At 42.4% G+C, this 144,179-nt stretch overlaps 1 protein-coding gene across 1 annotated transcript; it reads left to right on the top strand.

The window, feature by feature from the left end:
* Nucleotides 1-51,235: 51,235 nt before the first annotated feature.
* Nucleotides 51,236-107,991, top strand: LOC144505208 (fibroblast growth factor receptor 4-like). Its single transcript, XM_078231186.1, has 18 exons — nt 51,236-52,134; nt 61,570-61,857; nt 82,388-82,651; nt 84,189-84,278; nt 86,188-86,357; nt 88,300-88,423; nt 89,646-89,836; nt 90,128-90,266; nt 91,090-91,283; nt 92,637-92,782; nt 93,395-93,516; nt 95,559-95,669; nt 96,573-96,763; nt 97,376-97,498; nt 98,305-98,375; nt 99,464-99,601; nt 103,642-103,747; nt 106,928-107,991. The coding sequence occupies exons 2-18, from the start codon at nt 61,752-61,754 to the stop codon at nt 107,084-107,086; spliced, it is 2,445 nt and encodes an 814-aa protein (XP_078087312.1). The 5' UTR covers nt 51,236-52,134; nt 61,570-61,751; the 3' UTR covers nt 107,087-107,991.
* The last annotated feature ends 36,188 nt before the right edge of the window (nt 107,992-144,179 follow it).

Here is a 144,179-nt window from a genome sequence, read left to right as displayed (position 1 = left end):
CAGAAAGTTCCCAGGTTTAATGTCTGGTCTGTGCTGAGTTGTCTGGAGTCAGATAAAGTGGTAGTAAATGTGCTACAATTGACATTGGTGTTCTTACATTAGGCAGTGAAAATAATCAACGAGAATTCCTGCCACTGTTCTTTCTCTCCTTTCAAACATACCTTCAAACTTCAGTGTTTTATTTTGTCTGTTATCACTGTTTAGGTTTGCTGATCCCTAGTGATTATCACACAACATTGACTGATATAAAGACTTGACTGTATTTATGGTTGAGCAGTGTAATCAATTCTCCCTTTTAACTGCAGGTATTTGTGAAGGTTTCTTGACAGCTCAGTAATTTCTCAATAAATCATGACTCCTAAAAGATATTTTGTTAAAGAGCGTCAACCAGAGAAAATGCCAAAGGAACACACTGACTTGCAATAGGCCCTTCACGATTTGGGCTCTGTAATTGTGCAGTGAGGATAAGGAAGTAACTTTAGGTAGCAATGAGGTCCAGTATTGCATATCTTAGATACTGGTAGATCTTTAGTCTGTAATGGGTTTGAATCCACAGACAGAATGAAGTTTTCTTCTCCTTCAGGGCAATTGCAACCCAGAGATCCAATGAATGCGAGTCCACAGTACAAAACAGTTCAGAATTTAATACGGATGACTACATACATTAACAATGTCACTCTTACTCAATTTGTGTACAATTTAAATATTCTCTATGCAAGTTTGCACCAAACCAACAACACTAAACAGGACATGCTCCCTAACTCCACAAAAGTATTCTATTCCTCAGCAGAGACAAACCCCCCAAATGGCATTCATAAAATTGACTCAGGTTTTCTTTGAATAAAGGATGGCACAGGACATAGGTTTTTTTTGTCCTTGTCCTTGGAAGTTTAATACTACGCGAGGAGGAAGAAGTGAAAATTCAGAATGAAAGGCTGCTCTTGTGTGCTTCAGTAACTGTCTCGGAGGACTGCTGTTTGGAAGTACATAGTGGTCAGCGTGACTCATGTTAAAATACTGTTTACTCATTGGTAATTCAAAGTTATTTTGTTTGCCTTAAAAGAATTGAACTGTAACAACAGTTTGCATTTCAATCACAATTTTAAAGTAAGAAAATCTCCCAAGCCACCTCACTGCAACATAATCAGATTTTATAAATTGACACTGAGCCAAAGAGGAAGATATTAGAAGGGATGAATATAATCTTGGTCAAAAGAGCGAGGCTTCGCAAAGCGTCTTCAAAGGAGTAAAGGGAGTTAGAGAGGTGGAGAGACAGAGCTTTTGGAGTGGGACTTTCAGTGTTTCAGATCGAGCCAGCAGAATGCATAGCTGCAAGTGGTACGGCGAAAGGAGTGTGGCATGTGTAGGAGGCCAGAGTTGGAGGAATGTAGAGTTTTAAGAGGGTGGTAAGCCAAGAGATAGGGACGAGCCAATAATTTGAACTGTTAGACAATTTGAATTATCCAATAATTTGATTTAATCAAGTAGCTTTTAAATTAAGAGATGTATGCTGTAATCTGACATAACTGCTTTTGGCAATCACACTGCAATGAAATATTGAACACATCATCTAAAACGATATTGCCTTATCCTATGATTCACCAGATCCAGCTTGTTATTGCCCCTGTCCTGAATGACTTACATTTGTTCCCATTCCCCCAACATTCTCAAAATTAAAATTTTCCCCTGTATTTCGATGCCTCCTCATATCTCTATAACTTCCTTCAGTTCTGCAAACTCCACCCAAAATTTTCTATTCCTCTGACTCCAACTCTTTATATATCCGCTACTCCCTTCATGCCACTAATTGATGGACATACTTTCAACCACCAATACTTAATGCTCTGAAAGTTCCCAAACCCCTCCACCTTCTCCATACTCTTTAAAATATTCCTGAAAACCCACCTCATCAGCCCATCAAAATCTTTCTTTGCCTCAACATCTATTTGTGCTTGCACCTCTGTGAAATACTCTAGGGCACTTTTCTATGGTAAAGATGCTATGCAAGTGGAAGTTGCTGTTGATCTTCTATAGGTTAGGACAGTCATGGATTCAACAGCTCTCAGCTAGGACTGTACTAGGGATGCTACAACTGATTTCACATTCCTTAGATGCAGGCACTGCAATGAGCTAGGATTTGCATTCTTGGCTATCCATAGACATCTAATGGAAACCATTCATGTGAATCTTTCAGAGAAAGGCAGGACTGAGCTGGATGGGTTAGAGATGAAGAAAAGTCATGTGGTGCTGGAGAACAATTGTGCTTAAGAAAATCAACTGCAGCCTGAATCACTCTGCATGAGAAGAGGGTAAAAAATGTTTCCCCTTTAGCAATCTTTTTGTCTGGTAACATCAAGCAGGGAAAGCATGTAAATACAGCTGAGTTGTCGATCAATTATGAATTGCAAAACTTCAAATTTTAAATGATCCGGCTTGCACAGTCTTCTGAAGGAGAGAATTCCAGATTTCCACCAGCACTTGTGACATCCTGCTTTCATTCCTGAATGACCTAACTCTAATTTTAAGATTATATATGCTTATTTTGCACTTCTCCATTATGGTGAAAACAGTTTCTCAGTAGCTACCCTATGAAATCCCTTTATCACTTCAAACTCCTTGATTAGATCACCTCTCAATCTCACTCCAAGCTCATGTGACACTGATGCTTGGTGCCTCTGCTAAAGTTGAATTTGCCCCTCTGTTTCCCCAGCGGTAGAACAGTATCAGGTGAAAGATCAAAAAGAGACAGATAAAGAAGGGCAAAATGTTCCACTCTGGAGACAAGTGAGGTGCCAGGTGGGAAAGGTAGCATGATTCCTGCTCAGAATGGAGGGTGGATCTGGGTAAAATGCTCTTTCACACATTTGGTACAGATTTGATGGGCCAAATGGCCTCATTCTGCACTGTAGGGATTCTATGGATTCAATGGAATTTCTTTGCGTCTGTCCTCATGGAGGAAGATACAAGACATTTCTAGAAATAATAGAAAACCAAGGGACTAGAGAGAATAAGGAATTGAAGGAAATTAGTATTAGTATTGGAGAAGTTAATGGACTGAAAGTTGATTGATTCCCGGGACCCAAAGATTTACATCGCAGAGTGTTGAAACAAGTGGCTAGCGAAAGAATAGGTGCATTGGTGGTCATCTTTCAAAATTCTATAGACTCTGAATTGAAGCCTGCACTTTGGAAGTTTTAAGAAAGGAAGGAGATAGAAAATGGGGAACTACAGATATGTTAGCCTGATGTCAGTAATATGGAAAAAAATAAAATCCATTATACAGGATGTGATAATTGGATATTTAGAAAATAATTATTTGATTAGGCAGATTCAACATGGATTTATGAAGGGAAATCACAATTGCCGAATCTTTTTGAGTTTTTTAAGGATGTTACTAGCAGAAAGATAAGGGGGGACCAGTGGATGTGGTGTATTCGGATTTTCAGAAGGCTTTCAACAAGGTCCCCGATAGGACATCATAAAACAAAATTAGAGCACATGGGATAGGCACTGATAGACTGGCATGGATTAGGACTGGTTAATGAACAATACACAGGTGATTCTCAGGTTGGCTGTGTCTAGTGGGGTACCGCAGGGATCAGTACTTCTGACTCAACTGTTCACAATGTATACCAATGATTTGGATGTGGGGACCAAATGTAATATTTCCAAGTTTGCAGATGACACAAAACTAGGTAGGAATGTAAATTGTGAGGAGAATATAAAGGTGATTTGAACAGGCTTAGTGAATGGGCAAAAACATGACAGATGGAATGAGGTGCAGAGTATTTCTTAAATGGTGAGAGATTGGGAAGTTTTGATGTCCAAAGGGACCAGGGTGTCCTTGCTCATGAGTAACTGAAAGCTAACATGTAGCTGCAGCAAGCAATTAGGAAGGCAAATAGTATGTTGGCCTTTATCACAAGAGGATTTGGGTAAAGATGTCTTGCTTCAATTGCATAGAACCCTGGTGAGACTACACCTGGAATGTTGTGTACGGTTTTGGCCCCCTCAGACTGGCCATAGGGGGAATGCAGCAAAGGTTCACCAGACTAATTTCTGAGATGGCAGGATTGTCTGTTGAAAAGAAATTGAGGAATCTGGGCCTGTATTCTCTAGAGGTTAGAAGAATGAGAGGTGATTTCATTGAAACATATGGAATTCTTAAGGAGCTAGGCAGGGTACATGCAGAAAAGCTGTTTGTCCTGGCTGAGTTGTCTCGCGTCAGGGGACACAACCTCAGAATAAGGGGCAAGCCATTTAGGACTGAGATGAGGAGTAATTTCTTCATTCAGAGGTGAGTGAGTCTTAGGAATTATCTACCGCAGAGGATCATTGAAGTTCAGTTATTAAGTATGTTCAAGATGGTAATCGATGGATTTCTAGATGCTATTGACACAAAAGGATACAGGGATAATGTAAGAAAATGGCGTTGAGTTAGATGATCAGCCATGACCTAGTTGAATGGCAGACCAAGCTTGAAGGGCCAAATGCTCCTCTGTCTGTTTGTTCCTTTTCTTTGTGTGACAGCATACTCATAGTTGCACGCATGCTAGTTACATGTGATTGGTTTGCAGAGCAGCATCATGAGCCACCCTCTGGTTTGATGTGGTGGTTTAAATGCTGAGAGAACAGAGAGTGGACTGGTGCAGAATGAATGCATCATGACTGCTATCAGGGCATTCACCAGCATGATGTGCTGAGCATTAATGCACACAACGATAAGTGAATGGTGACACTTCTGATTAAGGGTTATCTCAGCATTTAGATGCAGTGTCCGCAAAACCACAAGTATGCAATTGATGATACCTTACACTAAGTAGTAGCCCATTATCCTGGAAAAGCCATGTACGCACTCCTCCTCCTAGCCTCTTCCCTCTAGTCAGAAAAAATAGACAATATGTTCCCTTCTCCTGGCACACACACCACCTGTTGCTTCTCTAGGATAGAATTTCCAAATATGCTCACTTCCAGCCGGGATTGCTGAATTGGGAATTGGAAACACAAACACAAATTTCTCCTTCTTAATGCAGGGCATCTGAAGTTAATGGCGCTACCACCACATTAAGTGATATCAATTAGTACAGTACCGGATCAAGCCAAACATGAATGTTTTAATAAGAGATGCCCTGCACAGGGATGTGAATTTTTGTTACACTAATCCGCACTCTGCATGAACCAGCAACAATCTGCTAAGTTCTGCATGCAGAATAAGTGTAACGAAATTTCACATCCTTGTGCAGGGCATCTCTTATTAAAACATTCACGTTTGGCTTGATCCGGTACTGTACTAACTGCTACGAGAGGACACAGGTTTAAGGTGCTGGGGGGTAGGTACAGAGGAGATGTCAGGGGTAAGTTTTTCACTCAGAGGGTGGTGGGTGAGTGGAATCGGCTGACGTCGGTGGTGGTGGAGGCAAACTCGTTGGGGTCTTTTAAGAGACTTCTGGATGAGTACATGGGATTTAATGGGATTGAGGGCTATAGATAGGCCTAGAGGTGGGGATGTGATCGGCGCAACTTGTGGGCCGAAGGGCCTGTTTGTGCTGTGGCTTTCTATGTTCTATGTTCTATGTTCTATGTTCTAATATCACTCGATGTGGTGGTAGGTGCCCTGCACTAAGAAGGGGAAACCTGGGTTTGTGTTTGGAAAGGGTTACATGTGCAGAGCAGCTTGGAAGGAGTTACCCTTCCAGGTCAGCATAGGTTAGAAAGGGTGTCAGATTACAGGCATGTTCTGTTATAGAGTTATTGATCCCTCAAGGCTGATGGTTATTAATTCTGCTATGTGTCCACCTGATGAATGATGCATGTTTACTCATGGGATGGTTTGTAGTATCTAGGGATTTGATCTACACCTAAAAGTCAGTATTGATATGCAACTAGTCAGAAATGTTGGTGAAAAGCAGGTTGTTTGATTAACACAGCTCTAGTGGTATTGAATTAGTTAAAAATTAATTTTATGTAAATTCTTCTCATGCTAAGTTCGGCTGTTTCTTTTGAATTCGGAACAAAAAGTGGCCCCATTAGAAAGGGTCACAAATCCCCTTTACATGGAGAATCAAGGGAAAATACCAGTGAAGTTGATTCAAATTAGCTGCTTTGCTTCACTTTCTTCTTGATTAGACAGAGTGCTTCATCATTTAAAGTGACAGGATCCCAGCAGCTGGATTTAAAGAAGTGTTTCTGTGGGATGCTCCTGATCTACTTTCATAGTTTCTTTTCAGGGGCTCCACCAATCAACTGAAGAAACAATGACAGCTGAAATTTTCACTATTCAGGACTTCTGCTTGTAAATATCCTAACTGGGTTTTGTTTTGTAAAGGAGCAGCTTAAGTGTTAATATGCTGTGAAAATGTGTTGATTCTCTTGTTTTCTGAATTATATCTGCTGCTACTGGGGTATAGTCCCATTGGTCCTGTCAGCGCTCTGGAACTATATCTTTGTGACCCTCTCCTGTAAATATAAAACAAACATTTTTTGGGCTGAGTTTTCCCAAATAAATTCTCATAGCTTGTGTTACACTAGCTTTATAAACGGGTAAGGGTAAACATTCAAAATTGCTCACAAAGTCAATCATTTTTTAACATTTGTTATCATTTTTTGCTTCTGTTCCTCTTGCTCTATTTTACACATCTGTCTTTCCCTGCACTCCTATTCAGTTTTCTTTCTCTCATTGTTTCTTTGTGTCCCTTCAGTTACATCTGTTTCTCTCTTTATTCTTCCTGTTGCAATTGGCTTTAGCAGTTCAGGGTTGGGTGGGATGGAGAGAAAAGTGTGAAGCTCATTCCCAAACAATTTTCAGGAAAGTGAATGTTCAAATATGTTGGACTAAAGGATTTACACTTTACGTTTTTGAGGTCAAATAGCCTACATTTTCTCCGTAAGCTTGTGACTTCCTTATATCAACTACCTGCACAACTCATTTTTATAATTGTATTTGTCTAACAGATTGTGGGGGGAGAGTGCTGAGCAAGGAAACTGGCTGGCCCCTGTGGATCCCTCTGTCTAGGGAGCAGTGCTTTTAGCAGGCTGAGGGAAGGGAGAGAGCAGCAAGATGCAGATGTTCAGGAGTTGTAAGTTGCAGTGTGGCAAGAGCCAAGGCCACAGATAGGGCTGCTCGAAGCCTCTGGCAGTAGCTAGAGAAGCAGAAGTGGAGTAGGCATACTGCTGCTGGAGGCCTAGTCGGAATGACTGGGCAGCACCCCTAAGTCCAAGAAGCTCCAAGAAAAGGAAGGTTCTCTTCGTGTCTGGGCGACAAGATAATCTGGTTCATGTGGTCACAGGAAATTAACCATAGAAGCTCCACCAATGGAACTCTACTACCTGACTGTTAGAGATCAGGGGCGGGATTTTCCAACCACGCTCGCCCCCAAATGAGGAAAATCCCACCTGAGTTCAATGGACCTTTGCATTGTCTGTCCTCCATCCCCCACGATTCCAATGGTGGGTGGGACAGGAAAATTCCCCTCCACGAGTTAAGGTCTCAATGGTCTCCTGGTGGATCTGGAGTACCAGTCTTGAATATGCATTGTAAATTATTGCACATTAAGTTTTTCCATTAATGTTTATAAAGATTTGATGCCAGTGGAATAAAGTGTTCATGTTTTATAACCTTCGTGCTGTCCGTGTGCTTGAAACCCCTGTTATATATGGAATTGATTTAGGCACCCTTTTAGATGGATTTTTTCAGATCCTGACAACTCTCTAAGTGAAAGGAATTCTCCTCATCTCCCCTCTGTGTCATGGATATAAATACCTTTCTGTTCATGTACACTTTTGTGCTCTTAAAGCATATTAGGTGGAATTCACCCCAAATATTTCAGGGTTAATTCTGACCTGGATTTGTCATATTGCAAAAAATGGTTTGCAATTGCAATACTTCTAATCATTCAAAGTTGTTTTTAGAATTAAAAAATTGAATTATAAAATAATATGAACTATGCAATAGGTCTAGAAATTGGAATTTAGCGCTTTAAAAGAATTGAGTTATTGGATCATTTGAATTGAGTGCCTTTGAATTAAGAGGAATAGACTAATCAATACGTAGCATTTTCCTTTGTTTTGGAGATCCAAATTTGTCTAGTTGATATAACTGTTCTTAGAATGGAGACAGCTCAGTGAAAAGGCTAATTCCAATATTTCTGCTACATTGGCTGGTGCACTAACAAGGAGATATTTTTCATTTTGAAAGATTAGGGAAATGCTGTCTTCCTCAAACATCCAAGTCCTCAGGAAACATCAAATCAGTGATGTGTGAGAAACCTCCATGTCAGTTTTGCTTTCCCATGAGAAAGTTAAATTTTAACAGGGTGTATAAAATCATTTGTCCAGCAGCCTACAGCTCTTTGGGCAGGTCAGAGTCTCTTTCTCTCCCAGCTGCACTTCAAGGGAATGTAAATCTTCCTCTCAAACAAACCAGTCAGAAAACAAAAAAATGAGACATGTCTTGTACTTAGACTGATTCAGTAAAGGTCACACCAGTTATACAGCTTATTAGTTTTACTTCCAAAGTTGATTAAATTATCTGATCATTATTTTTTAGAATTATTAAAAGTAGTTTAAATATCATTACTTATTTCCATCTGTACCTGTGAATACATGATTCTGTTTCGAAAGCTTCACTATGTACATGCGTTTTTCAATTGTGCTGTTAGGCTTCCTAACAATAGGATTGCTGATAAGTGTCAGCTTTGCTTGGTAGTAGCACGATGAGTTCTAAAGCAATAGGTTTTGCATTCAAACCCATTCCTTATTTTTATTTTATTTATTATTGTCACAAGTAGGCTTACATCAACACTACAATGACGTTACTGTGAAACTCCCCCAGTCGCCACACTCCGGCGCCTGTTTGGGTACACTGAGGGAGAATTTAGCATGGCCAATGCGCCTAACCAGCATGTCTTTCAGACTTCAATAAGTAGATGATCTAGACTGACATCTCAGTGCAGTACTGAGGGAATGTTACTGTGTTGGGAGTGTCTTACGGTTAGATGTTAAACCAGCTGGATGTAAAAGAAAGTCTCATGGTACTAATAGAACCAGTTCTCCTGGTGCTTGGGGCATCATATTTCAAACAAAACATATCTGTTCATTCATTTGTTATTTTTTGTACTGTGGCTGCCACCACAGTAACTTACAATTCACAATTATTTATGGTGTGGGACATCCCAAGAATGTGCAAGATGCTATATGGATGTAAGTTATTTTTCTAAAGTTAGCATTAAATAATGTTAGGTCGTTTCATCAAAGCAAAATACTGGGGATACTGGAAATCTGAAATTAAACAGAAAATGCCAGAAATATTCAACAGGTCAGCCAGCATAGAGAATGAAACAGAATTAAAGTTTCAGGTTGATGACAAGAAAGATTGAGTATTACCAGCATTTTCTGTTTCTATTAAATTGTTTTATGATTGTTGAAAACAACTTTGCATTCAGCAGCTCACTGCGAGCTTACAAAATACATTTTGCTGATTAAGTCCTTTCTCCAGGTCGGACTGTGACTTTGATGCAAAACTGCTGGAATCTACTGTATCTCTAAATTGTCACACTCAAATTGCACATACTATTACATAGAATTAGAAAGATACAATCCCTACAGTGCAGAAGGAGGCCATTCAACCCATTGAGTCTGCACCGACTCTCTGACAGAGCATCTTACCCAGGCCAAACCCCGCCCTATCTCCAGTACCCAACTCATTTATCTCACTAATCTCCTTAACCTACACATCTTGGGACACTAAGGGGCAATTTAGCATGACCAATCTACCTACCACACCTTTGAATGTGGGAGGAAACTGGAGTACCTGGAGGAAACCCATATAGGCACATACAAACTCCACACAGTCACCCAAGGTTAGATTCGAACCCAGGTCCCTGGTGCTGTGAAGCAGCAGTGCTAACCACTGTGCAACTATGCCACCCTCAGATGAGAAGAGAATGTCTTTAAATGTAAATATTTAAATTGATATATTTTACAGTGCCTATATTCTAAGGAGAGAGAGGTATTCAGTGTCTCCGATGTACTTCTGAGTTTTTAATGAAAAGTACTGTACTACTGAGTTTTACAATATATCCTTATATATATCCTTATGTAACTGCAAAAATAAGTAACTTTTAAGTGATGTATAAGGAAAAATAACCATTCTATTGCTGACACTTAGTAACTCATACTATCATGAACAATTTCAATATAAAGAATGCCATAGAGAATCAGTGTAACAGGCAGTCCAAAGCATAACAAATTTGCATATCATACTTATCAGTTTTGCTGGTCATAAATAAATACATTTCCTACATTAGAACAGTGGCCACTGTTTTCAAATATACTTTGTTGGCTGTAATGTGTTTTGAGAAGCCTGATGTTTGTGAAAGATGGTTAATGAATATATGTTTTTCCTTCGTTTAGTTCACACCTAATATTGATCTAAATATCAAATAAGGGGAAGGTAACTTTTGGTGTCAATGCCATGTCTGCTATAGGGAATAAATTCAGCATCTGTGATCTAATTGTTTTGAATTATTTCAGCTGGAAAATGTACATCTGAATTTGAAGGGGGTAAAGAATTGGGCTTAGTTGAATAGACTTGTAGCATTCTGTGCTTATAAGGAGGCGATGATGTAGTGGTATTATCGCTGGACTAGTAATCCACAGATCCAGGGTAAAGCTCTGGGAAGCTAGGTTCGAATGGTATATGGGGGAATTTGAATTCAATAAAAAAATTCTAATGATGACCATTGTTGTAAAAACCCATCTGGTTCACTAATGTCTTTTAGGGAAGGAAACCTACATCCTTACCTGGTCTGGTCTACATGACTCCAGACCCAGAGCAATATGGTTGACTCTTAAATGCCCTCAGAAATGGCCCAGCAGACTACTTAGTTGTGACTATCTACTACAAAACCTCCATAAAGGAATGAAACTGGACCAACTGTCCGGAAACAACAAAGGCAAACTCAGTTCTGTAGACCCTGCAAAGTCCTCCTTCCTAACTTCTTGGGTCTTGTATCAAAATTGGAGAGCTGTCTCACAGACTAGTCAATCGACAACCTGATATAGTCATACTCACGGAATCATACCTGACAAACACTGTCACAGACACCATCATCACCAAAGATGGCAGTACTGTGGTATACAGTTGGGAGGGAGTTGCCCTGGAAGTCCTCAACGTCGACTCCAGGCCCCATCAGGTTTCATGGCATCAGGTCAAACGTGTGCAAGGAAACCTCCAGCTAATTACCAGCTACAGCTCCTCCTCACTCAGCTGATGAATCAGTATTCCTCCATGTTGAGGAAGCGCTGAGGGTGGCAAGGACACAGAATGTATTCGGGGTGGAGGAACTTCAATGTTCATCGCTAAGTGTGGCTCAGTAGCACTGACTACTGACTGAGCTGGTCGAGCCCTGAAAGAGTTAGCTTCTAGACTGGGTCTGCGGCAGGTGGTGAGGGAACCAACAAGAGGAAAAAACATACTTGACCTCATCCTCTTGCCACATCTGACAATAGAGGTGACCACTGCACAGTCCTTGTGGAGATAAAGATCCGTCTTCACATTGAAGATACCTTCCATCGTGTTGCGTAGCATTGCCACTCTGCTACAATTTGATCAGATCTAGCAACTCAAGACTGGGCATTCATGAGGCACGGCCATCAGCAGCAGCTCAATTGTATTCAACCACAATTTGTAACTTCCCAGCAGATCCTCCACTCTACCACTCCCACCAACTTTGGTTCAATGAAGAGTGAAGGAGAAGCGCCAGACATAAGTAAAAATGAGGTGTTAACCAAGTGATCCCACAACACAGCATAAGCAGCAAGTGATAGACAGAGCTAAGAGATCCCACAAGCAAACGACCAGATCTAAGCTCTGCAGTCCTGCCACATTCAGCCAGGAATGATGGTGGACAATTAAACAACTTACTGGAGGAGGAGGCTCCATAAATATCTCCATCCTCAATGATGGGGGAGCTCAGCACATCAGTGCAAAAGATAAGGCTGAGGCATTTACTACAATCTTCAGCTAGAAGGTCCGAGTGGATGATCCATCTCGACTTCCTCCGGAGGTCCCGCCATAAAGAATGTCATTCTTCAGACAATTCCATTTACTCCATGAGGTATTAAGAAATGGCTGAAGGCACTGGATACTGCAAAGGCTATGGGCTCTCACAATATTCCAGCAATAGCACTGAGGACTTGTGCTCCAGGACTTGCCGCACCCCTAGCCAAGCTGTTCCAGTACAGCTACAATATCAGCATCTATCCAACAATGTGGAAAATTGCTTAACTATCACTAAAAGTAAGACAAATCCAGCCCGGCCAATTACTGTCCCATTACTTTAATTTCGATCATCTGTAAGACGATGGACAGGGTCATTAACAGTGCTATCAAGTAGCATTTGCATGGCAACTACCTGCTCACTGGCACTCAGTATGGGTTCTACCAGGGCCACTCAGCTCTTGACCTCATTACAACCTTTGTTCAAACATGAACTAAAGAGCTGAACTCCAGAGGTGAGGTATGAGTGACTACCCCTGATATCAAAGCCACATTCGATTGAGTGTAGCATCAAGAAGCTCTAGCAAAACTGGAGTTAATAGGAATCCGGGGGAAAGCTCTCCACTGGTTGGAGTCATATGTAGTACAAAGAAGATGGTTATGGATGTTGGAGGTCAATCATCTCGGTCCCAGGTCATCACTGTAGGAGTTCCTCAAGGTAGTGACCTGGGTCCAACAGTCTTCAGTTGCATCATCAATGACCTTATTTCAATCATAAGGTCAGAAGTGGAGATGTTTGCTGACAATTGCACAATGTTCAGTACCATTAGCAACTCCTCAGATACTGAAGCAGTCCATGTCCAATTGCAACAATATTCGGACAATATCCAGGTCTGGGCTGACAAGTGGCAAGTAACAAACTTGATTAGCATCCCATCCACAAACATTCACTCCCTCCATCACCGATGAAGAGTGGAAGCCATGTGTACAATCGAAAAGATGCACTGTTAGAACTCACCTGAGACATCACCTTCCAAACACACAACTATTAGGGTGCGGCATGCACAAGTGCCAGGCAGTGACCATCTCCAAAAAGAGAGAATCTAACCATTGTCCCTGTCATTCAATGACATCACCATCACTCAATCCCCCACTTTCAACATCCTGGGGGTTATCATTGACCAGAAACTCAACTGGACTAGCTATATAAATATTGTGTCTACAGAGCAGGTCAGAGGTTTGGAATCATGCAGCGAATAACTCACCTCCTGACTCCCCAATCTATAATCTACAAGTCACGAGAGTGATGGAATACTCTCCCCTTGCCAGGATGAGTGCAGCTTCAACGACTTTCAAGAAGCTCAACACCATCCGAGCCAAAGCAGCTCACTTGATTAGCATCCCATCCACAAACATTCACTCCCTCCATCACCGATGAAGAGTGGAAGCCATGTGTACAATCGAAAAGATGCACTGTTAGAACTCACCTGAGACATCACCTTCCAAACACACAACTATTACCATCTAGAAGGTCAAGGGGAGCAGATACATAGGAATACCACCACCTGGGAATTCCCCTCTAAGCCACTAACTTCCGACTTGGAATTATATCACTGTTCCTTCAATGTTACTGGGCCAAAATACTGGAACTCCCTTCCTAACAGCACTGGCGTACCTATTGGATTGCAGTGGTACAAGAATGCAACTCACCACCACCTTTTCAAGGGCAATTAGGGATGGGCAATGAACGTTGGCCTAGCCAACAACAACCACATCCTATAAATGAGTATGAAACAAATAATCACTATTAAAGCACATCTACTTTCAGGAAGGGAAGGGAGGAATTCAGAAAGAAACGGGAAGTTTTATGGCCAATTCCCTGAATGTGCCTCATGATTCTCAGGGTCAGTCAGTATTATAAAACTTAAAAACAAGATAAAATTCAGGGTCAATGATTGTTAAATGAAATGTAATTGTTGGAGTCCTTCAGTAGTGTGGTGGACCTCAGTTGTGCCTTTGTCCTATATGGACCACCGTTGTGTGTGTTTGTCATACCTGGACACTCCCCCTTCCAGTTTGGTTCCTCCCCTCGGCACCTAGTATAAAGGTGGCTGTCTCCTCCCCCCTTGTTCAGTCCAGGTCGGTTATTTGTTGGGATCTGCTCCTGATTCTGTTGTGAATAAAAGTCTACACTTGTATTGGCACACCGGTAGTCTTTCGCCTTATTGATAGTGCATCAAGTAGATGCTTTGATTTGTCCCTCTGTCCTAATTCCTTTAGTTTCCCTCAAAGTGTGATCACACTGTGCCAAATGTATTTTTATCATGTTTCTTGTAAGGGGTATGCTTAAAATTCAGGTCTGTTTTACACGATGCCAATTTGTCTGCACCAGGCAGCTCACTTGCTGAGAATGCAGGCTAATTATTGATTTTAGCTGGGGCTACTTGTTTATTTTGGTTTTTCCCCTGGAGTTTCAGAGTAGGGTTTTGATAAGGTTGATTGACAGAGATAGTCATGTGGTAAGAATGGAGCTAAGGTTATTGGGAAAAAGCAGTCAGTTTCTGCATAGCCCTGAAAGAAACAAGAGGTGTCTTTCTGTCTCTCTCTCACTCTGGAGGCTGTTGATTGGGACTGTCAGAAGACAGGTGACTCTGTGTGTGTGTGTGTCTCTCTCTCTCTCTCTCCAGAGGCTGTTGATTGGGACTGTCAGAAGACAGGTGACTCTCTGTGTGTGTGTGTGTCTCTCTCTCTCTCTCCAGAGGTGTTCAAAGACTCTAGGACTGTTAACAAGTAGAAGCACATAAGCCTGGGGGCTTGTTAACTGATTCTGAAGAGGTGTTCGAAGTCTATAAGAGGAATATTGCTTGAATTGAACTAAAATTTGTATCTTGTCATGTTTAAGTATTTCAATTGGTAAAAGTTAAGCTAATTAATTTGTTATAATTAAACTGTATTGTTAAATTTTGTTTTGATAAAAGCTTCATAGCCTGTCAATAGAATCACATCGGGAGTGAAACACTTTATCCTCGCACTAATGCCAAAATTTTTTTTTAAATGTTGGGGCCTAGTCAGGCTTCATAACATACTGCTCTGGTATCTAACAAAATAAATTACTAACAAGCTCCTCCAACCCCCCGTGAGTATTATACAGATCAGAAAGAGCCCCAAGTGCAGTACTTCATCTTTTATTGCCTAGACCAGTGTAATCAATCACATTAGGCTTGGCTTTTTAATATCTGTATATAAATTCCCTTCATTGCATGTGCAGTGATGGATTCCAGAAACACTATGGTGACCATAATAGTTGCAGAAGCTTCAATGAATACATTAGGTAATGTGTTCCAATTGAATATGGCTATCCACCTAGTAGATGCTCGAGGACCCATAATCTGTGGAACCATACCCTTGCAAAAAGTCAATACTTTAGGAAAAGATGGAGAGAATCAGCAAAGAAAGATTGATAAGGGTGTTGGTGTTTAAAAAGTATTGTTTCAATTATAAAGGGAATACCACCAATACAAGGTTGAGGCATAATTCCAAGAGTTTATTGATGCACAACGTCTTGCTATTGTAACAGTGCAAATCACCATGCTGAAAATGAAGCTCGGCTCAAAATTCAGTCAATGTGGATGGTTTCTATTTGTGTATTTATGTGTATCTCTGTTTATTTATGGGTTCTTACCCAGTATGGTTGCAGTCAACTGGGGGAGATCCAAATCACCCCCTCAACTATTGGCTTCTGCTCTGTGTATGAAAAGCTAACTTCCCTGTCCAGCTGGTATCACGGACAAGGAAAATATGAGTCAACAGTTCCTGGCATATAGGGAGTGTTATTTGCACACATTTGCTGTGCGAAGGCCAGTGTGTCTGTGGAGAACATCTCCCCAGACCAAATGTAAAAGAGTGCTGTGCATGAATATCACTCTGCTGAAACCAAACAAAGTTGCATGCAAATGCTTTTTGGCAATGAGTCAACATCTGTTTCTGGTATAATTTGCATTTTAGAGGCATATGGTGGAATTATAGGAGGGACTTCACGCCACGCTAAACACTGATATTGACATTAGTTATTCTTTAAAAAGAAAGTAATAATGTTCTAATCATATCGTGACTGTGTTATCAAAGCTTTTCAAGGCCAATGATTGTTATAAAGTTATCAGAGGACTTTGTGTCTTCTAGGCAGTCAGCAGGCTGATCTCAACTCTGGGCCAGTTCCAGTTCCAGAATATGAAGTCCATTGATATATTAACTCCCAAACCACATTTAAATTCTGCTGGGGGCTGATTTCTCATTCACTCAAGCTGGGAAATGGAAGGGAGACTGTGGAAATAGCACAGCCCAATTAGGCAATGTGTTTGGATGGCAGCAGCGGCTGTCAGGGTCAGCCCACAGGCGTCTCTTACTCAAGAATGGGGTACCAGGCTGTGCCCGGGGAGGCCTAAGCTTTCTGGATGAACATGCCTGAACTCCAAAAGGAAAGGAAAGTTAAGAAAATGTTTGAGCTCCTTCTGGTACAGTTTCTTCACCCTGTCAGGTTGGCCTGATGGAAAACTGCAGTCGGTTGCTTAAACCAAAAAATTAAAATTGATGTCTGTATAACACCATCAGGACTTGACAGGCACATGTAAAAATTGCTACAGCTAACTTTGGGTATGTCTCCCTGTTGCCTGTTCAGCAGAATCACAGCGGGTCAACCCATGGCAGCTCCGTAGGTAAATGACCAAGGCAATTTTAAATGCTTTGTCACCTGGATTCTGCTGGGTGGTTAGTTAGTTGCAATTACAAGCAAAGATTCCATTGAAAAGAATGCTGCCAAATAGCTCTATGAACAAATGCTGTGTGGGATATGGTAATAAGCTATAAGAACATCCCTGGGCTGTGTTGATTTAGCTGATCTCAATGGTGGTGCTAATCCCAGGTGCTACAATCAACCTTGATGTCCAGTGTATTCAGCAAAGGAACAAAACACGTTATTGGTCAAATACAAAGATTCTCCTTGTTTTCCAGCAATTCCTGTTTGAGAATGTATGTGTGTATTAGTGGGAGAACATACATGGAGTTATCCAGTTTCAAATACGTGACCATCATTCACAATTGAGATTCATCCACGACAAATGACGACATGGGAGCTCAAAGCTATGCTCCTTTCGTGAAAATGAACATGAACTTCAGGACAACACCACAATTAACTGACAGTTATATTGTGTCTATTGCAGTAAAACACAATAATAAAACACTTCACATGTAAGTGAAAATAGACAACAAGCAATTACAGAATGTTTCCAAAGGCAAGATCAAGAAGGTGATTTTGAGGGTAAGGGAAAGCATTCCAAAACAATGTAAGCTGCGTGGGCCGTCTCACTTCCTTGCGGTGTTTGCACAGTTTCTGTTTTGCCCAATGTTCTATTAGTCATTTTTGTCCTCCCACATTATTTCTTTCTGTTGGTGCTGAATTTGGCTAGTTTTGGTATTGTGCTTGCCAAGTATAAATATACAGGGATTATATGTACTATAGGCAATCTCCATTGCAATATCAATTTTGCTGGAATGAGTGGGTTAAGTGCCAATAAAACTCTCCAATATGATTTAATTATCTCAAATATCAAAACTGCATGATAAAGTTGTGTTTCATTGTCAAGGTGATTTTACTGAGGCAGGAAACTGGGCCTCACAAACAGCAGAAGTGGAGACACTCCATGCTGGTTGAGCCCTGCTGTAAGTGGGCCTCTTGCCAGCAGATGACAGAGCCTTCTGTATCCAGGTGCCCAGGGCCAGGATGGGGTTTGTTTGGCTCCTTGACCTAGCCTATGGCATATCCTTGCTTTGTATAGAATACATTACATTTGTCTCGCTTCAGTATTCCCGCCTATGCTGAATAGCAGCCTTTGCTATTGTCTACACACACTGTTTTCACTGTTGTCAGTGTGTGCTCTTGTGGGCTTGGTCCTGCACGGGTATTGAGATGGAGATGACAGGGTGGGACCGCTTATTGTGTCCACTCTGGGGAACAAAGGAAGTTATTTCAGGGGAGTTGGCTGTCTGTCTGATGTCTCCATTAGGCTCCAGCACTGGCTTCAAAACATGGACAAAAGGGATTGAGAATCCAAAGGAACAAAGACAGCCCCTGAATGCCTCGAAGTAAGATGTCCAGTTAGCATCATGCTTACTGCATTCCTGGATTAATAAATATTTCAAAAAATGTTGTTTTCATTAATAGAAATGTAGACAGAGGTTGCATTGGGATGGAAGTAAATACAAATTTTATAGCATTCATTAACAACCGGGATGCATTAATCCCCTGTGAAATGCGCACTGTACAATAAAGTAAATTAACTTTTCACTTTCAATAATATCTGGGACCCAATTTTTTCTTGGAATCTGAGAGTGGAGGTCAGAGGCATATGCAAAACCAACATCTCTTTCTATTAGCCCTCTAACAGGAACCAGAGTTGCATGGGCAATAAGGAACCCAGAGAAGTGCTTGGTAATAGGTTTCCATGTGAATGCTGCATTCAGCAGTAAAGATGGCTATTTTTAATTAATGTTTAGCTGACTTGAGTAAATCAGCTTACAAGCACCAAATTGAGCAGTCAATGATATAAATTTATTTTGCTGTATAACCTTTCATAACCAGGAAAGTGACTAATTCAAACTCTGTACTGTAACTACCTGATAAGCAACAGTCATCCTGGTCCCAATTATCACGTAAGAAGTCTAACAACACCAGGTTAAAGTCCAACAGGTTTATTTGGTAGCAAAAGCCACTTGCTTTCGGAACAGGCTGTTCCTTCGTCAGGTGGGTGGGAGTTCTGATCACTTTTGGATCTCATGGGATAAAGGGGGAGGTGGCTAGATTTGGATCTCATGGGATAAAGGGGGAGGTGGCTAGATGGGTGGAGAACTGGCTTGGTCATAGAAGACAGAGGGTGGTAGTGGAAGGGTCTTTTTCCGGCTGGAGGCCTGTGACTAGTGGTGTACCGCAGGGCTCTGTATTGGGACCTCTGCTTTTTGTGATTTATATAAATGATCTGGAAGAAGGAGTAACTGGGGTGATCAGTAAGTTTGCGGACGACACAAAACTGGCAGGACTTGCAGATAGTGAGGAACATTGTCAGAGGCTACAGAAGGATATAGATAGGCTGGAAATTTGGGCAAAGAAATGGCAGATGGAGTTCAATCCTGATAAATGCGAAGTGATGCAATTTGGTGGGAATAATGTAGGGAGGAGCTACACGATAAATGGAAGAACCATAAAGGGTGTAGAGACGCAGAGGGACCTGGGTGTGCAAGTCCACAGATCTTTGAAGGTGACGTCACAGGTGGAGAAGGTGGTGAAGAAGGCATATGGCATGCTTGCCTTTATAGGACGGGGCATAGAGTATAAAAGTTGGGGTCTGATGTTGCAGATGTATAGAACGTTGGTTCGGCCGCATTTGGAATACTGCGTCCAGTTCTGGTCGCCACGCTACCAGAAGGACGTGGAGGCTTTGGAGAGAGTACAGAGGAGGTTTACCAGGATGTTGCCTGGTATGGAGGGGCTTGGTTATGAGGAGAGATTGGGGAAACTGGGGTTGTTCTCCTTGGAAAGACGGAGGATGAGGGGAGACTTAATAGAGGTGTATAAAATTATGAAAGGCATAGATAGGGTGAACGGTGGGAAGCTTTTCCCCGGGTCGGTGGTGACGTTCACGAGGGGTCATAGGTTCAAGGTGAAGGGGGGGAGGTTTAACACAGATATCAGAAGGACATATTTTACACAGAGGGTCGTGGGGGCCTGGAATGGGTTGCCGGGCAAGGTGGTGGAGGCGGACACACTGGGAACGTTTAAGACTTATCTAGACAGCTATATGAACGGAGTGGGAATGGAGGGATACAAAAGAGTGGTCTAGTTTGGACCAGGGAGCGGCGCAGGCTAATTGTTCTTTGTTTCTTGTTTCAAGGCTTCATTCTATGATCATCTTGCTGGTGCCAGTACAGAGCGAGACTGCGGATAGTTGGGAACCTGTCTCGGGGGCAGGGAATTCATATGGTGTTCGTGGAAGTGGAAATGAATAGGGTTGGGAAGCATTTTCCGATCAGGGCCAGTGTGATCTCCTGGACTCGTTTCGATCGCCTCAGGGGGTCGGAGAGGAATTTCCCAGATTTTTTTTTCCCCATATTGGCCCTGGGGTTTTCACTCTGGGTTTTCGCCTCTCCCTGGAGATCACATGGTCTGGAATGGGGGGTAGGGGTGAGTTAATAGGTTGTGATGAACAAAGCATCATAGCTGTGAGGGACAGCTCGGGGATAGGATATTAGTATGTAGATAGGCTGGAAAATTGGGCGGGGATCCTGGATTCAGGATTCAATCCTGGACCGGGGAGCGGCGCGGGCTTGGAGGGCCGAAGGGCTCCTTTGGCCCTCCAAGGTTCTTTGTTCTTTGTTTGTTCTTTGCTTTGTTTCCCATTGTGTTGATGCATTTCCACAATGAGTTCTAGAATAAAGCACCAAAGGTTTCCACATCTCTGTCCTCCAGAGCCAGTCGGTAACAGTTAGCTTCATTTACTTCCTCCAGAACTAAGAGAAAGGTAGCGCCGACTCTAAATAGCAATTGGTTGTTACGTTGGGTGCTGCTGGAAACACCAGGTTGAATTGTCTCAGATATAGGAAAAGTCTGATCTCGGATCGGAAGAGTGGCGTTGAGACCGGCAACAGCAATGGTGGCTTTTTCTGATGTATTATGCAGGACATAGAGAAAGAAATTGGCAGGTTCCATGCCATATAGCTGGCGGACAGCCTCTGATACGACTACCCGCCATTGCCTCAGCACTTCGATGATCCCAGCTGCTCATTTAAAGGGCGCCCTGGCACATAGCTAGCACACTTCGGAGTTTGCTAGGAAGTCATGGCTGCCAGACCCAGGGAACATCCTGCACACAAATTCATCCTCTGTCGACCCACTCTTTCCCTCTCACCCCCGAGTCACCCCGTCTCCCTGGCTCACCACTGTTCCCCCCTGCAAAGATATGGAGCCACTCCGTGACCAGTGTGTCAGCTCCCCTCAGAGTTCTGCTCGCCAGGCACACGCTTTTTGATACCAGTTATACATCGTGTCATTCTGATATCACACTGCCGTGGATGCATTATTTGATACATGATTCTAGTGCATAGGCCCAGTAATGATATGCTGATATTTTACAATGAGGTCCCCGATATGGAACGACATAGAAGGGTTTGTAGAACATGGACTCAAAATGTTAATTCTGTTTCCCTCTTGACTGATGCTACCAGACCTGCTGAGTTTATCCAGCCTCTTTTGTTTTTATTTCAGATCTCCAGCATCGGCAGTATTTTGCTTTCATTAGAGTTGCCAGTGTTGCTCTGAATCTACTCAACAATTTAAATGGGGTAAATTCAGAACAGCAGCAACCCAATGTTTTCCTGCAGGATATTAAAAGACAAAGTGCATTATTCAGAAATAATTCAATGTTTTTATTCTTTGTTCATTAACTACAATAAAAAGCAGATTTGGAAAGTCACTTTGTACTGACATTTATTCTTGCACCTGAAATAAACATTACTTGCCTTTATAGAAAAGAAACATACTGAAGATGCTGGAAATCTGAAATAAAAACAGATAAAGTGCTGGAAAATCTCAGTGGGTCTGGCAACATCTGTGGAGAATCTGAGGAATGGTATAATGTCAATCTGCACTAAGGTTTCTACATTCATTAACTGCATGGAAACCATATTCACCTGCAACATCTGACTACAGGATGCACTTTGGATTCAGTTTTGAGGTATTGGGTATCTTCAGAGACTCTAGACTCTGGTATTGCTGCTGTCTGACTCCCCTGGATTTGTGCCCTTGCTGATTTTGATGATGTTTGTAATTGATTATAGGTCAGTCACAAGTCAATAGTGAAACAATAAAGTGCTTCAAAGCAGGTTACCCATTAACTTGCAGCATTGCAGAGCACGTTCAGGAGGCATTGTTTCTAAAAGTTTATTTTTGGATGGTAGTACATTCCAATCAATGCAGCTTTAGCTTTTTAGAGCAGCCTTACTGTTAATGGGCATTGTTCAAAATATTAAAATATTCAGATGTTAATTTTTTTAAGTTTGCATTATTCGGTAAGGTAAATTAATTGATGAATCCACCATCAGCCTGCAATCAAATTGTGGTTATTCTTGCTCCATGAATCAGGCTCTCACTGAATGTCAGTGGGTAATCTCGTATTAATAAAAACAGAAAATGCTGGAAAAATTCAACAGGTCTGGCAACACCTATGTCTGAAATGGACTTGGAATATTAACATCTCTTCATAGATGCTGCTAGAACTGCTGAGTTTTTTCAGCATTTTCTCTTTTTTATTCCAGATTTCCAGCATCCGTAGACATTTGCTTTTAATCTCACACTATTGTCTGGGTGGTATTTATAAAGTTCTTAAGCTTTGATACTGTGGTTTCTGGTTTTATAATCATGTAACCATATGTGATGATATGTGAAGCAAAATAAAAGGTAAATAATCAGGGACCCAAAAAATGTTTTAAAGGACCTATATATTGCATGGGTGTCACTGAGCATTATAAAAGCCCCCTACTTGGTTGATCCTGGCTTGACTTTGACTGCAACAAATAGCCTTTGTGCTCCTGTATTAAGGAGGAAAGGGAAAAATAGTATTGAGAAAAGTTGGTGGGGGACAGTGATGGGTGGGGCGGGGATGGAGGGCTGGTGGGGTTCTAGTCTCCACTGGATCCTGCTGGAAGCGTAGGCACATGATGGGCGAAAACAATTTCCGTTCTGGTACCATTCCACCATCCACCCTATTTATGTGAATAAATGACCAATTTTCAGAGCCTTCTGCTAGTCTGAAGCACATTTGGGGGAGATAATTATCTGCGGGGATGAGAATTGAGGTCTTGCTGGTAATTGTTTTTAACAGACCTGCCAGAGGAAACAACTATACAAAAACTAGATTAAATCAAACTAGATGAAATATGCTGCAGTATAACTTTAGCAAAAGACTATTGTTTATAGTATTATTAAATAATGAGATCATATTAAACATCTCTTCCATGGAATTCTATACTGTGCAGCTTTACTGCTTTATTCCCCAGAACAATAGTATTCGAATAGTCTGGCTGCATCAATCACATCTTCAGTATATACTGGTATTTTAAAGAAACAGAGAATGCTGGAAAAACTCAGCAGATGCAGCCAAACCTGTTAAGGTTTTCCAGCATTCCCTGTTTCAGATTCCAGCATTGCTTGTATTGGCATTTTCTCTGTTATATAGCACAATTGGTCCTTAGTGTACATTGGTCAGTTATCAGTTAGGCTTGTGTTTGATGCTAAAGCTGAGGGAGTAAGATTAGAGCTGAATGAGATCCTTTTGTGTTGTGTTTGTGTTACGTTGATAAGAAGAGGCAGCATTCTGTGTTACTGGGCAGTTTGTTGTTTGCTGCTTGCAGCAGACTTTCCAAGGTTGTTATGATACAGTCAGCATGCTTGCAGGCAGGGCTCCTGCCCCTTGCACTGATAAGGAGGGGGCTTTGATGTATGTATGTTTTTGTGTGTGTGGGTGACAGGGAGTAAGATGTGAAGGTTGAGAACCTTCGAGATTTTGAATGTGCCTGAGTCATGGTGATGAATGTGGGAATCAGACATAGGAAAATAATCCAACCGGCGAATACATCTTGCAGCTGTGTTTTATTGGGATGCTATGGGAACCGGGTAATGGTTAGAATTTTACTGGTGAGGGATAGTTCCAGAAACTGCCCAAGTGATTTGATTTCATCGCTTGCTGGCATTTCTTCTTTGAACTGATTTTGTCACATCAGTATAGCTTCAGGCTGTATTGCTATATTCAAATAGAATTTGTTTCTTTTGCTACTTTGCTCCACCTTTACTTAACCCCACCATCCCGTAACCCTCAAACTTATCTCCTGAAGCAACAGTATTCTTGATGTGAGATCATTCTATAAGCACAAATCTAGGCTTACATTTCTGATCCTAAATCAGTCCTGCTACAAGTGCAATTGTGGGTGTCAAAGAACAAAGAACAGTACAGCACAGGAATAGGCCCTTCGACCCACCAAGTCTGTGCCCACACAGATGCCTCTCTAATCAAATATTTTCTTGCCTCTCTGTGGTCCATATCCCTCTATTCCCTGCCTATTCATGTGTCTATCCAGATGCCTACAACGTTGTTGTAGAATCTGCTTCCACCACCTCCTCCAGCAGTTGGAGGTAGAATTCCCTGATGTTGAATTTTTCTAACAATGCCCCCAGTCTCATGCATGAATAATTATGCATATTTGCTTTACCACCTCTGTGCTTACCAGCCTGCAATTTTCTACTAATTTGTTATAATGGGGAGAACATTCCAGACTGCAAAGTTACCTGTGAATATGGAAAACCCTGGCTATTTAATGAGGATATGGAGATGCCGGCGTTGGACTGGGGTAAACACAGTAAGAAGTTTAACAACACCAGGTTAAAGTCCAACAGGTTTATTTGGTAGCAAAAGCCACGCAAGCTTTCGGAGCCTTAGGCCCCTTCTTCAGGTGAGTGGGAAAAGGTTCCCACTCACCTGAAGAAGGGGCTTAAGGCTCCGAAAGCTTGCGTGGCTTTTGCTACCAAATAAACCTGTTGGACTTTAACCTGGTGTTGTTAAACTTCTTACTGTATTTAATGAGGCCCAATCTTGAGACCAAATAAATCTTGATCTTGAGACCAAATAAACCTGTTGGACTTTAACCTGGTATTGTTAAACTTCTTACTGTATTTAATGAGGCAGCAGACATTTCAAATTGTTGATGGTGTCTGCAACATGTCCTCATTATTGACAGAATGGTAAAGACTTGAAACCTTTTCAAAAAAATTGTTTGCTGGGCTCTGGGAGAATGACACGTATATGAAGAACCATGACTTCCATTCAGTGCTTTCTTCCTTTTACCCCCAATTTGCGCCTCTACTTTCGAAGGGACAAAAGAAAGAGCTGCTTGTTTTCTACAACTCTGACCAAAAGAGGTTGTACCATGCTGTCAGAAGAGTGGAATTCATCTTGTTTATAGTGTAGTGTGTGAATCGGCACCAGGAAAACCACACTCCTAGTGCTAATAGCACACTGTCAATGCAAAAGTGTCTCTACAAACACTCAATTCAAATCTGCTCACTTCAATGTGATGATATTTTCATGTTGAAATGGGACCTGGCTTTTCCTTGGCAGAGGTTGGGCTCAGAATTCCTCAGATGAGTCCTTTCGCAGTGATGGAGTAGAAAGTGAGGCTTCAGGCACCCCATTGGGATGTGGATCTTGAAGGGCTGGGCGGAGTAAATTGAACTCATTAATCTCACTGTTAATTAAAGCCTTTTTTCTGGCTTTGATCTCTTGAGTTTTAGCTGCAGCTGAAAGGATTTTGTTAAAGCTGCCTTCAGATTGACGGCTGATCTTCTCGACCACCCCACAGCCCTTTTCTCCTCTTATAAACTCCTTATACTTTAGCCTCTGCAGCATGTTGTTAGGCTGTGCACACTGTTATAATTCAGTAGCATGCTCATTACTCAAGATAATATTCTGTGAGTTTGGTACATTGAGGTTTGACTCACTTGGCTACACATGTACCTCCCCTCCCCCACCCATCTTGTCCCTAACCCGCACCAAGACACCAGTTCACCCTGTCACCTCCGTGCTCACTGTACAGCAATGTTTCAATTTTAAAATCCTCTTCCTTGTTTTCAGATCTCTCTGTGGCCTCTCCCCTTCAATTCTCACCTCTTGCACATCCCTGATTTTAATTGTTTACAAGTGGTCATGCCTCCGGCAGCCTAGGCCCTGAGTTCGGGAATTCTATTCTAGTCTACCTCTTTCTGTCCTCCTTTAAGGCCATCTTAAAACCTAAAGATAATTTTAAACCTAAACCTGAAGCATCCTGGCATGTTTTACTACATTGAAGGGACTGTATAAATGCATTATTTTGTTATTGTTACTATTGTGCCTAGTAAAATCAGAGCTTGTGTGCACTGGATTTCCCATTGCCCGCCACAATGTGGAAACAGCTCAGTTCAGAGATTGGACTGACCAGTGGGTTTCTTTGAGCCTAGTGTAGTCAAAATGCACTGATCCATACATTGCCCTATGTTCAGTTCAAACTGTACATTCTCCAGCATGGATCGAGTACAGAACCCATACTGATCTGTACAATGCCACCTGGACAGTAATCTGCTATACTTCTACCTTGGTCACCGTAAATGGGCTTTTCTTAGCGTGAATAGTTTCTCTTTGAAACATCCCTCATGGTTTAGTGAGTAGATGCCCCACGTGAACCATGATGTGATGCTAAGACATTCGGACCAGAAGGTCCTAGATTCAATGCCCAATCTGTGTTAGCTGGTCTCAGTGCTCCGGGCCCTATACTAGCCAGACCTCCCTGTGTAAATGGCTCAGTGTCACATCTGGCAGAATTCATTTTCCATCCACCATATGCTGGTTGTTACTGCTACCCCTTTCATTAAAAGCCAGATGGCGTTGGTTCTGACTTGACCATTAACTGCAAATGTGAATGTTTTTAAATATGAGCTCCAAATGCCATAATAATTGTTCAAACCACTATATAGTATTAATTCCAGCAGAACTATTGGCTGCCACAGTTGAAGTAACTAAATAGGGAACTCTTAGGAATAATGCCAATATCCCATGAATTGTGAATGAATTCTTGTCAGCCAGAAACTGTAACGGACTGTGCAAGTCAACAAACCCACACTGTCCCTCAAATCTCCTGACAAACCAAGATTCTGGATCGTATGACTTACAAAAATACACTTTGTGGGAAAACTATGGTGTGACACTGTGATGGTCCAGTATATTTTGTAATGTAAGGCTCTTAAGTAGATAAGTTCTTTCAGTGATTGCAGTATAGTTTTCTGCTGGATTAACCTTTAAAGTGCCTCAAACTGAGCCCTGTGTGCTCCTCCCCTCCCCCAAGCATTTGGAATGATGTGTGTTGATCGCATTTAAAAGCAGAGCCCTTTTACTGGCCTATGGATACATTGCAAAACATAAAATAAATTCTAGCCAATATTCTTAGCTTTGCACACATTGGCCAGTGCCACATTGAGTCTGTTGTATATATTCACAAGAAAACCGATGCACTAAGTCAGCAGTGTTGAGATCTGTGACAAGTAAAACCACATTGAGTATGTACCATTTTTCCTTCATTGCCTCATAACTCATTTATTCAGAGCTGGATTTCAAAACTGTTATGGAACACAAAGTTATTGATAGTACATTATTTAAGTCTCCCGTACTAACTGCATATAATGCTCATTATAACATGCCCACGTGTGGGTAAATGCAACACGATATGTGCCAACAGACCATGTTCACCATGAAGATGCCAGTCCTAGGCTATGTTATCCTTTATAGATGAGGATGACAATGGGCCTCAATATCCCAGAGAGAGGGGAAAATCAGCCACTGTTGCCAGACCTAATCCCTACCTAATGGTCACTGGTAAACTGTGGCTGTGAGGGGAGGAGATGATGCAGTGGTTTTGTCGCTATACTAGTAATCCAAAGACCTAGGGTAATTCTCTGGAAACCCGGTTCAAATATCGCCATGGCAGATGGTGAAATTTGAATTAAATGAAAATCTGGAATTAAAAGTCTAATGATAACTATGAAAACATTGTCGATTGTCATAAAAACTCATCTAGTTCACTAATGTCCTTTAGGGAAGGAAATCTGCCATCCTAACCCGGTCTGGCCTACATGTGTCTCCAGATCCACAACAATGTTGTTGACTTCAGAATGCCCTTGTGATGGGCAATAAATGCTGGCCCGGCCAGTGACACGCACATCCCATGAATGAATAAAAAAAATTCTCAGGTGAGTAGAGGATTGAGCTCTATTGCAAGCTCTCCAAAAGATCTGCCAAAGTTATCACTTTGTCTTGAAGCAATGTCCTCTTTGGCAAGCCTTTCAGAATATATGTCTATATCACTTATACTTCAGTATAATAAAGGGGAGAAACTCAACTTTCCCGTTATGCTCGCTTTGATACACTGTTTGTAAGACAGTTCTCCTTGTAATATTTTCAGTAATGCATCATTTTCTGCATAATACAATCCTGTCTGTAACTGTCTCTCCAATTCTTCCCTCATCTGCTACATTCTCTGTTAAACTGCCACTTGGTAGTATAGAGATTGAACATTTCTGATGCTTTTCATCTTACTCATCAGGATAAACGCAATACCAAATTGCAAATGACCACCACAATTTATACCGCAGGAGTAAAGGTGTCCTGAATGGTTAGCAAGTCGCATCTGATTGGCCAGCACATTGCCATGAGAAGTAAATGGGGAGTTATACTTTTGAGCTATTTGGAAAAGGCTTTGATAACATTTCATTCTTTTCAGCGATATCCTCTTTTAAGCATGCCTTTAACCTCTCATTAATGCTACATACAAATAATTAGTAACTCTATTTTGAACAAATCCCTCTCTACAACACTCATAATAACACATCATTCTCCTGGTAATCCAACCTTCTCTATAACGTTCCCAAAAATGCATTTTTTCTTCCATAACACTCATACTAATACAACTCTATAGGTTTCAACAACACTCTGATGAATGCACCCTTCTGCAATACTCTCACTATAACAATCTGTAATACAGCGGTGGGCAAACTGTGGCCCGGGGGCCACATGCGGCCCATCTGGGTTCTGAGTGCAGCCCACAAGATACTTTGTTGATCACGACCCGTGTTCAGGGTAGCCACATTCTGCTGATTTCCATCCGCGTAGTTATTTTGCTACTGGCACCGTATGACTGAAGTGATACGCATGTAAAACAAGAGCAAGTGAGGTAAGTTGAATGCTGATTGCACGCAACATTGACTGTGAGAGCCTTGTTCTCGCTTTGTGTCCAAAGCATAAATAGTTATTTTGTTATAATTCCATTTGAAGTTGATAAAAGTTCTGTTAATGTATAAATGATCAAGCATTTTCCATATCTTGTTATGAAAGATTCAGCGTGCATTAAATGCATCCAATCTTATTCACGCGGTCATGTTTAATGAACAAGCTCAATTTCAATTTTGCCACTCATGCGGCCTAGTCACTAGCTGAGTTTACCTATCAATGCTATAACACTTCCTACAATGCACCCTATTTAAACCACTCAAAATCATCTTTCCTCAGAACAGTCTACAAACACAGAACTGCCTCTACCCACTGCCTGATGGTTTCATTCCCCTTTCCCTATTAAAGAAACTATACAATGTGCACTCTATTACACTATATTACTAAACTCTCCTATAACACACTTCTCACTTTATTACTTTCTTTATGACACATTTAGGGTGATTTCATGTGGAGCATAAATCAGGCAGGTGATGGCTGGGTGCACACAGAGAGAGATTAGTGTGAATCCAAACTATACACTATCCAATAGGCAGTTTGCCAATTTGGAGGCTGAGCAGCCAAATTTGAAAGGCCTGCAGCAGTAAATTAAAGGGGTGGGGCGGAAGCATCAGGAGTGACAGGAAGCACCACTTTACAGCAGCAGTCGACATTCATGGATAACCTACAACAGCAAGAACATTAAACGTGGAAGTCTTTAAGGCTCAAAACCCACAAGTGACTGTTATACAAATGTGTGCCAAACCTGCATGCAGCGCTCCCTCACTATTACCGAGAAATCCTATCTTCCAATTTGTATCAATCATGCTTGGTGGGCAGGAACAGGAACTGCTGGTAGCAACGTGTAAATAGCTGTTAATTGGTGCCAGAGATTGTAATTAAGCCATTTGACCCCAATGAGAGGCTGAGTAATTTAGAAGGATGAAACATACAAGATTTTGAAGGGAACTGACAAGATAGACACTGTGAGGTTGCTGCCCTTGGCTATGGAATCTAGAATCTGGGGGCACATTCTTGGGGGCCAATCATTTAGGACTGAGATGAGAAGAGATTTCTTTGCTCAGAGGTTTGTGAATCTTTGGCATTCTCTATCCCAGAGGAATATGCATGCTACATCATCAAATATATTTTAGACTTAAATGGACAGAATTTTGGACTCTCAGGAAATAAAGGAATAGTGGGTGGGAAAGTGAAGTTAAGGTCTATGTTCAGTAATGATCATATTGAATGGTGGAGCAGGCTCGAAGAGTTGTATGGTCTATTTCTGCTCCTATTTCTCATGTCTATATGTTGATAATGTTCCCATCATTCATTGGTGGGCATTACAGCTAACTGTTTTGAGACCTACCCAAACTTTGTTCCATCCGTTGCATGAACTATTTTGGTCCCTCTACTGTTTTGTTTTTAAATGCAATTGGGATGATATGGACACAAAACCACATCATCATCTATAATAGTCATTTTGTAAGTCTACTGAAAGCGGCCTTATTGGTAGGATGTACTTTGGCCCTCCGCCTACCTGTTCATGTGCCCACATTGGAACAAATTGAAAAACAAATTGTGCACAGACTCCCAACTGAGTCATTCCTACTGCATATTCAATCCCACTCTTTCTTACAACCCACATCCCTCCTCTGTGTGATTTTTAAGATCCTCAACTTATTTTCCATCATGTAAATTTCTAATGACCGCTAATGTTGATAATTGATATTTTTCATGCAAAACACTGCCATTGTCAAAGTTTAATTCACCCATCATTATTTGAGGGGGCCCTATACGATCCACTGCTGAACTGATTCCTTATGCTCACTTCTGTACTAACTGACCTGTCAACACCTCATTTTAAAAATCTCTCACTCATTTTCAAATCCTCTGCTGACTTCCTGTCATCTCTGTAACCTCCTGCAACTGTGCATCCCTTTGGAAAATTTAGAAACCTCCAATTCTGATCTCCTGTGCATTCCCCACTTGCTTTGGCCCACCATTGGTGTTGTGTCTTCAGCTGTCTAGACCTTAAATTCTGGACTTCCTTCCCTAAATCTCTGCATCTCAAACATCTCCTTCTTTGGCTCTGTGTCAAATTTCTCTAATTGCTATTCCCTTCTGAAGCATTTGGATGTTTTGCTATGTTAAATGTGCTAGTTACAGCTGTTATTTTATACTGCTTGTTCATATCTCCCGTCTCTAGTGAGAATAAAAACAGTGGTCTGAAATTTTGCAATGACAGAGAGTCTTTCTGTCATTGTGAAAATGGTGGAAGAAGCTGTAAAAATTGAACTCTCACTCTTGAGCTAGGTTGGCATGGAGGATATGGATGAGGCATGGGGAGTGTGTGGGGGAGTAAAGAGTTGTGAGGGGTGCTGGCTGGAGGGCTGTATTTTGGTAACTTTCAATATAGTGCCGATGGACTGTGGCAGGCTTTCCATCCAGCCCGCCTCCACACCCAACAGTCTCCACAATCATTCCAATGTCACCTGGCCCAACACCCGAGACGGAACAAAGGTCCCAATTTTGAGTCCTTGTTTCCCGGCAGAGCTGGGAAATGTCCTGACTCTCTGCCCCTCATCTGGGAGTGGAAGTTTAGGTGTGTGTGGTGAACCATTGTTGGTTCCCACTAGGTAGTGCTGAGCCATGGTCTGGCCAGTACTATGAGTCTGTATATATGTTACTGTTGGGGTTAGGGTTGGGCTGTTCTACCTGTTAATATAGTTGTTATGGTACACCCCAGTCGGCTCCGCCTCCTGGGAGAGGTATAAAGGTCACTGCTCTGCCTGGTGACCCTTTAGTCTGGGATCGTGTACTGTATATGGTAGCTCTGTTATTGTTGTCAATAAAAGCCTTTATTTCCCGAGTACATCACGCCTCTTGTGTGTTATATCGCGCATCAATTTTATTGACAACAAATAAATTCTTTTTTTTGTGAAAAACAAACGACAAAGAAAACATGGAGCAAATGCTTAAACCCGAACGGCTTACGTTGGACCCATGTGCGGCGGGCGCATCGAACACTTTCGACCACTGGTTGAAGTGTTTCCAGGATTACCTCGACGCCTCCACGGCGGTCAACAACGACGCCGACAGACTCCGGGTCCTCCACGCAAGGGTAAGCGATGCTGTATACCTAGCGATCCGTGCGGCCACCGACTACAAAGGGGCCCTCGAGCTTCTCAAGAAGCGATACAACAAACCGCCGAATGAGATCCATGCTCGATATCTTCTAGCCACTCGACGGCAGCAGCCCGGCGAAACAACGGAACAGTACGCGTGCGAGCTTCAGCAGCTAGCCAGAGCCTGCAACTGCAAGGCAGTGTCGGCAGACCAGTACATGGACGACCTCGCTCGAGATGCGTTCGTGGCGGGAATCGGCTCGTCGTACATCCGCCTTCGGCTGTTGGAGCAAGGTAACCTCGACCTCACTAAATCCATAGAGTTAGCCGACGCTCTAGAAACGGCCTCCAAAAGTCTGGCGATGTACCCCGATGACCACGTGGAGACAGCGTGGCAGGGGCAGTCACAGACCCCACTTCATTCAGCGGGACTGAAAAACTGCGCGATTGCGTTCTCAGCCTCGGACCTGACGACGGCAGCAGCTCCAGGCGGCCCGCGGTGTTACTTCTGTGGGGGGGTGAAACACCCTCGGCAGCGATGTCCAGCTAAAGCGGTGTTGTGCTCCGCCTGCGGCAAGAAGGGGCACTATTCCAAGGTATGCCGGTCCAAACTTCCATCCAAGACCAGCAGTGCGGTGTGTGACTCCCCGGAGCCGGCCTCCTTGTCTTCTGCATCTTCAAGGTCTTCTGCCACGTGCGATTCCAGGACGTCGCCATTCCGAACGACGGAGTCGCAAGACACGTGCGACCTGCAGGGGCCGCAGGTTTTGGCGCCATCGGCCATGTGCGACCTATGGGGGCAGCCATGTTGGTCGGCACCGTCCGCGAATGACCAGCAGGGGTCCTCATCAACCATCTCAGCTGCCTGCAGTTGCGCCCATGAACCAACGGTGGCGTCGATCATCCTGGACCAGGCCAAGCCTCACAGACTCGACAAGTCCATGATGGACATACAGGTAAACAAACGCCCGATTTATTGTCTGTTTGACAGCGGGAGCACGGAAAGCTTCATTCATCCAGACACCATGAAGCGGTGTGGTCTCCAGATTCGGACTGTCAAGCAGACAATTTCGATGGCGTCAAGGTCCCGGTCTGTCACCGTGCTAGGGAGTTGCGTGGTCAATCTGACGGTGCAAAACACGGTCTACGAGAACTTCAAGCTCCTTGTGTTACCGCATCTTTGCGCGCCAATACTCCAAGGGCTAGATTTTATGGTCCACTTGAAGAGTGTAACCCTTCAGTACGGTGGGCCACTCCCTCCGCTTTCAGTGGGAGACCTGCAGCCTCTAAATTGCCCAACGCGCTCCACATGTAGCCTCTCAACGCTTAGGATTACCACACCCTCCCTATTCCAGAATCTCATGCCAGGCTGCAAGCCCATCGCAACAAAGAGCAGGCGTTACAGCGCTGAAGATCGGATCTTCATTCAATCTGAAGTTCAGCGGCTCCTCAAGGAAGGGATCATCCAACTTAGCGCTAGTCCCTGGAGTGCACAAGTCGTGGTGTTTAAGAATGGGAACAAACCCCGGATGGTCATAGACTATAGTCAGACCATCAACAGATACACGCAGCTGGATGCGTATCCTCTCCCGCGCATATCTGACATGGTCAACCAGATTGCGCAGTACCGGGTGTTCTCCACCATCGACTTAAAATCTGCTTACCACCAACTCCCCATTCGCCCAGAGGACCGACAATACACGGCCTTTGAGGCGGATGGTCGCCTGTACCATTTTTTAAGGGTTCCTTTTGGTGTCACGAATGGGGTCTCGGTCTTCCAGCGTGCTATGGACTGAATGGTGGACCAGAACGGGCTGCGGGCTACCTTCCCGTACCTGGATAACGTCACCATCTGCGGCCATGACCAGCAGGACCATGATGCCAACCTTTTTAGATTCCTACGCACTGCATCTCGCCTGAATCTGACCTACAACAGGGAGAAGTGTGTATTTCGCACGCGCCGCCTAGCTATCCTCGGATACGTGGTGGAAAACGGGGTCATTGGCCCTGATCCAGACCGTATGCGTCCTCTCCTCAAATTTCCCCTGCCCACTAGCGTCAAAGCACTGAGAAGATGCTTAGGCTTCTTCTCATACTACGCACAGTGGGTTCCCAATTACGCGGACAAAGCCCGTCCGCTCATCAAGTCTACCTCTTTTCCCCTAGCAACAGAGGCTCGCTTAGCCTTTGCAAGAATAAAAGCCGACATCACGAAAGCCACGATGCACGCTATCGACGAGTCCATCCCCTTCCAGGTGGAGAGTGATGCATCTGATTTCGCCCTGGCCGCCACACTTAACCAGGCGGGCAGGCCCGTCGCCTTTTTCTCTCGCACCCTCCAAGGCCCTGAAATTCGACACTCGGCGGTGGAAAAGGAGGCCCAGGCCATTGTGGAGGCTGTTCAGCATTGGCGCCATTACTTGGCGGGCAAACAGTTCACTCTGCTCACGGACCAGCGGTCCGTGGCGTTCATGTTTAACAACACGTTACGGGGTAAGATCAAGAATGATAAGATCTTGAGATGGAGAATCGAACTCTCCACCTACAATTATGATATCATGTATCGTCCAGGGAAGCTCAACGAGCCCTCGGATGCCCTGTCGCGTGGAACATGCGCTAGTATGCAGGAGAATCGATTGCAGGCTCTCCACAATGACCTCTGCCATCCGGGGGTCACTTAGCTCTACCACTTCATAAAAGCCCGGAATCTACCCTACTCGGTGGAGGATGTAAGGTCCATAACCAGAAGCTGCCGGGTATGCGCGGAATGCAAACCGCACTTTTACCGACCTGACAGGGCACAACTCGTTAAGGCCACTCGTCCCTTCGAAAGACTGAGTGTGGACTTTAAGAGCCCCCTTCCCTCGACAGATCGGAATGTGTACTTCCTCAATGTGGTTGATGAGTACTCACGATTCCCTTTTGTCATTCCCTGTTCTGATATGACCGCTGCCACGGTTATCAAGGCATTTCGTGATCTTTTCACCCTGTTCGGTTACCCCTGTTACATCCACAGTGATAGGGGCTCGTCGTTCATGAGCGATGACTTGAGGCAATACCTGCTCTCATACGGGATTGCCTCTAGTAGAACCACGAGCTACAACCCAAGGGGTAACGGACAGGTCGAACGAGAGAATGCTACAGTCTGGAAGGCTGTCTTACTGGCGTTGAAGTCTAAAGGTCTTCCAGTCTCCCGTTGGCAAGAGGTACTCCCTGATGCGCTCCACTCCATACGCTCACTCCTGTGTACGGCAACCAACGCTACTCCTCATGAGAGAATGTTTTCATTCCCTAGGAAGTCTTCCTCTGGGACCTCATTACCGTCTTGGTTGACGTACTCAGGACCTGTCCTCCTGCGGCGCCATGTTAGGACCCGCAAGTCCGACCCTCTGGTTGAACAGGTCCATCTCCTCCATGCCAACCCTCAGTATGCCTACGTGGCATATCCTGACGGGCGAGAGGACACGGTCTCGATTCGAGATCTGGCGCCAGCAGGGGGCTTGGAAACCCCTGTCGCTCCCACACCTCCTGTTAGGGACCCCCCATCCATTTTTTTCCCTCCTGACACGGCGCGGGCAGTATCGGGACCACCACTTAACCCTCTTACTCCCGTGTACAGCTTGCCTGAGTCTAGGAGATGGTCGCCACTCCAAGGCATGCCCGAGTTCAGCGGATTGTCACCACCTCGGGGTCTACCAGCCCGTGAGGCACTGGAGGAGTCGCTGGACACCACCTTGGAGAGAACGTCACCGCGATTGCCTGAACCGGTGTCATCGCCGGTGTTGAGGAGGTCACAACGACGGTGCGGTCCCCCAGACCGCTTGAACTTATAGACCGATGACCAATTGTTCTGTGTTTTGTACCCCGCCGGCCTTTGTTTTCAAAGGAGGGGTGAATGTGGTGAACCATTGTTGGTTCCCACTAGGTAGTGCTGAGCCATGGTCTGGCCAGTACTATGAGTCTGTATATATGTTACTGTTGGGGTTAGGGTTGGGCTGTTCTACCTGTTAATATAGTTGTTATGGTACACCCCAGTCGGCTCCGCCTCCTGGGAGAGGTATAAAGGTCACTGCTCTGCCTGGTGACCCTTTAGTCTGGGATCGTGTACTGTATATGGTAGCTCTGTTATTGTTGTCAATAAAAGCCTTTATTTCCCGAGTACATCACGCCTCTCGTGTGTTATATCGCGCATCAGTGTGTTACTCTTTCCCTCTAACTCTTTAATTGAGTGCCAGACTCTCTGTAGAATGTTGGGTCCCAATTGCTATATCGGTGGGAAGTTAAGGGACCACCACCTCATGTTTACTAAATCTGGCTCCGTGGATTCAACAGCATAGAACCACATCACTAAATGTGTATAGAATAGCTCATTGAGTATATATGTGTTCTTTGACAGGGCAATCCCACAGTCTGTTCTCTGTATATCCCTTTTTTGGAATATGTAGCCACTTTTCCTTGCAAGATGCAATGATCCCTGTCTCAACTATACCATGTTCCAATGAATTTTTGTACAAAGAAATATCTCCTGATCTCAGTCTCTTAATGATGATTTTAAATTGATCACTCTTTATCACTGACTTTGTAACCAGAGGAAAGTATCTTGCCCTATTCATCCTATTAAAACTATTTGTAATTTCACAAACTTCGATTGGATCTCCTCCAAGCCTTCTCGGCTTAGTGGAAATAGTCCCAGTAGCTCCAGTTTTTCCTCATAAGTATAATTTTCTATCCATGGAATTTCTTTGATGAACCTATGCTGTAACGTTTGCTGAGCTTTACATGGAATCATAAAATCCCTACAGTGCAGAAGGAGGCCATTCGACCTATCGAGTCTGCATTGATCTCTGACGGTATCTTACCTAGGTTCTCCCCCCCCACCCTATTTTCATAACTCTACACATTCAGCATGGCTAAACCATCAAACCTAACATCTTGGGGGCAATTTAGCAAGGCCAATCCACCTAACCTGCACATCTTTGGACTATGGGAGAAAACTGGAGCACCTGAAGGAAACTCACTCCCACACAGACACAGGGAGAATGTGCAAACTCCACGCAGTCACCTGAGGCTGGAATCGAACCGGGGTCCCCGGTGCTGTGAGGCAGCAGTACTAACCGCTGTACCACTGCTGCCCATTGTGCCACTGTGCCGCCCATACAACCCTTTCAATGATGGAGCATGCAAAACAGTACACTCAATGTGACCTCATTATTACCCTGTAGAAATTGATTATTTGTTTAATCTGGCCCTTGATGCTGTCTTTACAAAACGCACAACTGGCATTTTTTATGTTTTGATCTCCCTGCACTTACACTTCCAGGATATTCATACGATTTTATTTCCCTGGGTATAAAATGCCATTGATCACCCAAATATCAGGCCATTCATATGATGGAGTGCAGTCCACAGAGGGAGATGCAAACAATAGTCTCCTATTGACTGCACTCTTGCATATAAAAAAGTATCTGCCCCAAAGGGCATAAAGCATGAAGTGATAGCAGTGCTTCAGATTAATAGTTAGTGATAAAACAAATAAATCAGCTAGCTGACTAAATCCCTCAAGTTGGTGAAAAGCATGATTTAACTACATTGCTTATCTGAATATGCTTATCTCTTGGTGCATACACAGACTGAGATAGCTTTGGGAGAAGGTAATTTTAGGAGAACAAAGGGACAGAGAAGAATGGGCTTTAAGAGCATATTCATATGTATGGAGGGCAACAACAAGAGGCCATGGAATGTTTTTCCCCTTCAAATGTAAGGCAGTAGCAGTGTTCTGTGTGTACATTAGCCCACAGTTGTGTTTCAGAGGGCTCTGGCTGGAATGCAGGGCTTGGAGATTACAGGCAGGATCTCCTGTTTAAATAGGTCTTCTGTTCACAGAGAACTTAATCGGGAGTTTTAGTCGTTGAATGCTAGTATCTGTGACCAACCAATTCTCCCTCTGGCTGAATGGTAGGATCTATAAGTTTCCCTCCACTGAAAGCAAAATGATTGATGCTGTTCTTCATGTTTATACATAGATATTAGGAGTTAGCCATTTGGTGTCCTGTTAAACCAGGCCCAAAAAAAGCAGGAAGCAGCTGGCACTTGCAATCCTTCATAAGCTGAATTCTTTATTTTTGTGTCATAAAGATGAGGGATTATGATGGTAAGAATTGAAACTCTCCCATTTAGGTAATCCTTTGTCAGCAACTGGAAGCAGAGAAAATTTTCAACTTCCACTCTTTCTCAGCAATGTACTGTACAGCCCCAACCTCAGAAAATCATTTCTATCTTGCATCTTTTTTACCATGTCTCTACGCCAGCCACTCAGCAGCTTCAATGAATGAGTTTATCAATGGGAGCTTCTTTAGGGATATTGGCTTTCTGTAGTAGCACCGTGCCCATTGATGAACTGAAGGGATGCCATTCGCATATTTCACATATACGTCTGAGTTCTTAATTTCAGCTGAAAGAAGATGCTAACTGGAGCTCAGTCAATTGCCCAAACCGAAATTTCCAAAGTGAAATGTCAGGGGCAGGGTCGCCAGTGGAACTCACGTACTTGCTGGTGGAAAGATACCTAGTGATATAGTGTCACTCTGGGAAATGTCACTTGGCTGCCTTTGCAACTCACAAGAGGGTAAATCGAAAAAAATAATTCAAAAAGAGGAATCAGGGAATCAAATTTGTCTCTGGCAACTGCCCTGCATGAGGAATGCTGATCTCTGCCTTAGTTCTTCCATGAAGTGCTTTGGAGTTATACTATACTAAAGGCAGTATATAAATGCAAGCTGTTGTTAGTTTACCACTGCACTGTCGTGACAAACATTTAAAAAAATTCTTTCAATGGCAATATAGATTCCTCCTGTTCCCATTTTTCGGCCTTGAAATTTCGAAGCTCGATAAATAAATCTGAGTAGGACAGAAAGTGGAAAAATCTAGGTCCTGTCATTCCCCTACTGTTAGATATTAATGTTAAACCCGCTGTTTACTGAATTTGATGAAGAATCTTCACAGTAAAGTGTCTGATATTGATTGTTCAAATTAAAAATGTTTTGCAGGCCAACTGTGAGGAACGGTATTTTGTAAGGGAAGTATCAGCCTAATCTAAACCAATAGCCAGGGTCAAGATTGTGAGTTACAGCTCTAAAGAACAAGAATGAATGATCCTAATGTTCTTTTCATATTCCATAGCTTCTTAAGCCATTAGTTATATTGCAATATAGGTGTTTTACATTGAAAGAGTTCCATTGACTACATGTATCTGATAATCCTACAATAAGAAGTCTCACAACACCAGGTTAAAGTCCAACAGGTTTATTTGGTAGCAAATACCATAAGCTTTCAGAGCACTGCTCCTTCGTCAGATGGAGTGGAAATGTGCTCTCAAACAGTGCACAGACACAGAAATCAAGTTACAGAATACTAATTAGAATGCGAATCTCTACAGCCAGTCAGGTCTTAAAGGTACAGACAATGTGGGTGGAGGGAGCATTCAACACAGGTTAAAGAGATGTGTATTGTCTCCAGACAGAAGAGCTAGTAGATTCTGCAAGACCAGGGGGAAAGCTGTGGGGGTTACTGATAATGTGACAGAAATCCAACATCCCGGTTTAGGCCATCCTCATGTGTGCGGAACTTGGCTATCAGTTTCTGCTCAGCGACTCTGCGCTGTCGTGTGTCGTGAAGGCTGCCTTGGAGAATGCTTACCTGAAGATCCAAGGCTGAATGCCCGTGACTGCTGAAGTGCTCCCCCACAGGAAGAGAACAGTCTTGCCTGGTGATTGTCGAGCGGTGTTCATTCATCCGTTGTCGTAGCGTCTGCATGGTTTCCCCAATGTACCATGCCTCGGGACATCCTTTCCTGCAACGTATCAGGTATTTTAACCTGGTGTTGTGAGACTTCTTATTGTAGGATTATCAGATACATGTAGTCAATGGAACTCTTTCAATGTAAAACACCTATATTGCAATATAACTAATGGCTTAAGAAGCTATGGAATATGAAAAGAACATTAGGATCATTCATTCTTGTTCTTTAGAGCTGTAACTCACAATCTTGACCCTGGCTATTGGTTTAGATTAGGCTGATACTTCCCTTACAAAATACCTTTCCTCACAGTTGGCCTGCAAAACATTTTTAATTTGAACAATCAATATCAGACACTTTACTGTGAAGATTCTTCATCAATACCATCTGACGAAGGGTCAGCGCTCCGAAAGCTTATGGTATTTGCTACCAAATAAACCTGTTGGACTTTAACCGGTGTTGTGAGACTTCTTACTGTACGTATCAGGTAGACAACGTTGGCCGAGTTGCAAGAGTAGGTACCAGTGCCTTCTAATTAGTATTCTGTAACTTGATTTCTGTGTCTGTTTGCACTGTTTGAGAGCACATTTCCACTCCATCTGACGAAGGAGCAGTGCTCCGAAAGCTTATGGTATTTGCTACCAAATAAACCTGTTGGACTTTAACCTGGTGTTGTGAGACTTCTTACTGTGTTTACCCCAGTCCAACGCCGGCATCTCCACATCAATCCTACAATTGACAGAATTCTTTAATTTACTAACAGATCTCTTGGATGGCACAGTGGTTAGCACTGCTGCCTTACAAAGCCAGGGACCCGGGTTTGATTTCCGGCTGGGTCACTGTCTGTGTGGAGTCTGCATGTTCTCCCCGTGTCTGAGTGGGTTTCCTCCAGGTGCTCTGGTTTCTTCCCACAGCCCATAAGATATGCGGGTTAGATGTATTGGCCATGCTAAATTCTCCCTCAGTGTACCCGAACAGGCGCTGGACTGTGGCAACTCAGGGATTTTCACAGTAACTTCATTGCAGTGTTAATGTAAGCCCGCTTGTAACATTAATAAATAAACTGTCACATTGCTCTGAGAGGGTCAGGTGTCATACTGTTGCAACAACCAGAGTTGCAGAGTTATAGAAGAGGGGAGATGAATACATATGCTCAGAAAAATTTCAGAAATAAGTTTAAAAAGTATTTCCTCAGTGATGGTGTGGCAAATGTTTTTGGTCAGTTACGGCTCAGTGGTAGCATTCTTGTCCCTCTGTTGGACGGCTGTGGGTTCGTTTCCCACTCTTAGTTGAATGTAAAAGATCCCAGGACACTAAAGGAGAGCAGCAGAGTTACCCTGGTGTTTACCCATTAATCAACAACATGGAAGCAAATTATCTGCTCATTGTCACATGGCTACTTATGGGAGCTTACTGTGCTGTGGCTAACACATTTCCTATATTCGCTTAGTCATTATATTTTGAAGTGCTTAATTACCTGTAAAGTGCTTTCAAACATCCTGACATTGTGAAAAGCTCTAATTGATCCTTCCTTACTTTCTTATCTATAGCTATTTTAGTCAGGATTGAAAATATATACAAGAATACATAATGCTTAAGAAAAGCTAAGCTATTTTGCATATTTGGTTCCTTAAAAAAACATTTCTGCAGTAGCATTTAGTGTTAGATATACAGGGTGGCATAGTGGTTAGCACTGCTGCCTCACAGCACCAGGGACCCAGGTTCAATTTCGGCCTTAGGTGACTGTGTAGAGTTTGCACGTTCTCCCTGTGTCTGCATGGATTTCCTTTGGGTGCTCCAGTTTCCTCCCACACTCCAAAGATGTGCAGGTTAGGTGGATTGGCCATGGTAAATTGCCCTTAGTGTCTCAGGATGTGTCTATTAGCAGGGTAAATATGTGGGGTTATGGGGGTAGGACCAGAGTAGGATGCTTTGTCAGAGAATCAGCGCAGACTCGATGGGCTGAATGGCCTCCTTCTGCACGGTGTGGATTCTATATAGGGGTAAATGTTTTGAGTCCCGCCTGCCGCAGGTATCATCGTGGACAGGACAAGCAATTGGATCGACCATTGAAAGATCCATTGACCTTCGGCAGGAATTTCTGGTCTCGGGACTGGAAAATTCCACCCGTTGGCTGCAGTTCTCCCGAATTGGGGCTAAGTGCCCAGCAGATAGATGCTAATTTATTCATAGCAGACAACCCGCCGGCCAGCCCCACTTTTCCAAGACCGGGCTGCCATTTTTAAATGGCGACCTGATTACTACGCTCGGAGACAGGTCCCCCTCCTTCAAAAACGTAAATGGTGGCCACACCATTGAGTCTCCAATTGAAATTAAAACTAATGGGATGATAGATGTGATAGATTTGTTAGAAATGGCAGTGAAAACAATAGCACTGCAGCTGTGTTATTTGATTCGTAATCTAAGTGGACTAATGGTCTGTAAGCATGAGATCAATTCCTGCAATGGCAGCTGGGGAACTTAAATTCAATAAATCTGGAATCAAAGGGTTTAGCAACAGTTAGTGATCATGGAATGACCTGGTTCCATGTGGATTGCTAATGTCCTTTGGTGAAGGAAATCTGCTGTCCTTACCGGATTCTTAAGTGCAAACTGAAATGGCCAATCAAGCCACTTTTTAAAAAAAAATCAAACTATCACAAAAACGTTGAATAGAAATAAAATGGGTAACCCAGCATTGACCTTAACACCAGAAATATCAAAGACTCTCCCAGCCCAGCCCGCAAAGCCCTCCTCACAAATATCTGGGTTGTGCGGGTTAGGTTGATTGGCCATGCTAAAATTGCCCCTTAGTGTCCTGAGATGCGTAGGTTAGAGCGATTAGCGGGTAAAATATGTAGGGATATGGGGGTAGGGCCTAGGTGGGATTGTGGTCGGTGCAGACTCAATGGGCCGAATGGCCTCTTTCTGCATTGTAGGGTTTCTATGATTCTATGACTTGTTCCAAAATCGGGAAAGCTGTTCCTCAGATGTGTGAAGCAACAGTCTGACATACTCATTATACTCATTGAATCCTACTTTACAGAGCATGTCCCAGACACCACCATCATCATCCTTGGCTACGTCATGTTTCATCAGCAAGCCAAATCCACCAGAGGTGTGGCACGGTGGTATATCATCAAAGACACCAAGAGTCTTCAACATTGATTCTGGTCTCCATGAAGTTTTATGGCACTAGGTCAAACGTGTGCAAGGAAACCTCCCACTGATTACCACCTACTACTCCCCCCAAATTCATTAATCAATATCCTCCCCATGCTGAACAAAACTCGGAAGAACCACTAATGGCAGCAAGGGCACAGAATGTACGCTGGATGGTGACTTCAGTGCTCATCACCAAGAGTTATCCACAAGCACCTACTGATTCAGCTGGCTGAGTTCTAAGGGAGTTTTCTGCCAGACTACACCTGCAGGCCATCAACAGCAGCAGAGTTGTGCTCTACTGCCATCTGTAACTTCATGGTATGGCATATCCCCCACTCCAACATTACCATCAAACTAGGTGGACAACCCTGGTTCAATGAGGAGTATAGGAGACTGTTCCAAGAACAGGACCAGTCATATCTAAAAATGTGGTGCCAAACTGGTGAAGTTACAACACAGGGTTACATAATAAATAGCAGAAGCAGATTTTTATAGGCAAAGCTAAGCAAATCCACAACCAAAAGATCAAACCAAAACCCTTCAGTCTTGCCACACCAAGTCATAAATGTGATGGATCATTCAACAAATGATGGAAGGAGGATGTTCCATGAGCTTCCTCAGACTGAATGGTGGGGGAGCCCATCCCTTGAGTGCAAAGTACATAGCTGAAGCAATTATAGCCATCTTTAATCAAAGTTGTCAAATTAATGACCCATGTTGTCCTCCTCCTGATGTCCCTGGCATCCTTGATGCCAGTATTCAGCCAGTTCCATTCACTCCAGATGTTATCAAGAAACATAGAGCTCAGTGGATACAACAAAGGTTCTGACAACTCCAGATCTAGCTACAGCCCTGGTCAAGCTGTTCCAGAAGAACTACAACACTGGCATCAATCCAACACAGTGGAAAATTTTCCACGTTTGTTCTGTCCACGAAATTAAGGACAAATCCCAACTAGTCCGGTACTGCACCAGAATTCTACCCTCAATGATCAGCAAAGTGCTGGGAGATGTCATTGACAGTCCAATCAAGCCAATAACTTGTTCACTGATGCTCAGTTTGGATTCCACCAGGACCACTTAGCTCCAGACCTCAGTATAGCCTTAGCCCAAACATAGACAAAAAAGCTGAATTCCAGAAGTCAGGTGAGAGTGACAGCCCTTGATATCAAGACAGCATTTGATCGAATATGACATCAAGGAGCCCTATGAAAATTGAAGTCAATGGGAATTAGGGAGACTAAGGAAGGCGAGTAAACAGTGAAAAGTGGCACATTGTGAGTGTTGCAATATTTGCAGTGCCATCTTTCATCTGCGATATTAAAGTCTGTTATCTCAGCGGGACACAAAAGACTACTATTTTGAAGAGCAGGAGAGCTCTCTCCGTTCTGTCAATAATTAATCCTCAAACAATATCATAAAATCAGATTATCTGGTGATTAAAACATTGCTTTTGAAGAGAGCTTTCTGTTCGCATATTGACTGTCATGTTTTCCACACTGATGGCAGTTCAAGTGTCCTTCATTGACTGCAAGATGCTTTGGGAGGTCCTGAGATCGTGAAAGGTACAAGTCTATCTTTTCTCTATCCTATTTACTTTACATCCTGTCAACAGTCTGTAATAGTTTTCGTTTACTGGTTTAAGGAAAGCACAACTCGTTTATTTACAGATTAAAACTAAACAGAGGCTTTCAGCTTTGTGGCTACAGTCAGCTCCCGAGAAGGTTCTGGAACAGAAACCCTAACTCACCAGGGTGATTCCCCCACCCTGCTCTCCAGTTGGTTCCCTGGGTCATGTGACCCTTACTCTCAATCCTTAAAGGGACAATCACCCCACAGTCCTAGTCAAGCTTAAAGACCATTTTACTTATACATTAGAAAGGAATATTAAGTTTATTTATTTGTCACGGGTAGGCTTACATTAACACTGCAATGAAGTTACTGTGAAAATCTCCTAGTCACTACCTGTTCGGGTACATTAAGGGAAAATTTAACATGGTCAATGTCCCTAACTAGCACGTCTTTCAGACTATGGGAGGAAACTGGAGTACTCGGAGGAAACCCATGCAGACACGGGGAGAACCTGCAGACTCTGCACAATGACACAAGCCGGAATTGAACCCAGGGGTCCCTGGCACTGTGAGGCAGCAGTGCTAACCACTGTGCCACCGTGCCACCCATAAACTCTTAAATATTACATTAACCACCAGCATTTTCTTAAGAATGGCTAAGGGAGTCTTCATTAAAAAGCAATATGAGAGACCTTTGAACTTCAGGTTGACCCAGCAGATAAAGAAAACCATGTGATTGAATTACAAATTCCTTACAGACGCATTTCTAAATAACGTCACTTGGTAACAATACAGGCATTCCTGACAGGCATTCTTCATCAGCAGGCACTCCTAATGCAGAACTGCTTGTGAAGTGCAACAAGTGAATCTAGAGTGTTCTTGAAAGTCTGCGTCCAAGAAATAAGGACAAAAAAACAAGGATAAAAAAATTGAAGGTGAAGATGGAAATAAATTTACTCTTCATCAGCTGTGATAATGATGATTAAGAGTAGACCACACTGGGGTTCTGGAACATTTTTTTTATTCATTCATGGCATGTGGGAGTCGCTGGCCAAGCCAGCATTTACTGCCTATCCTTAATTGTCCTTGAGAAGGCAGTGGTGAGCTTGCTTTCTTGAACTGTCACAGTCCATGTAGTGTAGGTACATCCACAGTGCTATTAGGGGCAGGAGTTCCAGGAATTTGACCAAGCTACAGTGAAGGAATGGTGATATATTTCCAAGTCAGGATGGTGAGTGGTTTGAAAGAGAACTTTAGGGTGGTGATGTTCCAATGTAGATGCAGGAAGGATGTTCCCAATGATGGGGTGTCCAGAACCAGGGGTCACAGTCTGAGGATACAGGGTAGACCATTTAGGACGGAGTTGAGGAGACATTTCTTCACCCAAAATGTGGTGAACCTGTGAAATTCAGTACCACAGGAAATAGTTGATGCCAAAACATTGAATGTATTCAAGAGGCGGCTAGATATAACAGTTGAGGCAAATGGGATCAAAGGTTATAGGGAGAAAGCATAATTAGGCTATTGAGTTGGACAATCAGCCATGATCGTGATGAATGGTGGAGCAGGCTCAAAGGGCCGAATGGCCTCCTCCTGCTCCTATCTTCTATGTTTCTGTGTTTCTATATGTCTACTGCTCTTGTCTTTCTAGATGGTACTAGAAAATTAAGGAGATAGTCATCAACTTCAGGAAGTGTAGTGGAGGACATGCTCCTGTCTACATCAATGGGGATGAAGTAGAAATGGTCAAGAGCTTCAAGTTTTTAGGTGTCCAGATCACCTGTCCTGGTCCCTCCATGCCGATGCTATATTTAAGAAAGTTCACCAGTGTCTCTACTTTCTCAGAAGACTAAGGAAATTTGGCATGCCGATCAGGCGGGTTGCCTTGTTCTGGATGGTGTTAAGCTTCTTGATCCTCCATCCCAAACTCTTCATTGATGCTTTGCATTCCAATTGATTAGTTCAGATGCTATTGTGACAGTGAGAGAGGCATGCAGGGGAATTAGATAGCGATAGTGAGGATACCAGGTGAATCATAGAGCATGAGAGAAATGGTGAATATGTACCAACTTCCCAGCGAAGGCTGAAGAGAAGGCTACCCTTGGATTTGGAATCATGGGATCCAGAGCTTATGGATATTCACTTGAAAAGAAGGCAGTTAGATGTATGTGTAGTCTCTGAGGCTCATCTCCAACTATTTATGGCAACTGACAAGTATGACTCTTGAGGCTACAGTTTTCATTTAGGGGAACAATGGGAAGTGTCTTCTTCATTGAAGACATCACTGGAGCATGTGCTAGCATCATTTCCATCTTCAGAAAGTGCCTTGTGACCAGTCCATACATATACTCCACAGCAATACAGAAATTCTGTGGCAATAGGGGCAGAGTAGACAACAATCGGAAAACTTGCTTCCATGCCGTGGCAGCCTGAATGCATGTTACTGTTTCTCAGGGTTCTCAGTATTAGATCAGCCGTCCTGCTGATCAGTGAAGACACAGTTCCTATACCACTGAATAATGGTGGTTAGAATGCATCTACCTGATACAATTCTCAAGCCACAGCACACATCAGACCTCAGGCCAATCTCTCCCCAGCCTTCACTTAACTGCCTCCTCCACCAGCCCAACCCTCTAGAATACTCTATCAGTGGAAGGAAGAAGATTACACTGGGCTTCCCAGAAATTAACTCCAAAGCTGCAGCAGCAGCTCCTACCATGATGGTAAGACAATCTCTGCTTCATGACCCTTTTGTTGAATATGAGCAGTGAGCCATCTGTTGCAATATTGACCCTCAGCCTGAGGGGCACCAGTAAAGGTGAAAGAAAGGTTTCTATATAAGCACCCAGAGAAAGCATCGAGGTCAGGTTAAGTAGACTTGTTTTCATTTTTGGAATTTTCTACAATAAACGTGCTCTTTGTCACGAAGCAATGTGTGTGCTATTTATTCGACACTGCCCCTTTGGAAAGCAAGCAATCCCATAAAACTGGGTAACCCTGTCTCACTGCTGCCTTGCTGTGATATCATGCTTGAGTCAAAGCATTCCTATAATGAAACCTGGCTACAAAGATTGCTGTTTGAATTGAACCTGTGCCATACAGGTTGAGGCTGATGTTCATCTTCAAGACCACAGGGAAAGCACTGTAGATAGACCAGTGTAGCTCCAAGGTCCTAACATAGATGGCAACAGAACTACCCTATTGCCTCTCTGGTGAAAAACATTCTTCTTATACACATCTCCTCTTTAAGTTACTAGTACATCTCTGGAATTCTCTGCCCACTGAAGTGGTGGAGGCTACCTCGTTGAATATGTTTAAATCACGGATAGATGGATTCCTGATCAGTAAGGGAATTAGGGGTTATAGGGATCAGGCGGGTAAGTGGAACTGATCCACTTCAGATCAGCCATGATCTTATTGAATGGCGGGGCAGGCTCGAGGGGCTAGATGGCCTACTCCTGCTCCTATTTCTTATGTTCTTATATTAATGTGTGTTGTCTATATATTCTTTAAAATAGGAAGTCGAATTAATTGGGTTCAGCCTCCTTAAATGCTGCCTGACTTTCCTTTGCGCCATTTTGCTGCTACTGCTGCTGCTCCTTCTCCATGATGTACAATGGTTTGCCCACGGGAAATGCCATACCTGTTCCTAAGATGCCCTGATTTTTTTTGGGGGGAGGGGGGGATGGTGGGGGGGGGGGGGGGGGGGTAGGGGTAGGGGGGCGGAGGGAGAAAACCTCTCCGTGGTTTCACAGCTGTCAGAAGCAGTGAGAAGCAAGTCCAGATCTCTGGAGGCAGAATCCAAAAGAAAATAGTTGCAAGAATCACTGCTAAAACTCTTCTTCTGACTTAGAAATTTCTCACTGTCACCTGTCTCAGCTTTTCCTGACAATTTCTTTGAATTTTGAGCCCAACCCGCCCCGCCCCTTGATCTGCAAATGGAGTAGACACAAACATGTGAACCATGGGCTCTTGTGTTAGAGTGTAGGTAACTGATCTCAAATGGGATTCCTCCTTGTTGGAGGAGCCAAAAAGCCTGAGGCAATTCAGGGAGACAGATTTTGTGGCGGCAAACCAGTGTAAACAGCTTCCGCTCCCACTTTGCTGCCAAAAAAAGGATTAAACACTGAAATTATGCCAAAACCAATGTGGAAGTTCTCGGCTAACTTATTTCCAATTTTGTTCAGAAAACGATTTTGTTCCCATGACAGATTCCCATGACAGAACATGTGTTCCCATGACGCATATTGCCTAACCTATTTTCCCATGACAGAGAATGTCTGACCTGTGCTTCTCAGCAGTTACTATCTGACCTGTGTTCCTCGACAGATACTGTCTGACCCATATTCCTCAGCAGATACTGCCTGACCCATATTCCTCGGCAGATATTGCCAGAGCCGTGTTGCTTGACAGATACTGCCTGACCTGTGTTCCTGGGCAGATACTGCCTGACCCATATTCCTCGGCAGATATTGCCAGAGCCGTGTTGCTTGACAGATACTGCCTGACCTGTGTTCCTCAGCAGATACTGTCTGACCCATATTCCTCGGCAGATATTGCCAGAGCCGTGTTGCTTGACAGATACTGCCTGACCTGTGTTCCTGGGCAGATACTGCCTGACCTGTGTTCCCTGACAGATATTGATTGACATGTGTTCCCCAGCAGATGCCACCTGATCTGCGCTCCCCGGCAGATGCCGCCTGACCTGCATGCCATGATTCTGCATGACCTGTGTTCCTCGGCAGATATTGCTTGAACCATGCTCCTTGACATATACTGCCTGAACCGTACTCCTTGACAGATACTGCCTGACCTGGTAACTGTCTCTCACATTTTCCTCTTTAGTTTTCAATTTTGCTCTGCCCAGAGATCACAGTTAAATTCAAGTCCCAATTTGTTTTCTTGGATTGTCTATGGTTCTGGCTGACAGTTTAAAAATTCTGATGCTATGTTGCAGTGTTACACGCATTTGGAGGAGGAAGAGCTAAGAAGGAGCAACATTGACAGAATTTTGGGAGCAATCATTCTATTTTCTAATCCAACACTGATGTTAAAAAAGGGAGGGAAATATTGTAATAAAACAATAAGATTTTCGTATTTCATTCAAATTATAATGTACCCAAACTACTACTTTGCGGATACTTTAAGTGCTAGAGGTGCACAATGATAGATTATTTTTTTAATTGGGGAGAGTTTGCATTGTGGGTTTACTTAGGAACAAGACATTATTAATCGGATGGTGAGAAGGCTTTGTGTCCATGTTAGTTCATATTTTGATTTCAGCCACACCACCATGAGATGTGAAACATTGGCTAGGCAACAGTTCCACCTTAAAGAGTGAAAGAGAATGAATAAGTACATGGCTTCACCTGGCATTTCTCTCAGCCACTGATTTGAGAGTAGGAGACAGCCACCCCGCTCATTAGGTTTGGGAAATCCAGAAAAAGTGAGAAAGTAGACTTTTATTCAAAAGCTATCCTAAAATTAATGACCTGTTCAAAAAATAGGCCAAGGGAGTAAAGTCTTTTAGATGAAAGGTAAAAATCTCCATGGAAAATAAAGGTTAATAATGAATAGATGGCATCCAATTCTGAGATGTATTTTGGTGTATAGTATCTCAGTGTGCTAAAGGCCTGATTTTTAAAAAATATCTTGATAATGTTCATATGAAGCAATGGGGCATCTTAGTACTTTGAAATCGTAAATGCAAGTTGATGTTGTTTTGCTTTGTATATATCTCTTTACTGACTTATATGCCAGAATGAAATTAATTGCCAGCAAGTTGTTATGATAGCTTTGTTTGATCAGTGTGCACTGAGCTATGTAGGTGAGAAGAATTTTGTGTTAGTTGATCTCAACTAGGGTGGCCTAAGAGTAGCAATAATAGTCTCTTGGTGCCTTTGGGCTTTGAGAAAGGAAAAATCAGAAGGGCTCCATCCTAGATGAAAACCTAGCACCCGATAATCATACAGCTTGTTGACGCTTGCTGTCTCAGCTCATGGCTGAAGAATAAGCATTTTGGGAGAGGCATTGCAGGGCGACCTGTAACAGTAATCTAAATGATTCAGTAACTTCTGGGAGGTATTGGAGGGTAGCCAGCAAAGAACTAGCGCCTACAAGAGGTGGGGGGAGGGAAGGGAGGGGGTGTGGGGGGAGGAAAATTGAATACAAAAAAAACTTTAAAATACAAATTGTCAAATCAATACCTGTGATAAAGCTTCTGTGCGGATTAGGAACCATTTTTTTCAGAGGGGGCTGGGCTCAAGGAGGAATGGGGCAGAGGAAGTATTTTCACATCGTTCAGACCAAATTCTTGGCAATAATGTGAGAGAGAAAAATTACAATAAAGAATATTTATACATGTTTTCAAATGTCAACTTTCACTCAGCTCCCCTTGAATGCTAAAGATATGTGAAGAATTCCTTCTTTGTCAATCTCTTTTGGAGGGCAGCAGTGTTTTCTAAATGACTAGGTACTGTAGCAGAAAGCAGGTTGTCATTGTTGCAGCGAGGAGCTTGCATTGAAAAGGGTTAATCCTATTCTCCACAGATAGGACAAACGCTACCTTTTCTCCTTCCAGTGTGTGAAAGGATTTTAGTGCAGAGCTGGGGGGTAGGGGGGAGGTACCGGGGGACTGGAGCCACCTCCTCTCTTTCAGCTCCCTTTAAGAGCTATTGTTACCTCAGAGTGAGTGAGAGATAGAACCTTCCAGCAAACAGTGGGTGTAACGCGAGAGCTGCTAATTGAGATTTCTTATGCTGCTGACCCCTTCAGGGCACAGGCTTTGGCAATACTGTCTCAGTCAGACAGTGTGCAGAGAGCGAGCTGCGAGAACTGCCAGGCAATAGAGCCGAGAGCTTTGCAGCTACCTCCTATGTACAGTGAGAGTACAAACTGGGACACTTCTGTCTGGGAATAGTAGTCCCAATACCAGAAGAGAACGGCTCTGTGTTATAGAGTTAGACTTAAAAACGTTTTTTTCAGTGATCCAAGTGTGTAAACAGTCATCTTCCCGCCTAGAACTTTGTGTTGTTTACTTTGGATTTAAATGTGTAGCACATTTGTGACTGCCAGAGTATGAAGTCCGAAGGCAGTAAAGAGGGTGCTACACACAGGTAAAGTCGACTTCTGGCTGTGCCAAAGGTTCACAAGTTGTAAGAGAATTCATCTTGTAGCAATTGTATTTCACGGGATTTGCTGGGACAGCCAGAGACGTGAACTTTCCTAGGATTCACCAGTTTGCATTTGAAGGAACTTTTCCTGGAGAGTTGGAGACAAGGATTGAATACTATTATTGGAAGTTTAGTGCCTCTGTGCCCATCTTCCTCTCTGTGCTACGGTGGCACCAGTCTCCCTTTTGATGCGTTTCTGACTCAGACTGACTGTGTACAAACAGTAGAATAACTTCTTGCAGCTTTTTTCTTCTCGGCGTGTATTGAGTGGAAGGACAATTAGTGGAGTTTACTTAGTTCCCGGTATCGTCATCTTCATCTTGAGACTTTTATGGATCGACCGGTTGCTCTAACCAACATCTGAGTTACGACTTGTACGGTTAGTAATTTACCTGGGATGCTCTGAAGATTTACAAAGAGGTAAGTCTCTTAGCAGTAAGCAAGCAGTGGTGATGGTAGGCACGTATGTGGGTCTTGTGTGTGTTTAATGTATATAAAATGTGTAGTGGACAGAAGCCTTCTGATTGCTTGTGATAAACACCAGAATGTACATTCTTCTGCAACAGATTGTGAGCAGCCAACTGTGCTGAGGGTATATAATCCTCACGGGTGGACTGGCCATATGGGAAATCAAAAGATTTCCCTGTGTGCTTCAGTGAGTGATTCAATAACCCTGTATTTTCACCACCCCACTTATCCTGTTAATTTCTTTTAAATTCTCATTTCAGGGAAGCCAGTCCATTCCTGGTAATTAATTCTCTTTGTATTAAGCTGCTGCATGGGGTATATTTATTAATATTATGTCATCGTCATCTGGTTTGGGACACTCATACAAATATTGAAGTGGCAGGTCCACACCTGAGAAGTCAGCTTAATTCCTTCCTCTATATGTAGCAACAGTGTTTTATTCATTACTTATTGCCACCTGAAGATTCAAGATCAAAATAATGAACGTGGTGAGACACACTGCTTTCCTTCACTGTAGCTAGTGAATGGTTATAGAATATATTAAGAGACAGATATAATAATTGGAATCCTGAAGAGATGCCGCACATAAGATTCTGGCTGCTGTGACATTTTACATTGAATTACATCTGATTCTGTGGAACATCTTGTCAAGTCATCCCTGGGAATTAAATATGATACAACTAAAAGCCCCTCCAAACAGAACAAAATTGCTCACCTGAATGTCATCAAAATTAATCTTTCAAGAAGAGTGTAATCAGTCATAAAAATTTATTTGTAATTTTTCTACCAGACCTTTTCATTGATTCGTTCTATGACACAATGTTAATTGAGATGAACTTGCAATGTTTTACACTGTAAAATTAGTTCCAATCCAGTCCTTTTGCATGAAGGCTTTTGATGTGAAACGACACACTCTGAACCAGGCTGCTGCTGTTGTTAGGGCTTGTATCAGAAAGATATAATTCACAGGCACTTTCCAGAGTGGGGGAAACTTAGACTTATGTGTATTTATTATAATTTTACAGATTTAACACTTCCTGGAGGCAGATTCCTGTCTACAGATATCACCTGGTTAATTTTTATCATACTGTAAATTCTGCTAACCCACTTCTGAATGGGTCTCATTATTAAAACCAGGGGTATTGCTATATACACCCATCACCTGCATGAAATCACCTCTACAAGCATATAGACAGGCTCACAATCACCAGCCTGCATATACATTTATTGTCTTACCCATTCAAACACCAACTCAAAAAGACACAAGTCTCACTCTTTTAGATGACTCACTCTTATAGTGAGAACAAAGTATCCTGTTTTCTGCTGGAGAGTTTTAAATGCGTTCTCAGATTGAGTCTTACTCCCATGCTCAGGACCTCCTGCTATAGTTTTCCAGAAGTCATTGCCTTGCACTGATAAGGAAATCCATACGGTCAGAATTAATTTAATGAGATTTGATCTTTTCGAATTTACTGAGGAAATGTTATAAATCAAAAGGGTCAACCTCATTCAGACTACTTAGAGAAAAGCAACTTCCTTAGAGGAAATAGATAGTCCCCATCAGATCCCAGTAGGCACCAGCCAGTACGTGCTGAAAGCATGAATGATGTTTTTTTCAATGCATATTAATTACTATTTAAAGATGCCTCCAGTGGAGAGGAAAGAATAGTAGAGCCCTCTTATCAATGTGTACATAAGTGATTGTAATAGGAGACGTTGTTCCTTGCAAGGTTATTTTATACTGTTCCTAAATTAATCCACTATAGTAAATAATCAAAGCAGAGGTATTATGAATTCATGGTTTTACAAGAAATCACAAAGTTTATTTAAAAAATGTATCCAAACTCACCGACCTGCTGTTCTGAAGTGTAACAGAAATTCTGCAAGCCTACTGTAACTGATTACATCTCAAAATACTAAACAAAATTGGCCAATGTGTTGGATAAACAATTTCGTAGAAGGTCAGAAGATTAGGAGTGTACTGTTTAAAAACTGGTGCATTCCCTCACATCATGAGGTTTGTGCAAACCGTGAATGACAATCTCCATGCCCAAGCCGAGAATACTTTCACTTAAAATAATTGAAGGGGCTCCGTCAGTGGCTCAGTTCATTAAGGTAGTGTGCATGCACACTAGGAATGTTACAGTTTTGATTCCTTATCTCCGACAGGCCAATAGACAGCATTTATCTTCAGCACCCCTGGGTTAAGAACAGGAAAATCTTACAGAGTTCCTGCTCTAAATTACTCCAGTACCTGGAGTACTGCGTACAGTTTTGGCCTCCTTACTTGAGAAAGGATATACTGGCACTAGAGGGGGTGCAGAGAAGATTCACTAGGTTGATTCCGGAGTTGAGAGTGTTGCCTTATGAGGAGAGACTCAGTAGGTTGGGACTATACTCATTGGAATTTAGAAGAATGAGAGGGGGGGATCTTATAGAAACATATAAAATTATGAAGGGAATAGATAAGATCGAAGCAAGGAGGTTGTTTCCACTGGCGGGTGAAACTAGAACGAGGGGGCATTGCCTCAAAATAAGGGTGAACAGATTTAGGACTGAGTTGAGGAGGAACTTCTTCACCCAAAGGATTGTGAATCTGTGGAATTCCCTGCCCAGTGAAGCAGTTGAGGCCACCTTGTGAACGTTTTTAAGGCAAAGATAGATGGATTTTTGAACAGTAAAGGAATGAAGGGTACGGTGAGCAGAGCGGGTAAGTGGAGCTGAGTCCACGAAAAAATCAGTCATGAATGGCAGAGCAGCCTACTCCTGCTCCTAGTTCTTATGTGTCTCCTGACCCCAGGTAGACATGTACAGTACATTTGTGGATATGGGAAACTTGGAGTACTGGAGATTAATCCATACCTACAGAACAGCTCAGGAAAAAAGTCAGTAGGGGAGGTAGGAAGTTTGCAGAAAAGAGCTGTTTATTTGCTAGCACTTCAAAAAATACGAGATTAAATATTGTGCTAACCGTGGAGAACAAATCAGTGCTGACTCTTCTCTCTTGCTGTTTGTTATGAAATGTACTATAAATATCTTGGAATTATCACAATTTTACCAAAATTTAATTCCATGGATCAAAAGTTGATGCTTAATTGCTTCTTAAATGTTTTTAAAGGTTGCATGTAACCTTGGTATTTGCCCCACACTGGTGGACTTTTAATCCAGCTCAAAAGGCAGGCACATACTAGTTTGTTTTACGTTGCATGAATGATCCCTTTATAATGGAGCAATGTGGCAGGGGTGATAACAGAGAGAAATCCTAGTCCTAAAAGATGAATGGGTACTTGTAATACAACAGATGTATCTTCTCAAGCCATTTTCTGAGGAACCTGGTGTTCCTTTAGTTCCATGGCTGCTTCTCACTCTTGCTGGGGCAGGTTTCATCAGCCAACCAAGTTAGTGGATCGAATGCTTGATGTTGATGGTTTCCATATAGTTACATGTGATGTTGTCAATGGTCATAAAATAATACAGATGAGGAAGATAATTTACCCATTCTAATTTATCCATCCGGAGAAACTCTAACATTAGCTCATTGCAGCATCCAGTTGTTTCCTACATAATTCCCGCATTTTTGCCTCCGTTCTCTTTTAGACATTTATTCCACATTTTAATCATTTCTTGTGTGAAGAAGAATTTCCTGATTTCAACCCTAAAATTTCCTTTTACTAGTTTAAAGCTGTGTCCTCTAGTACTAATCCTACAGTAAATTTAAAGTAATATTCTGGATTATCTTTCCTGCAATGGCCTTCTTTGGAGAAAGCTTTGCTCATATCTTCCCTGCAAATACTTGGTAGAAGTATTAAACAGTATATTTACATTTATGTACTCATCCTCATGGTATAACCTATATTACTGCACTGCTAACCTGAGCCCGAGGCAACTTTTTCATTTGTGTATGAGCTGGAATTCTATCTCTTTTGTTCACTATCAGTGCTGGAGTCTAACACTCTCTTCGAGTTAGTCAGAGTCCACCTGTGTACCTTCTGTGTACCTGTCAGAACTGTTTTCCTACTCCATGACTGGAATCTTACCAGCCCTGAGGAGGGGAGGGGGTGGGATGAAGAAATTTGGAACACCATACATTGGTTCGGCTCCCTGATATGTTCCTGCCTTCAGGAGATCAGTGTCAGGAGTCCATCAGGGTATCGGAGGTGACCTCACAGCAGGAGGCCAGAGGGACATTGGAGGCTTCTGTCCATGCCGCTATAACGGAACTGCAAAGCTGAAATGGGCACAACTGCAGTCAAGATCATTCTTGTGCAGGGGTTTGCCCACAGGCTGATGGTCATGAATGCTCTGGACACTTACTTCAGTAAACCCTCATTCATTTTGAGGACTTCTATTTTGAGGCATCCTCAAGCTCTCCTTTAGCAGTAGCCATCTCTTGCCAGTGATTCTGTTAGCCATCAAGTCCTGCAGGCCTTTCCATTGGGCCACTGAATTCAGCCCCCCTTGTGTCCATGTCCCGCCAACTGTCCTTAATTGGATTGCAACATGGAGGCTGTTTGTTAATTGGCAACCTTGGTCATACCTCTGAGCCATGTGGGGTTGGAACACCCAATGCCTGAAAAATTTCAGGGATGATAAGATTCTGTTAGAGTGCCAGTCTGCCTGTATCTGTGCAGCTCACTAACATGAGACCAATCTGCCTTTCTCACTGTGTCGGAGTCAAGGCTCTGTCTCCCTCCCCCAGTCTGTGTGCCAGCCTTGTTCGGTATGTTCCATCTTCTCTCTGTGCAAGCCTGAGTCTGTCTGTTGCTCACTCTGCACCAGTTTGATCTCTTATCACTTACTACATCCGCCAGTTAGGGACAATGTTATTTATATTGGATGGGAAGAAGAACATTGTGCAAGGGCAACCTCATATCCCTGCATTGACATTCTTTGGTTTTGTTGAGGTAAAGTACCAATTCATTGATATCAAGCTGGTCTAATCCACATGATCAGAAGAGTGAGTTTCCTCCGTTTCACATTTTGTTTTTACATATTTCACATCATTTTTCTCCCTATCTTTATTGAAAATGTTACCTCCTGGTGTAAGTACGTCTAGTAACTTATTCAAGTACTCATTAGCCATGTTTGAGCCTCAATGTTAGGACTAGCAGACTGTACAACTATGGGAGGCATCACAGACAACACAATTTCACCTGAGATGCAATCCTGATGTTGGTCTAAATTTTCTTTCCATCACTCACACATACGGGGCAGAATTTTGAGATTTTTCATGAGAAGTGTCCAGCTAGTCTGAAAATGGGAGCGTTCCAGCTCTGTTTTTCGGACAATGTTTCACACCCAATCTTATGCACTCTGAAAAGATGGGCTAGTCAGTTTCTAGCTAGAGAGGCTGTGGGTGGGGTTTAATTTGCCAGCCAGCCTGTAGAGGAAGGTGTCGCGCATATGCAGATCTCTGATGCTGCACATGCACTTTAGCAGTAGCAGGGGTCTGACAGACAGAGAGAGAGAGAGAGAGCTGTCAGGCCTCTGCTACTGCAGGCAGCCTCAACCAGCAACCCCACCCCCACAATCACAGGGGCCCGTGGCCTGAGATGCAGCCACCGCCACCCAGAGCGATCGCGGTTCCCATTCCCTACCCCTCCGATTGTAATAGAGTGGCAATGGGCCTCCCCAACCGGCCCACCCCCCCACTCCACAACCCCCCCCCCCCCCCCCCCACCATTGGCCCCACCACCTGGCACTGCCTGGTGGACAGTGCCAAGGTGCTCAGTGGGCATTGCCCAGGTGCCAGTCTGGCATTGCTCAAGGAGCACCCCGCCTTGTACTCAGCCTTCCCGTGAGGCCTCAATGGCCTCCAGTTCCACCGATGAGGCGAACGCGTCTGTTCCCCGTTCATGGGGAGCAGCTGTTTTCCTCGCCGGAGAGAACCTCTCCCGGCAAGGCCTTAAAGGCAAATGAGCCCAGACGATTGAGCACCAGGCTCGCTAAGCAGATGCTAAACAGTATTTGCATACATTTCAATAAATTAATCAGCCTCTCGCCAATTTCTGGTGAGAGGCTGACTGCACCGGAAATCCGGGTGTCGTAAAATCGCAATAGGTGCAAAAACGGGTGCCATTCCTGCTAGCTGCTTTACGCCTGATTTTACGACATTTTCCCGCCGCAAAACGGGCGCAAAGAGGTTGTAAAATTCTGCCCATGGAGACTGATAGTTGCACCTTTACTCAGCTGAGAATGAATCGTGGGATCTTTTAGATCTGTGTTATTCTCTGAATAAGTTTGCTAAACTATCAGGAAAGCCTACAGATAAATGCACTGATTACCAATTAAAGTACACATCACTGTAATAGGGACAAAGGGGAGTACAGAACAGGGGACCGGCAGTTATGACAAGGAACTGACTCAGAATGGTCTGTGAATTTTATGTCTAATTGTGAAGAGAACTGCCTACACAATTAAGTTGACAAAAAGAGTTCTGCCTTAGTCCACTTGACAAATGCTAGACAAATGTAAGAGATAAACAACGAGTGTTGACGTATCAGAACCAAAGCTTCGGGATTTCAGGAAAGGTTGGTTGTAGTTAGTGAATGGGGAAGGGGACAGGGGGAGGGGGAGGAGGTAGATGGAGAGATTGTGTTTTAAACCATGTTGGAAAGTAAGAGGGTTCTTTGTCAATAGTGTGCTAACAGCAGAATGAACAGATGGCCCTTGATGTCTCGGACAAGTGAGAGCGGACGATAGAAGAATTACTCCCCTGTCTTGAGCAAAGCTCTTTCGGATCCTGACTTTAAAACAACAGGAAGAGAGAGTGAGAGGAAGATGGACATGCTCTTTTCAGTGGACAGAGGGCCCGCTGTTAGTCAAGTCAAGCTGCTTTCACAACTGTTTGCTGTTGTACTCCCAAGTTAAAGAAACTAATCAAGCATACTGCATCTTTTCCTCTGATCTTGAGTTGGTGGGGTGGGGTGGCGGGTTTAGGGGATGGTCCCTTTCTAAATTAGGACTACCTCCATGAAACTGCTTCCATGTCCAGTGAGTGAACATTGTGCATGATATAGGGCCTTGTTGATAAGAGGAGTTAGCATAATTTAATAAGCTGCGTTAGCTTAGCCACCAGTTCAGTCCCTACTTTCAGACAGCATTTCTTTTTTCCCAGTTTCCTTCCACGTTTTCTGATGATGCAGTGTCATGTGATCCATTGGATGCCATGAGTAAGTGTAATAAATTCCAGTGAGCTATTCAACCGAGGGGAGCATCACAGCCAAACCAAAATCTTTCTTTGTTCAACCTGAATGGACTTGCAAGAAAGTATTGCTGGACTGTGGTGAGACATGAAAATCCAGATTGATTTTTCCTCTGCAAAGCCAAGGACTAGCTTTAGCTGCCCAGGCAGAAATTAATTAATTGAATATAGAGCCTGCAGTGAAATGGGGATCTCTGTGCATGTGGCTGAGTCTCACATTGGGCAATGTACTTTCCCACTAAACCAGAAGGGGGCTAAGAGTGCCTTGTTATCAATAGGAGTGTGCATTTAAAACATTGAAAAACAAATTATTTCCCTGTGCAGGTGAGAATGGGGCTTTTATCATCACCTGTAAAATCCATGGTCTTATAGAACGGAATGGTGTTAATATACAAGGCACCAGATTTTCTGATTGAAGGCAATAATCAATTCTCCATGCTAGTCCACAAGATTAGAGCCACAGTATGCATTCTATACTTCATGAATGTTTGCTAAATGCAAGAGTGCAGGCACACCTTGGGATTCGAAGATTGCATGCAGGTATGATTCATCGGATGTTGCAGACTTCTTTCGATGCCAGGATTCACAGGTGAATTAGAGGACTCTGATCAGCAAGTTCCAACCTCATTGAACAGCAATGAAGCAATTCTCCAAGTGATACAAGCTGATTTTGCTCATTTCAATTTTGTTGGCTTTTCGAACAAAATTCATGGGAGGTGGGCTTTGCAGTCAAGACCAGCAGCAGTTGTTGCCCATTCTTAATTGCCATGGAGAAAGTGATGGTGAGGCACCTTCTTGAACAGCTGCACTTGATCTGGATCTGTAATAAGTGGGAGTGGGAGGGGTTTACTAGGATATTGCAGAGGGGAGTTACGAGCCAACCGCGTTTCTGTGGAGGCACATGTAGGCCAGATCAGGTAAAGGACAGCAGATTTCCTTCCCTAAAGGGCATTAGTGAATTATGGATTTTTAACAACAATAATAGTTTCATGATAATCATCACATAAATTAGCTTTCGATTCCAGATTCTTATTAATTAATTGAATTCAAGTTCCACTGGCTGCTCTGGTAGCATTTGAACATATACTCTAGAGCATTAACCTGGGCCTCAGGATGACTAGTCCAGTAACATTATCACGGCACCATCTTATATCCACACGAGTACAATCTCTAGAATGGCTTTTAGATAAGTTATTGGAGGCAAAACAGTCGGAATCTTAAGACATAATCTGGTGATTTGATGAGGAGAACGTCATGTATTACTAAATGGATGGATCAAATATTCTTCTTTATCCATGTTCAGAGGTTACACCTGTGCACAATAGGGCAGGACATGAGTTACAAAGTGCAAACATCCTTACTCTTGAGTTCAAAGTATGTTAAATGTGTAATACCGATGACATGAATTGTCATATGATCAAAACCATGATTAAAAGAGAGGCAGGAGCTGAGAAAAATTGAGTTGAATTTCAGTTTTCTCGTCTGAACAGTCATCTGGCAGGGTGGATCCCAGACCCTTGCTGAGATTTCCCCACCCCACCCGCCAACTCCACAATCTTCATTTCATTGATTTCAATTAAATATTCTTTAAAGAGTAGGTGATTGGCTTGCCATATTATCACTCAGAGAAATGAAGGTGAATCTACCTCTAATGATCAGTAATTATGGTTTCATTTTGTTTTGTACACCCTGCGCTGGAGATGAATACATCTTTGTAAGATAAGGGACGGCTCATGACAAAATTGTCAGACTTGCCAAGTGATAATTTCGCCTGTTTAGACCTGTAAGGACAATCTCGAGGAGAAATCTGTCGTAAAAGAGAAGGGGACAGATTTGAGAAATCCTCATATCTTCTCAGGTCTTTGACTCCTAGTCAAAGTCTGATCCCAATGAAATAGACAGGGGCAACAAAATAGCACAAATAGTTTCCTTCTCTTTCTTTTTCCTCCTCATTCCTCCAGCCACCACCCTCACCCTCCCCTCTTCTTCACTAGAAACCAGGCATCTTGAATGTAAACACATTGGAAGCCTACCAGGAACAGTTGGACAAATTCATTGGTAGATAAGAGGCTCAACTGTTTCAGTCTTTGTGGCTGCATTCGCTGTCAAGAGACTTAGTGGAAATATCATTTTCATCGAGGGAGCTGATCATTTTAAGCTGAACATTTTCTTTTCTTTTCCAGAAGACTGTCAGCAGTTGAAAAACTGATTCACAAGCTTCTGCCAATGAGTGGACAGAACAACTAAGATACAACGTGTTGGGGGCCCATCCATCGCCCAACATCACCAATGAGTGCCCTGAGCAGCTGAGTTACATAAATTCGAAGGTTTATAATTCCTTTGATTTTCAATTAAAAGAAGAGGAATGAGCCACATGTTGCATAAACTGTGTTTCTGCATGTTCATCCTCACTACGTTTACTGTGTTGAGGCCCGCTAAAGCACAATTGGAAGAGAAGACCACTCAACCAGGTAAGACTAAGATGATACTAATTTTTCTCCCTGTGTCTGCGTGGGTTTCCTCCGGGTGCTCCAGTTTCCTCCCACAGGCCAAAAATGTGTGGGTTAGGTGGATTGGCCATGCTAAATTGACCCTAGTGTCAGGGGATTAGCAGGGTAAATATATGGAGTAGGGGCTGGGTGGGATTGTGGTCAGTGCAGATTTGATGGGCCGAATGGACTCTTTCTGCACTGCAGGGATTCTATATAATTAGTATGAGATGGCAATGTAGAATAGACTAATTCTCTATCAGCGCTCTTGCAAAGACTCTTGAGTAAATAAGCCTAGACTGGAAAGAATCAACCCTTAAGTCTGACTTGAGCTAGTTCTGGATCAAAAAGTACACCTGTATTGGCAGGTAAACTGGATTCCATTCCTCTACTGACTCCTGGCTGATGTTTGCCCATTTCTGCCTCTAATTGCATGTAACATTCACTCCCATGTTAGTTCTTGAACCATTTTTTGCTCTCCCACTGCCTTTTGCCTGGAAGTTTCAAGACAATTCAATTGTTGGACTGTGTTATAGCTTATCACAAGAGGCTTCTTTACCTTACTTCTATCACTGCTCATCATCATTTTTAGTCCAAAGGCTGCTGGACAATGATCACTTGGCTGAGGTGATGTGAAGTTGCTTTTGTCAATGAAGCCATACCATTGCCTCAAGAACAAGGACAAGAGAAATAAACGGATCTGTGAAATGTTAACAAATATCACTGCTCATTACAGAGCTTTAATGTTGTTTAATTCGTTCATGGGATGTGGATGGGCCTGCATTTATTGCCAATCCCTAATTGCCTTTGAGGGGGCACTTAAGAATCAACCACATTGCTGAGGTTCTGGAATCATATGTAGGCCAGTTCATACAAGGACAGTAGATTTCCTTCCCAAAAGGACCTCAGTGAATCAGATGGGGTTTTATGACAATAGTTTCATGGATTAGACTCCTAATTCTAGATCTTTATTCAATTCAAATTGCACCCTCTGCTGTGGTGGGATTTGAACCTGGTTGCCCCTGAATATTACCCTGGGTCTCTGGAATACTAATCCAGTGACAATATCACCACACCTCTCCTCCCCATAAATGATCAAGCAGTTCTGCTGGCTATGAGTATATTGAGACACTGCACCCAGATTGGATCAACAATATATTTTTTCTCTCTTTTCCCTTACCCCCGCAATTGTCTCCCATCCACATCTACTTTCCTAAACGCATTGATTCTTTGCTGGGGCATGGCTTCATGGCAGCAGTCACCTTTGATAATTTGCCCAGTGACCAAGCTTTATATGCGATCAATGAACAACGAGTACCAGTGACCTATTCGTCCATGGGAAGCACCACAACTGGGCATTATTCTGGTCTCGCCTGTCTTCTGCGCATAGTCATTTCCAATCAGTTTCTGGCTTGCAGTCTATAGGGACACTGTTTCACCTCCATAACTATGATTGTAGCACTATCACTTCTCCCAAAATAAATGAACCCAGAACAGATCATGGATCAAGCCTCAAGCATTACAGGGTAAATTTAAGAATTTTGTTTAGGATAAAAACGTTTGTTTATTAGTCACAAGTTAGGCTTACATTAACACTGCAATGAAGTTACTGTGAAAATCCCCTAATTGCCACACTCCGGCGCCTGTTTGGACCAATGCACCGAACCAGCATGTCTTTCTTGGATTTGCTGTCCAAGAATCCTGTTCTATGCTTCTCCTATTCTATTGGTAGCAATTTACAGCCTTAATCAGGTGAATTAATAGAACCCCCCCCCCCCCCCCCCCCACAACACAGAATAAAATACTTTGATTCTCTAAGACCTAAATGGTAAACTGGTTATAGGAGAGATTTTAAGGTTGCTAAGGTTCTGCGGTTTGTGACATGTAAATCTTTCTTGGTGCGCAAAGAGTTAAAGGAGGGTTATCAGGACGTAGTGCGGTTACTGAGGGATTTGCTGCGTGAGATCTCATTAGCCTGTCTCACATGCTGCCCCCAAAGTCTCGACCCAGAGAGAGGCCTTTGTCCACAGAAATGCGCACTGTAATCTAGCCTGCTTTTGAGTGGTGGCCCAGTTATTGTCCCTGGGAATTGTGTACATTTGTGTATAAAGAGCACCCGCTCAGGCTCGATTCTGTGTGTCACTCTATCCTTCAATGTTCTGGGCTTTAATGTGAGATTGGTGGCCCCAGGCCAAAACCTATGAAGTAAGGGGGTGGCTGGCCCAGGGGGGAGGGGGAGCGGGGAAAAGAAGCTGCCCTGCCATTCTGGAAAACACAATCCAACCCCCACCCCCAACCTCCCTCCCCTCCCTACTACAGTCTGTGGCACCAGAAACAGAAGCTGTCAGTTTATTATGAATGGAGTGAATGTCTCACACATAGCAGCTAAGATGAGGCGTGGAGTTCACACGGCCTGCAAGCAACTCTGCTCTGCTCCTCTTGAATAGAGAGTGAAGGAACTTGGCTAATTTTCAGGAATATTTAATTGTTGCAGACCTGGAAGCCAATTAAGGGTTGCTTGTTTAATGAATAGCAGGATTTTGGTTGCAGAAGTCTCCTTTCCAACCACCCTCTCACACTTAGGTACTGGATTCTTTTTTTGAATTGTATAAAACTCAACCTAAAGTTCAATTTCTTCATATCAGTGGGATTTTTCACAATGCACCATCTAAATATGCTTTCATCTCAAAGCTTTTTACCTCATAAATGGTAGTCGACCGTCTAGCCATTTTGTTATGCAGATTGCGTTGGATTAAACTAATTTATACCACAATTACGTCAATTGCACATTGTGACCTAATTAGTAAAAGTACCACAAAACTATGGCTAACAGTTAAACCTGAATGGAAAACCTCTATGTTCTTATCGTACAAGTAGAATTTTTTCATTTGCAGTTTATCCTCCTCATAAGAAGACCCACACAGCTCACCGGTGACTGTTGCTTTCCTATTTATATTGTTCCCTTGCTTGCTGAATGTGTCCGTCAGTGACCAGCTGAGCAGCCAGGTCTTCAGTTATTGTCAGCTATCCAGGCAATTGAGACCCACTGAGTGACAATGCCTGCACCAGTGTGGAGAAAAGGTGCACCTCAGATCTGGATCTGTGCAAACGTGTAACTAGATTTATACCCATACCTATGAAGGACTTGTACATAGCTGATACCACATGCATAGCTGATACCACATGCATAGCTAAGTCAGTTTGGGAGGTTGTAATTCGCTGACAAAAATGTGTTAAGTTGCAGGAGTGCATAACTGATAATAAACTTGTATCCATGTCTGTATGAGAGAGTTGCACAAAATTGATACTAAACCCATACAATTGTCCCATATTGATATTGGTATGTAAAAGAAGGTGAAAAAATTTCTATTTCTACGTTGGTTGCCTTTCAAAATCCAAGAATGGCTCAAAGTGCTTTGCAGCAAGACAAACTATATAGAGCCTTTAATGTAACATCGCAAGGTGCTTCACAGAAGTGTTATGAAGAAAACTGTGACACTGAGCCACATATGGAGCTATTAGGACAGGTGAAGAAAGTTTTAAGAAATGTCTTATTGGAGAGAGCACTAGTGAGGGCATGGGGTGGAGTTCTAAGGCTTAGGGATAGAATTCAAGAGTTTAGATTTCGGTATTATGAGCAGCATCAGGTGCGTAACTGATATTCGAACTGTGCCCATAATAATTTTGAGACAAAACGATTGTAATGGATTCAACAGGCTGGTCAGAGTGCATATTGCTGCTGTCACCTGAAATGAAAACCTTATCGATACAAGGCCATTAGAATGGAAGGGCAGAGACAAAACTAAAAGGGGATTGAGCATTAAGCTGTGAGGAAGCCAATGGTAGGCCTTGTCTAAGCAGGTGGTGTGTGAAGATTAAAAGCTGTTTAGACAGAGAGCAGCATGAGGTGATGAGAGGATGGACTAATGCAGCATTATTTAAGTGCAACACAGTAGGGGAAGGTAGCTTAACTTTCTCATTTTAATTAATTAATTAAAAAAGGTTGTTGTGGGGATGAACATGATTTTCAGCGCTCATCACTCTGCATTCTGAACCGTCGGAAAGATCACCTTCTGGTGAATAAGGGTGAACTTCCAGGTCTACCCTGCTGTACCTGATGCCCAGAAAAATAGTAGAGTAATGGGTTATGCACATGTTGTGAAGTTTTCTTTTGCTGTTTATTTTGACAGCATCTTTTCAATGGCAATCTGCTTGAGCTGAGTTTTTGCTGGGAGATGACACAAGTCTTTATCCTTGTGTGCCTTTAAACTATGAGTTTAAACCAGGCTCTTGGACCAACCCAATCCCATGCTGCGCTAACACACCAGCCTGCTTGCTAGCAGGAAGTACTCTGAATCTTATCCCCTTTATTAGTTTGGGGAGCTGAGGCCAATTGGAAAAGCTGAAATACTTATCCGAGTTCAGCTAACTCAACAGATTTGGGGTTGAATCTGAGTCCATCAGATCTGCATATCTTAATGATGAGTGCCAGAATTAATTTAGGTGATCCTTAATCAGGATTCTCACTTTGTAGAATACTCAATTGAAGCAGAGTTGCATTAAATAACTGTACAAGGGCTTGTAATGAAAAAATGCATGTATCATTTCTCCAAAATGAAGAAATACATGTGACTGCGTATGACTTTACAGTGAGAAAGAAACGAAGCCATTAGATATAACCACAGAGCAGGTCTATACCCTGGCAGAATGGATCAATGTGCTAAGTAGAACATTAGAGTAGGTGGTATTACACTTTGGTGCAAAGCAACATTAGTGAAGGGATGTCATTGCCTCAGGAATAACTGGAAGTAGTGGTTGTGAAAGTTTCATTGCAATGCCAATGTTAGATGCCTCATTATTTGGATACAGCAAGCAGTGTTTTCAAAGTGGTATGATTCTTAAAAGTGGTGTGATTTGCTAAAACTATAATTGAAACCATACTTTGTGATGACAGACACAATTGGAGACCACAAAGTCATCATGACCCCTCACATGATCATGCTGTTCATTACTTATATCCTGGGTAAAGTGTTCAGGAAGCAATCAATTCTGAAAGAAGCCGTGCTTTCCACATTTTTAAGTTTCTTTCTTCACTGTTGTCACTTTCTTATTTTCCTAGCTTTTAATTATGTTCTCTAGAAAGGTTTTGAGATTTTAGTAACCAACTTTGAGTCCCCAACCTGAAACAGGGATGCTATTAGCATGTTGCAAAGTAGATATCAGTTTCAGTCTCAAGAACTGTGGGTCTATTGCTGAAAGCAGTATCACTCCCACATTCTCCTTGTGCTTCTCCTGATTAGGAAAATGCATACTATGACAGTGATTCCATCAGCCCAGGAAGTCTAGCATTTTAGAACAAGGTCTGTTTTCTTTTGGGCAAGTTAAAAGACATCATGAGCAGATTGCATTTTATTCAGTCCGCATCTCTTTAACACAGCTGGAGATAAATGACATCTTAATAAACTTCTTCATGTGTCAGGTTCCGAAGAAGAGGTAGCTTTGTCTGCTTCCCAGTATGGGACTCAATCTCTCTGTCATTTTAAGAAGGAATCAGGGAATTCCAGGCTAGTGCCTATGGAGAAAGGCAGGCTGGCTTTGAATCTTGTGTTTGTTGTTGCCATGCTCCCAGAGGGCGAGGATTAACACTCAGTGACCCAAGAGTGGCCTGTGTTTGCTGCCAGCTGCGACAGCAAATAAGGAAAAGGCAACGGTTCCTGGAAATATAAAACTTGAGACTATCAGTATCTTCAAATATAAAGATACAGGCAGGATCCAGGGGAAAGCAGCTTCTGACTGGTAGCTTGGACAGTAACAAGCTGGAAACCAGAGAAAGGAAGTCGCATTTCAATCCATTTTGAAAAAGGCAGTATCCATGTGAAAGCTCAGAATATGGATGAGATAAAGAGGCAGTTGGGAATACAAAAGAAGTTCCCTAATTACAAGACTTGGCCCATTTATGAAAACTTTTTTTTTGCAAAAGTGTCAACAATAAATCAATTTCTTTTCCCTCAAAAAAAATTCAACCCTCAACTCCCAAAAGTATTGGCTCACTCATGGGCATACCTCACCCAAGTTGCCATAATTCATTTGGGAGCCTTGGCAGTGAGTGACAGCAGGTTATCTGATTGTAAAGGATATGATGTGGAGATGCCGGCGTTGGACTGGGGTAAGCACAGTAAGAAGTTCCACAACACCAGGTTAAAGTCCAACAGGTTTATTTAAATAAACCTGTTGGACTTTAACCTGGTGTTGTGAGACTTCTTACTGTAAAGGATATATCAACACAGTCTATTTCTGTCTTCCCCAAGCATCCTCATGTTGATTTTTTTTAAAAACAGGAATCATTGAAACACTATGTAACATTATGGAGAATTAATGCTAGGGCATAGTTAGAGGTTAATGATAGTGCCTCTACCATTGGTATAGCGAAAAATTGAATTTGGGACATTGTTGGTCTGCATGGTTCATAGTTAAAGAGTTTATCTTTAAACCATTGGGTCAACTTGTCCAGTCAATCTATTAAAATTCAAGATCTCTCAGTATAACAGTGCTTTCCAATATTAATTTAATTCTATTCTTTCCTTCTTTAACAACTTCTCCAATTTTCTCCCCTCACCATTCCTCCCATAAAATTTATGACTCATACAAAGAATATAATGACGAAAATTGCATTACTCCCACTGACAGCTAATATTGCACAATCCCATCTTGCAAATTTACATTTATTAAAGTTTAACAAATGGGAAATTGTGGATCAGGATTGTGCAAATTGATCCTAGTGTCAGGGGATTAGCAGGGTAAATATGTGGGATTACGGGAATAGGGTCTGGGTGGGATTGTGGTCGGTGCAGACTCGATAGACCTAATGGCCTCATTCTGCACTGTAGGAATTCTACGATTCTATGATCCCATGAGTAGGTACAACAAAGTTTTTACCTTAATGCGTCTGTGGATGCTAATTTTCCCGCTCCTCACCCAAAAAGATTCCTCATGGTTAAGCCCAGACAAATGCGTATTAGAAAGCTATTAGATGGTGGGAGTCAACTTCTGTCCTTACATCAGTAGTAACTGGGCACTGATCGCAAATGGAAATCCAGGCCAAACTTACTGTACTCCTGTCCTGCTCAAGAATCCTGAAACTAGTCTTTACCTTGACTGAGATCAGATTGCACAATCCAGAATAAATAGGTATGGATTAACACCATGCGATGCAGTATATTTACTGACTCAACATTGAAATGATTCTCCTCAAATGTGCTCCACTGGTATAGCTCAACACTGAAATAGCTCCAACAGTAAAATTGTGGATCTAATCAATTCGATCACAACCTGACCTTGTCATGAAAGTTACATTAGGAGTAGCTTTTATTTCATTATGGGAAAACCTTTGAGATTAGTTAGACTTTGGGCACAGCAGACAGCTTATCAGAAAATTATGGTGCATTGGCTTGGATTTTGCATCCACTGGCCAATCCCTTGAACTGAACATTTCAGAGGGCAGTTAAGTCACCCACATTGCTGTGGGTCTGGAGGCACATATAGAACTGACTGAGTTAGGGCAGCAGACCTCCTTCCCTAAAGAGCTTTAATGAGCTAGATGGGTCTTTATGTAACATCAATGATCATTGCATGGTCACCATCACTGAGATTGGTTTTATAATTCTAGATTTATTCATTGAATTTGAATTTCACTAGCTGCCCTGGTGGGATTTGTATCCATGTCCTCAGATCATTAGTCCAGTGAAATTACCACTATGCCACCATTTCTCCAATATCTTTTCTATATGAAATTTCTATATTATCAGGGATGCATTTAGTGTACAGGGATAACTTAGTTCATAAATAAATGGGACTTTCCTTCACTCTGCAACATTTTAGTAAAGAAACACATTGGCTAGACATGTCATGGCATATCCAAGCATCTCCCTCCATCCTTCAGCTCAAACTCTGTTGTGCTGTAACTTGGTGGAAGTGTGAATTTATAATGACATGGTGAGAACAATAGGCCATCTGGGTCCTCAGTGATTGACAAGAGCAATACTATCTCCTTAACCAACAAAAAGAGAAGAGGAGTGAATGAAAGTCAAATCAGGTATAGAAAGAGAAAGATGGGAGATTAGATTAGGAAAGATAAAAGGATAAGCAAGATTAAATGAAAATTATAAAATATACATTTTTAACATTGCTAACACATGCAGGAATGAGATTGAACGGATTAAATTGTTCCCCATCTGAGCCACAGTATTTTGATTGGCATATTGATAGTCAGGTCATGAATAAATATTTATACTGTTGAATTTCAGATCCAACTTTTCACAACTGGTTTAAAGAGCAGATAGTGTGAAAATCTAGTAAATTATCTGAAGATAATGAGGAGGCCAAGGAAGCAAATGGCATAAGTTGACCAACAAGTTTTGGTGATTTGCAAGTCATGGCGTACCTCTTCATCTACTGAAGCCACTAGGCAACTTTCACATTAATAATAGCATGCCTCCTTAACATGCCATTCGTTTTCCATTAATATATTTCTCAGTGAGCACAGGAAGTGCCTAACAATGGGGCTGAAGGGTCCATTCATATTTAGTACTTTTTAAACAATACAACTTGTGTGGTATTGCTGCAGCTACAACATCTGAACATTATTTCACTAATCATTAGGTTAAATATTAAAAGTGTAATATTTTTAGCACCTAATCTCACTGGTACACATTTAAATGCACTATTGTGATGGTTGTATGCCTGATAGAAACCAAATCAATAAAACAACAATCAGTTACCACAAAAGGTGGGGTATCTCTTTAAATGTTAGCTCCCAGAGAAGCAGCCTCTTGATAAGAATCAATAGCAGCAATGATGCTTCTTTTGCTATCATTTCTGTTCCCAATTGTTGCTTTTGCCCTGCAGTTTGAACACTTTGCTATTTTTCTCGGAATGTGGCCGAGAAGTGAATTTCAGTCACTTTGAAGCCACACCCTCAAGTATTCCACCCAAAGGCTTTGACTTTAAGCTCTGTCAGAGGTTGACGTGTTTGTCAATGGAGTTGTCAGGTTTCCTAGTGAGTGACCTCTCCCCCTCCAAGACACCCATGGAGTCTCAGCCTCTGACTGCACCCCATCCTATAGAGTAACATACTTTTGTCCTTGTCACTGTGGGGTTGTTGGTTAAGGTTGAAAGGTCATGCCTCAGCATGCAGCAAATCATTCCTCCTTGTCTTCCCATGTCAGGTACTGGGTCGTGACCCTTTGGGGGAGGGTGGGGAGTTTGATGATGAGAAAGACATTGATTTTCAACAAAAAACATTGCTGTAGCACATACATATTGAAATGCTTGAGCTTTCTCTGGTCAATAACTCTATTGAATGTCCAATGTAAAACAATTGAGTCATAGCTGCTGTTGCGGTAGAACATCCTATCCCTTTAGGCAGAAACATTATCAGAGTAAGAACATCTCATTTTATTTCTAGCATCTCATTCTCACTGCAGGTTGGATGTTTGAGTACATTGGTGCGGGCACTGACATCTTTGTGTCACCCAGCACTTTTTGGTGCAGTCAAATCTGTTTTATTTAAATGAAAGTCTATCACACATTTGTGCTAGCATAATTAAAAGAAAGAGACATTCTTCTCGAGGGATAAAGTTATAAAAGAATGTTAAGACACAGAAACAGGCCATTCAGACCCATCAAACATATATGTCCCTTTTCTCTAGTCTGTGCTCTGCTTCAACAGAAAAATGTGGAATTACATATTCTAACCACCCTCTTCAAATAAACCTTTTTCTAATGTTCCTTTTTATTATTATTTTTGCAACTATTTGTTACTATCCTGTTACCAGCTCATTGGCAACAAGATCATAATCCTTCATAATCTTAAGGACCTCTTATAAATGTAGAAACATTTGCAGGACTATGAGGAAAGGTAAGGGGCATGGGACTGGTTGGACACCTCTTTCAAAGATCAGGCCCAAGAACTCTTGGCTGTATCATCCTATGGTTCTAGGTCACCCCTTCTCAATTCTGTTAAAAGGTTTGAATTCTCAAGGCCCTCTTTATAACAGTAGTACCTAACTCCTGTGTAATTATCACTGAGTCCAGCATGAAGAAAATTTGCTGATGTTCCTATAGTCTGGAACCAATGCCTCCCCAGACTATCAATGGGGTAAAGTTTCTGACAGGTTGCGGAGGTTCTTGTAATGTAATATGCCTCAAAAATCAGCCAAAGCAGCGCAAAAGATTGAGGAATTTCAAGTGCAGATTGAGTTTCCACAATCTTTTGCGCTGGTTTTAAAAATAAGTTGGCCCTGTCCACAAAAAAGGCCACACTTTCAATTTAATCACCATGCACGTTGTGTCTATTTGCAGACCTTCATGGAAGCTGTTAAAGTGAAGCTTTTCTTAGGTGCAAAGAATCAAACAGACATCTAAAGCTTTGAAATATTAAAAAGTATATAATTTACTAAGGGACTGATTACTGTGCATGAATTCAACTAGTAAATGATTCTGCACTTAAAGGCATGTCCAGCTATTAAACATCAGGTTCCTTACAGGTAGTGGGGAGGTGATGGCCAAGTGGTATTATTGCTAGGCTATTAATCCAGAAACTCGGCTAATGTTCTGGGACCCAGGTTCGAATCCCACAATGGCCGATGGTGAGATTTGAATTAAATTTAAAAACCTGGAATTTAAAATCTAATGATGACCATGAAACTTGTTGTTTGTTGGAAAAATCCATCTGGTTCATTTATGTCCCTTAGCGAAGGAAATCTGCCAACCTTACCTGGTCTGGCCTATGTGACTCCAGAGCCACATCATTGTGGTTGACTCTCAACCGCCCTCTGAAATGGCCTAGCAAGCCACTCAGTTTCAAGGGCAACTAGGGATAGACAATAGTGCTGGCCAGCTAGTTATGCCCATGTCCTACGAATAAATAAAAAAAGGACTAGAAGACACCCTTATTATTAAATGCTTATTTTATGTGATCTGTTTTAATGATTTAATGAAACTGCACCAGGATGTCACTCCTAAGTATATCAAGGAATATGTTTTAATGCAAGGAAAGAAAATACCATTTATGTTCTGAACAACTGCCTATGGAAGATTTTATGTTTGCGACAATGCAAATGACTGAGTGGCAAATTGAACCACGACTGTACTTTGGAAAACTAGTGCAATTTGCACCTGCATTACCAATTGCGGCCAAAACAGAAAATCTTGGCCAATGTCTGTGTCCATAAGATTTTTTATCTCGCTCTGATGTAACAACAATAAGTGACCATGACTACTATCCTGTAACTAAAATGAAATCAGGCTAGTGTCATCCCATAGCCTCCGAACCAATCCCAGCTGAGTAAAGTCGAATGATCAGAGTAAAGCCCTCAACAGAGTTTAGTGCACCTTGAAGTGTTTGTACTTTGAAGGTCAGTGTTATCTCAGGAATTCTGGGCAGGATTGATAAGGGCTGTGATTGTGTCGCTGGTCTGTTGTACTCACATTCAAATGCCCTTTGGCATCCTTGTTTTAGCTTTTGTTCAGTCACAAAACTGGGTTATTTCACTATTAATTGGAGCTAACAAACAATCTAGGAGTATGCGTTGAAGCAACTGAAGCAAGGGAGAAATTTAGTTTTGTCCTGAAGATCTAAACTTTTAAAAATAACTGATTGCAAGAATATTTAAACTTTAAATGGTACTGCTTGAGAAAGAGCTGACTCATAAATTTACATACATAGGACTTGATTCTTGGAAGCAACAGGGCTCTTATTAGGGTTACCAACCCTCCCAGAATGGCTAAGAGTTCCCAGGAACCAACCTCAATTTCCTGGGGGCAAAACAAAGCATTCTGGGAGCATTTCAGTTCCTGGCAATGGCGGCCAGGACCGTTCATCAACCAGTGTGCATTCAGGTACCAGCTGACCTTCCGTCTGGCAGGAATTTACCCCCCACCCCCAACTTGGCATCAACAGAAGCCACCTCATGGAAATATCCAAACAGACTATTAACCACATTATCTGTGCTCCAATCAGTTGAGGCAATGCATACGCAGGGTGCAGAGCTGGATGAAAGTGTGATGATTATGAGCCAATGTTTGGCTCGGCTGAGACTGGCCTGATGCTGGTATAGAGATTAATTAGTGTCAATATTAGTAATTAGTATCAGATCATGTTGGTGGTGACTGGACGGACTGTAGCGCGCTGCAGATTTTCATCCCCTAGCAGGGGAAGGAATTATTGAGACTCCAGTAATGGAATTTAGTGCAATAAGGTTCCCTCTTACTTAGTGTCACAGACCTTTTCTCTAATTTCACCCATTTGTGCCTCACTGTTGTCTTTCCATTTCCATTTTGCCCACTTTTGTTAATGTCACTTCCACCAATGTTTCCCGGAATATGGCCAGCCAGAGGTGGCAACCCTAAGTCTCGCTCTGCACCATCCCTTTTAGGAAATGTTATCACATTAAGTGCCACTTGGGCATTTAACAGATCAAGGACACGAAGGGCAGAATTTTCTCCTCTTAAACAGCAGTGCCACTAGGGATGTTTGACTGCTGCTTGTCATACACGCACCCAAGGTCTAGAATTGTTGCTGGATCCCAGGCCACTGCTGAATGATGGGAAAGAGAGGTTGCCGGGTGGGAGTGGTGGAAAATAGGATCGCCAGCAAGGTCTCAGCAGCTCCTGCCACTCAAATCAGCCATTGAGTGCCTTTGAATGAGGGATTCATCTGGGAGCCCGCAAACAACTCTGCACAGGTTTGTTTGTCATGTTCCCCGGGTGGCAAGCCCCCTCATCTGCACTGGGTTAATACCAGCAGCAGCAGGCTATGGTCCTTAAGAGGCCACTAATTGACAACTTAAGGGCCTCAATTGGCAGGGAGTCAGGTAGGCAGATATCACAGGGTCTTCCCACCTTCCATGCCATCGAGATACAAGTGGGAAGACAGCAGGATCCCCACCCACCATCCTCCCATTTGATTAAATACCCTGCAACCAAACATGCCATGGAGAGTGCATTAAATTCTACCCCTAGTTTATGAAGGAATGCGAGGCAATTCTTGACTTTTTAATGGGATACAGGGCTAGCAATGAGTAAGGAGAGTGTTGTTTCTATATTGAAAAATCAGTCTTTACTTCAGAAGGACAATCACCATTGCCCGTCTTAGGCTGATAGGTGAAACACGGGGAACTCAACACAGGACAAAATTGGCATTATTTTTGCACAATGATACTGTGGGGTTGGGGAAGAGAAGCAACTCTCCATATTTTACCATTTACAGAATATGAACTAGAATCAGCTTGGAATTAACTCAGATTTGATGATTTCACATTCTCTAAAGAGCCAAGTCTTCTCACAATCTTCCATCTGTCCTGTTTTGGCTAATCCAATGCAGCTGTAAAATAGAGCTGCAGCTTCCAGCCTGTCTCACAGCCCAGCCAACATTACATACTTGCTGTTTTGTGTTTGGTACTTAAGAGAAGAATGACTTCAAAAAAATCCTAAGAATTTCCCTTCAGAATTAGTGTCACCTGTTTGGGTGGAATGGTCCCACAAAGAATAGAGTTTGTTGTTGGAATTGGCTGATGCCTCATTATTCCTCCGCCTCATTACTGACCCTGGTGCATAGAATCACTGATTTTGTTACTGCAATTAATCCTTGATAACAGGGATCAGTGACACAGGGCAAGGCTTTTTAGTCAAATCTTCCTTCTTTCAGAGGATGTATCAACTCAGTCTTTCTCTGCACTCAGGCTGGTATTGTGCTATGTCAAGTATTCCTAGTAACCCATCTGGTGTTTCATAAGTTCAAGCTATCGTTCTGCCTAATATTGAACAGGTTCCCGAGGTCCATGCTGCAATTTATAGGATCGAGGGGCTGGATACCTCAGTCGGCCAAATTACGAGCATGTGCTTCAGAATAATGTCAGTAGTATGGATTTGATTCCTGTACTGACTGAGGTAGATGTAATTGGGACCCGACTCTTTGTCCTCTGAGTGAGGAAGACAGAGCACAAATGAATAAATTAATTCTGTTGGAATTGTATTGTACAATGTTAAAAGGCATGTGCAGCGAGATCATGGCTGATTTGCAGTCTATACCTGCCTTTGCCCCATATTCCTTAATACCTCTGATTATCAAATACCTATCTATCTCAGTTTAAAGATAACAATTGATCCAGCATCAATTTCCATTTGTGAAAGGGTGTTCCAACCAACCCAACCCAATCCACCCCACCCACCCAATTTTCCCAATTTCCCAAGATCTGGTTCTAACCTGTAGTCTAGCAAGAGAGAGAGGAGCAACTGGTGGCTAGAGTGAAAAGGTAAGAGATTGGCTTTATTTTACTTACTTTTTCGCGGGGTTTCTTAGTCTAGTAGTTTTAAGGGAAAAACGGAAGTAGACCGACCGCGGGGTGACCTGGGAAGAAAATTTTTTTTTTAAAGCGCACGGGAGGTTTAAAAGCAGGCCACACTATCCAGCGGGCAGCGTCGTTAGCGGGCAGCGGAGTGAGCAGGGAGCAGAGTGAGAGCTAAAGGGCTTTGGCTCAACAGGCTTCGACAGAAACAGGCAGAGGCAGGGTAAGCACTGTTCTTCGTTCATCCAGTAATTTAAAGAAAGGGGTAATTATGAGTGGGAGGCCAATTTTTTGCTGTCAGCGTCGGATGTGGGAGTTCATGGAGTCGCTTAGCCTCCCGGAAGTCCATATCTGCACCAGGTGCGTCGAACTGCAGCTCCTGAGAGACTGCGTTAGGGAACTGGAGCTGCGGCTCGATGACCTTAGTCTAGTCAGGGAAAATGAGAAGTTAATAGATAGAAGTTACAGGCAGGTCATCATACCAGGGGCACGGGAGGAAGGTACGTGGGTTACGGTTAGGAAGGGTAAAGGTCACGTACCAGAGAGTACCCCGGTGGTTGTCCTCCTTAACAGTAAGGGATGGGTGTCAGACGGGAGAGAGGAGGGGAGAGAGCAGTCAGTGATGGTATCCCCTGTGGTTGTTCCCCCTCCAAGATAAGTATACCATTTTGGATACTGTGGGGGGGATGACCCTCCAGGAGTAAGCCACGGTGACCAGGTCACTGGCACGGAATCGGGCTCTGTGGCTCAGAAGGGAAAGAGGGGAACCAGGAGAGCAATAGGAGTGGGGGATAAAATGGTTAGAGGCACAGACAGGTGGTTCTGTGGGCGTGAACGAGACTCCAGGATGGTAGTCTGCCTTCCTGGTGCGGGGGTCCTGGATGTATCTGAGCGGGTAGGAAGCATCCTAAAAAAGACGGGTAACCAGACAGATGTCATTGTCCACATTGGTGCAAATGACGTAGGCAGAAAGAGCAGGGAGGTCCTGCGGGAGCAATTCAGGGAGTTGGGTAGTAGGCTAAAAAGCAGGGCCTCTAGGGTAGCGATCTCTGGACTACTCCCGGTGCCACGTGCTAGTGAGGCTAGGAACAGGGAGATTGTACAGCTGAACGCGTGGCTAAAGGACTGGTGCAGAAGGGAGGGTTTCAAATTCGTAGATCACTGGGAAGTCTTCAAGAGAGGATGGCACCTGTACAAGAAGGACGGGTTGCACCTAAACTGGAGGGGTACGAATATCCTAGCTGGGAGTTTTGCTGGTGTGGTTCGGGTGGGTTTAAACTAATGTGGCAGGGGGGTGGGGATCAGAACAATAGGTCAATAAGCATAGAGGCTGGGGACGAAGTTGGGGCCAAGACAAGGCTATCTAAGAGGAAGAGCATTCTGGGGGAGGATGACCTCAGTGGGCCTGGAGGTCTGGAGTGCATCTGCTTCAATGCAAGGAGCGTCACGGGCAAGACAGACGAGCTTAGAGCCTTAATGCTTGCGCGGAACTTGGATGTGGTTGCAGTGACGGAGACTTGGTTAAAAGAAGGACAGGACTGGCAGCTGAATATTCTGGGGTACAAGTGTTTTAGACGAGACAGAGGAGGGGCGAGGAAAGGTGGGGGAGTAGCAATGCTGGTTAGGGAGCGTATTACAGCGGTACAGAGGGTGGACAATATGGAAAGGTCAGGTAACGAGTCACTGTGGGTGGAGCTCAGAAACAGGAAGGGTACAGTCACTATGCTGGGGGTATACTACAGGCCTTCCAACAACCCACGGGAAGTTGAGGAACGGATATGTAAGGACAGATGCAGAAAAAATAGGGTTGTTGTAGTGGGAGACTTTAATTTCCCTCACATAGACTGGAAATTGCTTAGGGCTGGGGGCCTGGACGGGGAAGAATTTATAAAATGCGTACAGGAAGGTTCTTTGGAACAATATGTTAACAGTCCAACTAGAGAGGGGGCTATATTGGACCTAGGACTGGGGAATGAGCCCGGTCAGGTCGTCAAAGTTGCAGTAGGGGAACATGTGGCAAATAGTGACCACAATTCTGTAAACTTTAGGATAGTAATGGAAAAAGATGAGTGTTGTCCTAAGGGTAAGGTGCTGAATTGGGGGAAGGCTAACTACAGACGGATTAGGCAGATTTGATGGCTGTTGATTGGGAGAGGCTGTTCGAGAGTAAATCCACATCTGGCATGTGGGAGTCTTTTAAGGAGCAGTTGATAGGACTGCAGGACAGGCATGTGCCTGTAAAGAGGAAGGATAGGAAAGGTAGGATTCGAGAATCGTGGATAACCAGTGAAATTGGGGGTCTAATCAAAAAGAAAAAAGAGGCATACATGCCAGATGTGGATTTACCCTCGAACAGCCTCTCCCAATCAACAGCCATCAAATCTGCCTAATCCGTCTGTAGTTAGCCTTCCCCCAATTCAGCACCTTACCCTTAGGACAACACTCATCTTTTTCCATTACTATCCTAAAGTTTACAGAATTGTGGTCCAGACAGCTAAAAACAGATGGAACACTGGAGGAATACAGAGAAAGTAGAAAAGAACTCAAACAGGGACTTAGAAGGGCAAAAAGGGATCACGAAATGTCCTTGGCAGACAGGATTAAAGAGAATCCTAAGGCATTTTATACATACGTTAGGAACAAGAGGGTTGTTAGGGAAAGAATCGGACCTCTCAGGGACAAAGGAGAGGAATTATGCTTAGAACCAAAGGAAGTAGGTGAGATCCTAAATGAATACTTTGCATCAGTATTCACAAAGGAGAGGGACATGTTGACTGGTAGTGTCGTAGAGAGATGTGTTGACCCGTTAGAAAAAATCTCAATTACAAGGGAGGAAGTGTTAGGGTTTTTAGGAAACATTAAGACAGACAAATCCCCAGGGCCAGATGGCATCTATCCTAGACTCCTCAGGGAGGTGAGAGGTGCAATTGCTGGGCCTCTAACAGAAATCTTTGTCTCTTCACTGGACACAGGTGAGGTCCCAGAGGATTGGAGGATAGCAAATGTGGTCCCGTTATTTAAGAAGGGTAGCAAGGATAACCCGGGTAATTATAGGCCGGTGAGCTTGACGTCCGTGGTAGGGAAGTTGTTGGAGAAGATTCTTAGGGAGAGGATATATGCACATTTAGAACTGAATAATCTTATTAGTGATAGACAGCATGGTTTTGTACGAGGGAGGTCATGCCTCACAAATTTGGTTGAGTTTTTTGAGGAGGTGACAAAAACGATTGACGAAGGAAGGGCCGTGGATGTCGTCTATATGGATTTTAGTAAAGCGTTTGACAAGGTCCCTCATGGCAGGCTGGTGCAAAAGGTTAAATCTCACGGGATAAAAGGTGAGCTAGCTAGATGGGTGGAGAACTGGCTGAGCCAAAGAAGACAGAGGGTAGCAGTGGAGGGGTCTTTTTCCGGTTGGAGGTCTGTGACTAGTGGTGTTCTGCAGGGCTCTGTACTGGGACTTCTGCTGTTTGTGACATATATAAATGATTTGGAGGAAGATGTAGCTGGTGTGATCAGTAAGTTTGCGGATGACATGAAGATTGCTGGAGTTGCGGATAGTGATGAACATTGTCAGAGCAGGATATAGATAGGCTGGAACATTGGGCGGAGAAATGGCAGATGGAATTTAATCCAGATAAATGCGAAGTGATGCATTTCAGTAGATCTAATGTAAGGGGGAGCTATACAATAAATGGCAGAACCATTAGGAGTATAGACACACAGAGGGACCTGGGTGTACAAGTCCACAGATCCTTAAAGGTGGCAGCACAGGTGGAGAGGGTGGTGAAGAAGGCATATGGCATGCTTGCCTTTATTGGACGGGGCATAGAATATAAAAGTTGGCATATGATGTTGCAGCTGTATAGAACGATGGTTAGGCCACATTTGGAATACTGCGTCCAGTTCTGGTCGCCACACTACCAGAAGGACGTGGAGGCTTTGAAGAGAGTACAGAGAAGGTTTACCAGGTATGGAGGGTCTTAGGTATGAGGAGAGATTAGGTAAACAGGGGTTGTTCTCCCTGGAAAGACGGAGGATGAGGGGCGACCTAATAGAGGTGTTTAAAATTATGAAGGGCATAGATAGAGTGAACAGTGGGAAGCTTTTTCCCAGGTCGGGTCACGGGTTCAAGGTGAGGGGGGCAACGTTCAACACGGGGACGTATTTTACACAGAGGGTGGTGGGGGCCTGGAATGCACTGCCAAGCAAGGTGATTGAGGCGGACACACTGGGATCGTTTAAGACTTATCTAGATAACCACATGAACTGACTGGGAATAGAGGGATACAAAAGAATGGTCTAGTGGTCACATGAGCGGCGCAGGCTTGGAGGGCCGAAGGGCCTGTTCCTGTGCTGTATTGTTCTTTGTTCTTTGCTCCTATGCTCCTTGGATTCTTCAACTGGTGGAAACAATTTCTCCCAACCTTAACCCATCTGTTCCCTTCAATATCTTGAAAACCTCAATTGCCTTCTAAATTCCAGATTGTAATAACTCAGGAAGCTCAGCTGGAAAGGGACGGTATTTATTGTTAAACACAAAATAAAGCCACTACTCCGTGACATACGCAAGTCCTAACCGGGACAACAGTTCTTCAGACCCTTCCCAATATCTGCCTTATAAAGGGCTCAGGTAATGAGTTCCATTTGGGCAGGCCATTGCCTGTTACCAACGGAACTCGTTCAGTGAGTCCCAAATGGAGATCAATTAGAAATTCCCCATGAGTTTCATGGGGATTATCACACAGGGAATGCAAGCCTGGTTTGTTTAATCTCTCCTCATAGCTTAACCCTTGGAGTCTGGGTGTCATTCTAGCAAATCTATGTTGTACCTCAAGGCCAATCTATCCCTCCTCAGGTATGCTATCTCTTCTAAGCACTGCTTGTAGTATTCCAGGTGTTGTCTAAACAGGGTTCTGTATGTATGGTGCACATGGTACAACAGTTATAGATAGATATGTGATGTCATTTAGCTGCACTTTAGGGTTAGTTCTGGACTTTAGTAGCACTGAGGAATGTTTGTAGGGCATGGCAAGACAGAAATTAGGCTGTTGAAGTTGACAGAGCTACAATGAGGCTATGGGAGTTTGCCAATATGAAGAGTTCACCTGGTAGCACTATACAGGAGGAAATGATGGTTTGGTATAACTCTAAGGCAAGGTTGTAGTTTGCCACACCTGGGGTCAAATTTGGAGTTTGGCTCACTGGTAGATTCCTGATGTTTATCAACAGTGAGAGGAGGGAAAAGATTTGACCTAGAAAGCAATGGATGGAGATGAGGATGTAATATTACATCTGGCCATGTTGATTTGTGGACTTTCTAAGAGTTGTCACTGAACGCATCGGGGCCTGTTTTTTTCACTCCCAAGTTGGGAGCAGAGTCAGCCTTGGTGATCTGGGACTTTTTCAGCTGAAAAAAAAGCACAATAAAACAAAATACAGCCCTCCAGCCCTCACCTCTCACACATCCTCACACCCCACACATTCCCCAAGTCACATCCATGCCAACCCATCTTACCTCATGACTCCTACTCACCCCCATGGCCACTCATACCCTCATGCCAATCTATGCATCACTCAGGGAGGAGAAAGTCATGACTGGTTAGTACCCAGATGGCACTGCACATGGCACTACCCTCAGGCCAGGGGAAATGCCTGGGAGCAGTGTAGCATGGGAGTGATTGGTTACGGGGGGGGGGGGGGGGGGGGGGTTCCATTCTAACCTTTGTGTTCTGGGGTGGCCTTTAAAAATGTATCCTGATCTTTAAAAATCTAAGATGCAAGGCTACCAGCATGATGTCATGGGACCCACCCATCAAGTTTTAAAAATTAAGCTCTGAGCAATTAGGCAGAGAAAGCCACCATTGGGGCTAGCACCTTCAATGGCTCTTTTCCCGTCCGCTCTGTATAAAAATGGGAAAATTCTGCCCAATATATCTAAACAATTACAGTGTGGCAAGTTTGCTATTATAAAAGGAGACATATAATTTATGTAAAAAGTTGACACAAAAATATTTTAGAAAAATGTGACTTTTAAAAGATAGTTTTTCCTTTAGGCCAGAAGTATTGATGTATAATCAGATTTGGATTGATAGAGAAGAGAGAGAGAATTTGAAGCAATTTATCATGAGTCATGTCATATTTAAAATGTAAATTTTCCATCTCTATAGGGTTGTTTGGCAGTGAAACTGCAGAACCCCAGGATCATATCCTCCTAAATATTGGTGATGGGCTCAAGTTAACATGTGACACCAATCGATCTGTGAACATCAACTGGTACAAAGAAGACAAGCAAATCCTGTCTGATGACAGGGTGCGTGTAGGCCGGAAGGTTCTGGAAATTGTAGAGATGACATATGATGATTCTGGCCTATACCTTTGTGTAGTACGTGGAACAGGCGAGATTCTAAGGAATTTCACAGTGACAGTTGCAGGTACAACTCTTAATTCTATTCAGTAAAGTCTCTGATATCTACGTCCAGGTGCAAATAAATACCTTTTCAAATAAAAAATCATTTGTGCTGCACGGAACGTAGCATCATATTCTTTGTATGACTTTAAACACTGCATTTGATTACTACTTTAGCTAAGTTGCTTTCTAATGTTTTTCAGACTTGATGGTGTCTGCACTTTAGGTCTTGACTATAGTTTGAATTCATAAATTAAAAAAAAAAGATGCAGCACAATGCTAAGAATGGTTTGAGGTTTTGTTTGCACTGAACATGAGGTAGTGCCATTGAATTATTGTTAACCGCTCCAATTTTCATGGGCCTGAATCATGGACGGGTTCATTTCTGTCGCTGAGTGGACAACAATTCAATATAAATACTGGAGGATATAATTAAAATCTCCTTTATGTTTTTGAAGTACAGATTTTCCAATCTGAAATAAAATTTTCTTTCTTAATTTTTATGCCAGGCAGTCTGATTTATCCAAGTGGAATTCGGGTGTGAAAGTACAACAGCATGTTCATCATGTACACTGGACATGTTTATTCGACAGGGCTCAAAGTGCGGCCTTCAGCTATTTAATAGAATTTAGGACCCAAGATTGAATATTCTGTTTGTATAGGAATTGGCTCTTCTGTTAAAAAATTAATTAATCATAATTTATTATTGGCAGGATTTGACACTTGCAATGTTAAAATAAGACATAACCCGTCACCATGGATCTATACTTTTTGGAATGGTAAACCTCATGGGGAATTGTTTAATTAATACTTTTATTGGACGATGCAACAGATGTGCCAATTTTAATAATATATACATAGTGTTGGATCACTTAAATACATGTGCAATACATTGAGTGTACATTATATAGCACTGTATTGATATGGTCCAATTATATAGTCAATCAAACTGAATGCAAACTGCTAGAAGCTGAGGAAAATTATTCCACCAGTACATTTGATTTCACTATAGAGTGCTCATGCATTCTGGAAAATTAAGCAGTATTCAGATTGCAAACTTCAAATTCAGTTCACAGGTTTTCACAAAAATGGCAGCTGATATCAATCTTTCGAAGAACCTTATTATATATTTGATGCAGTATAATTGATGCAGGATACAAAGCATACAGAAAGCAGTCCCTTCTGTGAAGTGCATGTATGCGCAATTATGGTGAGGACAGGATGGACCATTGAGCTGTGATATGCATCACATTCAAACAGCACCCAGACCCTCTCATCCTAAATTTGCATGAAGAAAGGTCACTTGGAAAAGCCGTTTACCATGTGCCTGGCTCCATTTCCTTAGCAGTTGTCCATTACTGGAAGAGGGAATTCAGCTCTGCACCAGTAACAGATCCCTGTTTGGAGGAAGAAATTAAACCTATTGCATAGTCAAATATAATCAACATGGCTCCTTTGCTGCGGTTACTACAGTGCATTCCATAAAATCTAGACTGGCGTGAGTAGAGTATGAAATTCCAGGTTTTCATGGGGCCTAATGTCCCCTACATTTATCATTACAGATTCATTGTCCTCTGGAGATGATGATGAAGATGGTGGATCTGAAGATTCAGCTCCGGAATCCAATGATGGTCATGCTTATTCTCAGAAAGGTCAGTGATTCAGACCTACTCCTTTTCATACACACGTACACACACACGTTGAGTCCCAAGGGGACTATAGTGAACAGGTTTTTTCTGGCCAATTAACTGTTGCTTGATATCATTGATGATTTATCCCATCACTTTATTGATGATTGGGAGAGGGCTGTAATTAGCTTGGTTAGATTCACCTACTTTTTGTAAATAAGCCACATCTGGGCAACCATCCACATTATCAAGTGGATAATAATGCTAAGCTGCATTGGAACAACTTGGTTTTGGCTTGCATATTGGTTATTAGCTGAATGTGGGATGAACAGTTATGAGTTTATTATAACAGTGAGACAACACGATTTTTCAACCACAAATCTTACAACCTCTTATTGCCCCCTTTGTGAGTATTAACTGCATTCCCAGGACTGTTGGACACATTCAAAGCATTAACATGTCTCTAACTTAGGAGAAGCAATTGAGTGACCCTAGAACCAACCAGTGAGCTCTCCAATTAAACTGCTCTGAGTATTTTTGGGTGACAATTTGTCTTTGCTATAATTGTTCAGTCTCTGAGGATCAGTCTCCGGCTAAATGTGTAGCCTAATTACCACAGGAGTTCCCAGTCCAGCTAATTGGGTCAATTACTGTACAGCTGATTAGGTAGGAATGTTTAGGAATGCGCAATCACTTTGGAATGAGTTTCAAATGGTTAGTGTTTGATACTGTTAAGTTTCACTTATATAGAGCTCAAAAATTCAAGTTTTAAAAAATTGACTCATATTGTCCAATATATCAGATTGATAGAGATTCTGGAGTAATTCAGGTGTTTACCCTAAGTACTTTACCCCTATTCCCACCCTCCCAGAAGTGTTCATTGCCATCTGACTGATTCTATGTGAAAACATTCTGCAATGATAAAATGTTGACTGAAGTTCATGCTTGAATTAGAATCATAGACTAAGAAAATAATAGAGCACAGAAGGAGGCCACTCAGCCCTCTGAGTCTGTGTCAGCCCTTTCAAAGAGGATTGCAGTTAGTCTACAGTGAGAGGGTTGTTGGAGGTGTCATCCTTTGGATTAAATGTTTAATCAAGGCCCTGAGTGCATTGTTAGCTGAAGGTAAAAGATCCCATGATACTTTTTGAAAGATAGCAATAAAGTTCGCCTGGATCTTGGTGAGCAGGTGAGTTCCCCCATTACACTGGCCAACGTTTATTCCTCAATCAAAGCCTCAATAACAGATTAATTGGTCATTTACTTTATAACTGTTTGTGTGAGCTTTCCGTATGTAAATTGGCTTCCATGTTTGCCCACACGACAAATTGCTTAATTTCAAATGTAGTTAATTGGGTGTGAAGTGCTACGGGATGTCCCGTGGATGTGAAGGATGCAAAATAAGTTTAAATACTTTCCTTTTTTTTGCATGGAGGTTTTGTGTGCTTTCATTGAAAACATGTGTTACAAAAATATACCGTAGCAAGATCATTTCTTCTACTATTAATAAAGGGATTTTGACCATTTCAAACTACCTTGAACGAAAGAATGAATTGATTAAGTAAACATTAAAATGTTTTTCATATCGTACAAGATAAATTCACTGATCTGTGCTACCAGAGTGGAGCCTTGTTCAAAGTGAGTGCAGGTCAGGGATACTTCTAACACTTTATGTCAATTCTCTAACCTATATTCATTTCAAGTGGAGCTCTCACCAGGAGTACAGGATCAGTTTTCCCTCTTGTCCATAATTTTTTAGAGACACTGATCCAGCTCTTAAGTTTCATACCTAACAGTAGTCGTGTTCCACATAATTATAGTTTCAATTTGAGCTGTATTTCTCACTGTCAGAATACATACAAGTCTATTATTCTCTAATTAATTTCTAACTGAAGAGCTTTCCTTCCTGGTTCCCCCCACCTCTCAAACACAGGAACACCTTACTGGACACATTTTGAGCGTATGGAGAAGCACCTGCATGTGGTTCCAGCTGCAAATACAGTGAAATTTCGTTGCCCCGCTGCCGGAAATCCCATTCCCACAATACGCTGGTTGAAGAATGGCAGGGAGTTCAGGGGAGAACAGAGGATCGGAGGCATTAAGGTATAACTCATTTTCACCAATGCACAACATAATTGGAGTTAAGGGTTCAGAATGATCACAATTCAAGTTCTGAATTTAAATACAGAACTGCTGTCTCACAGCGTCAATGATTCTGGCCTTGGGTGGTTGTCTGTCTGTGTGGAGTTTGCAAGTTCTCCCCGTGTCTGTGTGGATTGGCCATGGTAAATTGTCCCTTAGTGTCGGGGGAGTTTTAGGGTAAATGTGTGGGGTTACAGGGATAGAGCCTGCAGGATATTGTTGTCAGTGCAGGCTCTGTGGGCCAAATGGCCTCCTACACTGTAGGGATTCTATGATTGATTTAATGATTTATAAGCAAAGCTTATGATTGGCATAATTGTGATGTATATATGTCAAATTCCTGGCAGTCTGTCTAGGCCTCTCATATCTCGAAAGAATGGCTGCGATTCTCCCACCCTGCTGCTGTAAAAAATTAGTGCAGTGGGCTTTGAGATTCTCACGTCAGCTGATGCGGGGTTTGTGCATGCGTTCCTGCCACTGGAAATTCGGTGCTGGGAGGCCAGCGATCTGGGGGGGGTGATGGTGGTAGGGGGAGGGTGTCAGCCTGCTGTTGGGGTGGGGTTGCAGGTGGGGGGTCAGATGTGTGGGTGGGTGGGGTGGGACTGGAGATCGGGGGGGTGGGAATGGTCAGGGGGGGGAAGGCAGCAGTCAGTCCATGGAGGGGCTTGGAGAGCCGGCAGTGTGAGGTTCGCGAGGCTAGTTAACGAGCGAGCTGGCCAGTCATCTGGTGGCTGGCAGTGCGGGGTCACTGCGCATGTGCCAATCTCGGCACTGATAGATCGGCGCATGCGCAGTGGCCAGCTCAGCGCTAAGCTGCCGGCCTCTCAGGCGGGAATAGGCCACATTAATGATATACACCCTTGCGACCTCTGCAGTGCAGAGTGTGGGAAATTCTTCTCTAAACTCCCAGTGAAAAAAACAGCGTGAATTACTCCCGTTTTCATGCAAGTTTGACACTTAGAATTTTTTTGGGAGCATTCCGGCCAATATTTATCAACAAAGTCTGTTTTCCTGTTCAGACAAGTAAAAGATCCAATAACACTATTTGGAGAAGAGCAGGGAGTTTTTCCACTCAAAATCGCCAAAAACAAGATAACTGATCATTTTCCTAATTCACGGCTGTTTCTAAAATCTTAGTGTATACAAATTGGCTGTTGTGTTTGCTTACTTTACAGAAATTAATTTATTGGTTGCAAGACACTTTGAATGCCCCAAGGACAAGATAATGTAAATTAAATTTATTTATTTGGTGAGAACAAGGCCAAACAGTGAATGATGTAAAACAGAATGACAGATTCAGCCTCTATAGCCCAAATCTTAATCCAGAGCAGGAATCAGGCAGGTTTGGAGGGGTAGAGGTGATGGGGCTGAGGACAAATTCTCTCAGCTTTACAGTTCAGCATGAGGACTGGGAGACTTCAACTGTCTGCCTGACTCTGTCAACCTTTGCCTTTTTTGAGATTGCTAACAGTCATGTTGCCTTAGCAATACTGTTGAAGCTAAAGGAACATTGTCTTCAGGAAAATTTGTTTGGCAAACCTTGTTTATATCAACTGAAAACATATGATCACATCACTTACACATGATGTCATCATGATAAACATGGTTATACATTATCCCAAAAGCATTGCCAAATCAAATATGAGAGTTTAAATGTTAAGCAAAGTTTCCTTGGCAGAAACCCAACAAATACTCACTAGTCGGCTACAGCATTTACATGTGTACAATAATCCTTCTTGATCAATTGACTCTAATCCAAACTCAATGATAAAGTAAACATGTAGGCAAGCAGTACAGCCCAGAAAGTCTTAATTTAATTTCTTGTCTGAACTTTTTTAGTGTATTTCACAAATTTGTCGTCTTTTTAATTTTTCCAAATTTTTAATTTAATTTATCCCATCAGCTACGCCATCAGCGTTGGAGCTTGGTGATGGAGAGCGTTGTGCCATCTGACCGTGGCAACTATACCTGTGTGGTGGAGAACAAGTATGGCAGCATCAATCACAGTTACCAACTGGAGGTGTTGGGTAAGGCTGGAGTGATTCGGGGAGAAGCAGCTGATATGGGAATTGGGAGAGATAATAAAATGTTGGCTCAGATATCTAATAAACATTGCTTCTTAGTTCTGTGAATACTGATAATTATTTTGAAATATTCTGCAATCAGAAGTTACTCTGAATATTTGCGTTGTGTTGCTCTAAAATAAATATATATTTCTATTATAGAGAACAGAGGAATTCCAATTTGACAGACTAAATAAACATTTCTCCACTAGTATCAGCAACAGTAATTTCTATGCTTTGACCTTCTGGGGAATGTTCTACATATACTGGTTTGGATTTTCAACTCTTTTACAAACACCAGGAGCAAATGTTTGCATCTTTAGCGCTCCCAAGTTCATGATATTTTAGAATCTTAAAATTGTGAGCTGAAAATCCAAGCCAGTATGTATAACAAAGCCATATTCGGTGCATTTGTTACAGTCATTATGTTCAAACTAAGCATCGTTCCACCAAAATGGAATGAACACAACTACGTGAAAAATAATCTTCAAATGAGTCAGGCAATTATGGGCAAAAAGGCACCACTTGTTATGCTGATAATGGCAGATTTTTGCTTGTGGAATATTGGCTCCATTATATCTAAATTCTAAATGCTGATAAGAATCAAACGGAAATAAAAGTCTACAACTGATTGGAAAATTTCCGTGAAAGCCAGGTGTTTTTGTTGGACTTGGTTGTGGTTGACTTTGGATCTGAGCCGATATGATGTTTCTGGTTGACCTAAGATGTTATTAGTGGTGCAATTAGAGTTAGTGTAGGGTTTGACCATGATCTCTGTGCACAACAAATCTTCAAAGGAACATGAAAGGTCACAATGCTGTTAACTGGAATAATGAAACCCATTATGAGCTGTTCTGATCCTCTTATTACATTGCTTGTTTATCTGTCCACCATATCTATCTACCACAGGGAATTAATGTTGACAATTTCTGCCTGTAAATTATTTGAAGAATGGAAGGAGCCAGCCAGGTTCCATTATGATTTGCAATACAAGTAAACAGTGGGCAAAAAATTGCGAATGCTGCAATCGTACCATTTTCTTCCTGTTAAGAGTAGCCTGAGAATGACTGAGGACAATCAGCTAAACAAATGCAGAGACAAAAATAAATAGGGCTTGAGTATTAGTAGTTCTAAACTGTATTTGTGCGCGTATTTCTATATATACAATAACTTCTTCTATCCACAGAAAGGTCTCCTCATCGACCTATCCTGCAGGTTGGATTGCCAGCTAACAAATCTGTGGTGGTGGGAAGCAATGTAGAATTTCACTGCAGAGTTTTCAGTGATGCCCAGCCTCACATCCAGTGGCTGAAACATGTGGAGGTGAATGGCAGTAAATATGGACCAGATGAGGTTCCTTATGTCCAGGTTTTAAAGGTAGGTATGTGGGTCAACAAATTGATCATTTTAGGGACTGTAAACATTCTAAAACTGTTTCTAATCAATCAATTACCGTACACTTTGTGGAGAAGCTGGTTCTCAAATAATCTTTACAGTTGCATGCCATTATTGTTATTTTGGCAAAAATAATGCTATCATAGCTAAGTTATTTCCTGTTTCATCTCCCTGTAATCCAATATCATGCACCTGCAGAACAAAGTTTATACGCGTTGCCCTCGGTTTAATATTATTCCTAAGCCAATTCATTTATTTTTCCTCTCTTCACAGACTGCTGATATTAACAGTACTGAAATTGAAGTCCTCTACTTGCATAATGTCACATTTGAGGATGCAGGAGAGTACACCTGCTTGGCAGGCAATTCTATTGGGATCTCTTACCATTCAGCATGGCTGACAGTTTTACCAGGTGCGTACTCTACCTATTAGATAGGACCAATATGAACCAGTTGAAACAGGAGGTGAATTAAGTGTGTGCTGAAAGGGTTGTAGGATCAATCTTGACTTTGGGTGGAATGGTTGGAAGGAAATGAGATGGAAACTCTGGCAAGTTGGGGTGGGGTGGGATATCAGCGCAATGGCCGTAACAGAAAATGAGACATGAACCCAAGAACACACGCACACAAATAAATGGTGATTAACACAATGTTCATGCAGTGAGGGAGTTCACAGATGCTGGGGCTTGGGAAATCGGAGGATTTCTTGCATGGTCTGGGGAAGCACAAGTAATCTGCAGTAAATGTAAATGTAAATACTTACCATGACCTCTTTTGGCTTCTCCATTAATTCCCGCCACATCCCGCTGCCAAGTTTGGCCTAACCATGCCTCTCCAGTTTTAGTTAAAATGGTGTTGTGATGCTGATTACATCATCAGAACACGTTTTCAAAAGTAACGTAGACCCCGCAGGCCTGGGATGGGTGGTCCTCCCATGCTGATTCTGAGGTGAGGAAACATGGTACAATGACCCCAGCAATCTAATCTGTCCACCTGCACCATTCCAAAATGGACTTTTGTTTGAAAACAATGTAGTTTTATGTATAAGGAAATGCCGACAGCTAATCTGCTTATTACCTTTGACGCTCTGTGGATAGTGATAGACTAAGTTAGGAACCAATGGCACACAGTTTTTGCTGTTTGACATATCTTCAATGCTGGCTCAATAATCTCTATTGTTATAAATGTAAGCTGTAAAAAATATTCATGAGAGTTGTTCTATGTCGTTTTTTGTAGAAGAAGAATCCCTGAAAACAGCTGACTCCTCTGGAGCTAAATACACAGACATCTTGATTTATGCTGCTACCTCTCTGGCCATCATCTTGTCAGTGGTCATTGTTATATTGTGCAGGATGCAGGCAAGGTCCACCAAGAGAGCTTTTGACCCACTCCCAGTGCAGAAACTTTCCAAGTTCCCTTTCAAAAGACAGGTAATTAGACTCCAAACAATAATTTATGTTAAAAGAAATTAACAAAAACTGCTACTGTATTTTATTAATGGGAGATAACTAAGAGTATCATCTTAGTTTTTGAATAATATAATTGTGTGTATTATGTATTAATAATACAATTGTGTGTTTATTATCATTTTATTAATTTATCATTGTCCTGAATCTTGGGTATTACCCAACGCATCAGTCAACAATGTGAATAATGCCTGAAAATAAGCAACTCCTAAAGTGCAGAAACACTTCTATTGAGTGTCAATTCCTCTTTTATGGCTATGTTTTATATTTGACGTGGCAACTTACTACTTGCTCCCCATTCCTCTTTTTCCCTCTTCTTCAGCTCTGGAGGATACTGTTGGCTGCATGGGCACCGACGGCCCTCCCCTACCTTGCCCAAATAATAATTCTTTATATGTGACAGGCTGTTCTGTCATGTTGATGGAAGGCATCATATCAAAGTCTGATCCTGCTCTCACCCAACATTATTAATATCAATAAGCGGTCGCTAAACACCAATTGGGAGAAGCAATTCTGGCCGAATCTTTCCTCGAATCAAAGGATGCTGAGACCTGCCACCTATGAGCACTGTGACTAAGACTGGCTAACTTACCACAATCTACATTTTTTTGTACAGACGTACACACCCAAAACACATTCCATGGTCTGAAATCATAGTTGGTAATGTTATCGTGTAAATATTTGATATGTTAATATTTTATTGAAGGTTAAAAGCTCCACAATGAAGAAATTGACAAAAACCTTGTGGTTATATGGCAACATCATCAATAGTGATTTATTACCTTGAATGGCATTAAAACTATTGGTCATAGAGTCATTCAACACAGAAAGAGGCCCTTCACCCCATAATCTCCCTGAATATTAGTGCAGAGCAGTCAACCTTCACCAACACAGGATGCAACAAAACTGCACCGACACAATCACAATACTACCAAACCTGCACCAACACTCAAATTACAGCCAACCTATACCAATACCGCAATACTATCAATCGGCACCGACAATATCAAATTAAAGCCAAGCTACACCAGTATAATTGTATATTAACCTGCACCAACATTAAGATATAGAAAAATTGCGCTAACAATATCACAGTATTATCAATCTGCACCAGTGATACCATATTATAGTCAACCTGCACTAATAATATACTACTAACAACCTGTATCAACACTATCATAGGAAACAACCAAAACACACCAACAAAATACAGTACAATCAATCTACACAACCACAAGTTGGGACTTGCTGGAGATAAATGGGTTTGAAGCATTATTTTATATACAAGTCTAATGACGCACTTTATTGCATTTTCAGTTTTCTCGAGAATCAAACTCTTCAATGAAGTCAAATGCCTCTCTGGTGAGGGTGGCAAGGTTATCTTCCAGTGGCACACTCATGTTGGCAGGTGTTGTGGAGTTTGAGTTACCAATGGATCCAAAATGGGAATTCCATCGAGATAAGTAAGTGTGATGGGGAGAAGGAGATAGGATGGGCTGCAGACAGAATGTTTAACATCACACCTTGTGATCTGGACAGAGGGCAAGTGGCTCAAGCACAGATGGGCCTAAATAAGACATGAACCAAACAGTCTTCCATATAATCTTGTGCTAAAAGAGCAGTTCAGGGGATGATAAAATCATCTGTTAAATGGTCAGTGTTGTGAGTTTAGTATTTTATCTCATAATGACTGCTCCCATTGCGAATGTGATATGAGAAACAACTTTTTCACATAGTGAGTGGTTTGGGTCTGGAATGCACTGTCTGGAGGTGTGGTAGAGGCAGGTTCAATTGAGGCATTCAAAGGGCATTGGATAATGATTTGATCTGAATAGAAACAATGTGCAAGGATACAAGGAAAAGGCAGTCACGATGCTTGTTTAGAGAACTGATGCAGATACAAAGGGCCAAGTGGCCTCCTACTGCACTGTAACAATTGTGTTTCTGTATTTCTTTTATTTAGAAGATTCATCATTTGGAAAATAGTGCTTAAAGAATTCAGATGGTCAACTGTAAATTAGAAAATTTACAACCATGCTTTGTGTATAACTCTGAAATTGCTGTTCCTTTTCCAGACTCGTACTGGGGAAACCTCTTGGAGAAGGTTGTTTTGGACAGGTGGTTAAAGCAGAAGCCTATGGACTTGATAAGGACAATCCAGATAAACCAGTTACTGTGGCAGTGAAATCATTGAAAGGTAAGCAAGAGATCGTTTCACAGAATGCCAAACCTTGTAACTTAGGTTGTTCCTTTGTTGTGTCCACTAGAAAATAATAATAGTCCAGTCTACTGGAGACCTGGCCTGAGCCAAGATGTTCAGATACAGCAACAACACCAACATTTACCAGACAATAGGGAAAATTGCCCAGGCATATCCTGTATGCAAAAAACAGGACAAATCCAGCCACTACTTCCCCACCAGTCTATTTTTGATCATCAGTAAAGTGATGGAAGGGGTCACTGACAGTGCCTTCAAGCAGTAATTACTCAGAAATAACCTTCTCATTGACACTCTGTTTGGGTTTTGCCAGAGCCACTCATCTCCTGACCTCATTACAACCTTGTTCCAAACATGGACAAAAGAACTGAAATCATGAGGTAAGCTGAGAGCGACTGCCCTTGACATCAAGGCATCATTTGACTATCAAGGAGCCCTAGCAAAACTGGAGTGAATGGGAATCAGAGGGAAAATGCTCCACTGGTTCGCACAAAGGAAACTGGTTGTGCTTATTTGAGCTCAATCATCTCAGTCCCAGGACATCACTGCAGAAGTTCCTCAGGGTAGTGTCCTAGGCCCAACCATCTTCAGCTGCTTCATCAATGACCTTTCCTCCATCATAATGTCACAAGTGGGGCTGTTGAACATCATTTGTGATTCCTCAAATACTGAAGCAGTCTGTGTCCATATGCAGCAAGACCTGGACAACATTGAGGCTTGGGCTGATAAGAGGCAAGTTACATTCATGCCACACAACTGCCAGGAAATGACCATCTCCCAATAGAGAAAATCCTACCTTGAATTTCCCCCTTGACATTAGGGTTACCATCACTAAATCCTCCACTATCCAGGTGGTTACCAATGACCAGAAACTGAACCGAGCCAAGCATATAAATACTGTGGTTACAAGAGCAGGTCAGAGACTGGGAATTCTGCAGTGAGCAACTCGCCTGGTGATCCTTCAAAACCTGTCAACCATATACAAGGCATAAGTCATGAGCATGATGGGATTCTCTCCAGTTGCCTAGATGAGTGCAGCTCCAATAACAGTCAAGAAACTCCACATCATCCAGAATAGTGCAGCCCACTTGATTGGCACCCCAACTACCACCTTCAGCATTCAATCCCTCCACTACTCACAAATGGCAGCAATAGACTGTACAACACCCAAGCTTCTTCGACAGCATCTTCCAAATCCATGACCTCTAACACAAAGAAGGGCAAGGACAGCAGATGCATAGGAACACCACCTGCAAGTCGCCCTTTAAGCTTCGTACCATCCTGACTTAGAACTATATCTCTGTTCCTCACAGATCTTGGTTAAAGTCCTGAAACTCCCTTCTTAACAGCGCTCATACACTACATAGACTGCAGCAATCCAAAAGGGCAGATCATCAACAATTTCTCAAGGGCAGTTAGGGATGGGCAATAAACTCTGGCCAGCGATGCTCATATCTGGTGAAAAACTCTCTCAGCTGACCCCAGTAGGAGAATTAATAATTCACCCTGTTACAAATAGAATATTCCAAACAACTCCAGTTAACTGTTCTCTGACTAATCTCAGTTGGAAAATTAGACAAATAGTGGTAATGTCACTGGATTCATAACCCAGAGACCCAGGTTAATGCTCTGGGGACATGGATTCAAAGCCTACAACAGGAAGTGGTGAAATTTGGATTCAATTAATACATTTGAAAATTAAAGCTAGTCTCCATGATGGTGATCATAGTTGACCATCTGTTTCACTAATGACTTTTAGGGAAGGAAAAATCCCATCCTTACCCAGTCTGGTCTACACGTGACTGTCAGACCCACAGCAATGTTATGTTGATTCTTAATTGCCCTCTTAACAAGCCTAGCCAATCACTCAGCTCAATTAGGGATGGGCAACAAATCTGGCCTTGCTAGCAACACCTGCGTCCCATGAAACAATAAAGAAAAAATGTAGTAATTTTTCTCACATGCTAAAATAAATTTGAAGGAAACTGTTAAAATATAACATTTTAAATACTCATCTCTAGATGATGCTACGGAAAAAGACCTGGCAGATCTTATTTCTGAGATGGAAATGATGAAGATGATGGACAAGCATAAAAATATCATTAACTTGCTGGGTGCCTGCACACAGGATGGTGAGTTTACGGTGGATGCAGAAACCCAAGAACAATAAAAAGAAATTTTGTAACACTGTCAATACATTAACAAGTGTTAAGAAACAAGAAATGCCGTGTTATATGTTCCAAATTATACAAAATACATTTTATGGAATATGCGCAAAGGTGTAAAAATTATGCATACACAAGTGCCATGGCTGCATTGCATACATAATACAATATTATATAAATACAGTGACATATACTGTAGCATCACACATTGCAATATTACACCAAAAATGACATATTGCTCTGATACAATAGAATGACACTCATATACATTACGCTCACCAGTACTAGTATTACACTGGACTCCACTGCCTGGCTATGAAGGGAGATTTTCCAGGCACAATTGCTGGTATGTTATGCATGTCACGTTAACATGATGGACTGAAAACTTTCACCAGTATTGAAAGCACTGGCTCAGTGCAACACACTCTGCTCATCTCAGCTTGTGGAGCATCCAGAGCTAGGCTGTGTTGTCTTCCATGTTCAAATAGCTTGCTAAAATTTACAGTCTTAAGCTTGTAGGTGAAGAATGGTCAATTTGATGAGACAATCTGGTGTTGCAGGTACTAATATAACTATACCAACCTTAAGGAAAGGAGGGAACAGAAAATAATCACAACACTAGGATACAATATTACACGGTTATATGTAAGAACAGAAGGGGCAGCACTCATTGAATGCAATGTAGATATACATTCTATTTTTGGCAACACATTGGATATAAAATTTATATCAAGGCAGCCAATTCTGAGGACACTAATTTTATATCATGATGGGTACAAAGTGCAAATGGATAAACAAGCAATCTTTATTACTAATGTCAAATTCTATCTGTTGAGAGTTCACTGTTTAAATCTGCTGTTTGTACCCTAGGCTTGCTGTATGTAATAGTGGAGTATGCAGCAAAAGGTAACTTGCGGGAATACCTCAGAGCCAGGCGGCCTCCTGGTATGGATTACAACTTTCACATCACAAAGGTGCCTGAAGAACAGTTAACATTTAAAGATCTGGTGTCCAGTGCCTACCAAGTGGCAAGGGGCATGGAATATTTGGCATCTAAAAAGGTAAATCAACAACTAATCTAGCTTTCCATGTGATGTAATTGGACAGAGGCTTTATGAGTATCTTGTTTAGATGAGGCCAGGTGGATTGCTCATTTAACTCGGGGAGTTTGGATATGTGTCTTGGCCCCCTTGGGATAGGTGAAAGGTCGTGTGAACTAAACAATGTGGGAAGGGCACTGTCTCACTTTTCTCATGTTCTACAAGTAAGATGATGGTTGAAAAACAACATCCACCCCTCATAAGCAAAGGGGAACACAGCTCACATTACAGTGACTTAACAAGAGCAGCCATGAAGGGAGGGCATTAGATTTTCCAGGCTTGTCAGTTAGCTGTCCAGCATGATTTACATCTGACTGCTTAATGAAGGAGAGCTGCTGGACTGATACCTTGGACTGGAAATAAAGCCATTGTTAAATCTGTCCAGTAAGCAACATATTGAGCAGCAATGTGCTAAGTTAAAGAGCATTCTCTCAAATAGGCAGTATACCCTTTGTAACACCACATTGTGTCAGATTTTTCCTGTGCTATCTCTTTACTTTCCATCGCTTGGAAGCTTGTGCTGTGGCACAGGGATGTGAAAACACTAAATACATATCTTAATACCTTTTGCAGTGTATCCATCGTGACCTGGCAGCCAGGAATGTGTTGGTAACTGAAGACAATGTCATGAAAATTGCAGACTTTGGTCTGGCACGTGGTGTGAACAACATTGATTACTACAAGAAAACCACCAATGTAAGTACCTGACAAGCACCGAGAGGCTGCACTTTCTTGAAACTAGTTGAGCCCAACCTCCTAGGAATCTCCAAGCATATACCTATCCTTGTTGAACTCATTCTTCAGAAAGATGAATCCATCAAGGACAAAAATGAGACAAAAACAGAAAATGCTGGAAAATCTCAGCAGGTCTGACAGCATCTGTGGGGAGAGAATAGAGCCAACATTGAGTCTAGATGACCCCCTCGTCAGAGTGGCAGAGTCATCTTGACTCGAAACCTTAATTTGAGTACAGAAGTAACCAACTTCAAGTGAGGTAGAAACAGAAAGAACTTACCCACCAACTGCAGGATATTGGATAGACTCAGTTAAACAGAATCAATTTTACAACCACCAGTGACATGAAAAATAGTAAGTAAACTTACTTCAAAACGTCATGAAAGCACAGTCACCCCAGATATGCAGGTCAATTATGCTGCCCTCCAGTCCAGCTGGGATCACACTCATCATGCCCACTCCAGTACCTCCTAAATACGTAAACCTTGATTTAATTCTGTTTATTTAAATACAGTCCCCATAACTTTGGGAAAACTGATGGAGCACTAATAAAATCGCATCCATATCAGAAAGGAAGAAAGAAGCAAATATAAATGATTACAGTATTGTAGGGCAATTTATTTGCAAATAGTTCATTGTAATATTTGAAACCCTGATGCATGATACCACAGCTGACAGTTTGCCATAGATGCTGATGTGAAAGTACATTGTGTTTGTCCAAAGGGGATATTAAGCTGACTGATGGTGACTTTGATGTTTCATTCCAGGGTCGCTTGCCAGTAAAGTGGATGGCGCCAGAGGCCTTGTTTGACAGAGTGTACACACACCAAAGTGACGTGTAAGTACTGATCATGTTTAAGTGCTCTTAAGTATTGTATTTCCCCTTGCTCAGTCTGGACAGGCTGTACTGAATATAAGAAAGTTAGTCTAGCGTGACTGACAGGAGCCTGCCAGTGCTGTGCTATCACACTGTGCACTGAATGGATTGACAAGTTAAATATTCTGTCAAAATAGTAATACACTTTACTGATGGAGGCTTCTATTTAACTTTGAATCTAATTTATTCAGGATGTGATAAACTTTTGCAGAACGTGTTGCAATCGAATTTCAAGATACCATATTGTGTAGGTGTGAGTGTTAATCGTGTTGTAAGTGTTCCTGAAATGGGAAGGACTGGGCAGTCAGACTGCTGTTTGTTTACTGTATGCGTTCATCTAGAGGAGGCAGGATGATGTGGGCCACTTGCCATCTGTCATTCAGCAGGCAAGCTGGGATAGTTTGAATCATCCAATATCTATCATGCTTTATCCTATAGGGGGAAAAAGGAGGAGATTCAGACTACATGCTCTCTGTCACATAGGCAGCTAGGAAGGTGAAGAGATCTGAGTCAGTCATTACTGATTGTAGAAGCCATGCCTGTGCCTAACAGTAAGAAACAAGAAAGGTGGTAGAGTGCTAGAGGCAGTACAGAGGAGATAATGTTATGGAACATGTTAAGGATATAGAAAGAGTTAACCCAGATTATTATTTTAAATTAATCTGTGAGATGAGAGCTAGGGGACACAGCTTCCAACCACGGGAAGGTACAGTACTTTTAATTATAAGGCAAGAATTGAATGCTATAAAGGGGTGAATGGTTGGATGAATGCAAATGGAACAAATGACTTCTTTCATCATCTGTAATTACTTTGTGATTCCTTGAAATAAATGAGTTTTACTTTAATGTGCACTGAATTATGAACAGTGTGATTAATCCAGACTTTCTGTATGGAAGTGAAATTGCACATTATGCCATTCTCATCATTTTGTGAAAACATATTGTGCATTGTTTGCAAATTCTCTCAGCCACAATACTGAGGACGATTTCCTTGAATGTTTTCAAGTAATTAGATAAAAGAGTGAATGCTTGGTTTGTTCCCAATGCAGATGGTCATTTGGAGTCTTGATGTGGGAGATCTTCACACTTGGTGGCTCTCCCTATCCTGGAATCCCTGTCGAGGAGCTCTTCAAACTTCTCAAAGAGGGCCATCGAATGGACAAACCATCCAACTGTACACATGAGCTGTAAGTAACCCTACAGTATTTTATTTGGTTTTATATATAAGCATTCTAAACTTACCTCTTTCAGCTAATTTTTTAATGCAGATTCTGCAATCCAGCATCCTCTGCTCCCCTGGGAGTGTGAAATTGACTGTTAATGACAAAGAAGAGTGGGAAAAACTTAAGTTATGAGTGTTCATAATATACCCTTCGTAACATTGCTAAGGGACCTAGAACAACTAGGTTGCATCCCCTAAGTGTTTGTTTTCCATGTTCCTTTGCCTCTCCTAGTTCTCCTACACAGTGCTACCCCAGTGGCTGCAGCATGGCTGGTAGAAGGCTCCTCATTGTCACTGGATAAAACTGCAGAAAGCCTTGCTAGCAACCTCGAGCAGCTCTCAGCCTCGATGTCTTAGCTTTGCCCTGCAGTACCATGGCATGGACAGCAGCAGTCTTGACTGGTGTGGGACACTGACAAGTGACAGTGGTGCTAGCAATAATGCCAGTATCCTGAGAGAGAGCAGTAGGTCCATTGACCACAAAGCAACTGCCACACACCTGGGGCAGTGTCTCAGCAATCCTCATAATCCAGTAGGTTGCTGGACAGTGAGAACCTACATGACCCTTTGATCACTGAGATACACAGTTGCATTGGCAGCAATCTGAACCTGCATGACAGTAAACATGGATTTCAGTAGCATTGTTCGAGCTTCCACTGTAGTACTGAGACATTGGGTGTGTTCTACCTCTGCTGCAATTGAAGCTGAGGCAGGGGACATCAGACACTGCATCACAGGTGAATCCATAAGTGTTGTAATGGAGCTGGCCACCACCACCACACCGGATAGGATGGGCTCCAAGCTCCGCACAATGCCCTGTGCAAAGTTGTCGATGACTACAGGTTCCATGGCAGGCCTACTGAAACACCAAGCATCTCGATGTGTATGCTCATCAATGTTCTCCAGTAACACTCAATCATCTGAGTTCTATCCAGCAGAATATGTTTATGACTGTGTGGGATGACAGAATAGCTACACCCCACCTTTGCCCAATCGCATGCAACATGAAGATCCCAACTCTATATTACTCTCAAAGTTATATTCAGTGCCAATATCTGAGCTGGTGCCTGTGATTGTCAGATCAAGTAATGGTGTTTCTTCATTGATGGTCTGGTGTAGTTCTTGCGCTTCATAATGATGCTGCATTGGCAGGCCAGGTAGGAGTTCTTCTGAAAACATAATTGTAGAAGGGGAGAGTTGGGGTGAGGAAAGCAAGATGGGCTGGCCATCAAGAAGTTCCTGGTCGCACCATCTGTACCATTTTTGCTGTTGCTCTCTCAAACCCAAACTGTTCCTTTCAGATCCAAGCAGAAAGCTGCCTGCTTGTCTCTTTAAACATAGCTCCTCCTATTAGCACATGACTCAGTCTCTATCAATCCACCTAATCAAACCCTACTCTGAAACCCCAGCGGACCACCCAAAAAATAAGCAAAACTTCATTGGTGGAGCAGAGCGAAGAAATGCCTTTGGGAAATACATTCACTGACCTTGACCACCGATGTGAGGTCATTGAACTCTTGAGGCACCGCTGCCAGGTTCTTGGTGCCAAACCCTGGAAATTGACCCCCAGGCCATTTGCTCCATCAGGTTATGTCTTGATGGCCATCTGGCCCCTGTGGAAACATTAGTTCTTGCCTCCTTTCCACCTTTGTATAATTGCTTTCTGTGATGATACTGTGCCTTTAAAAGATGTATTTGTGCCATGTTTCTTGTGAAAGCAATGTTTAAAATTCAACTCTGGTTTATAGTGCCGCTGTGTCTATTACAGGCAGCCCACATGCTGAGAATGTGGAAGAATAATTGATCCCAGATATTGGGGTGTTTGTTTTAAATCAGAGCGAATGAAGTTTTGCTTATTTTTTGGGTGGTCCGCTGGGGTTCCAGAGTAGGGTTTGATTAGGTGGATTGATAGAGGCTGAGTCATGTGCTAATAGGAGGAGCTATGTTTAAAGAGACAAGCAGGCAGCTTTCTGCTTGGATCTGAAAGGAACAGTTTGGGTTTGAGAGAGCAACAGCAAAAAGGGCAGATGATTTTGCATTGATGAATCAAGGTTTGGTTTGCGACAACAATTTCAATCTGTGAGGGATAGAATCTAGGTAACAGGGAAATCTTAAGGTGGTAAAGGCAAAGAAGATCACAGTGGACATAGTAAAGATAGGTTAAAAAGGATAGATTTGAAGGTGAAAGAAATAAAAATACCCATATATTTTCATTATAATAATGTTAGACATGTGAAGTCGCAGTGTTGGCAGCTTAAGAAAAGCATTGGGAAGACAGATGTGGTGAAACAGGATAAGCCAGTGGGGGTTGGTAAAGGGGTAAAGGAAACCATAGTTGAAGGTAAAGAGGTACAAAAGAATGTACAGCCTGGTCAAGGGTTGGTTGAGAAGCAAGTGCCACACCTCTTCAAATAATTTATTTGTGTGGTTAATGTTTACTCATGTGTACCGGGAGGAGTAGATAAAGAAGTTATGATTTTAAGAGATATGGGAGTGAATCAATCTTTAATGGTGAGAGATGAGGAGATATGTAGTTCAGAGGGAGTATTGCCAGAAAAGATGGAAAGACGTGAATTTACTGGTGAAAAGATTAGTGTTCCATTATATAAAGTGAGGTTGGAGAGTTCGGTTGTAGAAGGAGTAATAGAGAAATTATCTTATCCAGGAATACAAGTTACCTTGGATAGCAATATAGCTGGATCACTGATGGATCTGATGTCTAATGTGGTTGAAAAGCCAGTGGAAAAGAATATCCTGGGATTTTTCCTGACTGTGGTAACAAGGTCACAAAGACACAGGTTGAGATAGGAGAAATTAAAGAATAAAGATAAGGACACTGAAATTAGCAAAAACCATTTTTGATCAGATGGTTGAAAAAGAACAAGACCAGGTGGAGGATGAAGCAAATATTTTTACTTTGGGAAAGTTGGCAGAATTACAACTGCTTTATCTCTACATCTTTCTGTTGTATGCACTGAAGAAGCATACACCAAAGAAGAATCTGAATGTATACTGGAGTGTTATTACATCAAAAGTAATGTCTTAATGTGGAAGTGGAGATCTTTACATATTCAGGCAGATGAAAAATGGGCAGAGGTTCATAAATGCAAGCAAAAATACAAAAACATTTTTATTGGCAGAATTTTGCAATACATGTGACACATGTCAGGTAATAGGAAAATCTCAAGCAGTAATGAAACCAGCACCCTTAATACCCATTCTGGCATTCGAGAAACCTTTTACGAGGTTCCTAATTAATTGTGTGGGACCCCTCCTGAAAACAAAAAGTTGAAATCAATATTTGTTGACTATAATGGATGCGTCGACTAGATTTTCAGAGGTCATTTCATTACGTAATAATTACAGCTAAAAGGATTGTAGAGGAGTTACTTAATTTTTTAAACTAGATATGGAGTGCCCACGGAAATACAATCAGATCATGGATCATATTTTATGTCAACGTTATTTAGGGAAGTTATGGATAGTTCAGGAGTAAAGCAATTTAGATCAACTGCGTACCATCCAGAATCACAAAGAACGTTGAAACGGTGGCATCAAACTTTAAAGACCATGTTGAGGGCCTGTAGTAAAGATTATCCTGAGAATTGGGATCAAGGAATTCCATTTGCACTTTTTGCAAATAGGGATGCAGCTGGTAGACCACTGGCAAACCTGACAGCGTTTGCTGTGCTGTTTTTGGTAGTCATAGGATAACCATGAGACTCCCAGTTAATCCCTGAGCCACCAACAAATTCCAGTGGCCTCAGGATAATTGTTGTCAATTGTCTCATTAATAAGCCAAATTGACATCCCATCACATGTAAGCCATTTCCCAACTAAAACACAGGAGATTAATTTGCCACCGGGAGACTGACACAAGACCTCTCCTGCAATTAATTGGGATCAGCTGCCATTGTGGTGGACTGGAGTAAGTTCCACCCAATATGTGTGATTTTTGTAAAACTATTGTTATTGGATCCTAAAAATTATGTTTCTCTCCTTTAGATATTTGCTGATGAGGGAGTGCTGGCATGCAGTGTCTTCTCAGAGACCAACATTCAAACAGCTGGTGGCAGAACTTGACAAAGTATTGACTTCAATATCAGATGAGGTTAGTGTATTTTATAGTACATATGCTATGATTTCTCCCCTGGGCAGTATTTTTCCCCTGTGCATCTTGCTGTACCAAAGCAAAATACTTTTAAAAATGTGACTCCAAGTCATACATCATCCTGACTTGTCAATAGATCACTGTTCCTTCATTGTCCCTGCCTCAAAGTTCTGGAACCCCCTACCTAACAGTACTGTACTGTGGATGTACCTGCAAACTGAAGTGGCTCAAAAAGTAGCACCTTCTCAATGGCAAATAGGGATCAACAAAAAAATGCTGCCCTTGCCAGTAATTCCCATGAGCAAATGGAAGAAGAAAGGCTGCTACACAAACCTTATCTTTCCCAAACCGTCCCATTCATCTAACAGATATAGAATCATAGAAACCCTACAGTGCAGAAAGAGTCCATTTGGCCCATTGAGTCTGCACCGACCACAATCCCACCCAGGCCCTACCCTCCCATATCCCTACATACTTATCCGCTAATCCCTCTAACCTACGCATCTCAGGACACTAAGGGGCAATTTTAGCATGGCCAATCAACCTAACCCCCGCATCTTTAGATAGGAATGATGTTATCCCATTGATAATGAATATTATTGATGGCCTTGTTTGCAGTAGAGCAAATAGTCCCTGAAGTGCAAGGTAACCACCCAAAAAGCAACTTTTATCTGATTCTCTTTAAGATAGATGTCGGAGAATTTTAAATTCTCGAGTCATGAGTGAGATGGTCGGTGTGATTCCTGCTGGGTGGCAGTGTGGGTGAACATGCCTGATCATCCACCTTTAAGCTCATTAATTGTGTATTCACAAGGAGCTTGGCAAATTTTGTGGCAGGGCGGATGGAAGCCACCTACCCCACCATTACCTTATGTGTTCGAAGGTCCTGGCACCACATGTAAACAGCACCTGGATAGACATTCACTCACTGCAGGCCAGCAGCACTGCACTTCTCCACCAGAAATCTTGCTGCTGCAGTTCGTATTGGAGAAGCTGTCAGATGTGAGCAACCACATCCCGGGACATTTGAGGGCACTTCCTGCATTGCCTTTTGCTCATCTCTAGATAAGAGCACCACTACCCATTGGGACAATGTTCACTGTTGCAGTGGACCATGTTCGTCAGTCTCAAGGCCCCACTGCTTCTTACTGTTCAAGCCCTTGCTCCTCATGGCTCTGTCCCAATTGGCAGTGGGCCCTCCTTTTCCTCATCTGGATGAGAGCCATTCCCAAGGCATGGTTGCCTGCAGCTTGTATCATTGAAGCCTCCATAGATGTGTATGGAGTCATTGTTCTATGACCAGGCTGATGAAAAGAAGCCTCTCACCAAGATATCTGCTTGTTTCCATTACCCTCAAAACTCCATTGAGAGATCATTGCCGTGGCAGTATAGAAAGGCTAAACGCATAATCTCTTGTCAGCTATGACCATTCACCCAGAAGGATGGGGATTGTTGTGAGTTGGCTATCCTCCACCAGCCGTGTCCCTTGGAGGCATTTCACCTTCATCCCTGCTGCTGACTGCAACCGTTGTCAAATGGCAACAAATGAACACCTTGCTGGGATCTCGATGTTATGAGACCTGTGAATGGGGAGCAAACCTACTGCACCATAGGGAACACAAGAAAATACTTTGACATCCAGTTGTCTCATATTTATTAAAGTGTCCTTTTAGTCAGCCACTTGTGCTGACCTTGAACTCCATCAACCCAAAAAGATCCTCCTAACACCTAAAGGGGTCTCTGACTAACTAGGTGCTCAAGATGAGTTTCGAAACATCACATCAACTTTCAAACTCACTCCACCCCTTCTGCCCCTGTCCTTGTCACTCACCAAGTTTTCTCCATCACCATATACCCACCCAATATCACCGTTCCTCTCCCCTCTGACACCCTTGAACCTCCCCCTGTTACCCTGGATCCTACCATGATCCACCTCCATAAAGCTTTCCTCCCTTCAGAGCCAACACCTGTCCCCATACTCACTCTCTCCCTGCCCCCTCCTGTTATCTGATCCACCTCTCTTGTCCCCCTCTATTACCCACTCAATGAGATCTTCACCTATCAGATTCTCACCCTGGACCTAACTTTTGATTTGATTTATTACTGCCACATGTATTGGTATACAGTGAAAAGCTATACAGATCCAATGCATCTTACTTCTCCCTCTGACTGTGACTGTTTCCTGACCTCTCCTCCCAGGACCCCAACAGTGACACCATTGACTCTGTCCTTGAAGGCACTCCACCTCTGTTCCTTCCCTCAGCATTCATCCCTTTAGCAGACATTCTTCCCCCTTTTCCCCATCTATGGACCTCAAAGTCATGGAAAAGGTGAAACTCACCAGGTGCATGCCACTTGTATACAGTCATAAAACTGAGTGTTCTAAACTCTTGCTAAATTTAGAGCTTAATTTAGAGGCAATCTTAATTCTGATAAGGTGGCCTTTTAATGGGCATGCATGACATGCACATGCATGCAAATGGAGTTCTCAATATTGTTCGTCAGGGGGCTCGACTCGACTTTAACCCACCTGGAAAGTTGGAAGAGCAAAATTCCAACAGTTAATTCTGCCGTCAGGAAATAGATTATTTGCCTCCTTCCAAATTAAGTGCCCGGCATGGTCCCATTGTTGAATGAAGCAGAAAATTCCACCCATTAGCACTCCATGTAGTTGAATATAAGAACATTGAGATAATCTATATGAATTGTGACATCCCCAAAGAAGTAAAAGAAAAGTAATTTTTTTTTTTGGTTATTCTAAGTGCCCAACAAGATGTAAGATGCTCATTATGTGTAATGCAAACATTCCTTTGTCCTCCCCATCCCCAAAGCCTCAGAAGAGCACTTATCCTGCACCAATATAAATATTGCCATTTCCTGCACCACCTGCTTTAGCACCCAGTAGTGAGATTTTAGTGTAAAATTTTGCTTAATTATGGTAGTTTTGTGTTCCGAATCAATGTCTATTCAAAACTGGATTGAACCTGATGAGACACATACCCAAGTCTGAAATGTAAAAGTCAGTGTAATAACCAACTCATATTCCAATTCCCTATCACAGACAAAAAATCATTACAGTTAGTTATGTAAAAGTCCAATGATAACTTTGTTCTTAACACATTCTGTACTTTGTAAATTATTGTGATGCGAAGTAAGTGTCTGAATTTTCTCACTCAACAGTATTTGGACCTCTCCACTCCATTTGAGCAGTATTCTCCCCTGTGTGAAGACAGCAACAGTACATGCTCTTCTAATGACTCTGTCTTTGCCCATGAGCCTTTGTCTGATGACCCTTGCTTACTTAACTACCATGACTGTAACACTAGAATCAGGACTTGAGAAATATGTTATTCTGTAACTTGTGACTCAATAATGTTACTTTCCTCTGTAATTTACCAAAGTGGTACGATGGGGGTGGTTCAAAACTGGATAGAAACAGAATTTCCTTAAGATCTGCTTCATCCTGAAAGAAATGAAATATCCTTTTGAAGAAGAAAATCCTCTCATTCAGCGTGGCTATGTAAAACTATTATCATCATTGATTCTGACTTAAAATTCTTGCCACTTGAGGTTGATAATTTTGACAATGAAAGCCATATTTGAATGAAGAGAATCTCTATGTATTCATACATGGGCAACAGTGGAACTCCCTATCAATGGAGTTCTGTGCTTTACCCTTTATGGCAATCATCATGATTTTGAGCTTTGCTTCAAGACACCAACAAAGGACTTGCTGCATCACAGCACGATGACCTGTTTCAGTGAAGAAGCATAAACCTTGCTACATCAGAGACATGTAGAGAATTTACCTGGAATAGGAAGTACACATAGAGTAGAAGAAGAATCTGAAAAACAATTAAGATCCAGGATTGTCCACTTGCAAAGAATCAACCAGTGGAAAAAAAGTTCATTTGCTGTACCAAAATTTAACCACATGCTTCGACTTTTGTGATTCATCGCAAACTTCAATGATTGGAACAGATCAAGTGAAAGTGGGTTAACATGAAATTCGTGGACTAACATTCCCAATAAAAAAGATCAACTCAAATAACATTATAGTACTGCCCAGTACACTCAACCCCAATGAATATTACATCCGGACTGGCTGTTTTCCTGGAACAGTCTGCTCTGAAGATCCAGTGATAGAATTCGCCACAAAATGTCCATGAGAAGAATTGTGTGTTCAACTCAAATTTACTTGTTTTTAAAAAATGTTTTATTTAAGATTTAAAGCTCCAGACATGATTGGTGGCATAATTGAATGATCATTTATCCAACTGTTTCACTGTATTCACCTTCACCTCAAACACAGTGACCGGTCTTGCAAGGTCTATTACCATAGCAACTCTTCGTGGAAAATGTAATTTTTTTTTTCTGTGTGAATAGAACAGCCTGAAAACAGCTGATCCAGCTGTTTGAGCACCATTTATCCAGATAATCATCAGTTTGCTACTTTAAACCCTGCAGAAAACTGTAAAATAGAAAAAATATTTGTATCTGAAATTTTTCTTTAAGTAGCATGTCCAAACTTATTGGCAGTCATACTTCCTTTTCTGGTTATTAATTTCAATATTTTTGTGGTCTAGAATTATTTACAGTAGCTATTGGAGACATCTGTGGAAAAGAACATTTGGATTTTCTCTTTTTTTTTTCTTGTAAGACTCCCTTTTTTCGTTATTTGCCCATTTCCTTACTCCATACACAGTTGCCTAGAGGCAAAAGAACAGCCAGCTTCAAGGGCATAAAAGTAGCTTTCATTCCAATTTTACTTTTCACCTGCTGTGGAAACCTCGCACCACACACACTTAGATAGCTGAGATTGGCAATTTGTGGGAAGGAGCAGTGGGGGAGAGAAATTGCAGGAATTAATCCATACTCCACGGGTTCAGGGTTCAGAAAACCAATATACTTCAGCTGTAAAGTTTTGCTTCCTTGGCATTCTTAGAGACAGTAGGATGCAGGAATGTTGACAACTTGCTCGTATCAGATATACTGTCTCTTCAGGGAGCATTGCCACGACAGTAATCATGCCCCCAGTGGCAATTGTCAAAGTAGAGACCACAAAAAAAAAATGCTACTGTTAGGATGCTAAGCTGCTGCTGTTTAAAGTCAGTGATTGATGTGCCAAAACTCAGTGCTGATGAGAAGTTAACTCTGCTGCAGTATTTGTAAATAGGGTGCCTTCAAGCAGAAAAGAGACTTTAGCATTATGGGTAAAAATATGACCTCAGGATCTTGCACCATATGACCAACAGAGTCATCCACACTGCCTGAATTGTGCTGCCCTTCTATCATTTGCATTTTTGTAAATAAGATTGAATCGACTGTAGCTGTACAGAGTGTCTTATATTGGCATGTTTATTGCAAACAAATTGTTGCCTTTTTTATAAATTATTTTTTCATAAAATGGTACTTCAATGAAGGTGCTTTTCGTCAACAATAAACTGAAGAGTTCTGAGATATACAGTTGGCAAGGTGGGGATTTACAATTATGCGTTTTAGTATGCACAGTTTTACCAATGGACAAAAGAGGCTAAAGCATAAGACTGAAAGCTTCTCCCCTATTGTCCATTTTGTTGCTAATGTTCCTCACGGACATTTTATGTCTTCAGCACCAACAACACTTTGTTACAATGAATGCTGGTTCTTTCCTGCTGTTTCCCTTTTTTTTTCTTTTGGAGATGTTTGTTGCCTCTAAACTTGCTGTGGACTGATACAATAGTTCAAGTGAAATGGTAAGAAGCTGGAACAGTACTTAAAGTCAGCACTGAGATAAAACAATATCAGACAGGTAAAACACCAGTCCTGTTCATGTTTCTCCCTTGAGCTGGCAGGACTGCAGTCCTCACAGAGGAAGCATGACTGCTAGCTTGCATGTTCCACCCCGAACTAGTGGGGCTGTATGCCATCTTAGTGTAGGAAGAGTTGAGAATTGAACTAAAACAGGCACCTGTGATCTAGAGTCTGGATTGGTGGCACAAAGAAGAATGGCTGCACACATTTCTCCGTGATTCATCGAAGTCAATTTGTTCAAATCACCTTTCAACCACATAAAATCATTAATTTTTTTTACCTAGCTAATTTCTCTCATTCATTCCGTTGAAATTGGCTCAACTAATGAATAAAACATAAGAAATAGGAGCAGGAGATGGCCACGGTAGCACAGTGGTTAGCACTGCTGCTTCACAGCTCCAGGGTCCCGGGTTCGATTCCCGGCTCGGGTCACTGTCTGTGTGGAGTTTGCACATTCTCCCCGTGTCTGCGTGGGTTTCCTCCGGGTGCTCCGGTTTCCTCCCACAGTCCAAAGATGTGCGGGTTAGGTTGATTGGCCAGGTTAAAAATTGCCCCTTAGAGTCCTGAGATGCATAGGTTAGAGGGATTAGTGGGTAAATATGTGGGGGTAGGGCCTGGGTGGGATTGTGGTCGGTGCAGACTCGATGGGCCGAATGGCCTCCTTCTGCACTGTAGGGTTTCTATGATTTCTATGATATGGCCTCGCAAACCTACTCCACCATTCAATAAGTTCATGGCTGATCCTCTACTTCACTTTCCTATCTTACTGAACATGATCTAAAGCTCAGTTACTGATTAGATAGATTCAGTTAGAGTCTTTTTTCCAGTCAATAGAAGATTCATGATTTTGTTGTCCTAAATTAAGATTTTTTTTTCTTGTCTCAGGACAGTACAGGGTAAATATGTTGTGAAAATGCCAACAACATTTTGGAAATTATGGCAAGGTATATTGGGAGGAAGGAATCAGCAGTTAAATAAATAATGCCATTAATGAGCCTATATTTTTGTACTACCTTGAATAGAATTGCAGGCTGATTATTGCATTAAAATAACAACCCATATATTAGATTAATTTTATCAGTAATGTTTAAATATTAATCAATTATATTGTAAGTGATTTGTACAGAAAAATACTTCAACAATTTCTTTTGTGAGTATCTGTACATTTTTGAAAGCACACAGCAGGGTTTTATGTCTGGGTCATCTTCTATCACAGAACATGGTGAAGAATCATTCAGAATCACTGGCCTCAAAATTGTGAATTCTGATGTCAAATTGTGAATGTATGTGATATCTATGTATAGAAAACAACCTATTTCCTGTACATATCACATAATCCCATGTCACAAATACATACGGATCCAATTTTCTTGTCTCACATATACCAACATATTTGATATTAAAGCTCTGACTCTCACATATCCATGGTGACAACCTCTTGTATACAACAACGCTGTTCCTTTATCATACACATATGCCCTTACAAACAACACAATCTCCCTACAGTACGTGTGCACACACATTAGGTACAACATAAGGGACAGTATTATTCATTAGTCACAGCAGTTTAAACAGTTTGTTCCCAAACTGTGTTTAGCCTGAGTCCCAGGTTAACTATCATTTGAATCTCCCTGTTGCTATAGCCAGGAACAGTCCTTGAGATATCCAAATCAGCCAATATCAGAATACTGTGCGAGGATATCCCATCAGGGGCAGAGTGAAGGAGGCTGATTGTCCAGCTACAATTTGATAAAAATACAGAAATGGGAATTTCTTCCAACTAAAACATTTCAGCTCAAAGTCAGTGAGATAATTCATTGATGGAAACATTCCAGATAATTAGTAACACTTCAATCAACTTGTAAAATTAAAATGTCTTTGTAATTCACAGAATTACATTTAATTTATTGATTTTTATGAAAGAAATTATATATCCTTGTTGAAATGTTTGAAGGTTTTGTCTTCCCCGAAGTTGTTTTTGAAGAGATTTGATGGCCTGCTTCACAGCAGCAACCTGTCACTTGCTGTATTTTCAGAGTCACATAGATAATTGAAATCAATTAGAGCCAATTAAGTAATTCCTGCCTTTTTCAACATTGATTTAATCAGCAGAACAATTTCCTAGTCTGTCCTGTTGTATGTAAGAGGTCATTGAACCAGACTGACCTTGTGACCCTGTCTGTGTATGTATCCATTCAATAATAAACTGTCCGGTTTTAGGGCCAAATAAAGACATTTTAAGATGATATCAGCTTTGTGATGTCCGTCTTTTCCTGTGCAGGAGCAATCCCAGATTAGCAGAATAATTTAAAAGTAAAAACATCTCAAGACGCTTCACAGTGAGATAAGATTTAAATGGAGGTTGAACAGAAAAGGGTGGGGGAAGTGGTGTTATCAGCTTAATCTCAAAGGAAGGAGGGGATTTAGGGAAGAAGTTTAAAATTGTAATGCTTAAAACATGGCTGCCAATTGGGATTAAGATACAGAATGAAGCTCATGACATGGGCTATGACTATTTCAGGATTTGAGACATGGAAAGAACTGGACTGGAGGACCTCAAACGGAGGCGGGGAGGAAACAGACAAACATACAAAATAGGAGCAGGATGAGGCTACTTGGCCCCTCAAGTTTGCTCCAGCATTCAATAAGATTATGGCTGATCTGATTGTGGCCTCAACTCCATATTCTGTCTACCCCCAGTAACCTTTGACTCCCTTGTTAGTCAAGAATATATCTATCTCTGCCTTGAAAATATTCAAAGACCTTGCCTTTACTGGTCTCTAGAGAAGAGAGTTCCAACGATTCTGAACCTTCTGAGATAAAATGTTTCTTCATCGCAAATGAGCAATCCTTTATTTTTAAACGGTGTCACCCCCTAATTCTAGTCTTTCCTACAAGGGGAAATATCCTTTTAGCATCCACCCAAAACCCCCCAGGATCTTATGTTTCGATAAGATCACTTTTCATTCTTCTAAACTTAAATGGATGCCGGCCCAGCCTGGCCAACCTCTCCTTGTTAAATAATGCACCTCCCTGCAATCAGTTGAATGAATCTTCTTAAATAAGGAGAACAAACCTATACACAGTACTCCAGATATGGTCTCACCAACACCCTGTGCAACTGTGGCAAAACATCCCTATTTTTTACATTCCATTCCTCTGGCAACAGCAACATCCCATATGCTTTCCTAATCACTTGCTAGCTCCACACTAACCTTCTGTAATTCATGTACAGCACTCCAAGGTCCCTCTGTACCTCAAGTTCTACAATTACTTTCCATTTAAATAATGTGCTGTTTTTCTACCTGCCAAAGTGATCAAGTTCACATTTTCCACATTATACTCCATGTGCCAAATTTTTGTCTGTTCTTTTAACTTATCCATGTCCCCTTCACAATTTACTTTCCTACCTGTCTTTGTATTATTGGCAACTTTAGCAACCATACATTCAGTCCCTTCAACTTCTCTTTCCTATCCAAAGTCCTTGAGTGTTGTCAAGGATTTGCCTAGCAGCAACAGTAAAATAATTTAAAAGGGCCTGAAAAGTAGAAATCTGCCTAGCAACAATAACAGCCAATATTTCCAGGGGCAGGCAAGCCTCTAAATGTGATCAGGGCATTCCAAAAGTATGAGAGCATCTAAAGATGATCAGGCGTGAATTGCTCTAGAAGTAGAAACAGATTAGTTAATGACTGTTACAGAAATGTTAAGTTTCCCCAAGCAGAAATGGGTTACCTAAATGATTGGCGATACATAGAACAGTACAGACCCTTCGGCCCTTGATGTTGTGCCGAGCTTTGTCCGAAACCAAGATCAAGCTATCCCACTCCCTATCATTCTGGTGTGCTCCATGTGCCTATCCAATAACTGCTTGAAAGTTCCTAAAGTGTCCGACTCCGCTATCACAGCAGGCATTCAGGGCTATAGAAATGCTAAGCTCCACAAAAGAAAAGGATTTGAGAAATGTAGACAGCCGACTCTTGAGTTTGAAATCACAAAAGAGGAAATAATATAATTTATTACTTCACTCAGAAGCTGACAGTCCATACTGAAGCTAGTCCATACTTCACAGCCAGGAGGCTATGATCCATTTCACAGCCAAGGGGTCCTGTAATATTTTTTCAGTTCTCAGAGATGCCAAAGTGTTGCATCTAAGTTTTAGAGCCAAGGGCATTGCAGGAAACCTTTAAGGCAGTTTAAATATCTTCATTGGATGAAGAAAAGATGTTTCCCAGACTTGATCATCAGCTTTGTATTGTGTGGTAACTATAAGCTGGATGTGACATAGATTTATTTGAATGGGTGTTTTTTGGGAACGGGAAGTCTTAGCGAGTTCATGGATTGTAGATATATTTTGGAACATTTCTACATGAACTGTATATGTGTTCAGTTATTCATGTGTCTTAGTATTCCATTGAAACCGTACAGTGCAGAAGGAGGCCATTCGGCTCACTGAGCCTGCACCAACCCTCTGAAAGAGCACTCTTCCGCAGGGGCTGGGGTGCATTATAGACCCCGATAATCACATTATGATTTGATGTTTTAAGTTTCCTTTGCACTTCTGTTCTGTTCAGGCTGTTCCCCCTCCGTTTGGGGAGCTGCCCCTTTTACTTTGTCCCTGAGTTAATTTGAGTTGGTTTATTTGGTTTGCCCTAAAAGAGGCACAGGGAAAATGTGCAAATTCCACACAGACAGCCACCCAAGGCCAGAATCGAACCTGGGTCCTGGCACTTGAGGTAACAGTGCTAACCACTGTGCCACTGTGCTGTCTGTCCTTTTCATTGTGTATCTTCTTTTAAGTTAATAAATATTATTTAACAATTTTTTAATATAATGACTGGACTGATTCCTCACTGGGCTTTTACATGACTCCTCAGAATATTCAGAAAAAAATTACTCCACCATGATCCAGTGTTTCAAGTTGGGACACCCTCATAGCATTGTTCATGACAATGTGTTGTCTCCTCCCAGGTCCATTTCAATCTTTCCTGTTACTACATCCCTCCAATTAGGTTTCTGTCTCTGTCATGGTACTGAAACAGAGTCAATCGAAGCGACAAATGACATCCTTTATAACTGTGACAAACAATCTTTCCTTCCATGTTCTTCTTGACCTGTTTGTAACCTTTGACATGGTTGGACCCACACCATCTTTCCCCAATGTCCCTCCACTGTTGTCCGACTGAAAGGGTCTGTTCTCACTTGGTTCCATTCTGGTCTATCTAATCATAGTCAGAGAATCATTTACAGTGACTTTTTTCCTGCTCCTGCACCAATGCCTCTGGTGTCTCCCAAGGATTGATCCTTGTCCCTCTCCTATTTCTTACCTGCATGCTGCCCTTCATCAACCAAAAGCACCGTATGAGTTTTCACTGTGCTGACAACGCCCATCCCTACGTCATCATCATCTCACTCAACTCCTACTTTTGTTAAATTATCAGATTTCTTCTCTGACATCCAATATTGGATAAGAAGAAATTTCCTCCAATTAAATATTGTGAAGACTGAAGTCATTGATTTCAATCAACACTCCAAACTCCATACCAACTCCATCCCTCTCCCCAGCAATAGTCTCAGATTAAGTCAGTCTGTTTGCAATCTTGATATCACATTTCATCCTGAGATGAGTTTCTGACTGTATATTTATGCTATCACTAAGATCACCTATTTCCACCTCTGTAACATCATCCAACTTCACACCATCTCAGTTCATCTGCTGCTAAATCCCTCATTCATGTCTTTATTAATTCTAGACTTGATTATTCCAAAACACTCCTGACTGGTGCCCTTGTTCTGCCCTCTGTGAACGTAACATCATCCAGGATGACATGGGTTACCTCACAGTGCCAAGGACCTGAGTTCGATTCCTGGCTTAGGTCACTGTCTGTGCAGAGTCTGCACGTTCTCCCTGTGTTTGCGTGGGTTTCCTCCCACAATCCAAAGATGTGCAAGTTAGGTGGATTGGCCATGCTAAATTGCCCCTTAGCGTCGGGGGACTAGCTGGGGTAAATGCATGGGGTTATGGGGATGGGACCTGGATGGGATTGTGTTCGGTGCTGACTTGATGGGCCAAATGGCCTCCTTCTGCACTGTATGAATCTACGGATTCTATGATCCAGGACTCTGTTGACTCTGTTAACTCACAGCAAGTCTTGTTCCACTAACACACCGGTACTCACTCCCCTACCTTAGGTCCTGGTCAGACAAAGACTTGATCTTAGAGTTCTCATCCTCATTTTCAAATACCTTTGTGGCCTCACATGTCCCTGTCTCTGTAATTTCCTCCAGTCCCACAACACTCCAAAATATCTGCTTTTTAAATTCTGGCAAATTGTGCACCTCCAATTTTAGTTGCTCCACCATTTAGTTGCCTTGGCCCCAAGCTCTTGATTTGCCTCACTACATCTCCCTACATTCTAAGGATGTGGCAATTATATTTAACATATTCATGGGATGTCTGGTATGGATGATGGAAAAATATCACATTGATGTAATAATGCACTAATTCTCTGAAAATGTACACGGTTGAAGTACAGTGGAAAGAGCTTTACTCTGCACCGAACAATTTATATGTTGTAAAAATGTAGCATGTCCCACCCCCCAGTACAAGTATTCCTTACCTTGGTAAACACAAAAGCTGAAGTTAAAACATTATATTTTCTGCAACAAAGTAGCAACAAACCGGCAAGAAATGCTATGCTTTGCAGTTTGGTTATGGCGATGGGCAACTGTGACTGAGTGAAATCTACCCATAACTTCACAAGATAACTGAAAACATACTGAACTGTTTAAAGAGGACTTTTTAAAGTATCACAAATGGCTGCCACAAGTCCCTGATGTCTGGAATTGTCAGTAGACCACTTCTAAATAGTTACTATATGAATTCGACTGCAACCATGCTCTGACATGTTTTGCATGGAATTTCACACCTGGGGGTGTCAAGGTGTACCTCAAAAAAGACAATTGAATGGAGAGTGCATGTGTTATGACTGGGTGAGGATTGGATTGGCTCCCCTTTATTCAGCCCCCTCAGTTGGTCACAACAAAGGTTATTTTTTCTTTTCTCCACAAATGCCTTTTCCAATCCAAATATATTTACTTTGTAATATAGATCCAATTAAACCAGATTTTGAGTCGAAGGAAGAGTAAGTTTATTGGTTAGCAAACCCGAGAAAAATAATAAAAGACACAATCTCTCTCTCACACACACATACATACAGACAAAAGCACACATACTCCAAATAATAGTTAAAAGAATATACAATTAAGACCATTGCTTGTCCTTGGCTTAGGGTCATTTAATGTTGCAGCCAATTGAAGTTAGGGTTCCTTTAAAATCTTGGAGTTTAATTGAGGTTAACTACACCTTGCTGGAGTCCATTTTAGCTTCAGAGAGAGGGAGAGATTCCTTACTGCTCTCTTCAGCAGTGTTACCTTTTCTCTCTGTTTCTGGCTTGGAAAAAACAAATTCTTAAACCTCCTTTGTATATTCCAAGAAGAAATTTGATTAACATGTCTTGGAGCCATTGTTATTGAACAAGTAATCACAATTTTGACCTTTCATCTTAGAAACTTCTGATACATTTCAGGATAATAGAAACCAACAGAAGGTGGGTGGCACAGTGACATAGTGGTTAGCAATGCTGCCTCACAGCACTAGGAATATCAGGAGGGGGTGTCAGCGACACTCCTGCAACTGCAAAGCTGAATGAAGGAGCCCCAAAGCTTTCTCTTGTGGGCAAGAAGGTGGCATTGCTGCCTCATGGAGCCAGGGACCTAGTTCAATTCCCAGCTTGGGTCACTGTCTGTGTGGAGTTTGCACATTCTCCCCATGTCTGTGTGGGTTTCCTCCGGGAGCTTCAGTTTCCTTCCACACTCCAAAGATGTGTGGGTTAGGTGGATTGGTCATGCAAAATTGCCCCTTAGTATCAGGGGGATTAGCAGGGTAAATACATGCGATTGCGGGGAGAGGGTGTTGCTGGGATTGTTGTCGCTGCAAGCTTGATGGGCCAAACGGCCTCCTTCTGCACTTTTGGGAATCTAAGATAGGGTTATTTTGTCCTTCCAAGGTTTTGAATGCCTGCTGGATATCTGGCTGGCTAGCAGTTCCCAGTATCCTGAAAGAATCACAGCGGTTTAAATTCTAGCACTTTGTATTTTTTATGCTTTCTCTACAAGAGCCCCTTTTTGAAGTGGACTTTGACATCCTCGGGTGTGGAATTCCATGAGCAGCATGTGCAATTCATACAGTGACATTCCAGAAAAGGGTAATTTACAATTCTAGACATCAAATGACTCCTGGCAGCCATTTTTGGTTAGCTTCATTCTTATTTTTTAAGAAAATAGATCCTCTTTAAAGAGTTCAATATGTCTTTGGTTAGCTGGTAAAGGAATAAGAAGATCTCAGTCGCAATTTCTCATCATTATGACATATTATTTGCATCTTTACGAGCTTACCTGTCCAGCAGAGGCCAAACATCTATCAAGATAATGGGGAATTGTCAGCTGACCAGAATGTACAACTAACAGATACTCAAACCCCCATGTGGAGGTTGAAAACACTCCATCTCTTGTTGGTTTTTCCTATCTTGAGATGTGTCAAAAGTTTCAGAGATGAAACATCAAAATGTGATTACTAGTTCCAGAACAATGACTAAAGCAGACGTGGTAATGGAGTTCCTTTGGAATATATAGCGAGCTGGACTTTAAGAACTGAGTTTGCCTGGCTGTTTGTGGAATTGTTACTTGCTTCTGGTCCCTTGTCTCCATCCATATATAAATAGTATGCCTAATGTTCCATTCGTTTCCCTTCCAATGATAGCAAGCTCTTCTGTTCCTTCTGATATTTCCCTGGTTTGCCTCAATTCTATCCAATCCAGTTGAGTAGCTCTTTCTATTACAATGTCTTCTTTCTCTCGATCTCACATTCATACTCTCTCCCTTGGTTGTAGCACTTTTAAGTTTATTGCTCCGTGCCTGAACTTAAACTTGACATCTCCTTGTTATTTCTCATGTTTCCTAACTTTATCACAATCATCTGAGGTAATATTAGGTTGTGTGTTTGTTTTGGAGTTTGACATTGTGTTTGCAGCTGTCTTTACATCAATAGTTTTGATGGCTAGAACCGATATTTTAGCAGTGGGGATTTGTAGTGAAAAAGACTAAATTAATATCTTCTTTCTTTTTCATCAGTTCCTCAATTGTTCAAGTTCCTCTTTCTGATTTTCTGTTGAACTAAAGATATCTAGGTGAACTAGTCACATGGATGGAACCATATTCCTGTGAAAAAACATGGGACAGCTCATTGGCAAATTGAGGATGGTTATCTACAACACAACATCTGGGATTCCACATGTCGTGAAGATTCTTGCTAATGTAATGACTGCCTCGATTATGGTGCTATGCAGTCTACTCACTTCAACCCATCTGCAATAGTAATTAATGATCTTGATGAAAAAGTTGGCTTTGAACTCAAATAAATCCATTCCCAGATTCTGCCATGGCCTTGAAGGAAAAGTGGCCGATGCTAACAGTTCCCTCTACTGCTGGTTATTCATTGCACATGTAAGGCACCGATTCTCCGATGTAACATCTTATCCAAGCCCACCCCCCCACCCTATCCCCATACCCTCATGCATTTACCCCGCTAATCCCCCTAATCTGCATATATTAGGACAATAAGGAGCAGTTTAGCATAGCCAATCCACCTAACCAGCACATTATCACATTTTCTGTAGAATAATGGCTTGCTAAAGGGAAGTTTGATTTGTACTACCAGACAGAGCAAGAGAGATAGGCAGATAGTGCAGGAATCTCCTCTGGCCATTCCCCTGCAAAACAGATATACCGCTTTGGATACTTTTGAGGGGAATGACCTCTCTGGGGAAAGCAGCAGCAGCCAAACTCATTGCACCACGGTTGGTTCTGCTGCAGAGGGGAGGGGTAAAAAATGTGCCAGTGTGATAGTTATAGGGAATTCAATTGTAAGGGGAATTGACAGGTCTTTCTGTAGCTGCAAATGAGACTCCAGGATGGTATGTTGCCTCTCTGGTGCTAGGGTCAAGGATGTCTCAGAGCTGGTATAGGACATTCTGGAGCGGGAGGGTGAACAGCCAGTCGTCATGGTACACATCGGTACAAACGACATAGGTAAAAAAAGGGGTGAGGTCTTAAAAGCAGAATACAGGGAGCTAGGAAGAAAGTTAAGAAATTGGACCTCAAAGGTAGTGATCTCAGGATTACTACCAGTGCCACATGCTAGTCAGAGTAGAAATGACAGGATATATCGGACGAATACGTGGCTGAAGAGATGGTGTCGGGGGAGGGTTACAGATTCCTGGGGCATTGGGACCGATTCTGGGGGAGGTTGGACCTGTACAAATTGGACGGATTACACCTGGGCAGGATTGGGACTGATGTCCTAGGGGACTGTTTGCTAGAGCGGTTGGGCAAGGTTTAAACTAACATGCCGGGGATGGGAACCTATGTAACAAGTCAGAGAAGGAGGGAGCAAGGTCAAAAACAAAAGGTAGAAAAGGGAATAAGAAAAGTGATAGGCAGAGAAACCAAGGACAAAGTTCAAACAGGGCTATAGAGAAAACTATTGAGAGTGAGCAAACAATGTTAAAAAGACAAGCTTAAAGGCTCTGTGCCTTAATGCGTGGAGCATTTGCAACAAAGTCGATGAACTAATCGCACAGATAGATATAAATGGGTACAATATAACTGGGATTACGGAGACATGGCTACAGGGTGACCAGGATTGGGAATTGAATGTCCCAGGGTATTCAATACTTAGGGAGGACAGGCACAAAGGAAACGGTGGTGGAGTGGCACGGCTGGTTAAAGACGAAATTAACACAATAGTAAGAAAGGATATTAGCTCTGACAATGTGAAGTTTGTGTGGGTAGAGTTGAGAAATACCAAGTGGGTGTCATATATAGACCCCCAAAGTGCAGTGGTGATGTTGGGAATGACATTAACATGAAATTGGAGATGCAAGTGATAAGGGAATATCGGTATCATGGGTGATTTTAATCTACACGTAGATTGGACAAATCAAATCAGCCATAATGCCATAGAGGAAGAATTCCTGGAATGTATACGGGATGGTTTTCTTGACTAACATGTGGAGGAGCCAACTAGAGAACAGGCCATCTTAGACTGGGTACTGTGTAATGATAAGGGAATCATTGCCAATCTAGCTGTATGAGACCCCTTGGGGAAGAGTGACCATAACATGATAGAATTTTTATCAAGATGGAGAGTGAAGCAGTTGATTCAGAGACCAGGGTGCTGAATCTTAATAAAGGAAACTGAGGATATGAGGCATGAGTTTGCCTTGATAGGTTGGGGAGTGTTACTTAAAGAGATGATAGTGGATAGACAACAGCAAACATTTATGGAACACATGGGAGAACGGCAGCAACTGTTAATTCCTGTCTGGCACAAAAGCAAAATGGGTAAGAGGGCCAATCCATGGCTTACAAAGGAAATTAGAGAGAGTATCTGACCTAAGGAAAAAGCATATAGATTGGCCAAAAAAAATAATAGGTCTGGGGATTGGGAGCAGTTTAGAATCCAGCAAAGGACCAAGGGATTGATTAAGAAGGGGAAAATACAATACGAAAGTAAGCTTGCAGGGAACATAAAGATGGACACTAAGAGTTTCTATAGATATGTGAAGAGAAAGAGGTTGGTGAAGACAAATGTAGGTCCCCTACAGGCAGAAACGGGGGAATGTATAATAGGGGACAAAGAAATGGCCGAGCAATTGAATATATACTTTGGGGGTCCTGTCTTCACAAAAGAGGACACAAATCAAATGACAGAAATGTTGGAGAATGCAAGATTTAGTGAGAGGGAAGGACTGAGGGAGATCAATATTAGTAGAGAAAGGGTGCTGGGAAAATTAATGGGATTGAAAATGGATACATCCCCAGGGCCTGATCATCTACATCCCAGAGTATTTAAGGAAGTGACTCTAGAAATAGTGGATGCATTCCAGGATTCTATAGACTCTGGAACAGTCCCTGCAGATTGGAGGGTAGCTAATGTCACTCCAATATTCAAAATGGGAGGTAGAGAGAAAACAGGGAATTATAGATCAGTAAGCTTAACATTGGTAGTGGGGAAAATGTTAAAAATCCATTATCAAGGACTTTATAGCAAAACATTTATAAAGCAATGGCAGGATCAGACAGAGTTAGCATGGATTTATGAAGGGGAAATCATGCTTGATAAATCTGTTGGAAATTCTTTGAAGATGTAACCAGTAGAGTTGACAAGGGGAAACCAGTAGATGTGGTATATTTGGACTATTTGGAAAGCATTTGACAAAGTCCTACACAAGAGATAATTGTACAAGGTTAAAGCGCACGGGATTGGGGGAAGTGTATTGAGATGGATAAAAAACTGGTTGGCAGAGAGAAAACAAAGAGTAAGAATTAATGGGTGCTTTTCAAATTGGCAGCGGTAACTAGTGGGGTGCCACAGGGATCGGTGCTGGGACCCCCAGCTATTCACAATATATATTAATGATTTGGATGAGGGAACAAAATGTAACATCTCAAAGTTTGCAGATTATACCAAGTTGAGTGGGAGAGTGAACTGTGGCGAGGATGCAGAGATCCTTCAGAATGATCTGGACAGGTTGGGTGAGTGGGCAAATCAATGGCAGATGCAGTATAATTTGGATAAATGAGAGGTTATTCACTTTGGAAGCAAAAACAAGAAGGCAGATTACTATCTGAATGGATGTAAATTGGGAGAAGGGAGTGTGCAGCAGGACCTGGGTGTCCTTGTGCATTAGTCACTGAAGGTAAGCATGCAGGTGCAGCAGGAGGTAAAGAATGCAAATGGCATGTTGGCCTTCATTGCAAGAGGTTTTGAGTACAGGAGTGGGATGTGTTGTTTCAATTATACAGGGCCTTGGTGAGTATTGTGTGCAGTTTTGGTCTCCTTTTCTGAGGAAGGATGTTCTTCCTCTCAAGGGAGTGCAGCGAAGGTTTACCAGGTTGATTCCAGGGATGGTGGGACTGATGTATGAAAAGAGATTGGTTAGGTTAGGATTGGTTTCGCTGGAGTTCAGACAATGAGGGGGGATCTCATAGAGACTTATAAAATTCAAACAGGACTTGACAGGATAGATACAGAGAGGATATTCCCAATGGTGGGGGAGTCCAGAACCAGGGGTCACAGTCTGAGGATTCAGGGTAGACCATTTAGGACGGAGGTGAGGAGACATTTCTTCACCCAGAGTGGTGAGCCTGTGGAACTCACTACCACAGGAAGTAGTTGATGCCAAAACATTGAATATATTCAAGAGGCGGCTGGATATAGCACTGGGGTGAATGGGATTAAAGGTTATGGGGAAAAAGCAGGATTAGGCTATTGAGTTGGATGATCAGCCATGATCATAATGAATGGCGGAGCAGGCTCGAATGGCCAAATGGCCTCCTCCTGCTCCTATCTTCTATGTTTCTATGTATTGGTTGACAGTGCAATCAGAAAAATGATCAAGGTTGCGAAAGCAAAACTCAAACCTAATATGTACTGTTTCTCTTACACCAACCTGAACATGTGCTGATCAATAATGTTCAAAGCTGTATAGCTGCCCCGTTTTACTTCTGTTCTTCTCTGCCAGTAAATAAACACATTAAGGTCAGCGATAAACAAACTTGTTCAGGGCCTCAGAAACATTTTGATAATCTGTAACTTTAGTGCCTCAAGTTTATTGAAGGCAGAATTGAGGTCTTCATTCTTTTATCGCATATGTGGGTGTTTGATTAACACTTGCAGTGCAGTGATACAGGCTCGCTCTGTCACTGATAACCTTTTGTGTTTTTCTTTGTAAAATTCGTTGCTCGGCTGTCTGAAGCAGATCAAAGATAAGATACAGCCTGACATTACTGTTTCTGAGGCTATTCGTGATAGAAACAATGTCAGGAAACAAACACAGCTGGCTTAGCAAAGCATTGAATGTAATAGTATTTATTACTGTGCCAAATGAACAAGGCCTCCCTCACAGCACCCTTTCAAAACGACCAACTCTCAATTATTTACATATTGATATAGGTTCCTATTAGTCACAATCCTTCCAATCATAATTTCTTCCATTTATTTGTATACTAGCTGATCTACCATGGTACTGAAAATAGTTTCTGTTACCTATCTCTGCTGTCTTCATGTCACTGTCTCTCCTTCCCTAGTTGTGCTTCTCTCTATCTTCTCTTTTGCTTTATTCATGTTAATTCTTTTCTTCTCTTTTTCTCTTTCCTTTTGGGTGTGAGGTGGTGAATGGCAAGGAAAGGAGGCACTAACGGATGCAGAGATTTGGTTAGGGATGATGGGAAGAACATGGCGCTGTGTGGCTTTTTCCTCTGCCAATCAATTGTTTCCCCTCAATCCCATATCTCTTAACGTCCTATTATCCGTTCCCCTATCTTCAACACCCAAATTCACATCATTACCACACCGTCACTCCCAACCAACCTTTTATTCTCTCCTTTGCCTTGCTCCAATCTCATTCACCTCCTCTATAACATCAAAAGGTGGTTAAGAAGGCGTATGGTGTGCTGGCCTTCATCAATCGAGGGATTGAGTTTAGGAGTCGGGAGATAATGATGCAGCTTTATAAGACCCTCGTCAGACCCCACTTGGAGTACTGTGCTCAGTTCTGGTCGCCTCATTACAGGAGGGATGTGGAAATGATTGAAATGGTGCATAGAAGATTTACAAGGATGTTGCCTGGATTGGTTGGCATGCCTTATGAGGATAGGTTGAGGGAGCTCGGTCTTTTCTCCTTGGAGAGACGAAGGATGAGAGGTGACCTGATAGAGGTGTACAAGATGTTGAGAGGTATAGATCGGGTGGATTCTCGGAGGCTTTTTCCCAGGGCTGAAATGGCTGCTACGAGAGGGCACAGGTGTAAGGTGCTGGGGAGTAGGTACAGAGGAGATGTCAGGGGTAAGTTTTTCACTCAGACAGTGGTGGGTGAGTGGAATCGGCTGCCGTCCGTGGTGGTGGAGGCAAACTCGATGGGGTCTTTTAAGAGATTTCTGGATGAGTACATGGGACTTAATAGGATTGAGGGTTATAGGTAAGCCTATATATAAGCCTAGGTAGGTAGGGACATGACCGGCGCAACTTGTGGGCCGAAGGGCCTGTTTGTGCTGTATTTTTTCTATGTTCTATGTTCTATAACACTCCATCCAGTCCACCCATTCCCATTTGTTCCTCCAAGAACAGGTGGCAAGATTTCAGAGGCCCCATTCCTCAGTCAGAGTGTCTGCTCCCATATCTTTCTCTCTTTTTATGTCATTTTCTATCGCTTATCCTCTATCCCAATTTTGTTGAAATGATGTTTGAGACTTTCTGGGAGCTGATCAACTGGCTTCAAAATTCAACTGTCAATTTCATTTGAAATTGAACAATATTACACAAAGAAAATAATCTCTCTCTACCTCACCTCTCTCTCTGATTCTTCAACAACTCCCTCAGGCCTGAATTTTCAGTGCTAAAGATGTTCTATCACGTCCAAAGCAACACGTCCAAAGCAGCATCTGCATTGTGCATGCACATTTCTGGCTGGATCATGCAGGACATCATTCTGAGATGTCAGTCGCAGCAGCATTGGTAACACATGTCAGAAGTATCCAAAGTAGACAGATTGCATTGTCAGCCAGCGTGTAATGCTGATTTGATTCTAGTGGTGCCATTTAAGACCTCAATGCTCCAGGTAAACACCCCTCTTAACCTTGCACAGAACATGCATTCAGCAGCAGTAAGGGACCCTCTCCAACATTGTGTATAGTGATCGTCAACCATTCTCAGGTTAGTTGGTGATTTAATTCTACCGGCACCTGCTGCTGAGTTACCAGAAAAGTTTAATGGTTTGTATTGGTAATTGAAGTTGGTAAAGTCTACAGCTAGGGTGGTGAAGATCTTGGTTTTCACTTTAAGAAACTCAGACTACTTGTTTCCAGTCACGGAGTGCTGCAGCTTGCATGCCAATACTTGGGATTGCATGACTTCAATCTGAGCTTTCACTGTAAGATCACATAACTTCAGGTTGTGATGCAAATAGAAGCTACAATATTGGCTATCAGAAACTGCATTATGGTTGAGTCCACAAGTGTATGGGTTGGCCATAACATTTAGGAAGGAGTTGTTCACTGAAATCTGACATGTTGCAGGCAGACATGCAGCCTTAGATCAGGGTTAGGATAGCACTGCCAATGGCTATGATAGTGATTGTGGCTATGAGAGTCTTTGCATCGGGTTCCTTCTAAGCAGAACTAATTAAGGGACATTTCTGGCACTTCAGTTTGGCACCCACTGTTCTACAGAGGAGGTTACTAACATGTTGTATGCATGGAGAAGACAATCCATTACCTTTTTTTCTAGGGAGTTAGAGGTAGGCATGTACCTGGCTTTGATAGGATAGCGAGCTAACTTCCTCATAGTCCATGGTGCCATGGACTGCGCATATGTTGGTTTGCTGTCACCACATCTAAACACACAGATGTACCACAACTGCAAAGGGTTCCATTCCCTCAATATGCAACTGGTGTGTGACCACGCTGATCACATCATGCAAACCAATGCCCACTATCCTGGGAGTCTTCAACATCCTTTTTTTCTGAACCAGTTCACTGTAGCATCAGCATTTGAGCCATCATTAGAGATCACAGAGTGGCAACACATTAGAGATTACAGGATTGATGACAAGGGCTATCTGCTGGTGACTGGCTCCTAACTGCACAAAGTATGCTCTCCCATTGACATTGTCTGCAGCAGAACTCACTTGAAACCATGCCTCCTGTCAGTCTGATACCACCTTTAAACGATCCTGCCAGTTTGGTGGCTGTGAGTATCAGAGTATGTGAGACAGTGGGGGCGATTCTCCCATCCCTTGCGCTTTTTAGCGCAATGGGCCAGGAGAATCTCGCAGCAGCCGATGCACAGGATTCATGCATGCGTTCCCGCTCCGATAGCGTCTCCAGCAGCAGCTGGTCCATGCTGGAAATCGGCAGGGAGGCCCCAAACTCATTAACATTGTTATTTTCATATATTTTAAATTTAATTAACAGGCCCAGGACTGAGATCTCCGGGCCCGCTAGTCTCTTCCCTCCCCGCCAGGAATGGTTCACTCCAGTGGGGTTTGCAGTTGTTCCCCACTAATGGGGAACTAGCGGCCCGACTCCGCTGGAGTGAAGAGGGGGCTATCGGGGGCCTCCCAGAGGGTTGGGTGGCATGGGGTGCCCCCTGGGCATTGGCACTTTGGCAGTGACAGTCTGTGACCCTGGCACTGCCCAAGGGGCAAAGTGCCAATGCCCAGGGGGCACCTTGGCACTGCCCATTTTGGCATGGGGCTGTGGCATAGGTTTGGGGCCTATGGGGGAACGGGGCCTACGGCGGTGGGGCCTAGGGGCAATCAGTTAGGGTAGGGGTCCCGCTGCCACCCTGCAGACAAAATCGGTGGAGAAAGGAGGGAGACCTCTGCAGTGCACAGAGTGTGGGAGATTGTTCTCTGAACTCCCACTGAAAAAAACAGCGTGAATTACTGCAGGTTTCACGTGAATTCGACACTTAGAATTTTTGGGGGAGAATTCCAGCTGGTGTTTCTTTGTCATTAGTCTCTTCTTCTTCTACTTAAAGCTCCTCCATCACTGCCAGACTAATTGAGTTCTTGGACATCTGAAAGGAGGAAGAGCTGTACTAAGAGCAGGGAAATAAAGGAAGTAATGATTACATTACAGCTCTTAAAGGTGCATGCACATATCACAACATCCCTTTTTTCTCACTAAATGTTCATCTCTAAAGAATTAAATTATTTATTTGATAGCAAAAGGAAATAATATTGTGATCGAATGTACACAGCAATAATTGACAAGTCTCTGTAACATATCGGCGGTTTGCTTATCTATCCTGCTTTAGTCATGGTGACCTTTGCTGGAGTTTGCTGTATGTTTTCAGAATGTTGGCTAGGGGTGCTTTGTTTGTGTTGAATTTTAGATTGTACGCTATTCACAACAGGGTTACACAATGTTCTGATATGGCATCTGTTTTGTTGCACTGTCATGCCATTTGATATTTGTACTTGAGACAATCTTGGTTCTGGGCATATGCTGACAATTTCTACTGGATTCCATATGGCATCAATTTGGTGTTATACGCAAATATTTAGCTCATTGGTCAGGTTGGGTAATCACCTTCCCCTGTTTTTCGAATAAAACATCACATAACCCTGGGAGTATTGTCAAGTGATGACCGGTGAGGTCTGTCTGCTGAATATCAATTCCATATTGGTTCCACTGTATGAAGAGTGCACATTTGGACTGGGTATACATATTCAGTTCACATTGTGCCACTCAGTCTGTTGACTGGTGATCTTCTCCTAGTTTAAACATAGGGTTTCCAATTATGCTTCTTATGATCTCTGGTTCTTGCCATTGTCTTGACCATACCATGGATGGTGACCAAGGGCAGATTCTTGCACACCTGTAGGTCTGCGATCACTGAACTTGTGCTGTCCACAATATAAAATTTCTGGAGTGATCATAATAAGTTTTTGTAGCAATATTTGAGTGTAATGGAACCCAGGGATGGAATCTCTGGGTCATTGTACACAATGAATTTGGTGTTGGTTGGTCAACTCATCAACATTTTATGAGTGCGTACTTGCCACTTCTGTGGGTAGATATATTTCAGTGTGTGAAGTGGAAGGATGTTTGCATCTGCACCGGTATCCAGTTTTGCGTATAAGTTATGATGACCCTTCACCTGTGGGCATATAATCTGCCCAGTGGCAAAAGCATCTGTTGGTACCACTGTGCCCATACATTCTTTAATGTTCACTGTGTTGAATGTCTGCTCACTTTGGATGTCCATGTTCTGTCATCTGACCATATAGCTAGACTAGATATTTTGCGGATCATAACTTGACGCTGTTTAATCTGTGCCCATGAAATGCTGTACCCGTCTGGCCTTTGGTTGTGGCTTCTCATGACATTGAAGACCATGTTCCAGCCTTTGCTTTCTACATTGGCACTTCCAGTGTCCTCTTCTGACACATGCCTTGCATATAGTGTTAAAAGCTAGGCAGTTTGACACAGAACACATAAGGAAATATGAATGTAGATGAACAATATCTTGAAAAAAAGGGTAGATTTTAAGGAGTGCCTTAAAGGAAGAAAGAGAGAGAGAAAAACTGAGAAGTTTAGGGAGGAAATTCGAGAGCTTAGATCCTTGACAGCTGAGGGCACAGCCACCAATGGTGGAGCAATTAAAACTGGGGATGCTCAAGTGTGTCATGATGTGGAGATGCCGGCGTTGGACTGGGGTGAACACGGTAAGAAGTCTCACAACACCAGGTTAAAGTCCAACAGGTAGCAAATACCATAAGCTTTTGGAGCACTGCTCCTGAAAGAGCAGTGCTCCGAAAGCTTATGGCATTTGCTACCAAATAAACCTGTTGGACTTTAACCTGGTGTTGTGAGACTTCTTACCATGCTCATGTGGCCAGAATTAGATGAACGTGGATATCTCAGAGGGTTGTGGGTAGGGTTACCAACTCTGGCTGAACGTATTCCTGGAGGTTTTATCACATGACCTCCTGGTTCTAACCACCCAGTCTGATCAGTTTTCCCCTCTGCATCTCCAGCACTTTTATAATTAGTAAACTAAATTGTGCAAAGGAAATTTTTAAAAACATAATTTCTTAATGCTCCGAGGTTTTTTTCTGAGGTCGTGAAAGGTGACATGTGAATGCAAGAGGACTCTGAGAGAGTATTAGGTGAAATAAGGGAGAAGCTAGAGAAGGATACAAGTTCAGGGCTAAAGCAAGGAGGAGCCTTAGAGGATAGGTTAAGGAAAGTGAGGGAATGCAGAGGTAGCTGAATAGATGGTCTCAATCTTGGTCACATTCATCCGAATTTGAGTTGGGGAAGCTCATATTGCAGTTAGTATTTCAGGAGAGGGAACAGGAAAGCGAAAGAGCGAGAACAAGGGAATAAGAACAAGAGAAAGGCATGGATAGAGACCAAGAGCGAGAGGGAGCAAGGAAACAGAAAAGGGAAAGAAAATTCCAACTCTAAAAACTGGAAATGAAGCTAACAGCTCAAAGGGAAACTGCAAGGAATAAACCACTCTACCTGGTAGCACCCTATCTCCCTAACTCAGCACCATTCTCTGAGACCCTCGTGTATGCTTGGTTCATTCACAAATTTGAAAAGTGTGATGTGGATTCATGTTTTGCCAGTTTTGAGAAAGTAGCAGGAGAGCTAAAATGGCCATCAGATATCTAGATATTTTTAATTCAAGGGCAGCAGTCTGGGATAGCCCAAGAGGTCTACTCCTTGCTGACTCCTGATGTGTCCATGAACGATGAGCAGACCAATGCTGCCATCCAAAGTGGGTACATGTCAGTCCTGGAGGCATTTCGCCAGCAATTCTGGAAGGCTCGTAAGAAGCCCACACAAACATACATCATGCTTGAATGGCTGAGCAAATTGCGTTTGACAGATGGAAAAGGTTCCTAAGAGTCCCACACATCTATGAGGGGTTGCATGAGTTGGTATTGTTAGAGGAATATAAAAACTGCTTACCCTCCAACCTGGCTATGCATTTAGAGGAGAGGATCCAAGAATACAGCAGTCACAGATATAATCTCACCCAGGAAACTCAAGCAGAGCCATTACAAACCATTCCCATGAACACTGGAAAGATAAGCAGGGCAACCCAGGTAGGAAAGGCTCTCCACTCAGAAAAGAAAACACAAAGGAGAAGCATTCCCTCAGCCCAAAGGGAGAACTCCCAGAGGTCGGTGTGTTCCCATTGCAATGAAATAGGCCATTCAAGACCTCAGTACTGTAGGTTGTAAGGGAAGCCAGTACATCTAATAGGGCTCCATATGAGTAATACCCTGAAGGATGGCCTAATGGGGAGTTCAGCAGAGCTAGCAGAGACTCTTGTTACTGAAACATACCCTTTGCAGGGCACGTCCCTATGTGTGCCTGAGATGGACAATTCCCAAAGAGCTTCCAGAATTTTGCCCTTTCAGTGTTCCCATATACGTCCCAGAATGTGAGCATGTCTGTTGCACTGGAGGGACACAGGGGGCCACTCAGTCCTCAATGTTGGAAGAAAACCTAAACTTATCCTTGTTGAAAGCCAAAGCTCTGATCAGTGGAGTGGGAGGAGGATCTGCGTTTGCATCCCTTCATAGGGTCCACCCAGCGTGCGACCTTGTTTCAGGCCCTGTCACAGTAGGAATTGTTCCTGAACTACCAGTAGCAGGAACTGATTTCCTCCTTGGTTGACAGCAAGTTGTTAGCCAGTGAAAGAAAAGAGGCCAATGTCAGCCGGCAGAAATTTAAAGGAGGGAGAAAGCTGGGGAAGGTCCAGAGGTGGAAGAGGGTGAAATAGCACCCATAAGCATTGAGCAAGAGCTGCTCAAACATAGCCAGGCTGAAGCCCAGTCAGTAAGTTACAAGAGAAAACAGCCTCACAGAATATTGCCAAATTAAACTGGGGCAAGAGAAGTCCTAGGGCAAGGAAAAAGATAGTGCGGGAGGAGTACCAAGTAATCGAAGAACCTGAGGGAAGAATTACTGGAGGGTATGACTAGAAGAGACCTCCTTTCCAATATTAAATAGGGGCAAAGGGAATTCCCAAACCGATGAGCAGATAGGGAGTGAAATGCCTCCCCCAGTTGAAAAGCCACAAGGAAGTATAGCTGGAGCTGCACCTCCACATAAGGAAATCCAATCTAAAGGTACTGGCTAAGTTAAAAAGTGATTGGTCTGACCGACAGCTTATGGCGAATTAAAGTTGGGACAAGGAAAGTTCCCAGAAAAAGTGAAGGTGATGCCTCACTTAGTTGAATAGCCAACAGGAGGTACAGTGAAAGTTCACCGTCCACCAGAGAGCAAAAGTGTTCCATAAGATGTGGAGCCTACTACCAGCAGAGGGATCTAACCAGATTGGATTCCATACTCATCCATCTTGGTGCAGAATTATGGGCAACCTGACAGGATTGCCCTTTGCATTTAAAATGATCTGTCATAACCCCCTCCTCCTGTCCATGACACAGGCAAAAGCATGACCCGTATCTTATGTGGTCCAGCCACATATGGTGGTGAACAGATAAACTAGTTGTCAGCTATATCAATTCAAGTCTGCATATCTTGGACTTAAGGAAATGGAGATGAGAACAGCAACAGGGGATACAGACTGGCTGAGAGAGAGAGTAATAGTTTTAATAGTACCAAGATCATTGAAGGTGGAGGTGAATGCGTGATTGAGCAGGTTGGTAGCTGCAGAAATGTTATGATAAATTAAGGGACAAAGATTAAAGAATTGGGATTTTGAAAGTCCAGTTATTGATCTTCCTCCCTTTTAACTCTTTCTTTTGGCCCTTTATTCGTGTTCTTCATTTATAATCTGTATAATTACTCCACTCTGTTTTGTGGTATTTTAGATAGGTGAGTAAAAATAATGAACATATTAGTGTAACTAGCAGCAGAATGTTGGTATGATAAAGGCAATGAATGTTCCAATGGAATATTTAACTTCTGGATCCTGTTCATACGGCATTTAACTGCAATACAGGTAAACCAGTTTGCAATTCCCTTTTCCTCAACCAAGAAATCCCCCAATACTGTGGTTAACTGGGCCCTCAACTGTGTCCGTTCCTATCGACCCATTTCTGCTCTCACCCCATTTCGTTCCTCCCAGAATCATGATTGAGTTCCCCTTGTCCTCAAATGTCACACCATTGGCCTCCACATTCAACGAATCATCTTTTGCCATTTCTATCTTCTTCAATGTGATTCTGTCACCAGACACATCTCCCTCTCCCCTTGCAGCATTCTGATGGCACCTTCCTCCCCTACACCCTGGTCCATTCCTCAATCATCCCCAATCAGTCCAATGGCACCTTCCCAGGCTAGCACAGGAAATGCAGCACCAACCAATTTGGCTCCTCACTTATCACAGTATAAGGCCCCAAACATACTTCCAGGTGAAACAGCAAACCACTCGTACTTCTTTCCATTTAACATACTGTACTGAATTCACTGCTCATGATGCAATCTCCTCCATATTAGTGAGATCAAGCACAGGTTTGGTGATTGCTTTGCCTCCATTCAGTCTGCAAGCGTTACCCCAAGCTCCAGTCACTTGTCATATTAACTCTCCCACTCCGATCTTTCTGTCTTCAGCTTCCTACTAGCGTTCCAAAGAAGCTCACTCATCTTTTGACTAGGCATTTGACAGCCTCCAGAACTCAATATTGAGTTCAACAATTTCAGATCATAACCTCTACTTCCACTTTGTTTGAATCTCTTCTGCCTCTACACTATCACAGACCTTTCCTTTTGTTCCTTCCTCCCCTCTCCTTCCCTGCCATCCTTAAAATCTGTTACATCTCTAAATACTCTGAGTTCTGATGAAGATTGTCAATCTGAAACATTAATCTCTCTCCTGAGGATTTCCAACATTTTTTGTTTATGTGATTAGAGTACGGATTTCACTATTTGACTGTTTGTTCGTTCCGTATGGAAGTGCAGCAGTTACATGTGTGCCGGACAGTTTTCAGGCTATTTTTGACAAGAAGGGCTGACATCCTTTGATAATTGAGATTGAAACCCCTCATTAACACTGAGCTATTTAGTGCACACAGGCACACATGCACGGAACCTTCTCCCCATTGCTTTCACTGATACCATCTCACTTTCTATTGAAAGTATAGCTTCAACATTCCTTTGCCATTCATGGAACAGTTTTGCCACAAGAGTAAGACAAGGAGTAACTAAAGTATGTGTTTGTTTTTCCAAGGGTCTTCTGACCCTTGTAGTTTATTCACAGTCAGGACATTCCTTTTTCCAAATGAAATACCTTTTATCTACAAAACAAACACCTGGCATTAAGCATTTCAGTATAAAGAGGGTCTCAAAGAAAGGGGAGTTACTTATTAGTAATTATTGCTAAACACATTTTAACATTTGTTTATGTGTCAGGAGTGTTCATATTAACAGACAAATATATTTTCACTAGAAAATGAGCTACCATTGTTTTTAGATTTTTTTAAAACTATGTATTACCAGAAAATGGCTTCTTACCCCTGATTTATTTCGGTTTCAGCTTTAAACATTGTTCTGTGTATTGATAAAATGAATTGCAATATGAAGCATTTTGATCTGTTATGTTATTTTACTAAATAATAAATAAGTATTGTTTAACAGCTAACTATTTTTGACAGTTTCTACTGGAAAACCACTATCCTTCCATGGCCAAATGGCTTTATTCATCCACTGAACAAAGATTGATCCAGACTGTAGGGTTCATAGAGTCATACAGTGCAGAAAAGGCCCTTTTGCCCATCGAGTCTGCACTGACAATAACTACCACGAAAACCACGCTAATCCCATTTTCCTGCACTTGTCTCATATCCTTCAATGTTATGATATTTCAAGTGCTCATCCAAACATTTTTTGAAGGTTGTAAGGTTTCCGAACTCCACTACTTCCCCAGGCAGTGCATTCCAGAGTCCTACCACCCTCTGAATGAAAAATCTTTTTGTCAAATCACCTCTGAACCTCCTGCTCCTTACCCTAAAACACGGAATTTCTACTGTATCAGAGAATTCCACACTTGATTTTCCCTGAGAGGTTGTCTTTATGTCTGAAGACAACCTCTCACAAGAAGGGAAAATGAGGCAAAAAATGGTACTGAAACTGATATGATATAAAAAGGAATACGATAAAGACAAAATTACAGAAGAAGTGTCATAGTTAAGGATGTTTTACGTAAGTGCTACTGTGAGAAGTTTATGATAGGCAGGTAAAACACATCAGTGAATGTTATAGAAAAGGGTGTGAATCAGTAGACCCAATTTTAACCACGGCAAATGGGTGAATTTCAATGAACTAAGATCTCATCCATAATGTGTCAAAGAGGTGTGATATACAGAGAATATTGTTGCTAGTGACAGCTTTCCATCTCATAAGAGGATGACTTGTGCTGTGGTGGTCAACTCATTGTTAAGCATCACCTGGTGTGGCTCTAACAAGGCGGTCTGCTACATTTGCTGCAGAGGAAGACAATGGGCTGAGAAGGTACATGATTTGATGGCCTCTAATTTCTCTAGCCACTCTTCTTGGTCAGCTGAGCTTTTATTTCTGCTCACCTCTTCCAATGCCTTCAGTTAGCCTTCAGAGGTCACGGCCATCAGTAACTGTCTTCCAGTTGACTGCCATCTTCATATTTCACTTGCACATATCCTTGTAGCGGAGATTTGGATGTCCAGAGGTTATGACTCTGTGGCCAGTTCGCTGTAAAGAAGATCTTTGGGTATGTGGCCACCATCCATCCGATGAATGCAGCTGAGCCAATGCAGACGTCATTGGCTTAGCAATGAGTGTATGTTAATGGAATTAGTCCACCCCAGGACTTGAGTTGGTAGGCTTGAGATGCTGACAATAAGCTTGAAGCCTCTTATGAAGGTGGAAACAGTTCAGCCTTTTTTCTTGCCTAGCATATTTTGTCAAAGTCTCACCACTGAAGAGGTGTGAACTGAGGATGCATGCTGGGTAGTCTTGCAGTTTGGTGTTCTCAGTCAAGTTGATTAACACTCTCCTCCTCAGCTTGGACAAAACAGCTGCAGCTTTTGCAATGCGCATGTTGATTTCAGCATCAAGTTACAGACTGCTAGTGATTGTGAAGCCCAGATATGTAAAGATATCAACAACCCATTATCAATGTTGATAGATTGAGGAATGGCAACATCTGGATTTTCTCCAGCAGCTGAAATAGACTGCCTCTACGCATATGGTTGAATGCCTTGGTGAGATTGATGAAGGCAATGTATAGTGGTTGCCTTTATTCACAGCATTTGTGGCTGTTAGTCTGAGAAGATTATGCCAATTGTAGATTTTCTAGTTCTGAATCTACAGTGGGATTTGGGGTCGATGTGTTTAGCCAGGATCTGCAGTCTGATGAGGTGAATATGGGCAATTACTTTTTTATAACACTCCACAAGGAGATGTCTCATTGGTTGCTGTAATCGCTGCGGTCACCCTTGTTCTTGTATACAATCTTTGCATAACGCATATCTTGTACACTGCCCACCTCGTTCAGAAGAGACAGAGAAGTTTGTACATGCTGCAGGAGTGCCATATTTGATGAGTTCAAGCAGTATAGAGCTTTGTCCACAGTGTGTCAAAAGAACACAAGAAATAGAAACAGGAGTTGGCCACCGGCCCTTCAAGCTTGCCCCACCGTTCAATACGATCATGGCTGATCTACGCCGGCCTCAACTCTTTTTCTGTGCCATTTCCCCATTGCCCTCTATTCCTTGATCTATCAAATATTTTGATACCTCCACTTTAAATATTTCTAATGATCCAGCCTCCACTATCGTTTGGGCAGAGATTCACCACCCTCTGTGAGAAGAAATTTCTATGTTTTAAATGACCAGCCCTTTATCTTGTAGCTATGTCCCTTTGTTCGACACTCTGCCACTAGTCAAAAAATATCACCATCTACCCTGTTAATCTCCCTCAGGATCTTATATGTTTGAATAAGGTCACCTCTCACTTTTCAAAACTCCAAGAAATACAGACCCAGACTATTTAGTCTCTCCTGATAGGACAATCCTCTCATCCCAGGAATTAGCTTGATGAATCCCCTTTGGACTCCAATATTATAATATCCTTTTTAAGGTAAGGTCACCAAAACTGTATGCAGTGTTCCAAACGAGGCCTCACCAACACCCTGTACAATTATAACAAAACCTCCCTATTTTTAAATTCTAACCTTTTTGCAATAATGGCCAAAATGCCATTTGCCTTCTATTGGACCTGCCTGCTAGCTTTTTATGATTCATATACTGGAACTCCTAGATCTCTCTGTACTTCACTCACCTGCAGTCACTCTCCATTTAGATAATCTGTCTGGTGATTCCTGCTACTAAAGTGCATCACCTCATATTTTCCCCTTAAACTCCATATGCCAGGTTTTTCCCCAGTCACTCAATCTACCTATATCCCATTGCAGAATCACAATATCCTCATCACAACATTCCCTTCCACCTATCTTTGTATCATTGGCAAATTTGGATACCTGACATTCTGCTCCTTCCTCCAGGTCATTAATATAGTCAACAATTGTGGGCCAAGAACTGATCCCTGCGGTACTCAACTAGTTACATCTTTCCACTCTGAAAAGGACCCATTTATTCCAACTCTCTGTTTTCTATGTGACAGCCAGTTTTCGATCCATACTAACACACTTCCTCCAATCTTATGGGCTTTTACTTTATGCTCAAGCCTCTTATGTGGCACCTTCTCAAATATCTTTTGGAAACTAAATACACTACATCTACAGGTTTCCCCTCTACTCTCTATTCTCCCTGTTACATCCTCAAAGAATTCAAGCAAATTTGAAAAATCATGATTTACCTTTCATAAAACCATATTGACTAAGCTTGATTATATTAATCTTTCCTAAATGATTAACTATTTCCTCTTTGATTATTGACTCCAGCATCTTGCCACTAATAGATGTTAAACTAACTGGCCTATAGTTCCCTGCCTTCTGCCTTTCTCCCTTTTTGAATAAGGATGTCACATTGGCTGTTTCTCAAACTTCTGGTACCCTCCCAAAATTTAATGTGTTATGAAAATTTTCAACCAATGGGTCCACTATTTCTGCAGCCACTTCCATTAAAACCCTAGCCTGCAGTTCATCAGGTCCTTGTGACTTGTCCACCTTTAGCTCCTTGAGTATCTGTAATATTCTATCCCTTGTGATTGGGATTATTTTAAGTTCTACCATGTTATTTGAAATCAACCCACCTGAAAACTTAGGAATATTTGCAAAGTCTTCCGTGGTGAAGACTGATGCAAAAAATTTATTTAGCATATCCACCATTTCTTTGTTTGCTGTTATCAATTCACCCACCTCGTTCAGTAGAGGTTCCATATTTACCTTAGCCGCCTGCTTCCTATTTATATATCCATAGAAATTCTTACTGTTTATTTCTATGCTGCATGCATGTTTTCTCTCAAAATTAATTTTCTCCCTTCTTATGAGCTTTTTAGTCTTTTGCTGCTGGATCCTAAAAATGTCCCAGTTCTCTGGTCTACCACTATCCCTTGCCATTTTGTATAATTGGTTTCCAATTTAACATGATCCTTGACCTCCTTTGTTAACCATGGATTTTACCACTTCCTTGTGGAATCCTGCTTTTTGATTGGAATAAACTCCTGCTGAGCACTTTGGACCAACATTTTGAATATCTGCCATTGCTCATCTACTGACCTGTATCTTAGCTTGTTTACCCAGTTCACCTTAGACAACTGCTCCCTGATACCCTTATAATTGCCTTTATTTAACATGAAGGCCCTGGTTGTGGACCTACTGTATCTGCAATTCTATCATATTGTGGTCATTACCGTCAGGGCATCCTTAACCACAAGATTCTTTATTAATCCTTCTTCATTATACAAAACCAAATCTAAAGTAGCCTATTCCCAGGTAGGTTCCACAATGTACTGCTCTAAAAAGCAATCCCCAATGCACTCCACAAATTCTTCTTCTATGCTCCCCTTGCCAGCTTCGTTTGTCCAATCAATATGCAGATTAAAATTTCCCCATGATAATTACAGTTCCCTTCAAGCATGCCCTTGATATTTCTCCATTTATGCTCTGACTTCTTGAGAGGTCACGTTTTGTCAATAGCTTTGTTAAGCTCCTGCACTGTGGGTTCAATATCCAAATCTGCCATGACAGGCAGGCTTTCTGTGGTGTCCAGAGATTCCTTGGTGACAGTGATCTCCCTCGAGTACAATGTTCCACCCATCTCTCCAACCATTTATTGCTGTTGGTGATGTTCTCCTCTGATCTATTTTCTTTGCTGTTGGATCTGTTGCCTTTTTGATCCCCTTATACATACCCCTAGCATTTCCTGGATATTCTGGCAAAGTTATAACCTGTTGTCATTGGTGTATTGCCATGCAGTCTGTGGACTTTACTTTGATTAACAAAGAACAATACAGCACAGGAACAGGCCCTTCGGCCCTTCAAGCCCGCGCCGCTCCCTGGTCCAAACTAGACCATTCTTTTGTATCCCTCCTTTCCCACTCCGTTCATATGGCTATCTTGTGACTTAGATAAGTCTTAAACGTTTCCAGTGTGTCCGCCTCCACCACCTTGCCCGGCAGCGCATTCCAGGCCCCCACCACCCTCTGCGTAAAATACGTCCTTCTGATATCCATGTTAAACCTCTCCCCCCTCACCTTGAACCTATGACCCCTCGTGAACGTCACCACCGACCGGGGAAAAACCTTCCCAGCGTTCACCCTATCTATGCCTTTCATAATTTTATACACCTCTATTAGGTCACCCCTCATCCTCCGTCTTTCCAGTGAGAACAACCCCAGTTTACCCAATCTCTCCTCATAACTAAGCCCTTCCATACCAGGCAACATCCTGGTAAACCTCCTCTGCACTCTCTCTAAAGCCTCCACGTCCTTCCGGTAGTGTGGCGACCAGAACTGGGCGCAGTATTCCAAATGCGGCCGAACCAACGTTCTATACAACTGCAACATCAGACCCCAACTTTTATACTCTATGCCCCGTCCTATCAAGGCAAGCATGCCATATGCCTTATTCACTACCTTCTCCACCTGTGATGTCACCTTCAAGGATCTGTGGACTTGCACACCCAGGTCCCTCTGCGTATCTACACCCTTTATGGTTCTGCCATTTATCGTATAGCTCCCCCGTACGTTAGTTCTACCAAAATGCATCACTTCGCATTTATCTGGATTGAACTCTATCTGCCATTTCTTTGCCCAAATTTCCAGCCTATCTGTATCCTTCTGTAGCCTCTGACAATGTTCCTCACTATCTGCAAGTCCAGCCATTTTCGTGTCGTCCGCAAACTTACTGATCACCCCAGTTACACCTTCTTCCAGATCGTTTATATAAATCACAAACAGCAGAGGTCCCAATACAGAGCCCTGCGGAACACCACTCGTCACAGGCATCCAGCCGGAAAAAGACCCTTCCACTACCACCCTCTGTCTTCTGTGACCAAGCCAGTTCTCCACCCATCTAGCCACCTCCCCCTTTATCCCATGAGATCCAACCTTTTGCACCAACCTACCATGAGGGACTTTGTCAAACGCCTTACTAAAGTCCATATAGACGACATCCACGGCCCTTCCCTCGTCAACCATTCTAGTCACTTCTTCAAAAAACTCCACCAGGTTAGTGAGGCATGACCTCCCTCTCACAAAACCATGCTGACTATCGTTAATGAGTTTATTCCTTTCTAAATGCGCTTACATCCTATCTCTAAGAATCCTCTCCAACAACTTCCCTACCACGGACGTCAAGCTCACTGGCCTATAATTACCCGGGTTATCCTTCCTACCCTTCTTAAATAACGGGATTAGATCTTGGTGAGTGCATTCAGAATCTTCTCACTCAGATCTCACTTGTAATTAATTGGAAATGTCTTTTCCTGATCCAGCAAAGATATTTAAACTACTTTACAAAAATTTCTTGCAATGCCTTGGCTCTAAGACTTAGATGTAACAGGATCCCGTGGCTATGAAATGGGTCATTGCCTCCTGGCTGTGAGTTACGGTCTGTCTGCTCCTAATAATTCAGCCTCCAATGCTTGTGTTCCATTCTTTATTTCATGCTCTGTAAAATTTATAAAAAGTGAAGAATCATACATTTTACTTCCTGGTTTGCAGTCTCTGAGCATCTTCAACCTGATTGGTGACATCACGATTGATAGATGGCTGGAGTTCAAATTAGTGTCAGGAACAGTGAAATCCATGGCACAGAGGTCACTAGATGTTTGTGGCCATCTTTTTTTGAGATCAGTTGTGATGAGTCATCACTTCACCATTGACAACAAAACCTGGGCTAATATCTCTTGAATTAAGTCAATTATGTCGTCAATTTGAATGAGCTCTCAACATGTTTCATTTATTATGTAGCATTAAAAAATTCTTTTTTAGAATTTTGTAGAATCCTTACAGTGCAGAAGGAGGCCATTTGGCCCATCAAGCCTGCACTGACGACAGTCTCACCCAGGCCCTATTCCCATAACCCCATGTATTTACTCTGCTATTCCCCTGACACTAAGGGGCAATTTACCATATTCAATCAACTTAACCTGCACATCTTTAGACCATGGAAGGAAACCCACGCAGACACAGGGAGAATGTGCAAACTCCACACAATCACCAGAGTCCGGAATTGAACCTGGATTTCTGGCGCTGTGAGGCAGCAGTCCTAACCACTGTGCCACATTTTACTTAATGTTAAGTGCCAGTGGAATAGAGAACCATTGAACTGGAACCTTCAGTCTGCTTTTCCCTGCATTACATTACAAAGTCCAAAAAATAAGACAGTGTTCATTAGGAGTTACTATGAGTGCTGCAACTCAAAGCAACACACAGTTCATGTATCTAACTATGTAATATTTATCTTCTATCAGCAGCTGGTGATGCCAAAGTATGTTCTGATTAAGTTATGATTTCTATTTTTTAATCACCCAGTTTAGTATGTGTTACAGTCCAAACATCAATGTTGCTAACCGCTGTTAGCAATCAAATAAAATGCAAAAGATGTAGTATAGTAATGGTTAATTCAAGCCTGCCAGAGACCTAAAACAACGGCAATCTTGTCATGTGTATTCTTTGCCACAGGCCATGCTTTCAGTAAAGAGTTTAATGATATTTTGTCAATAAACTGGATGTACTAACCTTAGCATGGTGATGTCAAATGCACCTTGAGTAATTAGATAGCAAGTGTTGTGTTGGCAAAGAACCGGAAAAAAATGCCACTGGAGTGCTGGACAGACACAGAATGATGAGCCTTGTAATATCCAGTGAGATTTGTAACTGAAAAAAGTCACTATCTTTAAATTTAGATGCTTTGTTGGCAGCTGTTTCATATTAGTTCTGCATTTACCTATAATAACCATGACCATAATAAGAAGCAATGACCTGAAAATAATCCACAGAAAGGCTTTCTGAACATAATCTGTACCCGGGTTGGGTTTCAATGTGTATGGAAGTGTATCGAGATACAATTGGCATCCAAAATTGATTTATTTTTTAAATTAGGAGGGGGAAACATCGTGTTCTGACTTCAAGCAGAATGGTCCGGCAAAAAAGAAATCAAGATATATTATTACCATACATAGGATGATCTATAGCTGTAATCCATACTGACCAGCAGGGTCAGGTTTCACTTAAAAAAAATCATTTGTGGACGGGTAACAGCCAGGGTCAGTGGGTTGAACAATATAGAAATAAAGCTCTGTATATTGAAGAAAACGTGGTTGCCAGGATATGTTGTGCGTGGCTGGGAAAATATGCTAGATATGCACTGAAACCACAACAATGTGTTCCACTGGGAAGTTTGCTATTAATGCCTTCAGCACACAGTCAACTCTGCAGCCGTTATCACAACTGAAAAAAGTGAATTGAGTACTTGGAAAGTGAATACTTGTTAACAGAAATCCAGGAAAATGTTGTTATCTGCACCCATTGTATTCATTCCTATAACTGAATGGTTTACTTTCATTACCTAATCCTGAGATTAGACCCACTATTTTTCAGCCTGGCATTTCCAGTCTCCTTCTAGATAAAATAATATTTGATTGATGCTATTTCTTCGATATATGCAGCTGGCTAAAATAATAGTTACAAAAGCATTCACATTTTGGCGGGGTGCTGTGACAGCTTACAAAATATTGTCTTAATAAGTTAAAAAGCATTTTTGCAAGCAATCTACATAACAGCAACTGGCTGAATTACACCCTACACGTCACAGGGAATGTAATTGGATTGTCTCACTCTGGACGACTCGGAGCTCAGTCCACATCAGTTTGAAAGCCTGACAGCTGCAGAATTATTGACATTTATGTCCTTTTTCCAGGGCAATACAATTCAATGTTAGGTGAAGATATGCTTAGCAGAGGTTTTCCCTTCTGATCTTTCCTCCCCGAAATGAAATGTTCTGCCACAATAAATGGCTCCATCAAGTGGTCAGGATCAGGTGCCACAATAGATTAACAAAGGAATGTCCACCCTTTAAAGAAATTGGCTGGATCTTTATGGCACAACTAGTGAATAGGCCACATCTCATTAAATTTATTTTGACCCTTAACTGAAACACTTGGCAGAATTTTGCAGTGGCAGATTTAATGTCAAGCGGGGACAAGGGTTGGGGGGCAGTGTGGAAGGGGGTTACAGCAGGATCTTCTGCTCCTGCCTGCCACGGCAGGCCAAATTCCTGCCAGAGGCTGGCATGAAACTGGTAGCATCCTGCTGATGGGATGCAGATGAAAGACTAATCGGAATCGATCCGCCTCCCTTCCCACATCTGATCACCCAGTGGGAAATCACGCCAGTCCACACCAACATGGTGTGTAAAAGTCGACAATTACCTTAAGATGGTCAGGGAACCTCACGGGGATGAGGAGAAGTTGGAGTCCTCTGCCGACTGGACCCTGGAACACCATGTACAGCACTGGGTGGGTGAACGAAGGTCTGTGGGAGTGGCGTTGGGGGTCGAAAGACGGGAAGGAAAAGAATGAAGAGGTAGGGCAGATTTGCAGTCTTGGAGAAGGCAGGGATTGTGGTGGTGCTAGGGGAAAGAGAGATTCAGTGGGGTCTTGCAATGGGTATGCTGATACAGAACAGCAGGGTGGAAGGGCGGTGTCGAGTTGTGGAGTGGAGGGATTATGCAAGTGTCAAGGGGCATGGGGGGCCGTCGAGGCATGAAGGGCTATGGGGGCATGTCGAGGTGTGTAGGTGCATGCAGGGGTATAGAGGTGTGAATGGGGATGGGAGTGGTGTAGAGATGTAAAGGGCCATGGTGAGTGTAGAGGTGAAGGAGCATGGGGGAGGGGGGTGCAGGGGTATGATGGAGCATGGGGGGAGCAGAGGTGTGAAGGGTTCACAAGGGTGCGTGAGTGGAGTCAATGTTGGATTCCTGGGGGTACAAACCAAGAATAACAGCGGTAGGAGGACATGCTGAGAGTAAAAGGGGGCAGTGGGAGCTGGTGAGGTGGGGGGGGGGGGGGGGGGGGTGGTGGTGAAAGTGCAACAATGTCAGATAAAGGGGCACTGAGAGTTGTTGGTGGGGATGCAAAAAATGACTGATTGAGGATCAGGGTGGATAGGTCTATAGTTATTGGGGGGGGGGGGGGATTTCCTGAAAGGAAAGGACCTCTACATTAAGCTGGAAGTCTCAGCATGTGTGGGAAAGTTCTTGCACATTGCTCTCAAGAGTCCTAACAAAAATGTTTGCCTCCCTGCAGATGTCTCATTCCAGGGGATATAGGGACTCTCCGGGATGATGAAGGGGTTGGGGCTGCACAAAGGTTTAAGAATGATCACAGTACACCACATTAGACATGATTAAAATACAGAGCAACAGGGTGAACTATACTTACAAAAGTTTGATAGGTATCACATTCATAGTTACCTGTGCAACCATTTGTGAATTCGGGACTTAGTTAACTTTTCTCGCCCAACAACCACTTAAGTGCTCCACTGACATCCGCAGCAGGGATGGAGACAGCCTGCTGACCCATTG

Source organism: Mustelus asterias, chromosome 16 (assembly GCF_964213995.1).
Source record: "Mustelus asterias chromosome 16, sMusAst1.hap1.1, whole genome shotgun sequence".
Lineage (NCBI taxonomy): Eukaryota > Metazoa > Chordata > Chondrichthyes > Carcharhiniformes > Triakidae > Mustelus > Mustelus asterias.
This window is presented reverse-complemented; position numbering and strand designations above follow the sequence as displayed.

Excerpts from the sequence above, each read along its gene's own strand:
- LOC144505208 (XM_078231186.1), top strand. The coding sequence starts at position 61,752 with ATGAGCCACATGTTGCATAAACTGTGTTTCTGCATGTTCATCCTCACT. Across the intron at positions 82,652-84,188 it reads TTTCACAGTGACAGTTGCAG|ATTCATTGTCCTCTGGAGAT; the intron begins GTACAACTCTTA and ends TTATCATTACAG. Across the intron at positions 91,284-92,636 it reads AGTTCCCTTTCAAAAGACAG|TTTTCTCGAGAATCAAACTC; the intron begins GTAATTAGACTC and ends TTGCATTTTCAG.